We start from the raw sequence: 143565 nt of genomic DNA on the forward strand, positions 1-143565 counted from the left end.
ACGCGCTCTCTCGATCACTCACACACACGCGCTCTCTCGATCACTCGTGCACACACTCTCTCGATCACTCGGGTGTACGCACTCTCTTGATTACTTGCATAGACATTCCCTTGCACATATGCATTCTCTCACTCGCTTGCGCACACTCTCTTGCACACGCATTCTCGCTCGCTTGCGCACACTCTATCGCATGCACGCACTGTCTCGCTCTCTCGTGCACACGCACGCACAAACATGTGGGTTTCGAGGAGCGATCACACAGACTGATGGCCAGTGACCTCTGAGCAAATTGTGTTCACCTGTGGATTTGGAGGGAGTGTCCAATAAGACCCAATAAGCTGTGGCTGGGCAGAGAGAGAGAGAGCGGGAGAGAGGGAAGGAGTGAGAGAGAGAGGGGGAGGGAGCAGGAGCAGGAGAAGGAGAAACGGAAGGTGAGAGAGGGAGAAAAAGAAAGTGAGATAGACGAATACAGCCAGAGTGCAGAGAGGGGTGGAAGTGAAGGAGAGAGGGAGGGAATAGGAGAGAAAGAAAAAATGATAGACCAGGACACACAGAGAGAGAGAGAGAGAGAGAGAGAGAGAGAAGGGCAGAGCAGGAGAGAGAGAGAGTGACACAGAGAGAGAGAGAGAGAGAGAGAAGGGCAGAGCAGGAGAGAGAGAGAGTGACACAGAGAGAGAGAGAGAGAAGGGCAGAGCAGGAGAGAGAGAGAGTGACACAGAGAGAGAGAGAGAGAGAGAGAAGGGCAGAGCAGGAGAGAGAGAGAGTGACACACAGACAGAGAGAAACAAATAGACCAGGGCAGAGAGAGGGAGTGGGAGTGAAGACAGAGAGAGGGAGTGGGAGAGAGAAAGGGGTGAAGGGGGGTCACAGTCAGAGGGAGAAAGAGAAACAGGGAGAGACTGGGCAGAAGATAAGGGGAGAGAGAGAGAGCAGGAGAGACACACACAGATAGAGAGAAAAAAAGTGACACACAGAGGGAGAAAACTGAAGTGAGGAAGGAGAGAGAGACAGAGACAGTGAGACACGAGCGAGAGAGAGAGAGAGAGAGACAGAGAGAGAGAGAGAGAGACAGAGAGAGAGAGAGACAGAGAGAGAGAGAGAGAGAGACAGACAGACAGAGAGAGAGAGAGAGAGAGACAGAGAGAGAGAGAGACAGAGACAGTGAGACACGAGCGAGAGAGCGAGAGAGAGAGACAGAGAGAGAGACAGAGAGAGAGAGAGAGAGAGACAGAGAGAGAGAGACAGAGAGAGAGAGAGACAGAGAGAGAGAGAGAGAGACAGACAGACAGAGAGAGAGAGAGAGAGACAGAGAGAGAGAGACAGAGAGAGAGAGACAGAGAGAGAGAGACAGAGACAGAGACAGACTATGCTAAAAAAAAGCACAAAGAGACAGAGGCAGAGACAGAAAGAGAGAGACAGATGGAGGGAGAGCGAGAGACAGAGAGAGAGAGAGACAGAGAGAGAGAGAGAGAGAGAGAGACAGAGAGAGAGAGAAATACAAACAGCAGGAGAGGGATATTGCAAAGAGAGTGACAAATTGAGAGAAATTGATAGAGATGGGGACACTGAGCAAGACAGAGAAAGAGAGGGAGAGTGAAGGGAAGGACAGGGGGGGAGCCCTCAAGAATCATGGAGCTGTGAGTCTGACAGTCCAAGTGGAGAGATTGAAAGGGTTTTCGCCCGCGGGTGTGTTAATGTGGGGGAAATTGTAGCAGAAATCATCAGCGACTGCCTGCAAAGTTCTGCATCTGGAGGGAAAACACAAAACGATCAGATCCTTCTCCAAAAATATCTCCTTCACAAGAAATCCTTCGACCTGATGAGCAGAGGTTACTCTGATGATCGAATCGATAAAACAGAGCAAGAGCTGTGTGTTCTGAAATCAGACTGTGATGTGACTCTGAGGTAACAGGGTGTGGAGCTGGATGAACACAGCAGGCCAGGCAGCATCAGAGGAGCCGGAAGGCTGACGCTTCGGGCCTAGACCCTTCTTCAGAAAAGGGGGATGGAGAAGGGGGCTCCAAAATAAACAGGGAGATGGGGGAGGCGGATAAAGATGGATTATCTCTGTGAAGTGACTCACTCTGGTCTGGTTCCTTCTCGTGTGGAACAAAGTCCAAGCGACAGGACAGAACGAGCAAAGGCAGCAGGGACAGGGACAGCACAGGGTTAGATACTGAGTGAAGCTCCCTCGACACTGTTCCTCATCAGACACTCCCAGGGATACGGACAGCACGGGGTTAGATAGAGAGTAAAGCTCCCTCTACACTGCCCCCCATCAAATGCTCCCAGGGACAGGGACAGCACAGGGTTAGACACAGAGTAAAGCTCCCTCTACACTGTTCCCCATCAAACACTCCCCAGGACAGGGGCAGCACGGGATTAGATACAGAGTAAAGCTCCCTCTACAGAGGCGATAAGAGAAATTGGGAGGGGCAGAGTGGCTGGAGGGGGTGACAGAGATAGGGAGGGGGTGTAGGGGCTGGAGGGGGTTACAGAGATAGGGAGGGGGTGTAGGGGCTGGAGGGGGTTACAGAGATAGGGAGGGGCTGGAGGGGGTTACAGAGATAGGGAGGGGGTGTAGGGGCTGGAGGGGGTTACAGTGATAGGGAGGGGGTGTAGGGGATGGAGGGGGTTACAGAGATAGGGAGGGGGTGTAGGAGCTGGAGGGGGTTACAGAGATAGGGAGGGGGTGTAGGGACTGGAGGGGGTTACAGAGATTGGGAGGGGGTGTAGGGGATGGAGGGGGTTACAGAGATAGGGAGGGGGTGTAGGGGCTGGAGGAGGTTACAGAGAGAGGGAGGGGGTGTAGGGGATGGAGGGGGTTACAGAGATAGGGAGGGGGTGTAGGGGCTGGAGGGGGTTACAGAGATAGGGAGGGGGTGTAGGGGCTGGATGGGGATACAGAGATAGGGAGGGGGTGTAGGGGATGGAGGGGGTTACAGAGATAGGGAGGGGGTGTAGGGGATGGAGGGGGTTACAGAGAGAGGGAGGGGGTGTAGGGGATGGAGGGGGTTACAGAGAGAGGGAGGGGGTGTAGGGGATGGAGGGGGTTACAGAGAGAGGGAGGGGGTGTAGGGGCTGGAGGGGGTTACAGAGATAGGGAGGGGGTTACGGAGATAGGGAGGGGGTGTAGGGGCTGGAGGGGGTTACGGAGATAGGGAGGGGGTGTAGGGGCTGGAGGGGGTTACAGAGATAGGGAGGGGGTGTAGGGACTGGAGGGGGTTACAGAGATAGGGAGGGGGTGTAGGGACTGGAGGGGGTTACAGAGATAGGGAGGGGGTTACGGAGATAGGGAGGGGGTGTAGGGGCTGGAGGGGGTTACGGAGATAGGGAGGGGGTGTAGGGGCTGGAGGGGGTTACAGAGATAGGGAGGGGGTGTAGGGACTGGAGGGCGTTACAGAGATAGGGAGGGGGTGTAGGGACTGGAGGGCGTTACAGAGATAGGGAGGGGGTGTAGGGGCTGGAGGGGGTTACAGACATAGGGAGGGGGTGTAGGGGCTGGAGGGGGTTACAGAGATAGGGAGGGGGTGTAGGGGCTGGAGGGGGTTACAGAGATAGGGAGGGGGTTACAGAGATAGGGAGGGGGTTACGGAGATAGGGAGGGGGTTACAGAGATAGGGAGGGGGTTACAGAGATAGGGAGGGGGTGTAGGGGCTGGAGGGGGTTACAGAGATAGGGAGGGGGTTACAGAGATAGGGAGGGGGTGTAGGGACTGGAGGGGGTTACAGAGACAGGGAGGGGGTGTAGGGGCTGGAGGGGGTTACAGACATAGGGAGGGGGTGTAGGGGCTGGAGGGGGTTAGAGAGATAGGGAGGGGGTTACAGAGATAGGGAGGGGGTTACAGAGATAGGGAGGGGGTGTAGGGGCTGGAGGGGGTTACGGAGATAGGGAGGGGGTTACAGAGATAGGGAGGGGGTTACAGAGATAGGGAGGGGGTGTAGGGGCTGGAGGGGGTTACAGAGATAGGGAGGGGGTGTAGGGGCTGGAGTGGGTTACAGAGATAGGGAGGGGGTGTAGGGACTGGAGGGGGTTACAGAGACAGGGAGGGGGTGTAGGGGCTGGAGGGGGTTACAGAGATAGGGAGGGGGTGTAGGGGCTGGAGGGGGTTACAGAGAGAGGGAGGGGGTTACGGAGATAGGGAGGGGTTGTAGGGGGATGGAGGGGGTGTAGGGGGATGGAGGGGGTGTAGGGGGATGGAGGGGGTGTAGGGGGATGGAGGGGGTGTAGGGGATGGAGGGGGTGTAGGGGGATGGAGGGGGTGTGGGGGATGGAGGGGGTGTAGGGGGATGGAGGGGGTGTAGGGGGATGGAGGGGGTGTAGGGGGATGGAGGGGGTGTAGGGGGATGGAGGGGGTGTAGGGGGATGGAGGGGGTGTAGGGGGATGGAGGGGGTGTAGGGGGGTGGAGGGGTAATTTGGTTTTGAAGTGACTGTGTTGATGTGGTGAATCGGTCGAGTTTCTGGTCAATGATGAGCCCGAGGGTGTGGATAATGAGCGACAGTCTGTGATGGTGATGGCACTGACCATGAAGGGGCTGTGGGCACAGATGGTCAGAGCCTGGTCATTGTCTGGCCTGTATGTTCCTTCCGAGGGGTCAGCACGGACCTGGGGATTGTCCAGATCCTGCAGCAACGGGACAGGGACAGCTTTGGGATCTGGGGAGCTTGTGATGCTGTTGGACATTGCACAGTCTTCGTCTCGTCTGTGATTGAATAAATTCCTGTTTTCCATCAGTTTCCAGAGAGGGCACAGGGACACGTGGTTTCCAACGGGAATACATGGTTCCTAACGGGAATAGGTGGTTTCTAATGGGAATACGTGGTTTCTAATGGGGATACGTGGTTTCTAACGGGAATACGTGGTTTCTAATGGGAATAGGTGGTTTCTAATGGGGATACGTGGTTTCTAACGGGAATACGTGGTTTCTAATGGGAATACACGGTTTCTAACGGGAATACGCGGTTTCTAATGGGAATACGCAGTTTCTAACGGGAATACATGGTTTCTAATGGGGATACGTGGTTTCTAACGGGAATACACGGTTTCTTATGGGAATATGCGGTTTCAAACTGGAATACACGGTTTCTTATGGGAATACGCGGTTTCTAACGGGAATACATGGTTTCTAACGGGAATACGTGGTTTCTAACGGGGATACGTGGTTTCTAACGGGGGTACGTGGTTTCTAACAGGGATACGCAGTTTCTAATGGGAATACGCGGTTTCTAACGGGGATTCCCGGTTTCTAATGGGGATACGCGGTTTCTAACGGGAATATGCGGTTTCTAACGGGAATACGCGGTTTCTAACGGGGATACGCGGTTTCTAACGGGGATACATGGTTTCTAAAGGGAATACACGGTTTCTAACGGGGATACGTGGTTTCTAACGGGGATACGCGGTTTCTAACAGGAATACATGGTTTCTAACGGGAATACGTGGTTTCTAATGGGGATATGCGGTTTCTAATGCGAATACGTGGTTTCTAAGAGAGAATATGCGGTTTCTAACGGGGTACATGGTTTCTAACAGGAATACGCGGTTTCAAACTGGAATACGCAGTTTCTAACGGGGATACGCTGTTTCTAATGGCAATCCACGGTTTCTAATGGGAATACGTGTTTTCTAATGGGGATATGCGGTTTCTAATGGGGATACGCGGTTTCTAATGGGAATACGTGGTTTCTAATGATTATACGCGGTTTCTAACGGGAATACGCGGTTTCTAACGGGAACACACGGTTTCTAACGGGAATACACGGTTTCTAACAGGAATACGTGGTTTCTAACGGGGAATACGCGGTTTCTAACGGGGATACGTGGTTTCTAACGGGGATACGCGGTTTCTAACGGGGATACGTGTTTTCTAACGGGAATACGCAGTTTCTTACTGGGAATACGTGGTTTCTAATCGGGATACGCAATTTCTAATGGGGATACACGGTTTCTAACGGGGATATGTGGTTTCTAACGGGGATACGTGGTTTCTAACAGGGAAGACGTGGTTTCTAATCGGGATACGCGGTTTCTAACGGGGATACGTGGTTTCTAACGGGGTACGTGTTATCTAACGGGGATACGTGGTTTCTAACTGGGAATACGTGGTTTCTAATTGGGATACGCGATTTCTAACGGGGATACGTGGTTTCTAACAGGAATACGTGGTTTCTAACGGGAATACGTGGTTTCTAATGGGGATATGCGGTTTCTAATGCGAATACGTGGTTTCTAAGAGAGAATATGCGGTTTCTAACGGGGTACATGGTTTCTAACAGGAATACGCGGTTTCAAACTGGAATACGCAGTTTCTAACGGGGATACGCTGTTTCTAATGGCAATCCACGGTTTCTAATGGGAATACGTGGTTTCTAATGGGGATATGCGGTTTCTAATGGGGATACGTGGTTTCTAATGGGAATACGTGGTTTCTAATGATTATACGCGGTTTCTAATGGGAACATGCGGTTTCTAACGGGAATACACGGTTTCTAACAGGAATACGTGGTTTCTAACGGGGAATACGCGGTTTCTAACGGGGATACGTGGTTTCTAACGGGGATACGCGGTTTCTAACGGGGATACGTGTTTTCTAACGGGAATACGCAGTTTCTAACTGGGAATACGTGGTTTCTAATCGGGATACGCAATTTCTAATGGGGATACACGGTTTCTAACGGGGATATGTGGTTTCTAACGGGGATACGTGGTTTCTAACAGGGAAGACGTGGTTTCAAATCGGGATACGCGGTTTCTAACGGGGATACGTGGTTTCTAACGGGGTACGCGTTATCTAACGGGGATACGTGGTTTCTAACTGGGATTACATGGTTTCTAATCGGAATACGTGGTTTCTAACGGGAATACGTGGTTTCTAACGGGAATACGTGGTTTCTAACGGGAATACAAGATTTCTAATGGGGATGCGTGGTTTCTAATGGGAAATCCTGGTTTCTAACGGGGATACCCGTTTTCTAACGGGAATACATGGTTTCTAATGGGAATACGCGATTTCTAACGGGGATGCCCGGTTTCTAACGGGAATATGCATTTTCCAACAGGAATATGCAGTTTCTAACGGGGATATGCGGTTTCTAACGGGAATACGCGGTTTCTAACTGGAATACGCGGTTTCTAATGGGGATACATGGTTTCTAACTGGAATACGCGGTTTCTAACGGGGATAGGTGGTTTCCCACTGGAATACGTGGTTTCTAACTGGAATACGTGGTTTCTAACGGGAATACGTGGTTTCTAACGGGGTTACGCGGTTTCTAACGGGGATACGCGGTTTCTAACGGGAATACGTGGTTTCTAACGGGAATACGCGGTTTCTAACTGGGAATACGTGGTTTCTAATCGGGATACGCAATTTCTAACGAGGATACGCGGTTTCTAACGGGGATACGTGGTTTCTAACGGGGATACGCGGTTTCTAATGAGAATACGCTGTTTCTAACGGGGATACGCGGTTTCTAACGGGGATACGTGGTTTCTAACGGGGAATACGTGATTTCTAATCGGGATACGCGATTTCTAACGGGGATACGCGGTTTTTAATGGGGTACGCGTTATCTAACGGGGATACGTGGTTTCTAACAGGGAATACGTGGTTTCTAATGGGGATATGCGATTTCTAACAGGAATACGTGGTTTCTAACGGGAATACAAGGTTTCTAACGGGAATACAAGGTTTCAAACGGGGATACAACATTTCTAACGGGGATACGTGGTTTCTAACGGGAATACGTGGTTTCTAACAGGGAATACGCGGTTTCTAACATGAATACACGGTTTCTAATGGGGATGCGTGGTTTCTAATGGGAAATCCTGGTTTCTAACGGGGATACCCGTTTTCTAATGGGAATACATGGTTTCTAACGGGAATACGTGGTTTCTAATGGGGATGCCCCGTTTCTAACGGGAATATGCATTTTCTAACAGGAATATGCGGTTTCTAATGGGGATACGCGGTTTCTAACGGGAATACGCGGTTTCTAACTGGAATACGTGGTTTCTAATAGGGATACGTGATTTCTAACTGGAATACGCGGTTTCTAACGGGGATAGGTGGTTTCTAACTGGAACACACGGTTTCTAACGGGAATACGTGGTTTCTAACGGGGATACGCGGTTTCTAACGGGGATACTTGGTTTCTAACGGGGATACACGGTTTCCCAACGGGAATACGCGGTTTCTAATGGGAATACGCGGTTTCTAATGGGAATACGCAGTTTCTAACTTGGATATGCGGTTTCTAACAGGAATACGTGGTTTCTAATGTGGAATACGTGGTTTCTAATGGGGATACGCGGTTTCTAATGGGGATACGTGGTTTCTAACGGTAATACGCGGTTTCTAACGGGTAATACGCGGTTTCTAACGGGTAATACGCAGTTTCTAACGGGGATATGTGGTTTCTAACGGGTAATGCACAGTTTCTAACAGGTAATACGCAGTTTCTAACGGTAATACGCGGTTTCTAACGGGTAATACGCGGTTTCTAACGGGTAATACGCGGTTTCTAACGGGGATATGTGGTTTCTAACGGGTAATACACGGTTTCTAACAGGTAATACGCAGTTTCTAACGGGGATACGTGGTTTCTAACGCGAATATGCGGTTTCCAACCGGGAAAACGCATTTTCAAACAGGAATACGTGGTTTCTTACGGGAATATGCGGTTTCTAATGGGAATATGTGGTTTCTAACGGAATACGCGGTTTCTAGTGGGAATACACGGTTTCTAACGGGAATATGTGGTGTCTAATGGGAATACGCAGTTTCCAACAGGGTACATGGTTTCTGTCGGGAATGTTGGAGCTATTCTCTGGAATAGGGAGTTGGTGGGAGTGTGTGGAGAGTGGGGTGAGGTGGAAAACCCGGCTCTGTATCTCAATGTCGAAGGGAATGGATTCAGTCAATGTTGTGACTGTGTTGAACAGCAAGTCCAGACTTTCTGTCTGAGGGATCAGCTCCTGCTCATACTGGGACAGTTTGTACCTGGATATTCGACTACACAAGTCATCGTCAGGTCGACCGTGGCATTTTGCGAGCTGACAGGGTTCGAGGCGATGCACACCAGAGCTGACAGGTTGGAGCTTCCATTCAGTGAAACCTGGAGATGCTCCTTCGACCCCAACACAGTCTCCCACTGGACCCCTGTCCTCCAGGTATAACTCACTGTGCTTCCCCCTTCAGTCAAACAGCTGAAGGAGGCGACACAGCTCTGGTTGGTGAAGATGGCATTCTCCATTCGGATCACAGTCCGTCTGATTGGCTCTGAGGAGGGAGGGACGGAAAGTAACAGGTCAGTAACCCCTCCCTCAGCACTGACCCTCCGACAGTGCCCGCTCCCTCAGCACTGACCCTCCGACAGTGCTCGCTCCCTCAACACTGACCCTCCAACAGTGCGGCGCTCCCTCAGCACTGACCCTCCGACAGTGCAGCGCTCCCTCAGCACTGACCCTCTGACAGTGCGGCGCTCCCTCAGCACTGACTGTCCGACAGTGCGGCACTCCCTCGGCACTGACCCTCCGACAGTGCCTTTTCCCTCAGCACTGACCCTCCGACAGTGCTCGCTCCCTCAGCACTGACCCTCTGACAGTGCCCACTCCCTCAACACTGACCCTCCGACAGTGCGGCGCTCCCTCAGCACTGACCCTCCGACAGTGCGGCGCTCCCTCAGCACTGACCCTCCGACAGTGCGGCGCTCCCTCAGCACTGACCCTCCGACAGTGCGGCACTCCCTCGGCACTGACCCTCCGACAGTGCCTGCTCCCTCAGCACTGACCCTCCGACAGTGCCTGCTCCCTCAGCTCTGACCCTCCGACAGTGCCTGCTCCCTCAGCACTGACCCTCCGACAGTGCCCGCTCCCTCAGCACTGACCCTCCGACAGTGCCCGCTCCCTCAGCACTGACCCTCCGACAGTGCCTGCTCCCTCAGCACTGACCCTCCGACAGTGCCTGCTCCCTCAGCTCTGACCCTCCGACAGTGCCCGCTCCCTCAGCACTGACTCTCCGACAGTGCAGCGCTCCCTCAGCACTGACCATCGGACAGTGTCCGCTCCCTCAGCACTGACCCTCTGAATGTGCAGCGCCCCCTCAGCACTGACCCTCTGATAGTGTCCGCTCCTTCAGCACTGACCCTCCGTCAGTGCCCACTCCCTCAGCACTGACCCTCCGACAGTGCGGCACTCCCTCAGCACTGACCCTCCGACGGTGCCCACTCCCTCAGCATTGACCCTCCAACAGTGACCGCTCCACCAGCACTGACCCTCCGACAGTGCCCGCTGCCCCAGCACTGACCCTCTGACAGTGCGGCGCTCCCTCAGCACTGACCCTCCAACAGTGACCACTCCCTCAGTACTGACCCTCCGACAGTGCCCACTCCCTCAAAACTGGCCCTCCGACAGTGCCCATTCCCTCAGCACTGACCCTCCGACAGTGCCCACTCCCTCAGCCCTGACCCTCCCTCAGTGACCCCTCCCCCAACACTCACCCTCCAACAGTGTGGCGCTCACTAAGCACTCAACCTCCAACAGTGCCCACTCCCGCAGGACTGACCCTCCGTCAGTGACCTGCTCCCTCAGCGCTGACCCTCTGACAGTGTGGCACTCCCTCAGCACTGAACCTCCAACAGAACCTGCTCCTCAGCACTGACCCTCCAACAATGCCCGCACCTTCAGCACTGACTCTCCGACAGTGCGGCGCTCCCTCAGCACTGACCCTCCAAGAGTGCGGCACTCCCTCAGCACTGACCCTCTGACAGTGCCCGCTCCCTCAGCACTGACCCTCCGACAGTGCCTGGTCCCTCAGCACTGACCCTCCAACAGTGAGGCGTTCCCTCAGCACTGACCCTCTGACAGTGCGGCACTCCCTCAGCACTGACCCTCCGACGGTGCCCACTCCCTCAGCATTGACCCTCCAACAGTGACCGCTCCACCAGCACTGACCGTCCGACAGTGCCCACTCTCTCAGCACTGACCCTCCGACAGTGCGGCACTCCCTCAGCACTGACCCTCCAACAGTGCCCGCTCCCTCAGCACTGACCCTCTGATAGTGCCTAGTCCCTCAGTACTGCCCCTCTGACAGTCCCCGCTCCCTCAGCACTGACCATCCAACAGTGCCCCAGTCCCTCAGTGCTCACTCTGTGACCTCCTGCTCCTGTCCCTATGCTGACCCTGTGACACTGCCTTCAATCCCAAAGTGCTATGCAGTTTTGTGTTGACAGTTGGATCGCATGAATATCCGTAACTCCGCGCGAATGTCTTGGGGCTAACATTCCCTATGCTGGGAGAATGATGAGTGAAACTGCATTGGGATTGTGCTGTGAATCATCAGACCCCACAGCTCATCACCACCGTTTCATTCGCTTGGAAATGCTTCAGCATGTCCTGTTGTGGTAGGGATCTGTATTAATGGAATTTTCTCTGCATGAGGTGCCCCCTCTGTATCTGTGTCCCGTCTCCACCAGGGAGTCTCGGAGTTACTTACATGTTCCTAAATTCCAGGCCCATTCATTCTCCTTTCAATCTTTTCCAAACCCTGGATTCCGTATTTAATCACCTTCCCATTTCACACCAACTTATGGCTTCATTACCATTCATGGGACATGGCCGTTTCTGGCTGAGCCCAGCATTTCTTGCCCCGTCCCTAGTTGCCCACCCTTGATAAGATGGCGGGGGAGCTGCTTCTTGAACCCCTGCAGCCCACCTGCTGTGGGTTGACCCACAATCTCTCCTTAGCGAGGGAACTCCAGGGATTCTGACCCAGCGACACTGAAGGAACGGGGATATATTTCCAAGTCGGGATGGGGAGGGGCTCGGAGGGGAACGTGCAGGGGGTGGGGGTCCCATGTACCTGCTGCCCCTTGTCCTTCTGGATGGAAGTGGGTCGTGGGGTTTGGAAGGTGCTGCCTGAGGATCTTTGGTGAATCTCTGCAGAGCATCTTGTAGATGGTACACACTGCTGCGACTGAGCATTGGCGGGGGGAGGGAGTGGGATGTTTGTGGATGTGGTGCCAATCGAGTGGGGGCTGCTCTGTCCTGGATGGTGTCGAGCTCCTTGAATGTTGTTGGAGCTGCCCCCATCCAGGGGCAAGTGGGGAGTATCCCATCCCACTCCTGCCTTGTGCCTTGTAGATGGTGGGACAGGATTTGGGGGGGAGACAGGACGGGAGTTACTCACTGCAGGATTCCCAGCCTCTGACCTGCTCTTGTAGCCGCTGTGTTTATGTGGTGGGTCCAGTGGAGTTTCTGGTCAATGATAACCCCCAGGATGTTGATAGTGGGGGGATTCAGTGACGGTAACACCACTGAATGTCAAGGGGCAGTGGTTAGATTGTCTCTTATTGGTGATGGGCACAGCCTGGCATTTGTGTGGCACTTGTCAGCCCAAACCTGGATATTGTCCAGATGTTTTGCGTTCGGACACAGACTGTTTCAGTATCTGAGGAGTCACGAATGGGGCTGGACATTATGTAATCATCAGTGAACATCCCCACTTCTGACCTTAACTTAATGAGGGGGGATGGTCCTTAATGAATTAGCTGAAAATGGTTGTGTCTGGGATACTCCCCTGACGAAATCCTGCAGAGATGACCTGGAGTTGGGATGACTAATCTCCCAACATTACAACCATCTTCCTGTGTGCCAACTATGGCTCCAACCAACAGAGATTGACCCCTGATTTGAGTTTTGCCAGGGCTCCTTGATGCCACACTTGGTCGAATGCAGCCTTGATATCAAGGTCTGTAACTCTCACCTCGCCTCTGGATTCCAGGTCTCTTGTCCATGTTTGAACCGAAGCTGTAATGAGGTCAGGAGCTGAGTGGCCCTGGCGGAACCCAAACTGGGCGTCACTGAGCAGGTTATTGCTGAGCAGGTGCTGTGTGATAGCCCTGTTACTGGCACCTTCCATCACTTTACTGATGGTCGAGAGGAGACTGATGGGATGGGAATTGGCCGGGTTGGATTTGTCCTGCTTTTTGTGTACAGGATATACTTGGGCAATTCTCCTCATTGTCGGGTAAATCCCAGTGTTGTAACTATACTGGAACAGCTTGGCTTGGGGAGCGGCAAGTTCTGGAGCACAAGTCTTCAGTACCACTGCCAGAATGTTGCCAGGGCCTGTCGCCTTTGCAGTGCCCAGTGTCTCCAACCATTTCTTTATATCGCGTGGAGTGAGTTGAATTGGCTGAAGTCTGGTATCTGTAATGCTGGGGACCACAGGAGGAGGCCGAGATGGATCATCCACTCGGTGGTTAATAGATGAAAGTAAAAAATCTGGGTGATCCGGCGTGGATTAAAATTTTTAAAAAGTCACCCGCCAGTGACTGGTGGATCATGTGGCACTGTGGTAGCGTCCCTACTTCTGCAACAAGGAGGCCTGGCTTCAAGTCCCCGAGGGGTGTAACAACATTTTAGACAGAACGATGAGAAACGCATTGGGCATTCAGCAATAGAAAATTCTGTCCCTCGAAACGATGACACACAGACCCATGCTGTTGCACAGGAACTGAAATTAATACAAACCCATCCACTTCCACTTACCCATTATAGATTCTGGTCAGAACAAATGTGTTGGGTCACCGCAAACAGGACAAGGATGTGCACCCTATAGCGTGAGCTCGAAGTGTCGTATCATTGCTCAGCTGAGAATATGAACAAAGCTCAACATGTTTTGAACAAAGAAAAATCTCCTAACATACCCAATCTTACAGACAGTGGCCTGGGGAATGTAGGAACAGGAGTAGACCCCCAGCAATGAGCTCATGGCTAATCTGTGGCCTGACTCCACCTACCTACTTTTGGCCCAATTCCCCGAATGCCTCTACTTACCAAAGATGATATCTACCTCAGATTTAACGACTGACCCAGTATCCACTGCTGTGTGTCGAAGAGGGTTCCAAATCTCCCACCCTTTGTGTGTCCTTCTGGCCCTAATTTTCAGACTTAGCTCCCTCTCGTTCTCAAACCTCCAGCCAGTGGAGATTGTTTACCCAGTGTGATCAGAGACTATGGGAACTTTTCTGATGAAGGGTCCAGGCCCGAAACGTCAGCTTTTGTGCTCCTCAGATGCTGCTGGGCCAGTTGTGTACCCTATCGCATGTTTTCCTGTAAATACCTTGCAGTCTTTGATCAGATCACCCCCTAACCACCTAAATTCTAGAGAGTAAAGGCCTAACTTGTCCTCTCCATCCTCATGACATAACCACTCGAGTCCAGGAAACATTCTTGCAGAACTCCATGAAATTCCCTTCAAGGCCCATCTGCCAAGGTGTGTTGCTCACATCTGTTCACGGAATTCCTATAGGACCTCACGAGCGTTTCGTATTTCAGTACAATCTCTCCAATCCTTGAGATAGAAAGACCAGCACTTCATTAGCTTCCTTGGTTAATTTCTCTACCTGTTGGTGACAGTTTTAAAGATCTGTGTCTCTTTGGGCATCAACCATATTTAATTTCTTACCATCTGAAAAGTACTGAGATTCAACTGTTTTCAGTCTGAAATGCATAGCCCCACACTTATTCACATTGAAATCCATCTACCAATTTCACCCATAAACTTAAGAATAAAATTACAAGGGGATATTGATGAGATCATCTGCACTGTCCTTGACACTGCATAACTGTTATCGGCACATTTGAATTTCTTTGCTATTACCAAAGTCTTCACTAAACCTTGTGAATAATTGAGGCCCTAATACATACGCCTGTGGGACATCACTGGCCAACAAGATATTCCTACTTTCTGTCCCCTGCCCCCGAGTTCCACGTGCTTCTACCTTACCTCACCTTCCCGCCAATCGATGCTGGCTCTCCGCAATTAACTGAAAAATTTCAAGGTACTCAGCTACTCTCCACCTTGATCACACACTCCAACAATTTCCCACAGACATTTAGCTAAATGGTCTGTAACTGACCTATTGTGCCCTTCTGAAAGAACAGATTGACATGCAATTTTCGAATCCAGAGGGGCTATTCCTGCATCGAGGCAACTCAAACATTATAAGATGCCTACAACACTGTTCCCCTACTACCTTCTAACACCCTCGGAAGAAAACCATCAAGTCCTGGGCACTTGTCATTCTAATTCCAAAAATTTTGTCATTACTGATGTTTTGTGGACATCAATTTCATTTGGTCCCTGCCCTCAATCCACTATTAATTTCCTCAAGACTTCTGACAAACTAGCTTCCTTTTCTACCGAGCTATAATAATTCTTCGACATGTCCACTATTTCACCACAATCATTGGCAACATCCCCATTTTCAGTCTTGACTTCTGGCCATCTGCTTCCCCCTTCCGGAACTATAAATATTGATTCGTACTGGTGTTGACGCCCCTGGTAAATTTCCCTTCATACTCCCTTTTAGTCGCTCTTAAAAGCTGCTTTGTGGCCCCTTTGCTGGGTCTTTCAGCCGGATCCGTGCTGATTGTTGTATTTTTAAGCCTCTTCTTTTCATTTTATCATGTTACTGACCTCTTTACCTGCCCACATCTGTGTTTTCAGACAGCTCTTTCCCCCCTCAGGGGGGTAAACCAGGTTTGTGTTGTGTTAAACATTTCTTCAGATGTTTTACACGAGTGGATTTACTGCGGACAGTCTCTGTTAAATCTCGTTAAAGTGGCCCTAACCTAAATGTGAAACTCTCATATCTGACGCAAGTGTTTTCAAACACTATGTTGAACTCGTCATGTTATGATTGCTGTTTGAGAAATGTTCACGCGCAGTTATGTTACTGATTAAATCCAGCTCATGACCAAATCCAATACTGCATGTCCACTTACTGCATCCTGGGACACACTCCAGTAGTACACTACCTGTCTGACATACACTCATCTGCTTCTCCTCCTCTTCATTCAAGTTTAAAAACCCCCCATTAATGCTCCTCTGGCTTTGTAACACTCTTGCCTAATTTATACCATTTAGAGTTTCATACCAGCACTCAAGACATATTACAGTTTTAGTCCCTCTACTGTTCCACCAATACAGCCTCCTGTGAACGCTTTCCCCTCAGTACATCCTCCCTCACCGTTAAATTAATTTTGCTTCTCATCAGTAAAGCTACTCCATGTCCTCTGTCCATCCTGCAAACTGTTGTATCTGCTATCTTTAATTCCCATTCCAAACCATTTTGTAGACATCTCTCAGTAACGGCTACATTTCAAATTCAAATCTCTGATCTCAAATTGTGCCTGCAGCTGACTTCTTTAATGCTCACGGAACTCCTAGCCACACAGAGCTCTTCACTGTAACCTGTCCCTCAGCACTGAAGCGTCATTCACCTGCTTCTCAATTCTCTCCATGGTCAACCAAAGCACATCTCAGTTTTACACCCGACATCGGACTCCTGACTCTTTCTTCACTGTCCTTCCTGATTTTGAAATTGCGCTGACTTTTCCCAAGACCTCCCCAACATTTATTAGTTGAAAGTCCTTGTGACAACCCGATGGAGACTCTCGCCAAGTAAAGCTGTCTCAGATCAATTTCAGGTGCAGCTTGTAGAAACTCTCAGTAACATTAAAACCTTGGCTCCATTCACAGGGAGCAGCTGCTGAGAAAATGACCTCGAACTGAAATCTAACCCTTTTTAACCTTTCTCTTCTCGTTACTGAGAGCAATCTACTGTAAGTCACTTCACATTTTAACTCCTGACCAAGACAAACCTAATTTAATACACATAACAGCTGGAACTATAGTTCAGACACAGTGTAGAGGGAGCTTTACTCAGTATCTAACCCCGTGCTGTCCCTGCCCTGGGAGTGTTTGATTGGGGGACAGTGTAGAGGGAGCTTTGTGGGTAAAGTGCAGTCAGTGGTGGTGTTGTTGAGCAGAAAGAAACAAGGTTGGGAAACACTTAAAACATCTGATTATTTCCGTAAGTGTGACAGATGGAGCTTGTGATTGACAGAGAAGAACAGACGCTGACAACTTTGCTGCTTGGGGGTGGGGGTGCTGGTGTTTCCATTCACACTCCTCCCGCACTGTGTACACTTTGTATAATTCAGTCATCGCAGGCTCGCGTAAGACCAAGAAAGTATAACAGCAACTCAAAATCGAATAGAGGTACAAGAGGATGCAAAACAGTGTTCCTGTTTCTTTTCCTTTAAAAAAATTAGTGTCCATCAGCAACACCGGTTTGGGTTGTTGGAGGGTAGTGAGGGGGGTCTTCCGAGTCTCTGCCTATGCTGGGCAGTCACTCACAGAGTGGCAAACCAGTCTAGTGTATGCTGCCAGGCTCCAGTGACCTTTCCAGCCGCATGGGGATCCCAGAGCACCTCGTCTGGGAGATGCAGCCCCCAGGCTCTTTCTACAAACTGTCAAAACTCTGCACCCAGCGTCTGCCTTCCGAGCTGTGTGACCCATAGGACCTGCTCTCGGCCTGCATTACAGGATTATGGGGTGGGGCAGGATGGTTGAGGCAGAGAGAGAGGGGGGCACAGAGAGATTGGTTGGGGGGGGGGGGGCAAAGAGAGGCAGAGACAGAGACAGACAGCAAGAGAGAGAGAGGGAGAGAGAGAGAGAGAGAGAGAGAGGGAGAGAGAGAGAGAGAGAGAGAGAGAGAGAGGGAGAGAGAGAGGGAGAGAGAGAGGGAGAGAGAGAGAGAGGGAGAGAGAGAGAGAGAGGGAGAGAGAGAGAGAGAGGGAGAGAGAGAGAGAGGGAGAGAGAGAGAGACTGACAGTCAGACAGATGGGGCCAGACAGAGATAGCCTGACACAGAATGACGGACGGGGACAGAGGTAGTGAGGAGATGGAGGAGGAAGAAAGAGACAGACAGACAGACTGTCACACAAGGGAAAAGTGCATGGCCCTTGTTGGGAAGTACAGAGAGTCGCACAGGGAGGGGCAGATGGACCTTGGGAAGGGGGGGGGGGTGGGGTGGGGGCCGATGGTCCTCAGGAAGGTGGATGGGGTGGGTGTGGAGACGCACACAGAGTGGCACATGGACCTCAGCAAGGAGGGGGGTGGTGTGGGTGTGGAGACGCACAGGGAGGGGCAGATGGTCCTCAGGAAGGAGGAGGGGTGGGGGTGCACTGGGAGGGGCAGATGGACCTCAGGGAGGGAGGGTGGGGTGGGTGTGGGGACGCACAGCGAGGGGGAGATGGATCTCGGGGAGGGAGCGTGGGGTGTGGAAAGGGTCAGATGATCCTCGGGGAAGCAGGGTGGGCGCAGTGGAGGGTCAGATGGTCCTCAAGGTGGGCACAGAAAGGGGCAGGTGGCCCTCAGGGGGCATGCTGGTGCATCAGGTTGCGCAGTAGCCTCTGGCGACCAGCCGCATAGTCATCCTCATCCACGTTCACCAGGAGCTTGATGGCCTCGTGGCCCACAGCCTGCTTCAGCGAGTCAGTGATGAAGACACCCTTGAGGGCTTCGAGCAGTGAGCCATTAATGTAGTCCCTCCAGAAGGCATCGAGGTAGGTCAGCTCAGAGAACTTGATGTCGCAGATGATGGAGCCCAGGTCCCGCGATTTCAGGATGGTGTTGGCCTGCGAGAAACGTTCAAACTGGCGCTCCAGGGGATCTGGCCTGTTGGAGAAGACATTCCCTTCCAGCGCCGTCTCGTGTTGGCAATACTCGGCACGGACCCTCAGGCGGATATCTACCGGGCGACAGGGGGCAGGCAGAGAGAAAGCAGAGGGTCAGGATCCCGGGCAACACAGGCAGCAAACACAGAGGGTAGGCAGCCACCGGAGTCAGAGTGGGAAGGTGGTGGGGTCAGGAGGACAGGTGGCAGGGGGAAGGCGGGGGGGGGGGGGGGGGTTGGTGGACAAACAGACTGCAGGGTGGGCAGAATGGAGTGTTGCTGTAGCTGTCCCCATCCAGGGCACGTGGGGAGCATTCCATCACACTCCTAACTTGTGCCTTGTGCGGGTAGTTCTGCGATTAACGAGTGCTCCGTTATCTCAAATTGGCCTTAACGTGATGGATGAATAGTGGTTCGGCGTTTGGATGGCACAAGCTGTCTGTGTGGGTATAGCAATTTTCTACAACTCGATCTTCCATGGCAATTTTCTACGGCATAACTTCCTGTAGAGCGAGGTCACTCAATACCCCGTTAAAGGGGAACTACCTGTAGATGGTGGATAAGCCTTGGGAAGTCAGCAGGTGAGTTACTTGCTGCAGGATTCCCAGCCTCTGACCCTCTCTTGTGGCAGCAGTGTTTACATGGCATGCCCAGTTCAGTTTCTGGTCAATGTCAAACCCCAGGACATTGACAGTGGCCAGTGGATCTCTTAGACATGGTCACTGCCTTGCACTCAAGTAGAATGAATGAATGTCACTTAACAGCCCAAGCCTGGATACTATCCAGATACTGCGCACAGGGAGTACTTCAACACCTGAAGAATGAACGATGCTGAATACTATGCAGTCATCAGCAAAGATCCCCATTTCCGAACTGGTGGTGCCGAGGGATTTAGGTCTCCCAGTGCATGAACTGGTGTAGGCACACCAAGCAGTTAGGAAAATAAACAGTGTTATGGATCAGTGCAAGTGGAACTGAACAAAAGTAGTCAGGTTATGCAGGGCACCGAGGAGAGGTCACATCTGGAGCGCTGTGCACAGTACTTGGGCACCTTATATCAGGAAAATGTACATGTGTTGGAAGCGGTTCACACGAGGTTTACATGAAGGCTGAATCCATTGGAGTTCAAGACAGGAAGGGATGACTTTGAAACATACAAGGCCCTGCTGAAAGGATAGCTGCCGTGTGTGAGAATCTCGCACAAAGGGCCACTGTTTAAGGACAAGTGGTGGCCAGTTTAAGGCCAATATGTGGAAATCTCTTCCTCAAACGGCAGTCTATGTATATTTTCAAATCGGGTGGGGTGCCATGGGTCGATAGATCTTTTCAAGCAAGGAGGGGAGGGGTGTTCAGGAAGAATGTGATGGAACTGAACAGCCACATGGTTATTAAACACAGGCTAATGGGCCTGGTCCAGCTCCTAGTTTGTACAATGGAGGGAAGATCACTGATGAAGCAACTGAAGATGGTAGGAGATCACCCTGAGAAGCTCCAGTCATCCTGTCTTGGAACAGGGATGGACGGTGTAGAAAACAGGAGAACAGTGGGGGAGATGGAGAGGCTGGGTGGAGGTTGGAGGCAAAGACAATAGCTTTGCTCTGACAATATTCAGAAGAAGGTGCTGATGAGACCACATCTGGCACGCAGTGAGAGTTTTAAGCAAAGATATTATTTCATTTGGAGGCAGCTCAGAGAAGGTTCACCAGGATGATCCCTGGTAAGGGGGGGACTGTCTTACGAGCAAAGGTTAAACAGGTTGGGACATTACTCACTGGAGTTTAGAAAAATGAGAGGTGATCTCATCAAAATTTACAGGATTCTTAAGGGACTTGACAGGGTCAATACTGAGGGCTGACGTTTCAGGCTTCGACCCTTGAAGGGTCTAGGCCCAAAACGTCAACGTTCCTGCTCGGCCTGCTGCGTTCATCCAGCTCCACACATTGTTATCTCCAGTATCTGCAGTTGCCACTACCTCACCTCAATACTGAGAGGATGTTTCCCCTCATGGGAGAGTCTAGGAGTCTCAGAATAAAGGGGTGCCAATTTAAGACTGAGCAGAGGATGTATTTCTTCTCTCAGAGGACTGACAGTGTTTGGAACCCCCTCGCCACAGACAGCTATGACGACAGAGTCCGTGTGCGTATTTGATGCTGATTTAGAGAGATTCCTGATCAGTCAGGTTACATGGAAAGGGCAGGAGTGGATGTGAGGAATGTTGGATCAGCCATTACTCTCCTGAATGTCAAAGCAGGTCAAGGGGCCGAATGGCCTACTCCTGTCCCTATCTCTGATGGTCTAAGCTGGCTGACACCAGTGTGGTTTGAGAATTGAGCATCAGAGGAATGAAGAGAGACGTTGGTGAGGGACAGCTTGGCGCTATCAGCATGTTCAGGTACATAAATTGTTGAAGTTTGTGTCACATACAGACAGGGGGGTTAAGCAGGCGTTTAGCACACTAGCCTTCATTGCTCGGGCCTTTGAGTGTAGGAGTTGGGGACGTCATGTTGAGGTTGTACAGGATATTGGTGAGGCCTCTCCTGGAGCACTGTGTCTGGTTTACGTCGTCCAGTTATAGGAGGGATATTATTAAACTGGAGAGGGTTCAGAAGGGATCCACCAGGATGTTGCCGGGAATGGAGGGTGTACGGAAAGGGGCTGGGACATTTTTCACGGGGGGGGGGGGGGGGGGGGGGGTAGGATTTTAGAGGCAAGCTGATAGACGTTTACAAAATAAAGAGAAGTATAGATAGAGTTAATGGTAGTCGTCTAGGGGACAATTTTTAAAGTGAGTGGAGAGACAAGGAGCAGATGTTTTTTAAACACAGTGGGTGGTTTGCATTTGCGATGACCTCCCTGAGGAAGTGGTGGACGTGAGCACAACTGCAAAGTTGAAAAGACATTTGGCTAAGTCCTTGAATTTTATTTGCAGGGATATGGGCCAAGGACTGGGCAGGTGGGACTAGCTTAGTCGGGATTTATGGTCAGCATGGACTGGTTGGGCTGTATGACTCAACGGGTGCAAACTGACCATATGCCCCTGGAAGATGTGGTCAGGGAGAAGCCTGGAAGTGAGAAATAGGAGGGGGCCTTGGGTAATTCTAGAAGGGAGGGTGCACGCGCAGAGGGACAGGCCAGTGTTGGACAGATCCAGCGACACTGACACAGATAGTAAGTGCTGAAAGCCACAGCGGGGGTCGCTCGCGCAGCATGCCACCGTAACATGCTTACCGCACGTCTGCTTCTCGTTTGGCTCCACCATAGCAGATTTCTTTCTCTTGCCGCGACTGTGTGCTGGCGCTCGCCCTCGGTAGACTCTCTGGCGAAGGGGATGCCCTGCTCCCGGTGCACAACACACCAAGCGGTGAGGGGAATCTGCAGGGAAATCAATGGCCAGATAGAGCATTCCTCTGAATCGAGCAGAACCCAAATTACAAACAGAAAAGGCAGAGCGTCAGCACATCTGCAGGGTATAGAAACAAAGTGAAGGCTTCAAACTAATAGGCCGTTCCCAGATGCAGCCAGGATTTCACCAGCACCTCACATTTATTTTCAGATCAGAAACATTCGCACTGTCCCTGTCCTGGGAGTGTTTGATGGGGGGAACAGTGTAGAGGGACCTTTACTCTGTGTCTAACCCCGTGCTGTCCCTGTCCTGAGAGTGTTTGCTGGGGGACAGTGTAGAGGGAGCTTGGACCGGGGGGGGGGGGGGGGGGTGGAAGTGTGTAAAGTGCCTCTGAGTAAGTACCTGATTTGCCACATTCTGCAGCTCCAGTTGACGCCAACGCGCGTGGCATCACGTAGGTAACTGACGTGTCCTCGAGGTATTTGTCCACTGGATCTGGAGAAACTGAGGAGAGAAGGGGGAGGGGATGAGTCAGTGATCATTCCGACTGCCCACAACGATGAATGAGACACACAGCAACCTTGTAATGGCTCCAAAGCACACATCTCTATTGAAAAACTAGTACCAGGACCTATCACAGGGGCATTCAGTAATAAGGTGTGCCTCTCCAAGGCACTTAGTGCTGGCCTTTTCCAATGAACACACACGCCGTTTGGGCGCGGGGACGATAACTGTCAGAACGCCACCAGCACGAACGCAGCGACAGTGCACAGCTCCCACACGGATGATGACTCCGACAGCACTGACATTCCCTCTGGGCTGACTCTCCGACAGCGTGGCACTCCCTCCGCACTGGCCCCTCACTCCCTCAGCATTGGCTTCCGAGGGAAGTGATGACCTAGTGGTATTATTGCTGCGTTAGGGTTAGGGCCACAGCAGATGGTGGAATTTGAATTCAGTTTAAAAAAGATCAAGAGCATAACAATGACTACGAAGCCATGGTCAATTGTCAGAAAAACGCACCTGGTTCACTAATGCCCTTTAGGGAAAGATACTACAACCCTTACCTCGTCTGATCCAGACCCACAGCAAATGTAGTTGACTCTCAACTGCCCTCTGGACGATTAGGGATGGGCAGCAAATGCTGCTTAGCATGGATGGAGTAACACGCCCTAAGTCCAAACCATGCAGCTCAGCAGCACCCCACCACTCAGTCCCGACCATCCGACCCTGCGGTGCTCCCCATCCCTCTGACCATGCAGCACTGCTTCAACGTTGACCCACAAACCCTGCAGCACTCGCTCAGTACTAACACAGCAACAAGGTAACACCGTGTTAGTATTAAGCCTCCAAAAGGGTGGCGCTGGCGCTCCCTCTGTGCTGGCCCTGGGCTCCCTCCGCGCTGGCCCTGCGACAGCGCAGGATTCTTTGCATCTTCAATGAGCATTGAATTGCCTTCACAACACTTTGTGACACTGTGCAAAGGAGTGAAAGGAAGAATGCTTTCCAGACTTTAGCAAGGAAGCCCCCAATCCACGTGGCTGACTCGCGCAACAGATAGCGCCTCACATCCGAGGCACAGCGTTGACATTTGTACACACGACTGGGAGCGGTGGCCCTCTCTGAACCAAACGCTATCTTTCTGTGCACCCCCCTCCCCAAGACGGTCAGCATCCCCCCATCACTTACCCGTCTTCCTGCGCTTCAGCGTGACGTAGGGCAGCAGGTCATGCCGCGTGATGATGCGTAGCAGCTGCAGCACCTGCCGGAAGTTTGTCTCGTCACAGCGCCCTTGGCGCTCCAGTGCCAGGAAGAAGTCACGCCCGCTCCGGATCATGCCACGCTCGTAGTCCTCGATGACGTCGACGAAAAGGAAGGACAGCACCCGCACGTCACGATGGGTGAGCTGCGCACCCACAATTTGGAACATCCGATGCAAGGAGTACAGCCCATGCTCGCGGTTCACCTGCTCCTCTGGCCATTGCTGGCCGCTACGCTTGGTGTCTGACATCCCACCTGGGGGGGCTGTAGAGCAACCAAACACAGGAGATCTGGGATTCCCAGCTCACGATACGGATTATAACCTTTCCCCACTCTGGAATGCAGCAAGTAGGGGAGTTGGCAAGCGGTGATAGAAAAAGAGAGAGGAAGGGGAGTAGTCGGTGCTGCTACTCTTGCACCCTCCTGCTCGATGCCCAGCAAACTCGCCACAGTTGAACGCTTAAACAAAAAACACTTCACTGGGTTCAGTTCAGCTCAGTTTGTCTGACAAGCTAAAACACGGCAGAGGGCTTGCACAGGAAGACTCCAGGCGAACAACTGAGGCAGTCTTTTGGTGACAGGATTACCTTGAACAGGGGTGAGCTGAGGCAGGCAATTTATTGAATGTGAAAATCCAGGGGAAGACCGGATCGCAGGTCAGCCTACAAACCAGCCATCACTTGGCTGTTCAAACAAGACACTGGTCAACAGGCAAGACAGCACCAAACAGGCACTCACTTATTGCTGGGAGCTGGCCGCTGATTTTCTCATCGGTGCTCATGCAAGCGACTAGATTGACACCTTTGGAGACTAAATGAGGAGAAATGCACAGTCACAAAACCCCAACGAGTGGCTGCTTTCCTTGCCAAAACAAACACTTAAGTTTTTTTTTAGTGGGGGTAGGGTGATGTTGTGGTGGTCACCTGACGGGGAGCGGAAACTTGGCTCGTCTATCCCGACAACCCCAATTCCCGCCCCTGACCTGAGCAGTCGATCAGACTGAAGTGGTGAGGTGGATGGGGTGGGAGATACAACGTGGGGTGGGGGGGGAATCCCTTATTGTCTTGTCAATGGGATGAGATGCAGGGAAGGGTCTTCAAAGAGTCCTGAAAGCTGGGTCCTGAAGATTAGCAGGGTTTGTTCAGTCAACCAGGCCAAAATGGGGTCTTGGGGAAGAGTAATGAGGCATAAACCCTCTTGCTTTAGAATGGAGGAGCAGGTCAATAGAGAAGGGGAGGGGCGGCCATCTTGAATAGTGACCCACTACCCCTCCCTGCCAAAGGGGTTTGGAGGAAGAGGGTGTGCTCTTGTCTCTTCCTCTGGCGTCCTTCTCCGTCTCCCTCCAGCCTCTCTTCTTCCACTCTCCTGCCGCTCCCCTCACAACAGCAGCCAGCACCGCCACCTCCTCAGCTCCGCCATCTTCCTCTCTCACGGCCGTTGGATGAAGGAAAGGTTTCTGGAGGTGGGCGCGGCCTCGGGGGGGGTGGGCGGGGCCACCAGGAACGCCGCCGCGACGCCCGACGGGAGTTGTAGTCTTCCCGCCTGGCGCGACTGCCAGGTTTAGACGGGGCCCGGGACTACAAACCCCGTCGCGCCTTTGGTCATCTGCGCCGCCCGAAGAAACTGGGATCAGTACCAGTGACGACATCGCGCTTAGGGACGTAGGGGCGCGGGCCGTGGTGCCCGCTGGGACATGTAGTCTTCCTACTCCGGCCTGCCTACAGTTGCAGAAGTAGTGTTTGCGTCAAATGAACTACAAATCCCAGCAGGGCATGAGGTCGACCTTGCCCCCCGCCTTCTTGCGGGGGAGGGAGGTGAAAGGTGTTTCTATTTAGTGTGGGGCTTGGCCGTGGGAGCTTCTGGGAGATGTAGTATAATTGGCTAGGGGACTATATTTCCCAGCGTGCAGGGCGGCACGGCCCTACGATTGGCTAGTCAATGTTTTTGAGGTATTGATTAATTGCATTGGTGTGTTCAAATATATGTTTATCGAATCGAACTCGGGTTAGTTAACGTTCCTACACTTAAATCATGATTATTGTTGCAAAGGCCCTAGTCGCTTTTTTTTGCTTACAAAGGGGGATTCTTGCGCTCTTGAGATGCTGCTTGGCCTGCTGTGTTCATCCAGCTCCACACTTTGTCATCTCGGATTCTTGGCTCTTATCGTTTATACGCTCCCACCCCACCCCCCAGCTATCCCCAGAGTACCATTAAGGACCTGGGGGTGACATGGGAGCTCGCAGTGAAGGGGTAGCAGGAACTGCAGCTGCTGGAGAGTCTGAGATAACAAGCTGGATGAACGCAGCAGGCTAAGCAGCATCGGAGGGGCAGGAATGCTGACGTTTCGGGCCTAGACCCTTCATCAGAAAATCACAGTGGTGAAGGGTCGGCGTACCAATGGGAAAATAAGGGGATTTCTTCGCCATCTTTGTGAGGGGCGCAGGGGACTGTCTCTTCAGTTGCCGTTGCCGGCCATTTTTTTAAGGGGCACGAAACCGAACTGACTCTCTTCATATATATGTGTGTGTCATTAGTTTGCCTAAAGCTGTATATTTCACCCCGCTAAAAGGTTGTATTTTGTTTGAAGACCGGCTCTTGCCCCTCAGTAATTTGGAGGCCAGTGGCAAAGTCGGCTCTTGACCCTCACAAAGATGGTAGTCAGCCTCATTTCCCCTTCCTCCTCCTTCCGCCGCCCCCCAAACATGAGAAGCCCGAACGTCAGTTGGGAGGAAAGCAGTCGCGTGTCGCCCCTTACTAATATGGCGGAAAACAAGCCACTTATTTAGGCCAAGCGCCCCGCAATAAGATGGCGAACACACCCGCTCCGCGCCTCTCGTCAACCCTTTCGCCAACTTTCCGTCAGTGAGTGCGCTTGCAATCCCCCGCCGTGTCGACGTTACGCTTCGCGGAGATAGCGGTCTGCGCGCCCTTCGAGCGCTGATTGGTTGGCCCTCCCCTCAGGATGATGGCGGTCGGGGCGGATGTGACGGCAGTGAAGTAGCCGGTGGTTTCCGGCAGCCCCGGTCGGTGAAGGTCGGACTGATGGCGACGGTGGCAGCGGCGGGCGTCCTGCTGAGGGCGGGTGTTCGTCCGAGCCGCGCTCTGCAGCTGCTCCGGCGGAACCTGGGCCCCGCTCTCATTGCCGGCTCCATACCTCACAGGTACTTGGGGAGGAAATAGGGATTCTGTCTTGTAGAGGTGGTGGTGGGGGCCAAATGGGGTGGTGGGGGCCAAATGGGGTGGTGGGGGCCAAATGGGGTGGTGGGGGCCAAATGGGGTGGTGGGGGGCAAATGGGGTGGTGGGGGGCAAATGGGGGCAGGGGGCCAATGGGGGCAGGGGGCAAATGGGGTGGTGGGGGCCAAATGGGGTGGTGGGGGCCAAATGGGGGCAGGGGGCAAATGGGGTGGTGGGGGCCAAATGGGGGCAGGGGGCAAATGGGGGTGGTGGGGGCCAAATGGGGGCAGGGGGCAAATGGGGTGGTGGGGGCCAAATGGGGGCAGGGGGCAAATGGGGGTGGTGGGGGCCAATGGGGTGGTGGGGGCCAATGGGGGCAGGGGGCAAATGGGGTGGTGGGGGCCAATGGGGGCAGGGGGCAAATGGGGTGGTGGGGGCCAATGGGGGCAGGGGGCAAATGGGGTGGTGGGGGCCAATGGGGTGGTGGGGCCACTGGGGTGATGGGCAACAGAAGTGGGGTGAGGGAATAAATGGGGTGTGATGGTAATGGATGGTGAGGGGGTCAGGAATGAGGGTCTGGGGTCCGGACTTTACCAGGGTAGGGGTTTAGAAATTGAGGGAGAGGTGCTCGGCTGTGAAGAGACCGTAGGTGTATGAGTCGGGAGTGACGGGGTGTGAGTAGCAATTAGCGGAATGGCACAAAGCCCACCATTCTCTCGCTCCCTTCAGTTCTGAGGGACGATAGTGTTATTCCAGCTGTCTTTTTCCACTGATGCTGCCAGACCTGAGTTTCTCCAACAGTTAATGTTTAGTTGCAGATAATATGCCATTTTTAAAAGAAACTGCCGAAATGGACCATTTTGCTTTCTCCACATTACATTCCGTTTGTCAAATTTTAACCACTCTCTTCACATCTCTGGAAAGCTTCCTTGCATCACCCTTATGATTCCACCACCCCCCCCCACTTTATGTTTGGCCTACATGCTTTGTCCCTCTATCAGATTGTTGATATAAATTGTAAACAATGAGTTTCTATTACTGATTTCTGTGCCTCACCTATGTTGTTACATCTTGTTACCTTGAAAAAGACCCATTTATACCTTCTCTCTGCTTCCTGTTGGCCAGCCAATCCTTTAACTGGGCTGCCGCTTACAGAATGGTCTTTAATTTCTGGCAGTAACTTTTGTAGCATCCTCTCGGATGCTTGCTGGTAATCCACGTACCGTATATCAACTGGTTTCCCCTTATCCACAGTGCATTACTTCCTCAAAGACCTCCAAAAGGTTGAAGGAGTGTCTGAGAGAGAACGTGCAGGAAGTGAAGTGAGAGTGAATAGATTAAAGGTGCCAGAGAGAAAAGGAGTGGGGGAGGAAGAGAGAGGTGTGTGTCCGCGTGGGTTCTGCAAGCGAGGAGGAGGGAGTGGAAACTGCAGGATGCTGAGAGGTTGAATGGTTGCCCCCTCTCTCTGATGGTGGCTGTGTCATTGTCTTTCCCGCAGGGGTGCGAGACAGTGGCAGCCTGACCCAGAATGGCTGCGGCAGTACGAGGGTGCGGTTATGTACCCAACCGAAATTACTGCCAAATGGAAACCACCCCCCTGGAACGGTAAGTAAGGAGACAAGAGGGATGTCCCGTTGGCCTCCTGTGACCCCAGGACTGATTCTCAGAGTCACAGATGTACAGCATGAAAAGAGACCAACCCATCCGTGCAGACCATTAATTTAGGATAAATTAATCTCGTCCTATTTGGCCCATATCCCTGTACACCCCTCCTATTCATATACCCTTTTAATTTAAAAGATGCCTTTTAAATGCTGTAACTGTACCAGCCCCCACCACTTCCTCTGGCAGCTCATTCCATAGACGCACCACTCTGTGGAAAAAGTTACCCCTCTGGTCCCTTCCCCCTCTCACCTTAAACCTATACCCCTCTAGTTTTGGACTCCCCTACCCTGGGGAAAAGACCTTGTCTATTCACACTATCTGCGCCCCTCATGATTTTTATAAACCTCTGTAAGGTCACCCCTCAGTCTCCAATACTCCAGAGGAAAATAGCCCCGCGTATTCAGCCTTTCCCGATTTAATTTAAAGCCAACAACTTCCTTGTAAATCTTTTCTGAACCTGTTCAGGTTTCACAGCATCTTTGCTATAGCAGGGAGATGAGAATTGAATGCAGCATTTCAAAAGTGGCTGAACCCGTGTTCTGTACAGTTGCAACATGATCTACCGACTCCTATACTCAATGCACTGACCCATAAAGGCAAACATACCAAACACCACTACACTATCCTGTCTACCTGTGACTCCATTTTCAAGGAGCCAAGAACCTGCACTCCAAGGTCTCTCTGTTCAGCCGCACTCCCCAGGACCCACCGTTGAATGTATAAGTCCTACCCTGATTTACCTTTCCAAAATGCAACACCTTGCATTTATCTAAATTAAACTCCCGTCTGTCGCTCCTCAGCCCATCTGATGTCATATCCCCTATATTCACATCCAAACCACTTTTATATAAGTAACAAAAAGCAGAGGACCCAACACTCACCATGGTTCTTGTACTGATGCACGCAGTTCTTCAGGGGGAAGGTGAGCAGCCAGAGGCCATTGTGCATATTGGTACTAACAACATAAGTAGAAAGAGGGATGAGCTCCTGCGGAGTGAGTACAGGGAGTTAGGAAAGAGGTTGAAATGCTGGATCTTGAGCGTGGGGAGGTACGGAATAGAAAGACAGGAGAGGTGAATGCATGGCTGAGGAGCTGGTGAAGGGGGTAGGGTTTCAGGCTCTTGGATCATTGGGATCTCTTCCAGGGCAGAGGTGGCCTGTACAAGAGGGATGGGTTACACCTAAACTGGAGGGGAACTATCCTTGCAGGGAGGTTCGCTAGCGTTACTCGGGTGGGTTTAAACTAGAATGGCAGCGGTCTGGGAACCAGGTCAGCAAGTGGAGGGATTGAGGGGGAAGTGCATGTTAGGGCCACTAAGTCAGAAAGCAAGGCCAGGCACAGACAAGTAAGTGAACATGATGGTGCTAATGGACTTAAATGTGTTTATTTCAATGCAAGGAGCACTATAGGTAAGACAGAGAAGTTTAGAGCCTGAATCCATACACAGGACAATGATGGCAGGGCCAGTGCAGAGACTTTGTTGAGAGAGGGACAGGACTGGCTGCTCAACATCCCAGGGTTTCATTGTTTTAGCTGAAGTGCAGCGAGGAAGGTAAGAGAGGTGGAGGAGCTACGTTGTTAGTCAGAGAGAGTGTTACATCTGCACTTAGAGGACACGTTGGAGGGTTCATCCACTGAGACGATACGGGCGGAACTCAGAAATAAGGTGGGTGCAGTCACTCTGGATAATACTGTAGCCACCGAGACAATGAGGAACAAAAATGTAGGCAGATTACAGAAGATGCATAAATACAGTGTTGTCGTAATGGATGTCTTTAACTTCCCCAATATTACTGGAACTCCCTTGGAACATGTAGCATAGATGGGGCAGAATTTGTAAAGTGCAAGAGGAATTCTTGAAACACTATATGGATAGCCCAACTAGAGGAGGGGACATATTGGACTTTGTATTGGCTAATGACCCTGGCCAGGCGATTGACCTTTTCAGTGGGAAAGCATTCTAAGTGATCACAACTCCTTATGTTTTAGAGCAGCCATGACCAAGGATAAATCAGGACCTTTTGCCAAGTTACTTAACTGGGGGAGGGCACTGTACAAGAGGGATGGGTTTCACCTAAACTGGAGGGGAGCCAATATCCTTGCAGGGAGGCTCGCTAGTGTTACTCAGGTGGGTTTAAACTAGTACTGTGTCAGTACTAGGTAGGAGCTAGGGAGTATTAATTGGAGGAACTTTTTTTAAATCTTCATTTATGGGATGAGGGCATTGCTGGCTAGGCAGCATTTATTGCCCAGAGGGCGGTTGAGAGTTAACCACATCCCTGTGTGTGTGTGTGTGTGTGTGTGTGTGTGTGTGTGTGTGTGTGTGTGTGTGTGGGGGGGGTGGGGGGGGGAGTTCTGGAGTCACATGTAGGCCCCGACTAGGTAAGGATGGTAGTTTCCTTTCCTAAAGGATGTTAGTGAACCAGATGGGTTTTTCCGACAATAGATTCACGCTCATCATTAGATTCTTAATTCTAGATACTTTATTGAACTTAAGTTCCAACATCTGCTATAGCGGGATTCAAACATGGGTCCCCAGAACGTTACCTAGGTCTCTGGATTGACAGTTCAGCAATAAAACCATAAGGACATTGCCTCCCCTCCAGGCAAGTCCATATTTGACATGTGGAACCTGCTTAAAGACCTACTAATGAGAGTTCAGCGTTGGCTTGTTCTAGTGAGGAGGAAGAGCAAGGATGGCAAGGTATGGGACCCTTGGATAACAACGGAGATTGTGAATTTAGTCAAAAGGATAAAAGAAGTATAATAATGTTTCAGAAGCTAAAATTGGACAGGGCCCATGAAGAATATAAAGAAGGCAGGAAAGAACTCGAGCAGGGAATTAGGAGATCAAGAAGGAGTTGCGAATTGACCTTAACATGTAGGGTTAAAGACAATTCCAAGGCATTCTGTAGATACATTATAAACAAGAGGATAACTAGCGAGAAGGTAGGGCCACTCGAGAATAAAGAAGGGAACTTGTGCTTGGATGCAGAGGATGTGGATGAGATCCTCAATAAGTGCTTTGTATCACTCTTCACCTGGGAGAAGGATATGGAGGTTAGTGCAATTTGTGTGGGAGCTTGCAAATATGCCAGGGCATTTTGAGATCCAGAAAGAAATGGTGTTGAGTCTCTTGAAGAGCATTAAGGTGGCTAAGTCCCCAGGGCCCGATGGGATCTAGCCCCAGGTTAGTGTGAGAGGCAAGAGAAGGGATTGACCACAATGTTTATATCCTCACGAGCCACAGAAAGTCCTGGAAGACTGGCGACTGGCTAATGCTGTTCCGCTATTCAAGAGGGGAAATAGGGATAAGCCAGGAAACTCTAGACTGGTGAGTCTCACCTTGGTGGCTGGGAAGCTCCCGGATAGAATTCTTGGGGATCAGATTGACACACATTTGGAAAAATATGGCTTTATGCAGGGCAGATGTCTTACTGACTTGATTTTTTTTTCAGGAGGTGATAAATGAGAGCGACAGTGGATGTTGTTGACATGGATTTCAGGAAGGCTTTTGCAAGGTCCCTCATGTTAGTCCCATCCAGGAGATTAAAATGCAGGGGATCCACAGTGACTTGGCTGCTTGGATTCAGATCTGGCTCGTCTATAGAAGGCAGAGGGTAGTGGTGGAAGAGTGTTTTTCAGGCTGGAGGGTTGTGATAAGTGATGTCCCACAGGGATCCGTACTGGGACGGCGGCTGTTTGTGAGGTGTATAAATGACTTGGATGAAAATGTGGATGGGTAGGTTAGGAAGTTTGCAGGCGATGCCAAGATCGGTGAAGCTGTGGAAAGTGCAGGTTGTCAAAGGATAAGAGCGGGATGTGGATCGGAGCAGGAATGGGCAGGATGGAGTTTAATCTGGGTAAGTGTGAGGTGCTGCACTTCGGGAGACCAAATATTCAGGAAAGGCATAGAGTTAATGGCAGGACCCTGAACAGCATTGATGTCCAGAGGGAACTTGGGGTTCAAGTCCATAGCTCCCCAAAAGTGGCCACACAAGTCCATGGGGTGGTCAAGAAGGCATATGGCTTGCTTTTATTGGTCAGGGAATTGAGTACAAGAGTCAGGATGTCATGTTGCAGCTTTTGAGACTTTACTTAGGCCACATTTAAAGGCGTTGCATTCAGTTCTGGTCTCCACATTACAGGAAGGGTGTGGAGGCTTCGAAGCAGGTGCAGAAGAGGTTTGCCAGAATGCTGCCTTGATTTAACAGTAGGAGCTATAAGGAGAAGCTGAAAAATCTCATTTTCTCTGGAGCAGCGGAGGTTGAGGGGAGACTTGATAGGAGTCTATAAAATTGAGGTGCACAGATAGGGCTGACAGTCAGAATCTTTTCCCCCCGGAGTTGAAGTAAGTAATGCTTGGGGGAATGCATTTAAGGTGAGAGGGGAAAAGTTCAAAGGAGATGTGAGGGGCAAGTTTATAAAACTAGTAGGAGTCTGGAACGTGCTGCCAGGTGTGTTGGTTGGGGCAGATACTATAGGGACATTTCAGGGGTTTTTTTTGGTCAACACATGGATATGCAAGGAATGGAGGAGTATAGACCAAGGGCATTTAGAAGGGATTAGTTTAATTTGGCTTCAGGCTCGGCACAACATTGTGGGCCGAAGGGTCTGTTCCAGTGCTGCACGGTTCTATATTCATAATTGCTGATGTGTGCATGCTGTCTTTCTCCTGCTTCCCTCCCCAGACAAGGACCCCCCCAGAGACAGGAAGGTGAGCAACTTTGTCATCAACTTTGGTCCCCAGCACCCGGCGGCCCATGGGGTCCTGCGTCTCGTCATGGAGCTGAGCGGGGAGTCAGTGAAGAAATGCGACCCGCATATCGGCCTCCTGCACCGGGGAACTGAGAAGCTCATTGAGTACAAAACCTACCTGCAGGTAAGGCCTTCAGCTTGCTGGATTGCGGCCCTCAGCCCGAGGCAGATCTGGCACTTGCGATGTGGTTCCCCCTGCACTAGGGCGACAAAAGTATGGACTGGGGCTGACTGCTTTGCAGACTGACTTGCTTTGTATAACCCACATCCTATTTTTTTTTAAATGGCCCCGAGTTTCCAGTTGCCTGCTGCTTCACACCATTGTGCCCCCCCCCCCCCCCCCCCTCTCCATGCATTCACCCCATCTCTAGCCTCGGGATGGCAGCCAGCATCGTCTCTCTCTCTCATCACACTTATAATCATGTCTAACCTCTTCTGTCAGACAGAGCATACAAAAGCTTAAACTCTCCTACCAACAGATTCAAGAACAGCTTCTTCACCCTTGGGGATCCTGCAGCTTTCAAGCCTCAGTATCGAAGTTTGATCATTTTAAGACCATTAATAGCTCTAGTTGTCTATTACCATACCTCAGGCCCTGTCTTAGCGTGGACGACTCATTTTCACCCACTCATAGTCCCCATCGTCACTTTTAAAAATTATCTTATGGGGCGTAGGCGTCACTGACTGGCCAGAATTTATTGCTGGTCCTAGCTTTCCATTTGAGAACGTGGTGGTGAGCTGCATTTTTGTACCACTGCTCTCCATTTGGGTGGCTCGGTGGCTCGGTGGCACGGTGGCTCAGTGGCACCAGGGACTCCAGTTCGATTCCACCCTTGGGCAACTGCCTGTGAGGAGTTAGTACATTCTGCCTGTATCTGCATGGGTTTCCTCCCAAAGATGTGCAGGTTAGGGTGGATTGGCTGTACTATATTGTCCCATAGTGCCCAGGGATGTGCGGGTTAGGGTGGATTGGCTGTGCTACATTGCCCTATCGTGTCTAGGAATGTGCAGGTTAGGGTGGATTGGCCATGCTAAATTGCCCTATCGTGTCTAGGGATGTGCAGGTTAGGGTGGGTTGGCCGTGCTAAATTGTCCCATAGTGCCAGGGGATGTGCGGGTTAGGGTGGATTGGCCGTGATAAATTGTCCCATAGTGCCCAGGGATGTGCAGGTTAGGGTGGGTTGGCCATGCTAAATTGTCCCATAGTGCCCAGGGATGTGTGGGTTAGGGTGGCTTGGCCGTGCTAAATTGTCCCATAGTGCCCAGGGATGTGCGGGTTAGGGTGGGTTGGCCATGCTAAATTGTCCCATAGTGCCCAGGGATGTGTGGGTTAGGGTGGATTGGCCATGCTAAATTGTCCCATAGTGCCCAGGGATGTGCGGGTTAGGGTGGGATTGGCCGTGCTAAATTGTCCCATAGTGCTCGGGCGGGATAGATGGGTTGGTCATGGTAAAAGTGAAGTTGTAGGGATCGTGGGGAGTGAATGCTCTTTGGAGGGATGATGTAAACTTGATGGGCCAAATGGCCCCTCTCTGCACTGTAAGGATTCTATGCTGTGCTGAGGTTGGACCCACAATGCCCTTAGCGAGAGAGTTTCAGGATTTTGACCCAGCGATATATTTCCAAGCTAGGACGGTGAGTGGCTCAGAGGAGCATTTACAGTGGGGCGTTCACATGTCTACTGCCCTTGTCCTTCCAGGTGGGTTTGGAAAGTGTTTTCAAAGGCGTGTTGTTGAATTTCCGCAGTGCATCTTGTAGGTGGTGCACAGTGGTCTCTATGAAATGTGAAGAGAGCAAATGGGGAAAGACTTTGTCTGGAGCTTCTGCAATGTTATAGAGCCATAGAGTCACACAGCACCAAAGCAGACCCTTCAGTCCAACCAGCCCATTGTCAATCATAATCCCAAACAAAACTAGTCCTACCTGTCTGTGCTTGGCCCATATCCCTCCAAACTTTTCCTGTTCATGTACTTATCCCACTGTGTTGTAAACATCGTAACTGGGCCCACGACCATTGTCAGTTCATTGCACATACGAACCACATTGTGCGTAAAAAAAATACCTCATATCTTTTTAAGTCTTTCTCTTCTCACCTTAAAAATATGACCCCCTAATTTTGAAATACCCCACCCTAGGGAAAAGACACCTGCTGTTCACCTTATCTACACTCCTCAAGATGTTATAAACCTAGATGACACCCTCAATCTCCTACCCTTCAGTGGAAGACGTCCCGGCCTCTCCTTACAACTCAAACCCTCCATTCCCAACAACATCCTGGTAAATCTCTTCCGAACCCCCTCCAGCTTAATAATATCCTTCCTATAACCGCGGGACCAGAACTGGGCACAGAGCTCCAGCAGAGGCCTCGCCAATGTCCAACACAACCTCAACATGACGTCCCCAATTCCTACACTCTGAGCAATGATGGCAAGCGTGCTAAATACCTTCTTGACCATCCTGTCCGTATGTGTCACCAACTTCAAGGAATTATATACTCATGCCTCTAGGTGTCTCAGTTCTACAGCACGACCCAAGGCCCTACTTTTAATTGTACAGGCCGTGCCCTAGTTTGTTTCTAAATTTAAATTTTTTTTGCAGTTGGCGCTGCGCTCATCCAGGTAAGTGGGGAATATTCCATCACATTCCTGACTCGTGGATCGATGCACTTTGGAGAGTCAGGAGGTGAGTTACTTCCTGTTGGATTCCTAGCCTCTGAGCTGTTCTTGTAGCCATGGTATTTCTTGTTCATTTCACTTCCTGGTCAGTAATAACCACCGGGATGTTATTAGCGAGGAAATGTAGCTGTTGAACCTGATTTAGATTCACTCTTAATGGAGATGGTCGTTGGCCAAGCATCTGCATGGTGTGTATGTGTTGCTTCTTTATCAATGATCTTGACCTTCTCTGTCTTCCTCCCGCCCTCTTTCGCCTCCAACCAGGCTCTCCCCTATTTTGATCGTCTCGATTACGTCTCCATGATGTGTAATGAGCAGTGCTATTCCCTAGCTGTGGAAAAGCTGCTGAACATCCGTCCCCCGGTTCGCGCCCAGTGGATCCGAGGTAAGGCACTTCTCCGCTGTGTAAACGCAATGGCCAATCAGCGTCAACGTGCTCGGCTTGGATTTAATTGGTGAACTGAAGTCGACCCTGAATGGCTCCTTCCTCTGCCATTGTGGGGGCCCAGTGGTAACATCACTAGCTTAGTAATCGAGTATTCCCATCTAATCCTCGGGGGTCACAGGTTCAAATGCCACCGTGGCAGGTGGTAGAATTTAAAATATATTCGAATCATAAAATCTGGAACTGAAACCTGGGCTCAGGAAAATGGTGGAGTCTTATTATGAAGGATATGATAATAGGGATGCAGGAAAATACCAATTGCGGTGTTAGTGCTGATTTCTTGGAGCAATAATTACTGTTTTATAAGATGTTGCATTGTTTGGGATTTATTGGGGGATAAAAAATCTAAACAATGGTGCTTTAAAGTGTTGGAGGCTGGTACAGATGCAGCATTTAAAAAGGCATTTGGATGGGTACACGAATCAGTTTATTGAACATAGAACAGTACAGCACAGAGCAGGCCCTTCAGCCCACGATGTTGTGCCGACCATTGATCCTCATGTATGCACCCTCAAATTTCTGTGACCATATACATGTCCAGCAGTCTCTTAAATGACCCCAATGACCTTGCTTCCACAACTGCTGCTGGCAACGCATTCCATGCTCTCTCAACTCTCTGTGTAAAGAACCCGCCTCTGCCATCCCCTCTATACTTTCCTCCAACCAGCTTAAAACTATGACCCCTCGTGCTAGCCATTTCTGCCCTGGGAAATAGTCTCTGGCTATCAACTCTATCTATGCCTCTCATTATCTTGTATACCTCAATTAGGTCCCCTCTCCTCCTCCTTTTCTCCAATGAAAAGAGACCGAGCTCAGTCAACCGCTCTTCATAAGATAAGCCCTCCAGTCCAGGCAGCATCCTGGTAAACCTCCTCTGAACCCTCTCCAAAGCATCCCCATCTTTCCTATAATAGGGCGACCAGAACTGGACGCAGAGGTTTAGAGGGATATGGGCCAAATGCTGGCAAGTGGGACTAGGTTAATTTAGGATATTGGGTCGGCATGGACAGGTTGGACCGAAGGGTCTGTTTCCATGCTGTACATCTCTATGACTCTGACTACACAGAGGAAACGTTGGTTTATGACATGGAAATGGTGTTGGCAAAAGTGTTGGAGATTCTTTGCTATAGAATTGACGAGGGAGAATCCATAGATGTAGTGGATTTGGATTTTAAAAACGTTTATAAGAGATTATCGTACAAAATCAAAGGTGTGGGATTGGTGGTTGTATCTTGGCATAGACTGAGAACGAATTAGCAGATGGGAAATGGTGGAAATAGGTGTGCGACTCACCAGATGGAAGATGTTGACAATATGGAAGCTATAAGGACCGTTGCTTGTGTTTCAGTTTCTCCACAGCATTATAGAATCCATACAGTGAAGAAACAGGCCATTCGGCCCAACAAGTCCACACCGACTCATCCCCCTACCCTGTAACTCCGCATTTCCCATGGCTAAACCACCTAATCTACACGTCCCTGGACGCTGTGGGACAATTTTTAGTGTAGCCAATCCACCCTAACTTGCACATCTTTGGACTGTAGGAGGAAAATGGAGCATCCGGTAGAAATCCACGCAGACACGGCAATTTGCAAACTTGACAGACAGTTGCCCGAGGGCGGAATTGAACCCGGGTCCCTGGCATTGTGAGGCAGCAGTGCTAACCACTGAGCCAGTGATCTGTAGAAGAAATCAAATGTAACATTTCCAACTTTACCGACCACACAACTGAGAGAGTGTGAGCATGGCGAGGATGACGTATAATGATCCACCACCGATGCTCAGTAGCAGCAGTGTGCACCATTTACAAGATGCACAGCAGAAATTCTGCAAACAGCACCTTCCAAACCCATGACCACATCTCGAGAGATGAGGGGTAGCAGTCACATGGGAATGCCACCACCAGAAAGCTCCTTCCCAACTTCTCAAGGGGCAACTAGGGACAAGCAATAAACGCTGGGCCCAACCAGCGCTGTCCAGGTCTCATGAGGATGATATAGGCAAGTTGGCAAATAAACAGTAGATGCAGCGTAACAGATATCCGTGAAATTGTGTACTTTGGTAGGAAGAAACATAACGATATCATACAATTCAAAAGTTGGTGGTTTGGGAAGATTGATGTTCAATGACTGTTGTAGAAGTTTTTATTTCTGCTTAACTAATACTGAGACTTGACTCTCGCTCCCGTTCGAAGCAGTTTATTTTGTTCCTTGGTACCAAGGACAGTGAGTGTCGATTGCCAGTGACACCCCACTCTGCGAACACAGAGTATAACAACCTCATTTATACCATTAACCTCAGAGCAAGTTGTTCCCGTGACATCCCGTGTTTGTTGATTCACTGGCTGTAAGTTTTTAAAAAAAATAGACACTGCTCAAGGTAACGGAAATGCTGTCTTACAGATACCTCAATAATTACTTCTTCAAATGACCTTCATGCATGGGGAGTTATTTCAGTTTGATTGAACTCCAGCTTATCAGTAACTAGGCTCCATGAGGATACAAGGGACATCTCTAAAACACTGGTATAGTGACCATACATCAAAAGATCCTTCTCTAACTCTAGCTAAGATAACATGCACAAAGTGATAACACAGTCTGAGTAACTACCTCTTGCCTTCCGCTAATCTCATTAAAACCCCACACGCTAAACTAATTAAAATCCTTGATAACAAAGTGTGAAGCTGGATGAACACAGCAGGCCAAGCAGCATCTCTGGAGCGCCTGCTGTGTTCATCCAGCTTCACACTTTGTTATCAAGGATTCTCCAGCATCTGCAGTTCCCATTATCTCTAATTAAAATCCTTTCTCTATGCCATCAGTTTCTCCCATGTCTTCCTTTTCTGCTTTGGCCTAAATTCCCATCTACCTTTGTGATGTAAAATTTTCTTCCACATAGACCCACTGGTGCAGCAGACAGTTCAGGAGTCAGAGGAAGGAAGCCTTCATTGCAGGTGGATCCCAAGTGCAGGAACGAAGAAGCTGTGTAAGGCCACAGTCAGACCACACCTGGAGTATTATGTGGAGTTTTGGTCTCCTTATCGAAGAAAATTTGTACTTCCCACTGAGGGGGTGCAGTGAAGTTCACCAGACTAAATTCTGGAGTAGCAGCTTTGTTGTTTGAGGAGGAAGAGATGCCCAGTTGATCCAGCGTTAGGAGAATGAGAGGAGGTTGTTGACAGATTCTGACAGGGCCAGACAAAATGCAAGGAAGATGCTACCCCCCCCCCCCCCCCCCCCCCGGCCTGGCTGGGGAGTCTAAAACAAGGAGCCATGGTCTCAGGATATGGAGTGGGCTATTTAGGAGTGAAATGAGGAGAAATGTCCCCCTTGAGAGGCTGGTGAACCTGTGGATCTCCATTGCACAGAAAAAAGACAGTTAATGGTTTTGTGGAGCACAGGGGTGGGGTGTGGCGCGGGATAAAGCATTAGCTGCTATCATGTTGAATGATAGGCCGGGCCTGATGGGCTGAATGGTCTGACCCTGACGATGTGTCCTACATTTAACAACACTTGAGACCCATGGTGCTCTACTGTGGTGTGGCTGGGGGTGGGGAGGTGTGGTCAGGCATTGACTGAGTGGGAGGAGAGATGTTTAATGTTGACCACACGCTATGCCTCAGTGCTGCCAGTGTTCGACGTTCTCTCTTCCATCTCTGTGACCTCCTGTCGTTTGTTCTCTCTCCTGCCTCCAGTCCTTTTCGGTGAACTGACCCGGATTTTAAACCACATCATGGCCGTCACCACCCATGCCCTGGATATTGGTGCCATGACCCCCTTCTTCTGGATGTTCGAGGAGCGGGAGAAGGTGAGAGTCACGGGTCTTCCCCTGGGACAATCTAGCAGACAGGCTGTTGCAGATTTAATATAACAAACGTTGAGGACTTAAGTTGTGAAGGATTATGAGAAGAGGGATTCATTTCGAATTTTATCGAACTGCCTGGAGCATGTCACAAATTAATTGGAAAGAGTGGGCGGTAGTGGAGTCTGGCTATTCCACGTGACTTCACAAATACCAATTTCTCATCCCTTATTGTGTCACGGAAGATGCAGAGTGATTGATGTGCTGATGAGGGGAAACGAAAGGCCCACCTTGCAGGGGAAATAAACTGGATTCCCCAGACTTCAGATGTTTTACGAGAGAGAGAGAGAGAGATACCGTGTGCCCATTGCAGCTTACCCAAGGCTTCTGCCAGTTATCATTTACGCCCACAAGCTGTTCAGCTCCCCAAGCAGCCGGTCAGGCTGATGACCTTTGTCGTCCAGCCCAGGCCACAGCTCCACAAACCAATCAGCGACCTGTTGCCGGCCAAATCTCACAGTGCTCAGCACTTGATGCTAGAGCATATTTAAGCGACTCGAGCAAAATGTGTGAAATCTGATTTTTTTTTTGCAATGAAGACAGTGTGTGTGTGTACTTCTGTGCGCATTCTGGAGATGTTTCGAATGTTGAGCATTTGTATTTCTCAATCGTTGAAATGCTGCACCTGCTTGATCAGCTTATACTTGACGACCAACCGATAGTTTAAAAAAAAAATCTGAATCTTGTTGTTTAAAACCTGACATGGATGGGTCATTTGGTTGATCATATCGGTGGCTGGAATTAAAGCATTCTGACTGCACGTCAAGTAGTCTCGGTCGCAACCAATTAACCATTTTGCATAACTAAAGAGCGCTTAAAGATTTAACAAACAAATTGCATTACTAAGGCTTGAACTGAGCTAGCTAGCCGATGGCCCTGCGGCTTATTTAATGGTCTTGACCTTCCAAGCTGTGAGCCATTAAGCTAACCAGTGAGTGAGTTGATGAGTTAACTGGCAATGAGCTTCTCTGCCTTTTTTTATCTCCCCAACAGATGTTTGAGTTTTACGAGCGAGTTTCCGGAGCTCGGATGCACGCTGCCTATGTCAGACCCGGTGGGGTTCACCAGGTAAATTAGCCCCCCACCTCGCGGTTCGGGCCCTGGTGTCTCTCGGTACGTGTTGGCAGGAAGTAGGTGGCTGCAAATCTGTTGTTGGCCACCCCCAATTGCCCTTAGACTGAGTGTCTCGCTTGGCTGTTTTAGAGGGTAAATACAGTCGACTGCATTTCTGGAGTTTGGCACTCTGTGTTCTGACGCTGAAGGGCATTACTGAGCTAGATGGTTAAGATGGCATTTTGCATATTTGCGTTCATTGCTCAGTCCTTTAAGTACAAGAGTTGGGACAGCATATTGAGGTTTTACAGGACGTTGGTGAGGCCTCTCCTGGAGCAGTGTCCAGTTCTGGTCACCCCGTTATAGGAAGGATGTTATTAAGCTGGAGACGGTTCAGGAGGGATTTTCCAGGATGTTGTTAGGAATGGACGGTTTGAGTTATAAGGAGAGGCAGGATGGACTGGGATTACTTTCAGTAGAGCTTGGGAGGCTGAGGGCTGACCTTAAAGGTTTATAAAATCATGAGGGGCATAGATAAGGGCAATGGCAGGTCTGTTCACTGGAGTGGGGGATTTCAAGACTCGGTACCATGTTTTAAAGGAGAGAGGAGAAAGGTTTTTAAAAAAAACGACATGAGGGCCAGTGACTTGTACGCAAAGCTGCTGCGATGACAGTACCTTCTAGAATGAATATCCAGTGGGAGTGGTGGCTGTGGGTACGGCTACAAGGTTTAAACAAAATTTGAGTACATGAATAGGAAGGGCTTGGAGGGAAACGGGCCAGGAGCAGGCAGGTGGGCCTAGTTTGGTGTGGGGATTATGGTTAACATGGACGAGTTGGACCGAAGGGTCTGTTTCCATGCTGTGTGACGCCATGACCAATTGAAGATTGGGAGCCGGTCATGCACTCAAACATTCACTCGCAGGTCTTCTGAATTGATTGAATTAAACTTTCTCCAGCTGTTCTTCTGTGGTTTCAACAATAATCATCAGCCCGGGCCCCTGGGCTAATGGCTATAGTGAGATGACAACGAGTTAGATGTCCCACAGGGAGGTGACTGTCCGTCGTGTCTCATTCTGCCCTTAGCTACTGACCATCCCCTGTGCCCACAGCTTTTATACATTGTCTCAGACGATGGAGGCCCCTCTGTTTAACTGTCCCTCCTGTTTCCAGGACCTACCCCTGGGTTTAATGGACGACATCTACGAGTTCATCAAGAATTTCTCCATCCGTATCGATGAGGTTGAGGAGGTGAGCGACTGTGTGAGCGAGCGCACTGCGGGAGTGGCTCAGCTTCAGGCATAGACGCCACAGATGGGGCTGGATTTAACAGAGTGTGTGCCAGCGAAGGCTGTGACAGTGGGGAGCAGGGAGATCGCAAAGCGGGGATGGAATTGGATTGTGAATCGGCGGGGGGAGGTGATGGAGTTTACATCTGTCTGTCCTTTTTGCACTTCCAGTGGGTTTCTGAAACTTAGTTCTTCTCCTCTTCCCATCTCTTGCACTCACTCTCTGCGTTGGCACCGGTCACTGGGGGCTTCGTGCTGGTGGTCATGGGTCTTCTCATTAACATGTCACATGGGGTCGGGCCTGTCATTCTATTAAACTTTGTTTCTTAAGTGGTATAGGGTGTCTCTCGGTTCCTCTCTTCCCCCCTCCCCCCCCAACCTTTCTCTCATCCCTCTCGCTGTTGTTCCAGATGTTCACCAACAACAGGATCTGGAAGAAGCGCACAGTGGATATTGGCATCATCAGTGCCGAGGAAGCTTTAAACTATGGATTCAGGTCAGATTCCGATTTTGCTCTGCTCCCTGTACACTGCAAACAGCAGCACATTTTGTCTTTCAGCCTAACGATATGGATTTCCCACCCCACCCCGGCCCCTTCCCCCAACTCTCTCTCTCGCAGTGGTGTCATGCTCCGCGGATCCGGAATCAAGTGGGATCTCAGGAAGTCTCAGCCTTATGATGTTTATGACCAGGTGGAATTTGACGTCCCAATTGGCAGCAAAGGAGACTGCTATGACAGGTGAGAGACCAGGGCAAAATACATCAGCAAAGACAGTGTAGAGGGAGCTTTACTCTGTATCTAACCCTGTGTGCTGTCCCTATGCTGGGAGTGTTTGATGGGAGGGAGAGTGTAGAGGGAGCTTTACTCTGTATCTAATCCTGTGCTGTCCCTATGCTGGGGGGGACAGTGTAGAGGGAGCTTTACTCTGTATCTAATCCTGTGCAGTCCCTGCCCCGGGGGTGTTTGATGGGGGACAGTATAGAGGGAGCTTTACTCTGTATCTAACGCTGTGCTGTCCCTGTCCTGGGAGAGTTTGATGGGGGGCAGTATAGAGGGAGCTTTACTCTGTATCTAACGCTGTGCTGTCCCTGTCCTGGGAGTGTTTGGGGGGGCAGGCCGAGGGGAGATTTAGTTCCGGTTTAAATTGTATCGTGTGTTCTGTGTCACTGTCAGGTACCTGTGCCGAGTGGAGGAGATGAGGCAGAGTCTGCGGATCATCCTGCAGTGTTTGAACAAGATGCCCGAGGGTGAGATCAAGGTTGATGACGCAAAAGTTTCCCCACCGAAACGGAGTGAAATGAAGGTATTGTCCTCCTTACCACACCGTCTCCCCCCCCCAATCCTCCTGCCCGCCATCCCTTCTTCCCTTCCCTTGCACGTTGATAAGTTCCCACCCTGAAGCCCTGCTGTCCTTTTTGGTCACAGTCGCCCATTTTGCTCTTTTTTACTGTAATAAACAAGGGTCTAGGCCCAAAACGTCAGCTTTTGTGTTCCTCAGATGCTGCTTGGCCTGCTGTGTTCATCCAGCTCTACACCTTGTTATCTCGGGTTCTCCAGCATCTGCAGTTCCCATTATATCTCGCTTTTTTTTTACTCACTGTCACAGTTGGTGTTATTGAGCGCCAGACTAGAACCGTTCACGCGGAACCCTCCACATTGCTGTCAGCCTAGAGTCACGTAGGTGCCAGTCCTGTAAGATTGGCAGATGCCCTCCCCTCAAGCATCATTGAACCAGATCAGTTTTGCGTCGTTCGGAAGTATTTTCGCAGCCAGCTTTACGTTGCAGAATTATTATTTGACTGTTTCCTCTGCTGGTTGTCTTCGTGTGATTTCAACCTCTAAACATCAGTCTGCCGTTGTGGGACAGAGAGATTACAGCTATGGCACGGGCTCTCTGAGCCACCATGGTGAGCTTTCAAGCCGCATCTCTGGAACATCAGGCCAAACCTATGGATTCTGAGCCAAATTATGTAACCCCTGCAGTGCCATAGCGATGATGTTGCAGTCATTCCTGCGTCTGCTCAGGGAGCCCAGTCAATCTATAGCAGTCATGATCTCTGGAGATCTTGGACTGTGGTAGCACACCACACGACATTGTGTTTTATCACTGATGTCCGATCTTTTTGAGGGTATGAGGAGTGGGTTCGTATTGTCCAATGACTCACTATATTTCAGGGTTGTGTGTGGTTGAGGGCCCTCTGTCTTTAGGGTTTGCGGCTCAGGCCCATTCTCTCCGGTGGGCCCGGGAGCGCATCTCTCGAGCCCGCTCACAGAAGTGTACGCTGCAGCTCAGCGACGGAGATGGGGGCAGTCTTGGGTTGGGTGATGCAGCGAGTCTGTGTGTGAGGCGTTCCACTGCACTCCAGTTTAGTGGCTACGGGGCAGAGAGGTGTGTTGAGGAAGGCGGAGAAGAAAGCCATGACACTGCATTGTTGGGTCTGTGGCCGGAGCCGTTGGTGAGGATTGTAGCTTGTATGTGGCCCTTGTACCATCAGTTGACGGGTGTCGCGGAGACTAAATTAAATCATACACCAGAGGCCCAGACTTCGACGTAGAGACATTTTACTCATGATGTCATGGAGGGTCGAAGCTGACAAAAGGTCAGGCCCGAGGACTCCAACAAGCTCAAAAAAGAAGCAGAATTTATACAGTGGTACAAACAAATTAAAACAAACTGCGATTGTACATTGCTTTAGCCTTAAAAGAGAGCACTGTTGGTGCAGAAAATCTCAAACTCATCCTTTGGGAAGGGTCACTGGACCTGAAATGTTACCTCTGCTTTCTTCGCCAGACTGCCTGGGTTTCTTTTTTTGTCGTTGGGAGCAAGACTTTTTGTGCGGAGAGTTTATCAACAATACCTATCCAACTCTTCTCTTTCCATCCTCGGTCCCTTTTGGTCCTCCCTAAAAAGAAATAATGTAGTCAGCCTGTTTAGGATATGTTATGACTGCATCCTGGAACAGGTGGGTCTTGAATCTGGGCCTCCTGGTCTAGAGTTAAGGACATGACTGAAATAACTTCCCAGAGGCTGGTATCCCGTCACCCTTTATTTACACGTAGAGTCCTTGCCACTAATCCAGCTCCTGGAGTGAACAGTGGCCTTGACTATCCTGTTTATATCTGTCAGCTGGGCCTCCCTGATTGGGACTGTTAATCTGGTCCAATTAGGGAACTCATAGTATTCCCCTTTGTTTAAAGGCAATGAAATGTTCAAATGCAAAATCCACCTGAAGGATTTACACGTGCTTAGGCTATAAGATAGCTCCCTGTGGAGCTATCTCATCATGTCTTCACATTTTTTCTCTTTACATAACAGTTGTAGAGTCACACAGACCGTTCGGTCCAACCAGTCCGTGCTGACCATAATCCCAAACTAAACTAGTCCCCTCTGCCTGCTCCTGGCCCCCATCCTTCCAAACCTTTCCCTGTTCATGGACAGGAAGTTCTTCTACAACGCGATAGGTACATTCCTGCACAACATTGAGCTATCGAAATAACGGGCCCTATAGCAAAAGCAGGGTTAGGGGCAGAACACCAAAACAAAACACTCAAAAGCCTGACACAGGATCGCACTGTTTTGAAGAAATGTTTAATTCGTATCTCGGAATGAAGTAAAAGTAAATTTAACACCTTATCTTGGGGGGAAAAAGAAATGTCAAGATGACTTGATGGAGGGGGTGGGGGTGCAGGTTTTGAGATTGCTCTGTTGTTAATACAGGGGCTGAGGGTCGTCATCCTCATCATCACCTTCAGTGCAGTTGTGGTTGCAGGGTTAGGGTGAAAATAGTAATCCAGAAGTGGATGGCTGTGGCTCATTGTCTTTTGACTGTTTCTTGGGGGTTGACTTAAAATAGACATCCTGCTTTTGCTGCTTTGGGGATTTTCTTCTTTCAGCTTTAATGTGCCTTATTCCACAAACTGCTACCCTGTTGCGTTCTGCATTGAAGTCTGGCCATATCCCGTCTGCACTTAACAGCTCACTTTTCTTTTAAATGTTATCTATTATATTTGGTCGAATTTCTAAATCGTTCCCTACACCCAATTGTTGAGCCTCTCGCTCCGAAAGTACTGAAATGCTGGAACCACAGCACTTCTAAATATATATTAATGGCTTGGAGGAAGGACGTGAATGCACTACAGCCAAGTTTTGCAGGCAACGCAGTGGGTGGGAAGAGACAGTAGGAACTGCAGAAGGGTCTAGGCCCGAAACGTCAGCCTTCCTGCTGCTCTGATGCTCCTTGGCCTGCTGTGTTCGTCCAGCTCCGCATATTGTTATCCCAGTGGATGGGAAGGCCGGTTGTGAGAGCAATGGAAACAGCTTGCCCAGAGAGACTTTGAAAAGCTAAGTGAATGCACAAAAGTGGGTTCACTTTGGCGGGGGGGGGGGGGGGGGGGGGGGGGGGGGGATTGAAAGAATACAATTTAAATAGAGCAGAAAAACTTCAGAAAGCTGCAGCACAAAGGAGCTTTTGGTGGGGGGGGGCAGGAGCTTGTGTATGAAACACAGCAAGTTAGCACACACAGCAGCAGGGAATCAGGAAAGCTCATGGAATGCTGGCCCCTTTGTTGCAAGGGGGTTTGGGGTGTAAGAGTTGGGAAGTCCTTACTGTAGCTGTACAAGGTACTGGTGAGACCACATCTGGAGCGCTGTGAGCAGTTTGTTCGCTCTATTAAAGTAAAGGTTATCATTTCATTGGAGGTAGTTCAGTGAAGGTTCGCTAGGATGATCCCTGGTATGGGAGGGATTGCCTTGGGAACAAAAGTCAAAGTTTAGGCCTCTACCCATTAGAGTTTAGAAGAATGAGAGATGATCTCGTTGAAACGTACAAGGGTTTGTTGGGCTCGATGCTGAAAGGATTGCTCCCCTCAGGAGAGTGTCTTGGCCCAGATGGCACTGGCTCAGAATAAAAGGGGCATCAATTTGAGACTGAGAAGAGGGGGAATCCCTTCCCGTCATTGGGTTGAGAGTCTTCAGACCTCCTTGCCACAGAGAGCTGCCTATGTTTAAGGCTGAGGTTCTTATCAGTATAGAAATGAAGGGGCTATGGGGAAAGGGCAGGAAAGTGGATGTGAGGAATGTCGAATCAGCCATGATCCTGTTGAATAGCACAGCAGGCTCGAAGGGCTGACTGGCCCACTCCTGTTCTAGTGTCAAAGACATGACTTGATTTTCACTTGCTGAAGACTGGACCTGTATTCAGAGAATGGTTTTCCATTGACTTTGTGCTTGTGCTTCAGTCACTGTGCTCCAAAACTAACTTTTTTTTTTGCAACCGTCCCTCTAGGTGAAATCCGACTTTCCAAGATTCACCTTTAGACAGCCTTCCTTTGTTGCCACAGCTAATAGATTCCAGTCAAGCTGGTCAGACTGAACCTGAGGGATGTGAAATTCCTTCGAGCAGCGTATTTATTGGCAAAAGCAAAACTGCAGTTCTCTGCTCCTCGACATCTGGGTGTCATTTCACAGCCATCGGCTGTTTCCCTTCTCACTGTAAATACTAGAAAATGTGCACTAATGCTTGGGTATGTGCCTTCCATTTCCGCCCACCACCACCCCGAACACTTCTCTCCCTGGCTGTGTCGCTCTATAAGAAGATAAGGTACAGGACCAAATTTAGGTCCGGTCTGCTCTACCATGGCTGATATGTTTCTCATTCCCATTCTCCTGCCTTTTCCCTGTAACCCTTGGTTTCCCCTATACTAATCAAGAAGGTACTGCCTCTGTCTTAAATAAACTCAGTGATTTGGCCTCCACGGCTCTCTCTGGCAGTGAGTTCCACAGATTCACTATCTTCTGGCTGGATAAATTCTTCCTCATCTCACCGTTATCCCTTCACTCACAGGCTGTGCCCTCAGGTCCCAGTCTCTCCCACTAGTAGAGCACCTTTTCCACGTCCACTCCATCCAGACCCCTCTATTCTGAGAGTTTCAATCAGATCCACCCCCTTGATCCTTCTAAACTCCATCGAGTGCAGACCCAGAGTCCTCAACCGTACCTCATACGACAAGCCCTTCGTCCCTTCGTGGTTGTAACCCCCTCCAACACCAGTGCATCCTTCCTTAGATACAGGGCCCACAACTGCCCTCAGTATTCTAAATGCAGCCTGACCAGACCTTTATAAACCTTCAGTTGTTCATCTCTTGCTCTTGTATTCTAGCCTGTGTGAAATTAATGCTAACGTTGCATTTGCCTTCCTGACTGCGAAGTGAACCTGCATGCTCACCTTGAGAGAATCCTGAACTCGGGCTCCCAGGTCCTTTTTGTGCTTCGGATTTCCAAAGCCTTTCCCCCGTTTATAAACTGCTTCTCTTTCTCTTCCCCCCCCAGACCTCAATGGAGTCCCTAATTCACCACTTCAAGTTGTACACTGAAGGATTCCAGGTCCTCCAGGTGCTACGTACACCCGCCATTGAGGCTCCTAAGGTAACAGTAACGCTCTGTGTGTGTGTTGGAGAGAATCGAACACTGGGGACTAGCCTCTGCTGAAGGAATGCTTGGAGAGGGTGGGAGAATTTGAGGAAGAGAAGGAAAACTGCACGAGACAGGACGAGGTCCTGATGAGGTAGGGAGAAGGTGAAAGGAAGACTTGGGGAGGTGTACAGGAATTGGGGAGAGACAGAAGGACGAGTCCAGGCAAGGAAAGTCAAGATGACAGAACAAGTCGGGGAGGTGGGGAGTTTGTTGAACTAAGGAGAGGGAGTGTAAAAGAAGTGAAATGTCGGGGAGGGAGTAGGATGGTCCAATTGTCAAGCTTTGTCTCAGGCTGAGAGAGCAGAGCTCGAGACCTTTCCCGTGGAGCTTGTTTTCTTGTCCCTTCTCCACCCCCCCCCCCCAACCCAGCGCCCACCATTCCCAGCAAGCTCAGCCAGGAGTCTGTTTAGGAGGAGAATGCCCCACAAGGGGAAGCTGTTCAGGAATCCTTCACATTCTCCTGGAAGCCTGCATGTTGTCAGCTCAGGCCCGTACTGTGCTCACTATCAAGTCACTCCCTTTGTCTCTGCAGGGCGAGTTTGGAGTTTACTTGGTTTCGGATGGAAGTAGTCGTCCATATCGATGCAAGATTAAAGCACCAGGGTTGCCCACTTGGTAAGTTAGGAAGTGTACGTGTGTATCCCAGGCCTACAGACCGTGTGTCTGTCTGACTGTGTGTTCTAGTGCTGTGTCCAGTCTACCAGTGCCTCCCATCTTACACATTTACATGTAACATTGCGAGTAGGCCATTCAGCCCTCAGGCCAGCTCCACTGTCGATTAAAGCCACGGCTGACCTTTTGTGTGTTTCTCAATTCCATGCTCCCCGCTCCCTCATGATCTTTGATTTCCCTCACAAGCGAGAGCATCCTTCTTCCCTACCTTGAAATGTTCAATGGAGCCCACTGCTGCCTTCTGAAGTGGAATCACAGAATACAGGCCAGTCAGCCCATTGAGCCCATACTGACCGTCTGAAGTGCATTCAAACCACCACCAACACCCCCTACCCATTCCCTGTAACCCTACATTTCCCAAAGCTAATCCACTGAGACACCACCGGGACAATTTAGCACGGCCAATCCCACCCTAACCTGCACATCCCTGGGCACTATGGGACAATTTAGCACGGCCAATCCACCCCAACCCGCACATCCCTGGGCACTATGGGACAATTTAGCACGGCCAACCCACCCCAACCCGCACATCCCTGGGCACTATGGGACAATTTAGCACGGCCAACCCACCCTAACCTGTACATCCCTGGGCACTACGGGACAATTTAGCACGGCCAACCCACCCTAACCTGCACATCCCTGGGCACTACGGGACAATTTAGCACGGCCAACCCACCCTAACCCGCACACCCCTGGGCACTATGGGACAACTTAGCACCGGCCAATCCACCCTAACCCGCACATCCCTGGGCACTATGGGACAACTTAGCACGGCCAACCCCACCCTAACCCGCACATCCCTGGGCACTATGGGATAATTTAGCACGGCCAACCCACCCCAACCCGCACATCCCTGGTCACTATGGGACAATTTAGCACGGCCAATCCACCCTAACCCGCACATCCCTGGGCACTATGGGACAATTTAGCACGGCTAACCCACCCTAACCTGCACATCCCTGGGCACTATGGGACAATTTAGCACAGCTAAATCCACCCTAACCCGCACATCCCTGGGCACTATGGGACAACTTAGCACGGCCAACCCACCCTAACCCGCACATCCCTGGGCACTATGGGACAATTTAGCACGGCCAACCCATCCTGACCTGTATATCCTTGGGCACTACGGGGACAATTTAGCACGGCCAATCCACCCTAACCTGCACATCCCTGGGCACTATCGGACAATTTAGCACGGCCAACCCACCCTAACCCGCACATCCCTGGGCACTACGGGACAATTTAGCACGGCCAACCCACCCTAACCTGCACATCCCTGGGCACTATCGGACAATTTAGCACGGCCAACCCACCCTAACCCCGCACATCCCTGGGCACTATGGGATAATTTAGCACGGCCAACCCACCCTAACCCGCACATCCCTGGGCACTATGGGACAATTTAGCACGGCCAACCCACCCTAACCTGCACATCCCTGGTCACTATGGGACAATTTAGCACGGCCAACCCACCCTAACCCGCACACCCCTGGGCACTATGGGACAATTTAGCACGGCCAACCCACCCTAACCCGCACACCCCTGGGCACTATGGGACAATTTAGCACGGCCAATCCACCCTAACCTGTACATCCCTGGGCACTATGGGACAATTTAGCACGGCCAACCCACCCTAACCCGCACATCCCTGGGCACTACCGGACAATTTAGCACGGCCAATCCACCTAACCTGCACATCCCTGGGCACTATGGGACAATTTAGCACGGCCAACCCACCCTAACCCGCACATCCCTGGGCACTACGGACAATTTAGCACGGCCAACCCACCCTAACCTGCACATCCCTGGGCACTATGGGGACAATTTAGCACGGCCAGTCCACCCCAACCCGCACATCCCTGGGCACTATGGGACAATTTAGCACGGCCAACCCACCCTAACCCACACATCCCTGGACACTATGGGACAATTTAGCACGGCCAACCCACCCTAACCCGCACATCCCTGGACACTATGGGACAATTTAGCACGGCCAACCCACCCTAACCTGCACATCCCTGGGCACTATGGGACAATTTAGCACGGCTAATCCACCCTAACCCGCACATCCCTGGGCACTATGGGACAATTTAGCACGGCCAACCCACCCTAACCTGCACATCCCTGGGCACTATGGACAATTTAGCACGGCCAGTCCACCCCAACCCGCACATCCCTGAGCACTACGGGACAATTTAGCACGGCCAATCCACCCTAACCTGCACATCCCTGGGCACTATGGACAATTTAGCACGGCCAATCCACCCTAACCTGCACATCCCTGGGCACTATGGGACAATTTAGCACGGCCAATCCATCCTAACCCGCACATCCCTGGGCACTATGGGACAATTTAGCACGGCCAATCCACCCTAACCTGCACATCCCTGGGCACTATGGGACAATTTATACGGCCAATCCACCCTAACCTGCACATCCCTGGGCACTATGGGACAATTTAGCACGGCCAACCCACCCTAACCCCGCACATCCCTGGGCACTACGGGACAATTTAGCACGGCCAACCCACCCTAACCCACACATCCCTGGGCACTATGGGACAATTTAGCACGGCCAACCCACCCTAACCCACACATCCCTGGGCACTACGGGACAATTTAGCACGGCCAACCCACCCTAACCCACACATCCTGGGCACTATGTGACAATTTAGCACGGCCACCCCACCCTAACCTGCACATCCCTGGGCACTACGGGACAATTTAGCACGGCCAATCCACCCTAACCCACACATCCCTGGGCACTACGGGACAATTTAGCACGGCCAACCCACCCTAACCCACACATCCCTGGGCACTATGGGACAATTTAGCACGGCCAACCCACCCTAACCCACACATCCCTGGGCACTACGGGACAATTTAGCACGGCCAACCCACACTAACCTGCACATCCCTGGGCACTATGGGACAATTTACCACGGCCAATCCCACCCTAACCCGCACATCCCTGGACACTACGGGACAATTTAGCACGGCCAACCCACCCTAACCCGCACATCCCTGGGCACTATGGGACAATTTAGCACGGCCAACCCACCCTAACCCACACATCCCTGGACACTACGGGACAATTTAGCACGGCCAACCCACACTAACCTGCACATCCCTGGGCACTATGGGACAATTTAGCACGGCCAATCCCACCCTAACCCGCACATCCCTGGACACTACGGGACAATTTAGCACGGCCAACCCACCCTAACGTGCACATCCCTGGACACTACGGGACAATTTAGCACGGCCAACCCACACTAACCTGCACATCCCTGGACACTACGGACAATTTAGCACGGCCAACCCACCCTAACCCGCACATCCCTGGACACTACGGGACAATTTAGCACGGCCAACCCACCCTAACGTGCACATCCCTGGACACTACGGGACAATTTAGCACGGCCAACCCTCACTAACCTGCACATCCCTGGACACTACGGGACAATTTAGCACGGCCCAACCCACCCTAACCTGCACATCCCTGGGCACTATGGGGCAATTTAGCACGGCCAACCCACCCTAACCCGCACATCCCTGGGAACTATGGGACAATTTAGCACGGCCAATCCACCCTAACCCGCACATCCCTGGGAACTATGGGACAATTTAGCACGGCCAACCCACCCTAACCCGCACATCCCTGGGAACTATGGGACAATTTAGCACGGCCAACCCACCCTAACCCGCACATCCCTGGGAACTATGGGACAATTTAGCACGGCCAACCCACCCTAACCCGCACATCCCTGGGCACTACGGGACAATTTAGCACGGCCAACCCACCCTAACCTGCACATCCCTGGGCACTATGTGACAATTTAGCACGGCCAATCCACCCTAACCTGCATATCCCTGGGCACTATGGGACAATTTAGCACGGCCAACCCACCCCAACCTGCACATCCCTGGCACTATGGGACAATTTAGCATGGCCAACCCACCCTAACCCGCACATCTTTGGATTGTGGGAGGAAACCGGAGCACCTGGTGAAACCTGGGGAGACACGGGGAGAATGTGCAAACTCCACACAGACAGTTGCCCGAGGGTGCGATCAAACCTCGGTCCCTGGTGCCGTGAGGCTGCAGCGCAATCCCTATGCACGCCAAATACACACCTATGAAGGGAGACAGTTCTGAAGCCATGAGGCCCTCTGAGAAAAAGGTTTCTGTAGTTGCTGTCCTAAAAATGGTGATCCCTAATTTTTAAAAATATCCCATAGAGATAATACCGGGGAGCAAAAAAGGTCCTGACCGAAACCGTTGGCTTTTCTGCTCCTCTGCTGCTGCCTGGCCTGCTGTGTTCCTCCAGCTCCATATTTTGTTATCTCAGACTCTAGCATCTACAGTTCGTACTATCTGATAGATGTGTGGGATTTGCTCACAGGAGGAAACATCCTTAAGACCATCCAGAAACTTCAAACACGTTACCCTGGGCTGTGATGATTCCAGAAGCCTATCCAACCTATCCCCATAAAACAAGCATCAGTCAAGTTAACATCATCTAATCACCCTCCAATGCATTTCCGTCCTTCGTTAAATTAGGAGATCAAAACTAGATGCTGCATTACTGTATATGGCCTCTCCAGTTCCCTGTGTACCTGAGCATTGCACCTTACTTTTGTTTTTAAATGATAGCAGTAAGGTGGTGAAAAAAATCAGCAGGTCTGATGGTGGTGCCTGTGGGGAGAGAAAACAGTTGAGTCCAATATGACTTCGTCAGAGCACCAGATACCGTCTGACCCGCTGAGCTTTCTCCAGAATATCCAGCTTTAAAGTTTCTTTCTCAGTACAGGATAGCATTCCATTAGTGACCTTAATCATTTGCTGTATCTGCACGCCGTCCTCGTGCACAAGAGCTGTCTGCCTCAGAATTCTGCACAAGATCTCCATTTCAGTATTACCGCACCAAAATTAAACTATCTACATCAGTTTAGGTTCCATCAGGGCCATTCGGCTCCTGGCCTCATTACAGCCTTGGTTCAAACACGGTCAAAATAGCTGAATTCCAGAGGTACGGGAGATTGACAGCCCTTGATGTCAAGGCTGCGTTTGACAGTCTGTGGCATCAGGGAGCCCTGACAAAACTGGAATCAATGGGTATCGGGGCAAACTCTCTGGTGGTTGGAGTCATACCTGACCCATAGAAAGATGGTCATAGTTATTGGAGGTCAGACATCTCCACTTCAGGATATCTCTGCAGGAGTCCCTCAGGGTAGTATCCTAGGCCCAACCATCTTCAGCTGCTTCATCAATGACCTTCCCTCCTTCATAAGGTCAGACGTGGGAAGAAAAACAGAAGTTGCTGGAAAAGCTCAGCAGGTCCAGCAGCACCTATGTACAAAACAACCAGTTAACATTTCTGGTCTGGTGACCCTTCTTCAGAAGTGGGGATATTTGCTGATGATGGCACAATGTTTCAGCACCATCCATGACTCCTCGGATACTAAAGCAGTCCATGTCCAAATGCAACAAGATCTGGGAAAATCCAGGCTTGGGCTGACAACTGACACATCGTGCCACACAAATGCCAGGCTATGCCCATCACCAATAAGAGACAATCTAACCACTGCCCATTGACATTCAATGGTGTTCCCATCACTGAATCCCCCCAGTATCAACATCCTGGGGGTTACCATTGACCAGAAACTCAACTGAACCCACCACATAAACACAGCGGCTACAAGAGCAGGTCAGAAGCTGGGAATCCTGCAGTGAGTAACTCCTCTCCTGACTCCCCAAAGCCTGCCCAACATCTATAAGGCACCACATCCAGAAACATCCCACTCCCTGCCCCCACCGACGCTCAGTCACAGCTGTGTGTACCATCTACAAGACGCTCTGCAGAGATTCACCAAAGATCCTCAGGGAGCACCTTCCAAACCCACGACCCACTTCCATCCAGAAGGACAAGGGGCAGCAGGTACATGGGACCCCCACTCCCTGCAAGTTCCACGCCCCATCCTGACCTGGAAATATATCCTTCTTCCTTCAGTGTTGCTGGGTCAGAATTGTGGGTCAGTCGACAGCACATGGACGGCAGTGGGTCAAGAAGACAACTCCTCTCCCCCCCCCCCCCCCCCCCCCCCACACACACACACACACACACACACACACACACACACACACACACACACACACACACAGACCCTTCTCAAGGGCATCTAGGGACAAGAGCAATAAACACTGGCCAGCCAGCAATGCCCACGTCCCACAAATGAACTTTTTTTTAAAAAAGCCTGCATCCTGCTTCATAACATAACTTCAACCTATCTTTCTGTCATTTGCAAATTTAATTATGATGCCTTTGATTCCCCTCATCATGTGTCACACCCTGTCAACCTGAAAAAGACTCATCTAATGCATTCTCTCTTTTCTCTCAACAAGCCAATCTTCTATCCACAGTTCTGCATCCCTACAGTGAGTTCACACTTGGCACAAAAGCCTTTTATGTTGAACCTTATCGAGTACCTTCTAGAAATCCAATTGCAATGTATCAATGCCCCCCCCCCCCACCTTATCCAAGCGCATTTAACTCCTTCAAAGTTCCAATAAATTGCTTAAGCCCCACGATCTCCCTTTCACTAAATTACTTTGGGGTTTCACAAGTCACAGAGTTGGACAGCAACAGACCCTTTGGTCCACGCCGACCCAATATCCTAAATTAATCTGGTCCCATGTGCCAGCATTTGGCCCATGTCCCTCTAAACCCTTCCTATCCATGTCCCCATCCTGATCCCTTTAAATGCTGTAACTGTACCAGCCCCCACCACTTCCTCTGGCAGCTCATTCCATACACGCACCACCCTCTGTGTGGGAAGAAGTTGCCCCTCAGGTCCATTTATATCTTTTCCCCTCTCCCCTTAAACCAATATGCTCTAGTTTTGGACACCTGTACCCTGGGTAAAATTGGCTGTTCACCCTATCCATGCCCCTCATGATTTTATAACCCTCTATAAGGTCACCCCTCAGCCTCCCAGGGGAAATAGCCCCAGTGTATCAGCCTCTCTCTGTATCTCAGACCCTCCAACCCTGGCAACAACATTGTAAATCTTTCAAGTGTAACAACATCTTTCCTGTAGCCGGGAGACCAGAATTGAATGCCCGGTTATTACCCGTTCACTAGTTGACTCTAATCACTTCTTCATGACAATTGCCAAGATAATGGGGCTGTAATCCCTGCTTCCCTTGAGTGAGTGTTTATTTGCAATTTTTTTCGAGTCTGAGAGATTCTGGAAGGTTCTGACAAATTGTGTTAAATTAGCACCAGTGAACTGACTACCTCATTACCCCCTCTTTTCAGCCTAGGATGAAGTCTAAAAAGACTTTACAATTTACCAGGCCGCAGTTTGCTTGCATTAGTTCCCTGAATGATTGTAATTAGAGATTGTTATTTCACTACGTCCCTGATTTCCTTCAACCTCCTGACGTACAGCTATTACTCAGCTAGAACAAAGAGCGCAGGAACAGGCCCTTTGGCCCATCTAGATTGTGCCGGCACATGATGCCTTTCTAATCAGAAAACCTTTTGCCTCTATGTAGCCTGTATCCCCCTCCATACCCTCCCTATTGACGTTTATGTCTTTAAACATTGCCGGTTTACGTCCCTCTGGCAGTGGATGTCTGGCACTTAGCACCTGCTGTGCCAAAATAAACTGCCTCTGCATCTTCTTTTAACTTGGAGGTGGCTCAGTGGTTACCTCACAGCGGCCAGGGACCCGGGTTCGATTCCAGCCTCAGGCGACCGTCGGTGTGGAGTTTGCACGTTCTCCCTGTGTCTGCGTGGGTTTCCTTCCACGTGTTTCAAAGATGTGCAGGTTAGGGTGGATTGTCCGTGGAAGATGCAGGGTTGCGGGGACAGGGAAGGCGGCTGGGTCTGGATGGCTGATCTTTTGGAAAGTAAGGATGGACTTGATGGGTTGAATGGCCTGCTTCCACACTGTGGGGCTTCTGTGGTAACCCCTTTACCTTTAAACCTATGCCCCCTAACAATCAACACTTCTACCCTGGAAAAAGGACTATGATTATATATGACCCTCATAACTTTATACTTTTCTCTATAGAGGGTGTAAAAACCCGAAGTAAAATATTTATCCATTAGAGTTGTCATTTCTCGCCGTCTAGAGGCCAAACACACTCTTCACTCTTTTACTCGAATGTATGTTGTCGGAGTGCTCTGCAATATCCCTCTAAATGTTTCGCGTTACATTTGTAATCTGTCCCTGGTCTAATATCCCAATCCACATCAGCAAACTCTACCTATGTACTCACATGGTTGTCTTTATTTAACAAGTCTTAGGCCCACTCCTCTGTCTCTCAAACAATGTAAAATACAAACAAATTGTAATCGCTGCTATCTAGAGCTTAGTTTACGTGATTATGAATGTCTTGATTGTTCAAACAATATCCAGGCTCAGGCTGACAAGTGGTAACTAACATTGGCATCGCAAAAATGCCAGGCAATGACCATCTACAATAAGAGACAATCTAACCACTGCCTCTTGACATTCAATGCTGTTCCCATCACTGACTTCCCCCGCTGTCAACATCCTGGAGGTTACCATTGACCAGAAACTCGATTAGACTTACCACATAAACAGTAGCTACAGGAGCAGGTCAGAAGCTAGGAATCCTGCAGTGAGTAACTCCCGTCCTGACTCTTTCCCCCCGCCCCCAAAAAAATCCTGTCCCACCATCTACAAGGCACAAGTCAGGAGTGGGATGGGATACTCCCCACTTGCCCCTGGATGGGGGCAGCTCCAACAACACTCAAGGAGCTCGACACCATCCAGGACAGAGCAGCCCCTGCTCGATCAACACCACATCCACAAACATCCCACTCCCCCCCCCCGCCCCCCCCCCCCGACGCAGCAGTGTGTCCCATCTACAAGACGTTCTGCAGAGATTCACCAAAGACCCTCAGGCAGCACCTTCCAAACCCCACGACCCACTTCCATCCAGAAGGACAAGGGGCAGCAGGTACATGGGACCCCCACCCCCTGCAAGTTCCCCTCCGAGCCACTCCTCATCCACACTAGAGAATATATCCCTGTTCCTTCAGTGTAACTGGGCCAGAATTCCTGGAATTCCCTCCCTAAGGGACACTGTGGGTCAACCCACAGCACATGAACTGCAGGGGTTCAAGAAGGCAGCTGCCCCCCCACCTTCTCTGCATGGCAACTAGGGACAGGGGGCAATAAACGCTGGGCCCAGACAGCGACACCCACGTCCCAGAAATGAATAAAACTTTTTCTTACTTTTAAAAAACAGTCATTTCTGGACCTCTCTGACCTTCATTACTATTTTTGTCTCTTGCCTCAGCTCCATTTGTTACGGTGACTCAAGATTGAAGCCCACTTTGTCCAGATTAATTCCACTTCCCTGGTTAAATATCTCCTGACAATGCCCCAGCACAGTCCAGGTGTAGACCATCCCACAGTACAGTTTCTAATCCCCCCCACCCCCACCTTAACCCAGGGGTTCCAGTGCCTCATGGACAGGGATTCAGAATCTCCCACGCCCAGCCACGCTTTCACTTCTTCGTCCTGTTTACTTGAAGTGCAGCTCAGGCTGTCACCCACAGTTCCTCATCCTTTTGAGCTTCTCCATTTTAGATTAGCCTCGATCTGTCTCTGCAAAAATCACTTTCCCAGTTCGACCTGTCATTGCTACTGACAACTGGATCCTCCTGTTCCAACTGCAGGTTCCTCCCCAGCTCAGCGGCTATCGCAGTTCACTGACACTGGGCAGACTGCACAGCTACCTGGGTTCGAACCCTCTGCAGCAGGGAACAGTATCAATCCCCGGCCCTCCCACGTTCGACTAACCCCCAGTGCTGCACTTTTTCGCCCTCGAATGGCTTCCTGCACCAGGGAGCTGTGGTCTGTTGGCTCTTCCACCCCCTCCCAGCCTCCCTCTTTACAAAAGTCTCTGGCTTCCCCCTCTGTCTCTCCCCACATCCTAATCCCCACTGAACACAACAACCAGGAGCCAGAGGAGGCCATCTGGCCCATCGAGCCTGCTCCACTCTTCAGTAAGATCGTGGCTGAGCTTTTCATGGACTCAGGTCCACTTACCGTCCTGCTCACCGTAACCCTAAATTCCTTTACTGTTCAAAAATTCATCTTTGCCTTTAAAAACATGCAGTGTCACTGGGCAGGGAATTCCACAGATTCACAACCCATTGGCTGAAGAATTTCTTCCTCAACTCAGTCCTAAATCTGCTCTCCCCTGCCTTATTTTGAGGCTATGCCGTATGTTGTTGTTCTAGTTTCTGTATGTTGTTCTAGTTTCACCTGCCAGTGGGAACAGCACCCCCTGCCCCTGACTTCTGCATTGTCTGTTCCCTTTCTAATTATATATGTTTGTCTATGATTCCAATGAGTGTAGTCCTAACTCTCTTCAGTCTCTCCTTGTAAGCCAAGTCGGGAGCTGGAGATTTTGAGTGGCTAGATTGCTATGTGGAGGACCAGCACGGCCTCAGCGGGCAGAGTGGTACTCTGCGAAAGTCACTCTATGCCCACTTCCTGTGTGCTGGGTGTGAAGTTTGCAGAATCATTTCCTCTGTGCTTGAGTAATACATTGGAGAGTTTCTGCTTACCCAGAGTGGGGCACATGAGACTCGGCTGTCCTAGATGAGACATGGAGGAGGGGGGGGCAACCCCAGAGTTGGGAGGTGGGAGAGGCTGGGAAAACTTTGATGGGATTAGGCCAACCTTTCAAAAGCTAATTGGGAGAGTCACAGGGAGAGGGATGGTTGGAAACTGGGAGGCCTGCAGAGCTCATGTGTGCCCAAAGGCAGCATGCGCCTCTAAAGTACAGGCTGGTAAGTTCAGGGAATACTGGAGTGGCTGGAGAAACTGTGAATAAGGAGGAGGCACGTTTTAGGTATAGGCAGCTGGGATCTAGTGAATCCCTCGGAGTGTAAGGTCAGCTGGAAGACACTTGAGGGGAATCGGGAAGGTTAGAACTTTGTGGGAAGCCAGGGAAGTGATCACTGGGCCACTCGCTGAGGTGTTTGTATCATCGATAGCCACAGGTGAGCTGCTAGAAGACTAGGGGTCAGCTAATGTGCTGTTATTTAAGAAAGGCGATAAAGAAAAGCCAGTGAACTATAGATCGATGAGCCTGATATCAGCGGTGGGCAAGCAGTCGGGGGGAATCCTGAGGGAAGGGATTGACATGTATTTGGAGACAGATTAGGGATGGCCAGCATGGATTTGTGCGTGGGAAATTCTGTCTCACTAAATTGATGGAGTTATTTGAAGAGGTGACGAAGAAGTTCGAAGGCAGATGGACATGGTCTTATATAGACTTTAGCAAGGTTAGATCACACAATCCCGGAAGAGCTAGCCATTTGGATGCAAAAGTGGCACAAAGGTAGGAGTCAGAGGGTGGCGGTGAAGACCTGTGACCAGCGGTGTGCCACAAAGACTTGTACGCTTAATGAGAAAGTCCTGGGGAGTGTGGCTGAACAAAGACACCTGGGGGGACAGGTTCATAGCTCCCTGAGAGTGGAGTCACAGGTAGACAGGGCGGTGAGGGAGGTGTTTGGGACACGGTCCTTTATTGGTCAGTGCATTGAGTACAGGGAGCTGGGAGGGTCATGTTGCGGCTGTACAGGACATTGGTTAGGGCCACTTCTGGAATACTGTGTGTAATCCCGGTCTCCCTGCTACAGGAAGGATGTTGTGAAACTTGAAAGGGTCAGAACAGATTTACAAGGATGTTGCCAGGGTCGGAGGGTGTGAGCTACAGGGAGAGGCTGGGGCTACTTTCCCCGGAGCGTCAGAGGCTGAGGGGGGAACCTTATAGAGGTTTATAAAAGCAGGAGGGGCATGGATAGGGGGAAGAGACAAGGTCTTTTCCCCCAGGGGTGGGGGGAGTCTGAAACTAGAGGGGCATAGGTTTAAGGTGAGAGGGGAAAGGGAGCTGAGGGGTAACTATTTCACACAGAGGGTGGTGTGTGTATGGAATGAGCTGCCAGAGGAAGTGGTGGGGGCTGGTACAGTTACAGCATTTAAAAGGCATCTGGATGGGGACATGGATAGGAAGGGATTAGAGGGATATGGGCCAAATGCTGGCAAATGGGACTAGATTAATGTAGGATAGTGGGTCAGCAGGGACGGGTTGGACCGAAGGGTCTGTTTCTGTACTGTGTAACTACACTTGACCAAGCAGGGTGGCGTTGTCAGCGCAGTGCTCCCTGACTCTTCATGTCCTGCCTTAAGCCCTCACTGATCTGTGTAACACCACGTTGGGTTGAACTAACCGCTCTCTCATTCTCTCTCTGTCTGTTTGGTAATAAGGCTGGGCTTGATCGTATGGCAGATGGACACATGCTGGCTGACGTCGTAGCAATAATCGGTGGGTAATGGGCTGTGGGCTGCTGTTGTTATGGGGGGGGGGAGGTGTGATGTGAAATGGATGGGAGGGCTTGGAGCAGAATCATATCAGACTCGCCTGGAACTGGGAACCGCCCAGTCCGGATACTGCATGAGAGCTGGGTCTGGAATTGGATTTCAGTGCCTCGTCATTCCCTGCTGAGCCAGCACAGCGAGGTGGGGAGTGCGAGGGTCGGTGCACCCACTGCCTTATCCAGCTCATGGTCAGGAGGAATAAGATCAATTCAACTCTGCAGCATATTACAGCGCCCTGTTTCCCCCCCCCCCCCCCCCCCCCCAGCCTCAAACCGGGTTAGACGCCGTTCCATTGTGGACGGGGATGACTGTGAAAACCCCTATCTCTGGGGGTGTTTGGGGGCACAGTGTAGAGGGAGCTTTACTCTGTATCTGACCCCGTGCTATCCCTGCCCTGGGAAGTGTTTGATGTGGGGGACAGTGTAGAGGAAGGTTTACTCTGTATCTCACCCTGTGCTGTCCCTGTCCTGGGAGTGTTTGTTGAGGGACAATGTAGAGGGAGCTTTATTCTGTATCTAACCCCATGCTGTCTGTGTCCTTGGGAGTGTTTGATCAGGGGCGGGGGGGGGTGCACAGTGTAGAGGAAGCTTTACTCTGTATCTAGCCCCTTGAGTTCGACCCTGGAATGGAATCTTTTGGTTAATATTTACTCCATGAAACCTCTTGTTATTTTCAGAAAGAGGAACTAGCTGTGACCATGTACTGTCCTGGTGTCGTTGACTCAATTTCCTTTTGTTCATTTGATGTGACTGACCTGATCTCTCCGCAGGAGTTGCTCAGAAACCCAGGGTCACGCGGAGTCTGAGGTTTTGCTGAGTGAGAATGTTTGAGTTCACTTCTTAGCCGCTTGTTTATTTCAGTCTCTCTCTCTTCCCCCCCAACCCCCACTCTGACACCCTCCTGCCCCCATTCACCGCAGGTACCCAGGACATTGTGTTTGGCGAAGTGGACCGATAGCCCATCGTTGGATCGCCCTCACTCACTGTCCCTGTGATCTGGCTCTCGCTCCACCGTGCAGCCAGCCTCCTCCATCTCTGCACTTGCCTGGGTCCCGTTTCTGTGTGTGTGTGTGTGTGTGTTGTGTGTGTGTGTGTCTTTCTCGCCAGTTCAGCTATTTGCCCTAGTTGGTAATAAATGGCAAGAACCTTATGACATGTTTCCCTCGTTTGTGCCAGAAGCTGTCATGTTGTTTTGCCTGCCGGCAGTTTGGGGAAGCTTCCTTACCCTGTTTGCTGAGGAATGATGTCTTGGGAAGGGGGAAGCTGTCTGTGTGTGCACACATGTGCCCTCTCTGTGTCTCTGTGCTGTGAATGGCGAATAGGTCTGGGGTTGGAGTACAGTGGGTTCAGTGCTGGGTTGACTGTCAACACTGAGGGAGCTGTGAGGTTTGTTGGCACCATATGGACCAGGATCTTGCTGTGCCTCTACGTTTCTTTGTCCTTACCAACGACCCCCCCCCACGTTTCTTTGTCCTTACCAACGCCCCCCCCCCCCCCCCCCCCCCCGCTGGTCTGTCTCTCTCTCCCTGTGTGCACTCCCCAGCCTGCTCCCTTCTCTTCCCCATCACCACCCAAGCCTGCTCCCTCACCCCGCTCTCTTCTCTCCCCACCCCCCCCCCCCCCCCCCAAGCACCCACTCCTGCCTCTCTGTACTCCCCCACCCACTTCCTGTTTACTGTCTGGCCACATGCCGACTGGTCAGTTCCACTGCCTGTTGAAGGACTTCCTTCTGTGTTCACACAAGGCAGCCTGCAGCCCACTGTACACAGACCGGAGCAGATTGTCCGCTCTCTGTGAAACCGTGCATTAGGATTCTGCGAAACCCGTCTGCCATGCAGCTCCTCCTGGCCTTCGTGCTTCTGTTGCAGCTTGTTCCTGCAGGTCAGTGATCCAGTTCCATGTTTCCCCAACCCCATCGTTCTGTCTCTCCCCCTGTCTCTCTCTCTCTCTCTCCCCCTGTCTCTGTCTCTCTCTCTCTCCTCCCCCTGTCTCTCTCTCTCTCTCCCCCTGTCTCTCTCTCTCTCTCCCCCTGTCTCTCTCTCTCTCTCCCCCTGTCTCTCTCTCTCTCTCTCCCCCTGTCTCTCTCTCTCTCTCTCCCCCTGTCTCTCTCTCTCTCTCCCCCTGTCTCTCTCTCTCTCCCCCTGTCTCTCTCTCTCTCCCTCTCCACCCCCCCCCCCCCCCCCCCACCTGCCCTTTCCTCATTTGTTCCTGTCTCCCTCTGCTCAGTTGATTTAAAGTGTTATCATTGTGCGTGGGGTTGATCTGATAAGCCTTAAGACAGACAGACAGTGGCTTTAACAGGAATGGTGCTGGGCACAGGAAATGTGGGTGAGATAACCCACCTTAGTTGGCGGAAACTTCACTGCCCACACCGCCTCTGACCGATATCAGCTCCCCATTCACAGCGCCTCAACTTTAAAATGTTTTTCCTTATTTTGAGGCCTGTACAGACTTCCCTATCACTGCAATCTCTTCCAGCAGCTACACCCCCTCCCTATCTCTGTTCCTTTCTTTGTCTGGCTCTGATGTAACTCTGTAAAAGCTGTTCCAGCCGTGGTCTTATGAAGTGATTTGAAAGCCACCTACACAAATCCGAGATGATGTGGGGAAAATTGAGAGGACAGGGCTTCAGTGGCCTCCGAGCAGACAAGGCTATAGGGGGCATTGGATTGATTCAATCAAAACAAGGGAGGGATTTTGAAAGAGTCATTGAGGGGGAACGGAGCGGTAGGAGGATTGGGAGCTGGAGCAGGGTCCAAAGGCCGGTGGGAGAGATGGGGATGGGGGTGGAATGTTTTGATGCAGTGTGATCCCAAACATGCTGCTGGTGGTGGGACGGCAGCGCAAGCAGGCATCTTCCAAAAATCAAGGGAATTGTCTGAGAAGGGATTAGCCAAATGGCGGGAGTGCAGTGTGGGTGGTGTTCTGGCAATGGGCTCGCGCTGGCCGAATGGTCTCTTTCCCCCTGTCGGCTTTCCAAAATTCAAGGTCTTCACTTGTGCAGACTGGGGTTGAAAGGAGCCAGAATTGAAAGTTTCACACTGGACCCAGCTCAAGCCCGCTCAGCACGCGCACGCTCGTTATGTTATAAGAACTGATGCTTTGAGTTTGGAACAGAAATGCCTATGACTCTTTTTTTTTCTTGTGCTGGGCGCTGGTCACTTGCAACATGCAGAAGCTAGGCCTGAAAACTGGGCCGAAGAGCCGCAGTGGAGCGGCATGTGGGGAGAATTTTGTCTAATAAACGCTCCTCGCACTTTCCTGTCAGTTTTGTGTCCAATTTCAGCAGAGTCCGTACCTCCCTGCCTGGTGACCAGGCCAGGGGTCGGCCTGCGACCCTCTGGGACGTTTTAAGTCTCACCTGCCCATACAAGTATGCTTGAAATCAAACCCCATGCTAAAGATTCTCGAATAAGTATGTGCTCTCCAATTCACCTTTTTTTAGGCCCGGTTTCGCAGAAACAATGAGCCAGATCACGACGTCTGTTTATCTTCCGATCAATCTATTCGAGAGATGTTATCACGCTACAAACAGGAACGGGCCCTCAGCCGACAATGTTGTGCTGACCATGATGCCAGATTAACCAATCCCTTCTGCCTGTCTTTTGGTCCATAGCCCTCCATCCCTCGTGTATTCATGTGCTTAGTTTTAAAAAAAACCCTAAACACCCCTATTGTATCTGCCCCCACCACCACCCCTTGGCACCGTGTTCCAGACTCCTACCACTGTCTGTAAAATAACTCTTTTTTCCCCCCCCCCCCCACCCCATCTCCTTTGAACTTTCCCCCTCTCACCTTCAATACATACCCACCCCAGTATTAGTCACTTCAACTTTCAGGGGGCTGGGAGGGGAAAAAGGGTTCTGACTCTCAACCCGATCTTATGCATCTCATACTTTTATACACTTCTTTAGGGTCCCCCCTCAACAGCCACCTAGATTCCCCTTACAGCTCCGACCTGTAATCCGGCAGCGTCCTGGTAACCTCTTCTGCACCCTGTCCAAAGCCTCCACATCCTTCCTGTAATGGGGCGACCAGAATTGAACACAATACTCTAAGTGCGGCCTGAGCAAAATCTTAGAAAACTGAAAAATGACATCCTGTCTCTTGTACTCAATTCCCTGACCAATAAAAGCAAACCCAATACCTTCTTGACCACCCCATGGACTTGTGTGGCCACTTTTGGGGAGCTATGGACTTGAACCCCAAGTTCCCTCTGGACATCAATGCTGTTCAGGGTCCTGCCATTAACTCTATGCCTTTCCTGAATATTTGGTCTCCCGAAGTGCATCACCTCACACTTACCCAGATTAAACTCCATCCTGCCCATTCCTGCTCCGATCCACATCCCGCTCTTATCCTTTGACAACCTGCACTTTCCACAGCTTCACCGATCTTGGCATCGCCTGCAAACTTCCTAACCTACCCATCCACATTTTCATCCAAGTCATTTATACACCTCACAAACAGCCGCCGTCCCAGTACGGATCCCTGTGGGACATCACTTATCACAACCCTCCAGCCTGAAAAACACTCTTCCACCACTACCCTCTGCCTTCTATAGACGAGCCAGATCTGAATCCAAGCAGCCAAGTCACTGTGGATCCCCTGCATTTTAATCTCCTGGATGGGACTAACATGAGGGACCTTGCGAAAGCCTTCCTGAAATCCATGTCAACAACATCCATTGTCACTCTCATTTATCACCTCCTGAAAAAAAAATCAAGTCAGTAAGACATCTGCCCTGCATAAAGCCATATTTTTCCAAATGTGTGTCAATCCGATCCCCAAGAATTCTATCTGGGAGCTTCCCAGCCACCAAGGTGAGACTCACCAGTCTAGAGTTTCCTGGCTTATCCCTATTTCCCCTCTTGAATAGCGGAAACAGCAATGGCCAGTCGCCAGTCTTCCAGGACTTTGTGTGGCTCGTGAGGATATAAACATTGTGGTCAATCCCTTCTTTTGCCTCTCACACTAACCTGGGGCTAGATCCCATCGGGCCCTGGGGACTTAGCCACCTTAATGCTCTTCAAGAGACTCAACACCATTTCTTTCTGGATCTCAAAATGCCCTGGCATATTCGCAAGCTCCCACACAAATTGCACTAACCTCCATATCCTTCTCCCAGGTGAAGAGTGATACAAAGCACTTATTGAGGATCTCATCCACATCCTCTGCATCCAAGCACAAGTCCCCTTCTTTATTCTCGTGTGTTCCTACCTTCTCGCTAGTTATCCTCTTGTTTATAATGTATCTACAGAATGCCTTGGAATTGTCTTTAACCCAATTTGTCAAGGTCATTTCATTGCCTTTTCTTGCTCTCCTAATTCCCTGCTTGAATTCTTTCCTACTCCTTTGTATTCTTCACTGTCTAACTTTAGTTCCCTAAATCTTACATATGCCTTCCTCTTCCACCTCCCTCTTTTTTTGACTAAATTCACAACTTCCCTCATTATCCAGGGGTCCCATACCTTGCCATCCTTATCCCTCTTCCTTACTGGAACATGTCAATCCTGAACTTTCATCAGCACACCTTTGAACAGTTCCCACATGTTAAATATGGACAAATTAAAACTCTAACCTCTGTATCCATTTGGCTTAGAGACTCAGGGGGAATATATAGCTTAAGCCAAAGGAAGATTGGTTGGGCTATTCTTTGGTTCCCAATCTCACATTGTTGAGATGATCCTCGTGTTGTTCTGAATTTTGCACCTCAGTTGTTCTTCTCCAGATGCTTCCACTGGCTTGCAAGAGGTGCAGGGTGGCTGGTTTTCTTGTGACAGCTCACTTTCTTGTCAGTGAAAAGTCAGAGTTTGCAGCACCTGCTGGAGGGAAAAAAGTGTACTGTTTTAAATCAGATTTGAAATGGACAGGAGTGACTGGAGAGGTTCAGCAGATCTGGAAGCTGCTGTGGTGAGAGAAACAGATATTTTGAGTCCAGCATGGCTTCTTCCAGACTTCTGTCCTGAACTATTTCACCAAGAGCATGCAGATTGTGCTTCAGTCCTGTGGACTTGCTTCATGTGAACAAATAAAACACAATTAATTCCACCCGTGATTGACGGCAAAATGTTTTATTTAAGTCTTACCCACCTGCAGTCAAATCAGCGCCGCGCTGTCGGAGGGTCAGCGCCGAAGGAGTGCCACGTGGTCAGAAGGATAATGTTGAGGAGGGGTTTGAGCTATTTTTTGTGGATCCCCAGCCTCTCCCTACACTTCAAACTCTCCAACCTGAGGAGGAAAGTGGAGGCTTTGAATATATTTTAAGGCAGCGAGCGAGAGAATGTTTTTAAAGAAGGTGGCGAGAGGTGGGACTGTGGCGTTGTCAGAGATTCCTCACCTCATCAAATGGAGAATCAGGCTCAAGGAATGGAGGGAAAATACTCATTCTTTTGGTATTCGTGAATCCACAAGTGAGGTGATGGTTTGGAGGTCAGCGATTTCAGAGGCAGGGTGAAGAGCTGTGTTGAGAATCGGGATGGTTGTGGGGTTTGGAGTGAGCGGAGTTTGAGGAAGTGAGATAATAGAGGTACTGAGGAGGAGAAATTGGGATATGGGGAAAAGGATGAGCCAGAGGAAGGTGACCGTTTCAAAATGCCTCTCAATGGTATCAGTTTCAGAACTTTGTAGGCTCTGACCAGACCCTCTTATCTGCTACAAAATGGCAGATGCTGGAAAAAGCAAAAATGGGTCACACTGGGTTCACAGCCTCCTGTCTGTCTCTGCAGTATATTACAGCTCCGTCCTCCGCCAATGTGAGTTTTTGGCGCAATGCTCCGTCTAGCTAATAACTGTGAGACCACAGTATGCTGTCGACCCAGTGTTCTCAGCAATGGAGCAGGTTCGGATACACTGTAAAGCTCTCTCTACACCGTCCCCCATCAAACACTCCCAGGGATAGGGACAGCACGGGGTTAGATGCAGAGTAAAGCTTCCATTTTTAAACTGAAAATAAAGGGAACGTAATGGCAGGATAGGTAGTGCGGCACTAGAGCAAATTTGAATTCATGGACAGCGAGATCGGGGAGGATGTTTAGCCTGTGTGAGTAATATTTGCCTGAATAAGTCCGAGGCTGAGTGAGTATGCCTAGCACCTGAACAGAAGTTACTGGAAAAGCTCAGCAGGGCCTGGCAGCGTCTGTGAAGGAGAAAAACCAAAGATAACATTTCGGGTGCGGGGACCCTTCCTCACAGCCGTTCACAGTATCTGCAGTCCTTTCGGTTTTTATTGAGTATATCTGGCGATTTCAAAGTAAGAGGAACGTTTGTCAAGGTCTTTTTCGAGTTCCATTGTAGTTTGAAGCTAAGAGTCTGACCACAAACTAACAGCCTTTTTGCACATTAAAATAGCCCTCCTTAAACTTGCAGCTGGTCCATCGTGACCTTACCTATAAATAACATGAAACCCTCGCGTGAAATTGCTTCCAGCACAAAGCCAAACTGAAAAGTGGCTCCTCCTCGCAGCTTGGCGAATAAAGGGGTTTTTAACTTCTGGTGTAGGGGAGTCTTTTCCTGGATGAGAGACCTGGGAATTTAGTTCAACGTGGAAATTTAAGGGTGACCTGAGCAAGGGTTACTGCAATGGTGTATCTCAAGGGTATTAACCCAGAAATATTCCGAGGGACCTAGTTTTGAACCCCACAGTGGCAGATGGTGGAATTTGAACTGGACCAAAAATTTGGAAGCATCGTGATTGCTGGGAGAGCTTACCTGGTTCGCTGATGTGATTTAGGGAAGGAATTCTGTTTGCCCTGTCCTGGTCTGGCCTTACGTTTGACCCCAGGGACTATGCAATTACTTTGACTGCCCTCTGAGCAATTAGGGAGGGGCAGTAACTGCTGAGCCTAGCCACATCCCCTGAGTGAATTTAAAAGCAGGCAGCGCAGTGCAGTGTTTGAAGTGTACATGTGGGAGTGACACTTTTTTACAATAATTTCATTGCTGGGCGATGGATGTTCACGATTGTCTTAAAAGTTGGTGCAAATCAGAAAAGTCTCTTGTTTGGAAAGATGTCGCTATTCTTGGATTTAACTGAGAAACACCGAGAATGAGGAAAAGTCAATCCCAGCGGGTAATGAAACTCGTCTGAGGCAGACTCCTTTGGAAGGGGACGGAAAAGCAAGTGATGGTAGCACAGCTCAGCGAAGTGGTGCCGGTGGCCCGTCATATGAGGGGAAATTGAGGACCTGACTGAGGGAAGGAAGAGAGAAAAGAGCAATAATCATCGGGGGCTGGGGGGAAACAGACTATCCTGTGGCCCATTCGCATGACCAAGAAGGGCATGCTCTCCCCCTGGGAGCGCGATGTCATAGGGAGACTAAGGGAGGGTGATCAGCCAGTTATGGAGTACCAATGACTTGGAATGTGATCCATAAGGGAAAGGAACTCATGAGTAGGCCATTCAGCCCCTCAAGCCTGCTCCACCATTCAATAGGATCATGGCCAATTTGGCACTTAGAAACATAGAATTTTACAGTACAGCCATTCGACAAAACATGTCCATACAAGCTCGCAAAAGATCTACCCAGCCAGCCCTGTCTCCGTAGCCCTCTCAATCCATCACTTCCAAATATACTTGCAGCTCTCTTCTGAAACCTCGAATGGAATCTGCCTCCACGACTCTCCCAGGCAGTGCATCCCAAATACAAACACCACGTTGTTGAGGCCGCTTCTGGAATACTGCGTGTAATCCCGGTCTCCCTGCTACAGGAAGGATGTTGTGAAACGTGAAAGGGTTCAGAAAAGATTTACGAGGATGTTAGAGGGCTTGAGCTACAGGGAGAGGCTGAGGCTATTTTCCCTGGAACGCCGGGGGCTGAGGAGGCATGTAATAGGGTGGAAAAGGCGTGCAAGCATATGGGGCAAAGGGAAAAGACTGAACATAGATATGATGCTCAGTTCGAAAGCTGTTGCACACGCAGTGGGTTCAATAAGCTCGATGAGCATTGAAACGATTCTGTAAAATTAAAATCACAAAGTTTAGACCGTCAGTACTTACTGACCCTCTGACAGTGCGGGGCTCCCTCAGTACTGACCCTCCAACAGTGCCCACTCCCTCAGCACTGACCCTCCGACAGTGCCCACTCCCTCAGCGCTGACCCTCCGACAGTGCCCATTCCCTCAGCACTGACCCTCCGACAGTGCCCGCTCCCTCAGTTCTGATTCACGTTTAATTTTCATTGAATTTTGCTGTTTGCATTTTCCAGTGAATGTGACGATATCTGTCCCAAACATGTTGCAGAGAAGTCCATGTTTATCACAACATTTGTTTCACCATAGTTCCTCTTGAGAAATTCCCTGCTGGTGTTTTGTCATATCGTGCAGAGCCTCTCAAACTATGGCTGAGCTTTAAATCCCAATAGAACCGGTCTCAGCTGTCAGGAAAGTGAGCTGGTTTTCATCTGTTAAAAATAGTCCCTGTGGTGTTGATGAACAGATGGAATTTACCATGTCATAAATCCAATACTGGACTCAGCGTCTCTTTCTCCACCATACTTACGCTGCCCCCAGATGTGTTTTGCGTGATAAATAATCTGTCCAATCTCCATCCGTTCGCCCTGTTACAAAAGCCCGGCAACACCATTTATTGCAGCATCTGTGAAGGGAAAAGCAGAATTAACATTTCGGGTGTTGTGACCCGTCCTCATGACTGTTCTGAGGAAGAGTCACCCCGGACCCAAAACGCTAACTCTGTTTTCTCTTCCACAGATGCTGCCAGACCTGCTGAGCTTTTCCAGCAACTTCTGTTTTTGTTCTTGATTTCCAGCATCCGCAGTTCTTTTAGTTTTTATCACCATTTATTGCAGCTCACCACATTACCAGAAGGATGTGGATGCTTTGTTTGGTTATTTATTTATTTATTATTCATTTGTTGCATGTACGATGCAGAGGAATACATAAAAACGGAGAAACTGGGCAGCGTTTTCACTCACTGGCACCCACTTGGTTACAAAAGCCATCATTAGATGGTTGTGGCAGAGCCAAAAGGTGAGCAAGAAAAAGAGGGAACTCCAGTTCTCAGGGCCCCAAGTCCCATCTCCGCAGCAGTGCAAGCACCGCTCCATTCACTGGGACACCCGTGGGGGCTCTCACCATCACCGTCTTCCCTCTCACCATCACCACCCTAACCATCACCCTCCTCACAGTCACCCCCTCACCTCACCCCCCCTCACAGTCACCCCCCTCACCGTCACCCCCCTCACCGTCACCCCCCCCTCGCCGTCACCCCCCCTCACCGTCACCCCCCTCACCGTCACCCCCCTCACCGTCACCCCCCTCACCGTCACCGCCCTCACAGTCACCCCCCTCACCGTCACCCCCCCCTCGCCGTCACCCCCCCCTCGCCGTCACCCCCTCACAATCACCCACCCTCACTCTCACCCCTCACCCCACCCCCTCACCTCACCCCCCCTCACAGTCACCCCCCCCTCACTGTCACCCCCCCACCCCCTCACCATCACCGTCTGCACCGTCACCCCCGCTCACTGTCACCCTCTTTCACCGTCACCCTCACCATCACCCCCCTCACCGTCACCGCCCGCACCGGTGAGCCCCCCCCCCCCCCCCCCCCACTGTTGATCCCCTGCTGACCCTTCAGCCCACGTTTGATCTGCTGTCACTACAGGGCACAGTGCTTGCATTCAGCTCTCTCCCACATGGCTCCCAGTCACGGGCCAACTCCTGAGGCCGGTGTATATAAAGGCAGGATATGTGGGGGCGGGGGGGTGTGGAATAGACCTACTGCAGAGAGGAATGAGATGAAGAAGAGAAAAAGAGAGGAAAGGGGAAAGGGAACTGGGGTGCAGAGAGGAGCTCCAAATGGACCGACCCATCCTGCTGCCATCTTGCTTTGGACAGGGTACAGAAAAGGTTCACCAGGATGATGCCTGGTGTGGGGGGGATTTTCGCGATGATAGGCTGGGTTTATTTTTCCTGGAACGCAGGAGGTTGAGGGGCGGCCTGATGGGGGTTTATAAGATCGTGAATCGCATGGACAGAGTCGAAAGCATAAGGCTTTTTCCCAGGGTGGAAGGGTCAGTTACGAGGGGACACAGGCTTGAGGTTAGTGGGGGGTGGGGGGGGTGGCTGGGGGATGTTTTTCACACAAAGTGGGGTGAGTGCCTGGAACGCACTGCCAAAGGAGGTGTTGGAAGCAGGATTCAAGAAACACTTGGACAAATGCTCAAATAGGAAGCGAACACAGGGATATGGATCCTGTAAGTGAAGACAGTTTTCGTATGGAAGGGCAAAATGTGTCGGCACAGGCTTAGAGGGGCTGAAAGGCCTGTCGCTGTGCTGTATTGATCTTTGTTCTATCTAAAGCCAGTTTAAATGTTTGTCATAGCTTTCTGCTGGCAGGTAATAGTCAGAGAAGTAAGATGACATCGCCATGTTTCTGCTCTCTCATTAGAGAGACTGAGACATTATTGGAGAGGAAGGGAACTGTGGTGGTTTAAACTGACGGTCACCACGCCTTAGGTGAGACAAAGATGGAGAAGCCAGAACTTAGAGGTAACTTCTGCCAGCGTCATTACTACCCTGTAATTGTGGAATCTGATAAAGCTCTGTCATTGTCACCACGCTGACCTTGCGATAAATCCATTGGCAGTCAGTGTTTTAGACACAATCACAATAGGGTGAGCGCTAATTATTTCAATAATACAATTGTCAATTGGGAGCCTAAATTCTTCCTTCAGTTCCACTAATTTCCTTGGGTTGAGTCTGTAATGATGTTGATTTATGGGTAAAGCATCTCCTATATTAACATCTTACGCAGTCCACATTGTATTTACCTTGAAGCATGAGGATTTCTCCTGTCTTATTTATGATTCTATAACAGCTTTTATAAGTCTGTGCTGGGAGATAGCATAATATTTCAAGCTCCTCTATGTTGTACAATTTGATCATGGGAGGGTTGACTTTTAAATTTTCAATTTCTGATTTTGTTTCTCATCATACTGATGTTTTCATTTTACATCCATTTACGTCAGCACTAAAACAGACTATTTCACTGTCCCCCCCCCCCCCCCCCCACCCCCTTAGTATTTCTCCCATCCATTAACATTGCACACCTACTGAATTATCCTTCCGTCTGGAGAACTCACCACGTACTTCACATTGTGGAGTTTCTTTTTGATTTTCTAAATTGCAGCGAACATTGTTTTTAATGGATCCTCAAGAGACAGGAAACAACACACAAGCCTTTGCAACAAAAACATAATTTTGCACATTGGCCTTTTTATCAGCTCTAGCTTTCATCGTTTGATGAACATTTTTCAAATTCATTTTGACCAGCTCCTACTTTGGTTGGCTTTTACTTCTGAAACTGACACATAGTTTGAAAGTATAGTCTCTGAGCTTTGATTTGTAACTTTTTCTTCAATCAATTTAAGGTTTCCTTGCAACTCATGTCCATATTATTAGTTGAAATGGACTGATCTGTGGACTCATTAGGTGCATCCCTAATGGCAAACAGTAACAAGGGTATTCCTTAAGTCCAATCGTCAAGATGTGGCTGGCGATAACTTCCAGTCACGTTCTTTTAAGGTTTCAAGGATGCTTTCCTGACTGGAGGCCTGTGATCAGCGGTGTTCCTCAAGGATCAGTGGAACTCCCGTTGTTTGTAATAAACATGAATGATTCGGCTGAAAATGTAGGCAGTCAATTAGTAATTTTGCAGACAGCATAAACAGTGGTGGGTTTTGTGGATTGTAAAGAAGGACATCAAAGGATACAGCAGGATATAAATCAGTTGGGAAGTTGGGTGGAAAAATGGCAGATGGAGTTTAATCCAGACAAGTGTGCGGTGATAAGGTGTGGAGCTGGAGGAACACAGCAGGCCAGGCAGCATCAGAGGAGCAGGAAAGCTGACGTTTTGGTCTGGACCCTTCTTCAGAAATGGGGGAGGGGAAGGAATACATTCTTGGAGGTCAAACGCAGGAGGGAAGTATACAGTAAATAGCAGGGACCCTGAGGAGCATTGATATACAGAGGGGTCTTGGGGTGCAAGCGATTAGCTCCCTGCACGTGGATCGGGTGGTAAAAAAGGCTTATGGCGTGCATGCTTTCATCGGTTGGGGCACTGAGTATAAATGTTAGCAAGTCATATTGCAGATGTATAAAACTTTTATTAAGGCTGTATTTGGAGTATTGTGCGCAGTCCTCGTCACCACGCTATTGGAAGGATGTGGAGGCTCTGGAGAGGGTGCAGAAGAGGTTTACGAGGATGTTGCCTGGATGGGGATGTATTAGCTACAAGGAGAGAGGGTGGACAATCTTGGACTGTTTTCGCTGGAGACTGAGGGGCGACCTGGTAGAAGTGTATAAAATTATAAGAGGTATGAATGGATGCAACTTTTCCCGGGGTGGGCATGTCAAATACTTGGGGGCAAAAGTTTAAGGTGAGAGCAGGAAAGTTTAAGGGAGGTGTGTGAGGCTAGTGTTTTTACACAGTGGGTGGTAGGCGTCTGGAGTGCACTGTGGGAGAAGGTGGTAGAAGCAGATGCAATAGCAATGTTTAAGAGGCATTTACTCAGACACACATGAAGAGGCAGGGAATAGGGGGACATGGATCATGTGAAGGCAGATGGGATTAGTTTAGAATGGCATCATGGTCAGCACAGACATGGTGGGCCGAAGGACCTGTTCCTCTGCTCCCGTCCTCTGTTTTCAAATTCCTTGAGATTGCAGACAGGAGGCCAAAGAGGTACATTGTCACATTTTCTAATAACTTATCTTTTTTACAAATACTTCTGACATAAGATTTGAACCTTGATCTGATTGTATTTCTCTGGGTAATTCATATCTTGATTCAACATTTTGTGAGTCTCTTATAAAATTACATCGCATCACTTAGAGGAACTACCAATTGATTAGGTTGCGTTGCATAAAATTCTCGATCCGGGATCCATCAGTTGCCTTTCTATTTCGGAAGATGAGCTGAATACTTTCTTATTGTTCATTTATGGGATGAGCGTGTTGCTGGCCAGGGTAGCATTTATTACCCGTTCCCTAATTGCCCAGGGGGCAGATGAGAGTCAACCACATTGCTGTGGGTCTGGAGTCACATGTAGGCCAGACCAGGTAAGGATGGCAGTTTCCTTCCCTAAAGGGCATCAGTGAACCAGGTGGGTTTTTCCCAACAATCGACAATAGATTCACGGTCACCATTAGATTAATTCCAGATATTTTATTGAATTCAGATTCCACCATCTGCCGCGGCAGGATTCGAAAGGCCTGTAGAATGTTATCTGGGTCTCTGGGTTGGCAGTCCAGTGATAATGCCACAGGCTATTGCTTTGTGTACTATGTATCATTTTTGCCTTTGGTGGCTCGGTGGTTAGCACCGCAGCCTTGTGGCTCCAGGGGCCCAGGTTCAATTCCAGCCTCAGGTAACTGCCTGTATGGAGTTTGTGCATTCTCCCTGTGCCTGTGTGAGCTTCACTCGGGTGTTCCTCCCACAGTCCGAGGATGCGCAAAACTGGCCACGCTACATTACTCGGGATGTGTAGGAATTGGTGCGTTAGCCGTGGAAATTGCAGGGTGGAGTGTGGATGGAATACTAACGTATAGTGACGAAGGATGCTATAGGTTGCAGAGAGACATAGATAAGCTGCAGAGATGGGCCGAGAGGTGGCAAATGGAGTTTAATGCGGACGAGTGTGAGGTGATGCACTTTGGTAGGAGTAACCGGAAGGCAAAGTACAGGGCTAATGGTAAGATTCTTGGTAGTGTAGATGAGCAGAGAGATCTCGGTGTCCATGTACACAGATCCTTGAAAGTTGCCACCCAGGTTGACAGGGGTGTTAAGAAGGAATACAGTGTTTTAGCTTTTATTAATAGAGGGATCGAGTTCCGGAACCAAGAGGTTATGGTGAAGCTATACAAAACTCTGGTGCGGCCGCACTTGGAGTATTGCGTACAGTTCTGGTCACCGCATTATAAGAAGGATGTGGAAGCTTTGGAAAGGGTGCAGAGGAGATTTACTAGGATGTTGCCTAGTATGGAGGGAAGGTCTTACGAGGAAAGGCTGAGGGACTTGAGGCTGTTTTCGTTAGAGAGAAGAAGGTTGAGAGGTGACTTAATTGAAACATATAAAATAATCAGAGGGTTAGATAGGGTGGATAGGGAGACCGTTTTTCCTAGGATGGTGATGGCAAGCACGAGGAGGCATAGCTTTAAATTGAGGGGTGAAAGATATAGGACAGATGTCAGAGGTGGTTTCTTTACTCAGAGAGTAGTAAGGGAATGGAACGCTTTGCCTGCAACGGTAGTAGATTCGCCAACTTTAAGTACATTTAAGTCGTCATTGGACAAGCATATGGACGTACATGGAATAGTGTAGGTTAGATGGGCTTGAGATCGGTATGACAGGTCGGCACAACATCGAGGGCCGAAGGGCCTGTACTGTGCTGTAATGTTCTATTCTATAACTCTATAATACTGTTTGGACGATCAGTGTGGCCGAGCGTTCGTCCACACTGTAGGGCTTCTATACCAAAAACATCAGTGACTGACTTCATTGCATTCCCTCCCAGAAGAGTAAGGAAATAAAATGTTTCGAATTCTCTTTGTTAATACACATAGCTGACTTTTCTTGATTGTCCTAAACTATCTCATCCTTCATCATTGAGAAAATACAAGCCATCTATATCACTGCCAACAGTTTTCATATCCTTCCAGTTTTCTGATGCCTCTTTTGCTGAGGAATTGTTACAATTGCTTCAGGGATAGCAGCAGCTACAGATACTGGAGAATCTGAGACAACAAGGTGTAGAGCTGGATGAACACAGCAGGTCAAGCAGCATCACAGGAGCAGGGTCGAGGCCCGAAACATCAGCTCCTCTGATGCCGCTTGGCCTGCTGCGTTCATCCATCTTTACACCTTGTTATCTCTATTACTGTTGCTGTCGGTTTTCCATTTATCTTCCAACAACCAGCTACAGTATACCCAATTCTATTGCAATGTTATTTTTTTTCTACAACGTTTTGGATTCTAGCCTTTCTCCTTTGTTAGTTTGCAATCCTTCTAACTACTCCCTAAAAATGATACCTTCTACGGTCCGGATCTTGCTGGATTTCCATGTGACTATTTTTCCCCATCTCCGTAACAATGTGGAGTTTCATGGGTGTCTCACAGAACATGGTCCTGTGCTCCCCTCACTTTTTAATTTCTTCTGCCCCCGTTTACATTGCTCCTTTCGTTTCTGACTCAAGAGATTTTGTTTTCAGAGCACGCACTTTCTCTTTTGAGACTTGATGTCGATCTAAGTAAATCTTGTAGTTAGCTGGAATTCTATTTCTGACTTATTTCACAATCCCAGTTTCCCTGACGTCTGCAAAATTTGCTTCTGTCGTCAGTGGTCAGAAACACTGATCCCATAGCACTTCTCTTTCTCCTTTGCACACACTGCAAAATCCCTGCTAAAATTTCTTTCTTAAAGTCCTACATTGTAATCGATAATCTTCAAGGCCGAGCTCAAGCATTGACTATCATCATTAACTGTTTCAAAGAATAAAGAACAAAGAGCAGTACAGCTCAGGAACAGGCCCTTCAGCCCCTCCAAGCCTGCGCTGACACATCTCGTCCTTCCATAGTAAAACTGTCTTCACTTACAGGATCCCTCTGTTCCCTTCTCAGTCACGTATTTGTCCGAGTGTTTCCTGAGTGCTGCTATTGCGCCTGATTCCGTCACCTCCTTTGGCACCGCATTCCAGGTGTTCACCACCCCTTTGTGTGAAAAACATGTCTCACATGTCTCTTTTAAACACCACCCCCCCCACCTCCTCCCACCTCAAACCTGTGTCCCCTTGTAACTTTTCCCCCTGGGAAGAAGCCTCATACTTTCCACTCTATCCATGCCATTCACAATCCTATAAACTTCGATCAGGTCGCCCCTCAACCTCCTACATTGCAGTGAAAACAAACCCATTCCATCCAATCTTTCTTCATAGATAAAATCCCCCAGACCAGGCAACATCCTGGTAAACCCTCTCTGTACCCTCTCTGAAGTATCCACATCCTCCTGGTAGTGTGGTGACCAGAACTGCACACAATATTCCAAATGTGGCCAAACTAAAGTTCTGCAAAGCTGCAGCGTTACTCGTCTCTCCTTATATTCAATGCCCCTTCCGTTGAAGGCAAGCCTGCCAGGGGCATGTTTCACTGCCTCATCTACCTGCACAGCCACCTTCAGGAATGTGTGGACCTGCACACCCAGATCCCTCTGCGTATCAAAACTCCGAAGGGTTCTACTATATAATTTCCATCTGTACTTGACCTTCCAAAATGCACCATCAGACATCGGCACAGTGGCTCAGTGGTTAGCACTGCAGCCTCACAGCGCCAGGGACCAGGGTTCGATTCCAGCCTCGGGTAACTGTCTGTGCAGAGCTTGCGTATTCTCTTTGCGTGGGTTTCCTCCGGGCGCTCCAGTTTCATCCCACAGTCCAAAGATGTGCAGGCTAGGGTGGATTGGCCAGGTTAAATTGTCCCATATTCCTCAGGAATGTGTGGGTTAGGGTGGGTTGGCCGTGCTAAATTGTCCCATAGTGCCCAGGGATGTGCGGGTTAGGGTGGGTTGGCCGTGCTAAATTGTCCCATAGTGCCCAGGGATGTGCGGGTTAGGGTGGGTTGGCCGTGCTAAATTGTCCCATAGTGCCCAGGGATGTGCAGGTTAGGGTGGATTGGCCGTGCTAAATTGTCCCATAGTGTCCAGGGATGTGCGGGTTAGGGTGGGTTGGCCGTGCTAAATTGTCCCATAGTGCCCAGGGATGTGCAGGTTAGGGTGGGTTGGCCGTGCTAAATTGTCCCATAGTGCCCAGGGATGTGCGGGTTAGGGTGGGTTGGCCGTGCTAAATGATCCCATATTGCCCAGGGATGTGCAGGTTAGGGTGGATTGGCCGTGCTAAATGATCCCATAGTGCCCAGGGATGTGCAGGTTAGGGTGGGTTGGCCGTGCTAAATTGTCCCATAGTGCCCAGGGATGTGCAGGTTAGGGTGGATTGGCCATGCTAAATTGTCCCATAGTGCCCGGGGATGTGCGGGTTGGTTGCATTAGCTATGGGAAATCCAGAGATTGGGTTACGGGATGGGTTTGGGTGGGATGGTCTTTAGAAGGTCAGTGTGGACTTTTTTGGGGCCGAATGGCCTGTTTCCACACTGTGGGGATTCAACTAAATGTCTCTGGCATGTTACCATCCTTCCTTAAATAAGGTGTCCAGAACCGAACACAATGCTTCAAATGTAGTCTGACCAGGATTTGTAGAGGTAGAGCATCACTTTCTTGCTTTTATTCTCTATAATTCGGTTTATAAATCCAAGGGTCCTGTAAACTTTCTCAACAACTGTTTCAATTTGCCACCCTCAGAGAATCATGCACATGCACCACAAGGTCCCTCTGCTCCTGTACACCCATCAAAGTTGCTTTATTGAGCCTACATTGTCTCTCTCGCCAAAATGCATTATCTCACATTTCTCTGCATTGAAATTCAAAATGAGGCAAAATATCTTTCACCTATATTCTCTGTAGTTTTTAGGCACAGAAGGTAGATTTCTAATTAAAGCAAATAGATGGAGATGAATTTAGATAAATGTGAATTGGAAAGGCACATCAGGGCAGGACTTATACACTTAATGGGAAGGTCCTGGGGAGTGTTACTGAACAAAGAGACCTGGTGGGAGGCAGGTTCATAGCTCCCTGAGAGTGGAGTCGCAGGTAGACAGGGCGGTGAGGGAGGTGTTTGGGACACTGGCCTTTATTGGTCAGTGCATTGAGTACAGGGAGCTGGGAGGGTCATGTTGCGGCTGTACAGGACATTGGTTAGGGCCACTTCTGGAATACTGCGTGTAATCCCGGTCTCCCCGCTACAGGAAGGATGTTGTGAAACTTGAACGGGTTCAGAACAGATTTACGAAGATGTTGCCAGGGTCGGAGGGTGTGAGCTACAGGGAGAGGCTGGGGCTACTTTCCCCGGAGCGTCGGAGGCTGAGGGGGTGACCTTATAGAGGTTTATAAAAGCAGGAGGGGCATGGATAGGGTGAATAGACAAGGTGTTTCCCCAGGGTAGGGGGAGTCCAAAACTAGAGGGGCATAGGTTAAAGGTGAGAGGGGAAAGGGAGCTGAGGGGTAACTATTTCACACAGAGGGTGGTGCGTGTATGGAATGAGCTGCCAGGGGAAGTGGTGGGGGCTGGTACAGTTACAGCATTTAAAAGGCAGCTGGATGGGGACATGGATAGGAAGGGGTTAGAGGGACATGGGCCAAATGCTGGCGAATGGGACCAGATTAATGTAGGATATCGGGTCAGTATTGGCAAGTTGAGCCGAAGAGTCTGTTTCTGTGCTGTACATCTCTATGACTCTGGCTCTAAATTCCACATGGGAATAAAAATCATCGTCAATTTATTTGTTCTCCTGTTAGGCCTCCTCACTGGTCAAGTCAAGTGGTCCAACTTTGTTTTCTTTTCCTAATTCAGGACGTTTACATCCTATTTCCTTGTCTCTCTCCAGTTTTGCAATCTCTTGCATCTGTTTCAAGTTTTCCTCCTTTCAGCACTAAATATTGGATAATGATTTCATCCTTATGAGAAGCTGCTTTTATTTTCACCTTCACAGCATCTCGCAAATTTTGAAATGTGCTTGCCATTGAATAAATTCAGTGAGTGACCACACAAGAGGCTGCCAGCGTACTCTCAACCACAGAACATAAGTTTATTGCACAAACGAAACAAAACCAACAAAAGCTGTGTGACAGCATGGGACTATCTTGTCATAAACCGCAAAATGACAGTTTCAACGCACAGTTTCCCCTTCAACATCCTTAACGCATACTCAACCCCAGTGGATATCACTCCTTGCTTCACTCGTTAATTTCTTAGCTGATGAGCGCACAAACGTTTCCTTACAGAGCATGGACCAAATGTGATTCTCCTCACCCCCCTCCCAGAGACGCAGGGGGCTGAATCGTTATGAAATTCAGCTGGGAGTGTTATTTTTGGAGCGTTTTGTGAAAGATTTCCCACTTCGGTTTTAGTGAATTTTCCCATGCACTGTTATACAGTTTCATAATTCTGACAAACACATACATAGCTGCATGCATCAGGGCACGCTAACATTTCAATCACACTTGGTTACAGAAGTACCCTCCTCTGCCAGGACTTGATTGTGCCAATGTCTCGGGTGATATATTGAGCCCCCAGCATGTCAAATCATGCCAGCCTGGTGTGACATAGCCACGCAGGCTGTCCCCACAAGTATCACAAGAAGGCTAATGCCATTCTGTGCTCCACAAGTTAAATGCCAGCCCTTTCTCTCTGCCAGCTCACACACACTCCATCTGTGCCGTTGTGCCCACTTCCAACCAAAAGTTGAAACCCCACTACTGCTTGCTGTACCCACCCTCACTGGCTCTCACTCACACCACCCCCTCCCGAACCTTCCTCCCTCCTGCACTCCCTCCTCACTCACTCACTCATTCCTGACCAGACCTCCACCTGACTGCCCACAGTCTCCACGGGCTGCCCCCTTCGGACCTTCAGATACAGCCATTGGGCTGAAGCGCGGGCCGTGTGTTTGCCCGTGGGCCATTGCTGTTGGATATAAGTTTGACATCGAAGGAGCTAATTTCACAATAAAGCCCATTGCACTACCCACAAACCCTTCCCACACAACCACCTCTGGTTGTCCCTCCTCCACCCACTCTCCACCACTAACTGTACATTGCCAGTCACCAACTGTTATTTGGTCTTTAATCTGCTTGGAATTATACAACCATCAGCGAAATCCCCTTCTGGATGTAGGAAGATTTCCTAAACAGGGAAATCTGAAGCACAAAGGGATCTGGGGAGTCCTAGCTCAGGATTCTTTCGCAGTTAATGTACAGGTTCAGTTGCATGTTAGGAAGGCAAATACAATGTTAGCATTCATTTCAAAGGGAGTGCGAGAGCAGAGATTTCCTGCTTAGGCTCTGTTCAGGCAGCATTGGGAATATTGCGAGCAGTTTTAGGCTCTGTATCGAAGGAAGGACATGCTGGCCTTGGAGGGAAGTTTATGGGAATAATCCCAGGGATGAAGGGCTCGGCATACAAGCAAAGGTTGAGGGCCCTGGGTCTGTACTTGATGGAGTTTAGACGGATGTGTGGGTGGATTTGTTCGAAACTTATAGAGTACTGAGAGTCCTGGGTAGAGTGGATGCTTCCACCAGGAGCAGAGACTAGGATCTGAGGGCACAGCCTGAGAGTGAAGGGATAACGGTGAGATGAGGGGGGTGGGGAATCTGTGGAAGTCTATCACAGAGGGCTGTGAACACCAAGCCATTGTGCGTATTTAAGATCGAGGTAGATAGGTTCTTGATTAGAAAGGGGACCAAGGGTTACGAGGACAAGGCAAGAGAATTAGGTTGAGAAACATGATGGAGCAGACCCGATGGGCTGAATGGCCACTCCCTTGAAGATGCCCAGCTTCCTCGAAGAAAAGCTCCAGAACCAGAACAATCCATATTCCGTCCCCAGTTGGAGTGAAGTGGATTTGCAAACATCGCTTTTGGGTGAATCTTTGATTTTGCAATGGGCCGCGAGCAAAGAATAGATTAGTCACGCTCCCAGCCAGCTTCTTGCAGTTTCCCACTCCTGCAGCTTTCATGATATTTTTATACAGCGGGTTCCTCTCTGAGTCGGAAACGGTGGCGCGTTCCAAATGCAACCCCCAACTTGAGAGTGAGAGACACGACACTCAGGGAGAGACAGAGAGGGAGGGAGAGAATGGCAGACGGAGAGATAGAGGGAGAGAGAAATTGGAAGGGATAAGAGGCCGAGAGAAGGAACGAGGCAGGCAGAGCAGGGGTGAACAAAACTGGGATGAAGACAAAGAGAGATGTACATCAAGATGAACAAAGATGTGCAGAAGTGGAGAGCGAGGGGAGGGGGTGGGGAGAGAGATGACTGAGAGAGGGATAAAGATAAGGAAGAAGAGGGAATGGGGTTAAACACTTGAGATAAGGAGGGAGAAAGGACGCTGGGAGATACAGGGGAAAAGGGGCATGGGGAGATCACGAGTGGGAGAGGATGGGAGAAACTGTGAGATAGATAAAGTTGGAGAGGATGGGGGAACACTTTGAGATAAGGGGAAAGAGAGAGAGAGAGAGAGAGGACAGTAGAGTTAAGGAGAGCGAGTGTTGGACAACTGGGGAGACTGTGAGCTAATGAGAGAGAAAGAAGGCTGGGGGTTGCGAGACTGTGAGATAAGGATAGAGGACAGGCGAAAGCCAAAGATAAGGAAAGAGAGAAATAGAGATAGAGAGGACAGAGGGACACTCTGATAAGAAGATCAAAACTGCACACAATACTCCAGATAATAAAATGTGAGGCTGGACGAACACAGCAGGCCAAGCAGCATCTCAGGAGCACAAAAGCTGACGTTTCGGGCCTAGACCCTTCATCAGAGAGGGGGATGGGGGGAGGGAACTGGAATAAATAGGGAGAGAGGGGGAGGCGGACCGAAGATGGAGAGTAAAGAAGATAGGTGGAGAGAGTGTAGGTGGGGAGGTAGGGAGGGGATAGGTCAGTCCAGGGAAGACGGACAGGTCAAGGAGGTGGGATGAGGTTAGTAGGTAGCGGGGGGTGCGGCTTGGGGTGGGAGGAAGGGATGGGTGAGAGGAAGAACCGGTTAGGGAGGCAGAGACAGGTTTCTGCCTCCCTAACCGGTTCTTCCTCTCACCCATCCCTTCCTCCCACCCCAAGCCGCACCCCCCGCTACCTACTAACCTCATCCCACCTCCTTGACCTGTCCGTCTTCCCTGGACTGACCTATCCCCTCCCTACCTCCCCACCTACACTCTCTCCACCTATCTTCTTTACTCTCCATCTTCGGTCCGCCTCCCCCTCTCTCCCTATTTATTCCAGTTCCCTCCCCCCATCCCCCTCTCTGATGAAGGGTCTAGGCCCGAAACGTCAGCTTTTGTGCTCCTGAGATGCTGCTTGGCCTGCTGTGTTCGTCCAGCCTCACATTTTATTATCTTGGAATCTCCAGCATCTGCAGTTCCCATTATCTCTGACACAATACTCCAGATATGGTCTCACCTGGGTCCCTGGACAATTGCATCAAGATTTAGCAGATAGACTCAGAGATAGTAGGAACTGCAGATGCTAGAGTCTGAGATAATACTTTGTAGAGCTGGATGAACACAGCAGGCCAAGCAGCATCAGAGAAGCAGGAAGGCTGACGTTTCGGGTCAGGACCTTTCTCCAGAAATGAAAATAGACTGTTGCCTTTTATGCCTCTCCAGGGCACGACGATCGTAGCTCTATGGCTTTTGTGATCAGACCTGACACAAAGACCTTTCCCTGTTCCAACGTTTGCAAAACACACCTCAAAAAGTGTGAAATTCCAGCAGGATGGGGTCTTTCCCTCCGTCAACGTCCTTCTCAACATCTCCCCGAGAGGCATGGTGACCCTCAGGTTAAACTCACCACATTATCTCTCTCTAATGAGAGAGCAGCTCTATGGTCTTGTGGGAGCATGACAATGTAACCTCTATTAGTGACATTACACACCATGAGTCCATATTCCAAAGAAAAGTTCAATTCGTTAATAAGGTTCGGAATGAAAAGCCACTCCCAGGGGTGATAACTGGTTACTGTTTATGAATATAACATCTGTCTGGGTTCACTGAAGCCTCTAAGGGAGGTACATCTGTGGATCTCGCCCAATCGAACCTCCAGACACACAGTGATAAATTGGATTATCATTTATTCACTAGTGGATGTGGGCGTCTCTGGCTGGCCCCAACATTTATTGCCTCCTGTCCCTACTTGCGCCCCCTTAAGAAGCAGTGGGGAGCTGCCTTCTTGAACCCCTGCAGTCCATCTGCCGTAGGTTGCCCCACAGTGTCCCCTTAGGAACGGAATTCCGGGGATCCTGATCCAGCGGCACTGTAGGAACGGGGATATATTTCCGAGTCAGAATGGGGACGGGCTCGGAGGGGAACATGCAGGGGGTGGGGGTCCCATGTACCTGCTGCCCCTTGTCCTTCTGGATGGAAGTGGGTCGTGGGGTTTGGAAGGTGCTCCCTGAGGGTCTTTGGTGAGTCTCTGCAGAGCGTCTTGTAGATGGTACACAGTGCTGCGACTGAGCGTCGGTGGGGTGGGGGGGGGGGGGGGGGGTGGAGGAAGTGGGATATTTGTGGATGTGGTGCCAATCGAGCGGGGGCTGCTTTGTCCTGGATGGTGTCGAGCTTCTTGAGTGTTGTTGGAGCTGCCCCCATCCAGGGGCAAGTGGGGGGGGGCGGTATTCCATCCCACTCCTGCCTTGTGCCGTGTAGATGGTGGGGCAGGATTCTGGACGGGAGTCACTCGCTGCAGGGTTCCCAGCCTCTGACCTGCTCCTATAGCTGCTGTGTTTATGTGGTGGGTCCATTTAAAAGAGCAGATCAGAGGCTTGGAATCCCGCAGTGAGTAACTCACCTTCCTCACAGTTTGGTGTCATGAGAAATTGACGAGTCAGTCAATTACTGGCAGAGGAGGTGGAGTCTCCCTCAGGGAAGGGAGAGGAATCAGCGTTACCCACACTGTAAATGTAGCTGCTCTTGCAAAAGAGGCTGACTTCATCTCCCTCCCTTTCTCTTCATTTAGAAGCGCTGCAGCCTCCAGAAATCTGTTATGTGTTGGACGCTGTTCTCTTTGTCTATGGAATTGTGCTAACAGCTCTCTACTGCCGTCTTAAGGTGAGGTCCAGAGGAGGGTGGTCAGTGTGAGGGAGCTGGGTTAACATCAGCACAGATACAGTCAGTAACACAGGGCGCTGGGGGGGAGAGGGGTTACTGAGTGACAGTGTGAGGGAGAGGGATTAACATCAGTAGGGATACAGTCAGTAACACAGGGCGCTGGGGGGGAGAGGGGCTACTGAGTGACAGTGTGAGGGAGAGGGATTAACATCAGTAGGGATACAGTCAGTAACACAGGGCGCTGGGTTGGGGGTGAGGGGTTACTGAGTGACAGTGTGAGGGAGCTGGGAATGAGTCTGAGGCGTCCGCATGAAGTAAGTTTATTAAATCTCTGACTCTTTTACTGGATGCAGCTACAGATGCGCAAAAAGGAAACAGCCACAGGATCGGAATATGAGGTAAGGAACGTGTGAGGTATGGATCATAGAATCCCTACAGTGTGGAAGCAGGCCCTTCAGCCCTACAAGTCCACATCAGCCCTCACAGAATCCCACCCAGACCCATCCCCCATAACCCACCTAATCTACACATCCCTGAACACTATGGACAATTTAGCCTGGCCAATCCACCCAGCCTGCACATCTTTGGACTGTGGGAGGAAACCCACGCAGACATGGAGAACATGCAAACTCCACACACAGTCACCCAAGGGTGGAATTGAACACAGGTCCCAAGTAACCACTGAGCCACGATGCTGGCCCTCTACCCAACAGTTATGCTATTGCCATTTTAAAGCATTCCACTCCCCCTCTAACTGTCTCTGTTCTCTCCATTTCCAAGTACTTAGTTTAACACACAAGAACCTGTTCCTTTGGACCATCTCTCACCATCCCTGCCCTGCCAACACACAAGACTCAATGACCTTTCCTACCCTAGATTCCCTCCATAATCTAGCCATCCTGCCAGGGACTCCCTGCACCCTTGATCAGCTTTCATACCCTAGACTACATGCTACCCTATCTAGTTTCTCACCCTCAGATTCCCAGTCTTCTTCAGTAAGCCTTCCTCCCTCGACTTGCTGCCTTCCTCAATAAGCCTCCTCCCCTTGACTTCACTGCCTCCTTTGGCTAGACTACCTGCCCTCCCTTGGCCAGCCTCCTAGTCCCAGTCTCACTGACTTGGATTCCCTCCATTTCTCAGTCAACTGCTCTGTCTCCCCTCTCTTGCATCATTAAGTAATGTTTCCCCAGGAAGAAGAAAGAATAGTAGCTATTCAATTGAACAAGTATGTTGGATCTGTTCCTGGACTGGGTCAGGGTGACCAGGAAAAGACATACAGGCAGGATGACAGGATAGAAACAGGCGAACACACACAACATGGGAAATGTGTCCGCCTCCACAAGGCAATCAACAAACAGATTCCGACATTAGCCCACCATGTTCACACGAAAATAGGCTGTACAGTCAGTCAGCACAAACACTCTCCTACCCACCCCCCCGCCAAACAGATAGCATGTGAGGGGGTAAATCCGGTGTGTGTAAATGGGGAGGGGGTGTGTGAGGGGGTTAATCCCCCTCCGATAGGGGAACAGACTGCCCAGTGTGTGTAAATGGGGAGGGGGTGTGTGAGGGGGTTAATCCCCCTCCGATAGGGGAACAGGCTGCCCGTTGTGTGTAAATGGGGAGGGGGTGTGTGAGGGGGTTAATCCCCCTCCGATAGGGGAACAGACTGCCCGGTGTGTGTAAATGGGGAGGGGGTGTGTGAGGGGGTTAATCCCGCTCCGATAGGGGAACAGGCTGTCTGGTGTGTGTAAATGGGGAGGGGGTTAATGTGTAAATTTGTTTCGATGTGACAGGAAATCCGTGGCCCTCGGAAGGACATTTATCATGAAATAAAGCCGGGGAAAATGGAATCTCAGAAGGAAATGCCAGTGAGTCGAAATTTCAGTTTCAATGTGTACTTTCTCTGTCCCTGCCCTGGGAGTGTTTGATGGGACGGTGTAGAGGGAGCTTTACTCTGTACCTAACCCCGTGCTGCCCCTGTCGCTGGGAGGGTTTGATTGGGTGACAGTGTAGAGGGAGCTTTACTCTGTATCTAACCCTGTGCTGCCCCTGTCGCTGGGAGCGTTTGATGGGGGACAGTGTAGCGGAAGCTTTACTCTGTACCTAACCCCGTGCTGTCCCTGCATGTATTTGATGGTGGACAGTGTAGAAGGAGCTTTACTCTGTATCTAACCCCATGCTGTCCCTGCCCTGGGAGTGTTTGATGGGGGGACAGTGTAGAGGGAGCTTTACTCTGTATCTAACCCCGTGCTGCCCCTGTCGCTGGGAGTGTTTGATGGGGGGCAGTGTAGAGGGAGCTTTACTCTGTATCTAACCCTGTGCTGTCCCTGTCCCTGGGAGTGTTTGATGGGGGGGACAGTGTAGAAGGAGCTTTACTCTGTATCTAACCCCGTGCTGCCCCTGTCGCTGGGAGGGTTTGATGGGGGACAGTGTAGAGAGAGCTTTACAGTGTACCTAACCCTGTGCTGTCCCTGTCGGGGCTGCAGTAAGCCTGTGATGTTGATACCACTCTGTAATGTGGACCTCCCTCATTCTCTCCCCACGCAGAAAGAAGAAGGAATCTACACAGTAAGAGTTCTCACTTTGTCTCTGTATCTGTCTGCGTCACTCTCCCTCTCTCCCTCTCTCTCTCTCTCCCTCTCTCCCTCTCTCTCTCTCTCTCCCTCTCTCTCTCTCCCTCTCTCCCTCTCTCTCTCCCTCTCTCTCTCTCTCCCTCTCTCTGTGTGACATTATCTCCATTTCCCCTCTCTATATCGCTGTCTGTGTGTGCCGGACTGTATCTGTCTGCCTCCGTCAGTCTGTATTTCTCATGTCTGTCTGTCTGTCAACCTGTCACTTTGTGTCAGTCTTTCTCTCTGTGCGCCTGTCACTCTCCGTCTCTCTCTCTCTCTCTCTAACACTCACTCTAACCTCTCTCTCTCCCTCTCTCTCTGTAACACTCACTCTAACCTCCCTCCCTCTCTCTCTAACACTTACTCTAACCTCGCTCTCTCTCTCTCTAACACTCACTCTAACCTCTCTCTCTCCCTCCCTCTGTAACACTCACTCTCACCTCTCTACCCTCTCTCTCTCTCACACACACTCACTCTAACCTCTCTGCCTCTCTCTCTCCCTCCCTCTCTCTCTCTCCCTCCCTCTCTCTCTCTAACACTCACTCTAACCTTTCTCTCTCTCCCTCTCTCTCTCTCTCTAACACTCACTCTAACCTTTCTCTCTCTCCCTCCCTCTCTCTCTCTAACACTCACTCTAACCTTTCTCTCTCTCCCTCCCTCTCTGTCTAACACTCACTCTAACCTTTCTCTCTCTCCCTCCCTCTCTCTAACACTCACTCTAACCTTTCTCTCTCTCCCTCCCTCTCTCTCTCTAACACTCACTCTAACCTTTCTCTCTCTCCCTCCCTCTCTCTCTCTAACACTCACTCTAACCTTTCTCTCTGTCCCTCCCTCTCTCTCTAACACTCACTCTAACCTTTCTCTCTCTCTTCCCCCTCCCCTACACAGGGTCTGCACGGCCAGCAGATGGAAACCTATGAGTCCCTGCAGCCTCAGAAGTTTCAGAAGTCGTAGGGAGTCCCCTGGCCCCCCACCCTCCCGGGGCGATCGCGGAGCGGACTCTCAGGGGGCTCCCGCCGAATTGGCCAAACGTATTAATGCCAAGGCTACAGTTTCCTACACATTCCCTCAACCCAGCTTTTCAGTTTATGACGTTTCCACAGCTGCTGCAACATTTCCTTCAGCGATTGAGGCCTCGGCCTCCACAGGAACAGGCCATTCAGCCCCTCCTTCTCCAGCCTGGCCCACAGGGACAGAATCTCCTCAATGTCTGCCTTGAATAATTTGTACTGAAATGCCTTTCAACACGCTTTTGTGTGCCTTGTGTATGGGGTCGGTGGAGTTGGGGGTGCGGGGAGGTAAGGGGGAAGAGGTGTGTGGAAGCGCGGATGGTGAGGCTCACCCAGTCAAACAGCTCGGTGCTCCACAGGCTCTCTGTCTCCCTCGTTTCCTTCCCAAACGGACCCTGGGCTCTTCCTTTCGCAATAAACTCGACTCGAGGTGCACCAGCGTCGGCGAGTGTTCTGTCGGGATGGGCTCCTGTGCGCGGCTACAGCCCCCTCACCTCCCGGGCCTTCATGTTGCACACGAGTCCCAGGGTTTGAGGCCAAGCCCAGAAGGAGAAGCCAGGGCACAGCCATCCATCACACAGGCGGGTGAACTGGGAACAGGAGTAGGCCAGTCGGCCCCTCAAGCCTGCCCTTACCCCATGACTCCCATCACAGGCCAAAGCTCCGCAGCGGTCTCTGCCCTTTCGAGCCCCCACAGGACCGTAGACATGTGTTAACCGGGGGCTCTTTCGTTCTTTTCAGACACTGCACAGTTACCGGCCACGCTGTGTGGGAGCTGAAAGGGTTAATTCCGCTGCAATGATTCGGGGGGGGGAGTGGGTGTGGGGGGCAGCGAGTGTAGGGCACAGGTATCGCCCTCAGACACTGGTCACTGGTCACTTTCAAAAATAGCTTCAGCGACAAACACAAGATCAACAGGACCCTTCCAGACACCCACACACACCCGCTCACAGACCACCCCCTACCCCCCTCCCCCACACACACCCGCTCACAGACCACCCCCTACCCCCCTCCCCCACACACACCCGCTCACAGACCACCCCCCACCCCCCTCCCCCACACACACCCGCTCACAGACCACCCCCTACCCCCCTCCCCCACACACACCCGCTCACAGACCACCCCCTACCCCCCTCCCCCACACACACCCGCTCACAGACCACCCCCTACCCCCCTCCCCCACACACACCCGCTCACAGACCACCCCCCACCCCCCTCCCCCACACACACCCGCTCACAGACCACCCCCTACCCTCCTCCCCCACACACACCCGCTCACAGACCACCCCCTACCCCCCTCCCCAACACACACCCGCTCACAGACCCCCCCCTACCCCCCTCTCCCACACACACCCGCTCACAGACCACCCCCTACCCCCCTCCCCCACACACACACCCGCTCACAGACCACCCCCTACCCCCCTCCCCCACACACACCCGCTCACAGACCACCCCCTACCCCCCTCCCCCACACACACCCGCTCACAGACCACCCCCTACCCCCCTCTCCCACACACACCCGCTCACAGACCACCCCCTACCCCCCTCCCCCACACACACACCCGCTCACAGACCACCCCCTACCCCCCTCCCCCACACACACCCGCTCACAGACCACCCCCTACCCCCCTCCCCCACACACACCCGCTCACAGACCACCCCCTACCCCCCTCTCCCACACACACCCGCTCACAGACCACCCCCTACCCCCCTCCCCCACACACACCCGCTCACAGACCACCCCCTACCCCCCTCCCCCACACACACCCGCTCACAGACCACCCCCTACCCCCCTCCCCCACACACACCCGCTCACAGACCACCCCCTACCCCCCTCTCCCACACACACCCGCTCACAGACCACCCCCTACCCCCCCTCCCCCACACACACCCGCTCACAGACCACCCCCTACCCCCCCTCTCCCACACACACCCGCTCACAGACTACCCCCCTCCCCCACACACACCCGCTCACAGACCACCCCCTACCCCCCTCCCCCACACACACCCGCTCACAGACCTCCCCCTACCCCCCTCCCCAACACACACCCGCTCACAGACCTCCCCCTACCCCCCTCTCCCACACACACACCCACTCACAGACCTCCCCCTACCCCCCTCTCCCACACACACCCGCTCACAGACCTCCCCCTACCCCCTCTCACACACACCCCCTCTCACACACACCCACTCACAGACCTCCCCCTACCCCCATCTCTCATACTCACACGCTCACAGACCTCCCCCTACCCCCCTCCCACACACACCCACTCACAGACCTCCCCCTACCCCCCTCCCACACACACCCACTCACAGACCTCCCCCCACCCCCCTCCCACACACACCCACTCACAGACCTCCCCCCACCCCCTCTCCCACACACACCCACGCACAGGCCTCCCCCTACCCCTCACTCCCACACACCCACACCCACTCACAGACCTCCCCCACCACTCTCTCTCACACACACACACACACACACACACGCACACACCTCCCCCTACCCCTCTATCCCACACACACACTCACACATACACAGACCTCCCTCACCCCTCTATCCCACACGCAACACTCACACATACACAGACCTCCCCCACCCCTCTATCCCACACACACACTCACACATACACAGACCTCCCCCACCCCTCTCTCCCACACACACACTCACACATACACAGACCTCCCCCACCCCTCTCTCCCACACGCACACACACACACGCACACACACACACACGCACACGCACACGCACACACAGACACACAGACACACACACACACAGATTAAATCACTCCTTAACCTTCTTAATTCTAGAGAATAAAGGCCCAGTTATCTAATTTAACCGCTGAAGTTCAGGTAATATCCTTGTAAACCTGTGTTGAACACCTTCCACGCCCATTGTATCCTTCCCAAGGTGTGGTGCCCAGTTCCGCTCACAGTACTTAGTGAGATCCAGCTAGAGTTTTGTATAATTGCAAAATAACTTCTGCATCCCTATACCCCAGCCCTTTAGACGTGAAGGCCGGCATTCCATTAGCCTCCTTTACAACATTCTGTGCCTATTTGTGGTACTTTAAAGAGCAGTGCATCTGAACGCTCACAAATCCAGTTGGATATCCACAATATTTAACTTTGTGCCTTCTAAGAAATACCCTGATCTATCCTTTTCTCAGAGTTGCTTATATTAAAATCCATCTGCCGCAGCTTTACCCATTCACCTCATCTATCAATTTCCTGTTGTAATGTTTTGCTGTTGCCAGCGCAGTCTATTTCGTGTTGTCGGCAAGTTTGGATATTTGCCTTTTTATGTCTTTATCCAAGTCGTTAATGGGTACTGTGAATTAATTGAGGCCCCAATACAGATTCTTGTGGACATCACTAGCCAGTTTGAGGACCTACCCATTAATCCAACTCTGTTTCCTGCCACTGAACCGATTTCCTATCCAAGTCAGTGATTCACCTTCAGTTTCGTGGGTTTCCACCTGAGCTAGCACCCTCTTGTGTGAGGCTTTATCGAAAGCCCTGACGCATACCATGAAGAGGAGGAGCTGGGAGGGTTCTCGGCCATTGGCCCTGAAGTTACGGGATGGGGTTGGAACTGATGGCCAGGCTTTACGAGCAAGTCCCTGGTCCCAGTTATCAGCACCTCACTCCCGGAGCTACAGATCTGCTGCCTGACGACCAGCTGCAAAAGAGTCGGGCCTACAGCCAATGCTGTGCCTTTCGAGCCTCACAGTGTGAGCCTGAATCCCAAATTACAGCCAGGGCTTCCTTTTATGGCCTAATCCTGAAGGAGAGCAGCTCGTGACTGCCTGTTCAATCTGGAGTCAGAGGGTGTGCCCGGGAAATGGAGGCCCAGGACCTGCAACTCCAGGGGCCTAAACTGCAATTAGCAAAACACAAACAATTACGGTCCCCCAGGCTTTGCGGCCTACCAGAGGAGGCAGCCTGCCAGGTTTGAGGCCTAAAGGTGGAGGCGACGCTCCAGAACGTGCAACTTCATCTGGGCCTAGATCCTCAGGGCCAGCAGCTCAACTCTGCAGGCCCAGGGCGCGTTCGCGACCTGACGGCAGCAGGCCAGCCTGGTGTGGAGGCCTCAGGAACATCTCAAATGTAGGCATGAAGCAAGGCAGCAATAGAAGAAGTTGATGTACATGATGTTCAGCAAAGAAAGAATATTTTATGGAAAAAAGAATCTGCAGGCGACAGGGAAGTAAAAATAAACCCACATTCTCTACAAAGTACTTCATCTCTTATCACTGGCCTTTGAGGCTGAGCCAACAGGGAGATGATCTCAGGTTAACACACACAGAGTGCACGAACCTGCTTACAGTCAACTGATAGAGAGGGAACCTCCTTTCCAAGCATCAAACACCCCCAGGACAGGGACAGCATGGGGTTAGATACAGAGTAAAGCTCCCGCTACACTGTCCCCCATCAAACACCCCCAGGACAGGGACAGCACGGGGTTAGATACAGAGTAAAGCTCCCTCTACACTCTCCCCCATCAAACGCTCCCAGCGACAGGGACAGCACGGGGCTAAATACAGAGTAAAGCTTCCTCTACACTGTCCCCCTCCCCTCCGTCAAACACCTCCAGGGACAGGGACAGCACGGGGTTAAATACAGAGTAAAGCTCCTTCTACACTGTCCCCACCCATCAAACACCCCCAGGACAAGGACAGCACAGGGTCAAATACAGAGTAAAGGTCCCTCTACACTGTCCCATCAAACACTCCCAGGGACAGGGACAGCACCGGGTTAGATACAGGGTAAAGCTCCCTCTACACTGTCCCCCCCCGCCCCGGATCAAACACACCCAGGGACAGGGACAGCACGGGGTTAGATACAGGGTAAAGCTCCCCCTGATAGATGTTCTGTTGCTGATTGCAGTTCCCATGAAGCCAGTTGCAGTAACCGATAGCCTCCCCTTTTAAAGGGGAATCGTTTCGCTGTCGCCACAGTGTGCCTCCTCTTGTTTAATGCTTATCCGTTCCCAGCATTCCTTTCGCCTGCCCCATCGCTTGCCCAGCTGTCACGTGAAGTGGGATGTTTGTGGATGAGGTGCCCATTGAGCGGGGGGCTGCTTTGTCCTGGATGGTGTCGACCTCCTTGAGTGTTTTTGGAGCTGCCTCCATCCAGGGGCAAGTGGGGTGTATCCCATCCCACTCCTGCCTTGTGCCGTGTAGATGGTGGGACAGGATTTGGGGGGAGACAGGGCGGGAGTTACTCGCTGCAGGATTCCCAGCCTCTGACCTGCCCTTGTAGCCGCTGTGTTCATGTGGTGGGTCCAGTGGAGTTTCTGGTCAATGGTAACCTCCAGGATGTTGACGGTGGGGGGATTTGGTGATGGTAACGCCATTGAATGTCAAGGGGCAGTGGTTAGATTGTCTCTTATTGGTGATGGGCACAGCCTGGCATTTGAGTGGCACTTGTCAGCCCAAACCTGGATATTACCCAGACCTTGTTGCATTTGTACACAGTGCTCCAGATGGAGTCTCCCCAGTGTCCTCTATAACTGAAGTATGACCTCTCTATTCTTGTATTTAATCCCCCTCGTGATAAACAACAGTATTCCGTTAGCTTTACTGATCACTTGCTGTAACTGCATACTAACTTTTTGCAATCTATATTTGGGTCCATCACCCCCACCTCCTGACCCAGACCTCTCTGTATCTCTGAGCTCTGGAGCCTCTCACTAGTTAGATAATATGCTTGTTTTGTTTTAATCCTCTCTGCTAATTTCCCACTTTCCCATATTGTACTGCATTTGTCAGATCATTGCCCACTCACCGAACCCATCTCTGTCCATTTCAAGATTCCCTACGACCCCTTCACAGCTCACTTTCCCACCACGCTTTGTGTCGTCGGCAAATTTCACTTTCGTCATACCGTACGTCCAAATAATGATGTAAATTGTACAGAGTTGATGTTCCCAGCTTTGGACCCTGCCTACCTGAAAAAGCCCCACTCATCCCTACTCTCTGTTTTCTGTTGGCCAACCAATCCTCCATCAATGCCAGTCTGCTACCTGCACGATGAGCTTTTATTCTCTGCAATAATACTTGATGTGACACCTTATCAAATGCCTTCTGGAAATCTAAATACAGTATGTACCCTGGTCCCTTTTTATCTATAGTAGTATTTAATTCTTCAAATAATTCCAACAAATTAGTTGAACATTATTTCCCTTTCGCAAATCTATTGCCTGCTCACTAAGTATTTTGTTCTAATGTTTTTAAAAATAGATGTTACACTAATTGGCCTGTCCTTTCCTGCTCCCTGCCTCCCTCCTTTATAGAATAAAGGGATTGTGTTATTTTCCAATCTACAGGAACCTTCTCCGAATCTGATGTGGAAAATTAAAACCAACACATCAACTATTTCATGAGCTCCTTAATTTAGAACCCAAAGTAGACTTTCATCAGGACCTGGGGGTCATGTTAACACACAATCCCAGTCATTTACTTGATACGCATTCTGGTACTCCTGATAATTGTAATTTTCTTGACTTCTTGTCTCCCTTTCAATTCCAGATTACAGCTAGTTTTGGGATGTTACTGATATCATAGTCATAGAGTCACAGAGATATACAACACAGAATCAGAACCTTTGGTAAAATTCACCCACGCTGACCAGAAATCCTAAATTAATTTACTCCCATTTGCCAGTAATTAGCACCTACCCTTCCAGTTCATGGACCCATCCAGAATTTGGATACAAAATTGGTTCGAAAGTAAAGGACAGAGGGTGGTGGGGGAGGGTTGCTTTTCAGACTAGAGGCCTGTGACCAGCTGGGTCCACTGCTTTCTGTCATTTATGTAAATGATCTGGATGGGAAGATAGGAGGGATGGTTAGTAATTTGCAGATGGCAGTGAGATTGGTGTTATAGTGGGCAGCGAAGAAGGTTACCCTCAGAGTACAACAGGACCTCGATCAGATGGGCCAATGGGCCGAGGGGTGGCAGATGGAGATTAATTTAGATAAATGTAAGGGACTTTAGGGAAGGACTTATACACTTAATGGGAAGGTCCTGGGGAGTGTTACTGAACAAAGAGACCTTGTGGGGGCAGGTACATAGCTCCCTGAGAGTGGAGTCGCAGGTAGACAGGGCGGTGAGGGAGGTGTTTGGGTCACTGGCCTTTATTGGTCAGTGCATTGAGTAAATATCTGAAGAAATTTTCCCATCTGATTTCATATTCTTTTGGCTAACACACGCGCTATTGTTTTCTTTCTAATTAATCTTTAGGAATTTCTTTGCAGTTTTGTTTCAATTCTGTCCAATATTCTGAACTATCACTGAAATTTGCAGAATGATACGCCTTTCCTTTGAGGTTGAGACTATCTTTGACGTTTTTGTTAAGCGCAGGTGAAGGATCCATCATTTGTTTTTCACATTTGTAAGAGTGCATCTGCCCAGTCGTTCCAGGAATATACATCTCGAAATGCACTCAAATAAGAGCTGTGGATGCTGGAGGTCTCAAACAGAAGCAAGAATTGCTGGAGAGACTCAACAGGTCGGGCAGCATCTGTGGAGAGAAAGCAGAGTTAAGGTCTCCAAACTGGCGACACTCATCAGAGCTGTTAGACACTCAGATGAATTTATGCTGAAGTTGGAGGATGGTGAGGAGTGTGGTTGGGAAGGGGTTAGCAGATTAGTGAAGATGGACCCAAGACAGAGAAAGAGAGAGAGACAAAAGGGATAGATAAAGAACGAGATAATACATACAGGGAGGTGACAGAATTAAAGTTTACTAAGTGATAATAAGGGTAAATAGTGCGAAAATGGAGTAGCTGTGCTGAATGAAATCCATCAGGACTTGGAGTATGTGCCAATGAAATGAAGAGCAGAAGAAATAGGAGCGGGAGGAGGGTGCCTGGCTTCTCGAGACTGCCCTACCATTTGCAGTTTTCGACTCTGCATTCTGTCTTCCCAAACGTCCAGGAGACCACTTTGCGAGCAGAAAATAGAGTAGACCGGGTCGGCGCTGAGGGAGCACCGCACTGTCGGCTGATTCCATGTCTATACTTTAATGATGCACGATTCTTAAAGCTCCACTTTTTCAGTGTCTGAGCCCTCATTGGACTGTTTTCAAGATGTAAAAAGCAACCAAAGGTTGGGTTATGACCTTGTGGCGCACATTTTGAAATTGTTGGGTGGAATGTGATAACTTAAACAAACAATGATTTGTTTGTCATCACATGGAATTTTTCCTCTGCAAACAGGTCAGACCCGTTATGCTGGGAATAACATACAGAACCACAGAGATGGGCCATCAGCCAAAGCTCATGATTAACTTCTCTCATCAGACATTGGGTTTCACACGGGGTGAGATACAGTCAGTCTCCGCAGTGCTGTCCCTCCGACAGTGCCCACTCCATCAGCATTGTCCCTCCGACAGTGCCCACTCCATCAGCACTGTCCCTCCGACAATGCCCGCTCCCTCAGCATTGTCCCTCCGACAGTGCCCACTCCATCAGCACTGACCCTCCGACAGTGCCTGCTCCCTCAGCACTGACCCTCCGACAGTGCCCACTCCCTCAGCACTGACGCTCCGACAGTGCCCACTCCATCAGCACTGACCCTCAGACAGTGCCCGCTCCCTCAGCACTGACCCTCTGACAGTGCCCGCTCCCTCAGTACTGACCCTCCGACAGTGCCCGCTCCCTCAGAACTGACCCTCCGACAGTGCCCGCTCTCTCAGCACTGACCCTCCGACAATGCCCGCTCCCTCAGCACTGACCCTCCGACAGTGTCCACTCCCTCAGCACAGACCCTCTGACAGTGCCCATTCCCTCAGCACTGACGCTCGACAGTGCCCACTCCATCAGCACTGACCCTCCAACAGTGCGGCACTCCCTCAGCACTGACACTCCGACAGTGCCCACTCCCTCAGCACTGACACTCCAACAGTGCCCACTCCCTCAGCACAGATCCTCCGACAGTGCCCATTCCCTCAGCACTGACACTCCGACAGTGCCCACTCCCTTAGCACTGACGCTCCGACAGTGCCCACTCCATCAGCACTGACACTCGGACAGTGCCCGCTCTCTCAGCACTGACCCTCCAACAGTGCCCGCTCCCTCAGCACTGACCCTCCGACAGTGCCCGCTCCCTCAGCACTGACCCTCCGACAGTGCCCACTCCATAAGCATTGTCCCTCCGACAGTGCCCACTCCCTCAGTACTGACCCTCCGACAATGCCCACTCCATCAGTACTGACCCTCCGACAATGCCCACTCCATCAGCACTGACCCTGCAACAGTGCCCACTCCCTCAGCATTGACCCTCCAACAGTGCCCACTCCCTCAGCACAGACCCTCCGACAGTGCCCACTCCCTCAGCATTGACGCTCCAACAGTGCCGACTCCATCAACACTGACCCTCCAACAGTGCGGCATTCCCTCAGCACTGACACACCGACAGTGACCACTCCCTCAGCACAGACCCTCCAACAGTGCCCACTCCCTCAGCACTGACACTCCGACAGTGCCCACTCCATCAGCACTGACCCGCCGACAGTGCCTGCTCCCTCAGCACTGACCCACCGACAGTGCCCGCTCCCTCAGTACTGACCCTCCGACAGTGCCCGCTCCCTCAGCACTGACCCTCCGACAATGCCCGCTCCCTCAGCACTGACCCTCCGACAATGCCCACTCCCTCAGCACTGACCCTCCGACAGTGCCCGCTCCCTCAGCACTGACCCTCCGACAGTGCCCGCTCCGTCAGCACTGACCCTCCGACAGTGCTCACTCCCTCAGCACTGACCCTCTGACAGTGCCACGCTGCCTCAGCACAGACCCTCTGACAGTGCCCATTCCCTCAGCACTGACACTCCGACAGTGCCCACTCCCTCAGCACAGACCCTCTGACAGTGCCCACTGCCTCAGCACTGACGCTCCGACAGTGCCCACTCCATCAGCACTGACCCTCCAACAGTGCGGCACTCCCTCAGCACTGACACTCCGACAGTGCCCACTCCCTCAGCACTGATCCTCCAACAGTGCCCACTCCCTCAGCACAGACCCTCCAACAGTGCCCACTCCCTCAGCACTGACACTCCGACAGTGCCCACTCCCTCAGCACTGACCCTCCGACAGTGCCCACTCCCTCAGCACTGACGCTCCGACAGTGCCCACTCCCTCAGCACAGACCCTCTGACAGTGCCCATTCCCTCAGCACTGACACTCCGACAGTGCCCACTCCCTCAGCACAGACCCTCTGACAGTGCCCATTCCCTCAGCACCGACACTCCGACAGTGCCCGCTCCCTCAGCACTGACCCTCCGACAATGCCCGCTCCCTCAGCACTGACCCTCCGACAATGCCCGCTCCCTCAGCACTGACCCTCCGACAGTGCCCACTCCCTCAGCACTGACCCTCCGACAGTGCCCGCTCCGTCAGCACTGACCCTCCGACAGTGCTCACTCCCTCAGCACTGACCCTCTGACAGTGCCACGCTGCCTCAGCACAGACCCTCTGACAGTGCCCATTCCCTCAGCACTGACACTCCGACAGTGCCCACTCCCTCAGCACAGACCCTCTGACAGTGCCCACTGCCTCAGCACTGACGCTCCGACAGTGCCCACTCCATCAGCACTGACCCTCCAACAGTGCGGCACTCCCTCAGCACTGACCCTCCGACAGTGCCCACTCCCTCAGCACTGACCCTCCGACAGTGCCCGCTCCGTCAGCACTGACCCTCCGACAGTGCCCACTCCCTCAGCACAGACCCTCCAACAGTGCCCACTCCCTCAGCACTGACACTCCGACAGTGCCCACTCCCTCAGCACTGACCCTCCGACAGTGCCCACTCCCTCAGCACTGACGCTCCGACAGTGCCCACTCCCTCAGCACAGACCCTCTGACAGTGCCCATTCCCTCAGCACTGACACTCCGACAGTGCCCACTCCCTCAGCACAGACCCTCTGACAGTGCCCATTCCCTCAGCACTGACACTCCGACAGTGCCCACTCCCTCAGCACTGACGCTCCGACAGTGCCCACTCCATCAGCACTGACCCTCCAACAGTGCCCACTCCCTCAGCACTGACGCTCCACGCTCCAACAGTGCCCGCTCACTTAGCACTGACACTCCGACAGTGCCCACTCCCTCAGCACTGACGCTCCGACAGCGCGGCGATCCCTCAGCACTGACCGTCCGACAGTGCCCAGTCCCTCAGCACTGACCCTCCGACAGTGCCCGCTCCCTCAGCACTGACCCTCCGACAGTGCCTGCTCCCTCAGTACTGACCCTCCGACAGTGCCCGCTCCTTCAGCACTGACCCTCCAACAGTGCGACGCTCCCTCAGCACTGAACCTCCGACAGTGCCCACTCTCTCAGCACTGACCCTCCAACAGTGCCCGCTCCCTCAGCAATGACCCTCGGACAGTGCCCGCTCCCTCAAGACTGACCCTCCGACCGTGCCCACTCCCTCAGCACTGACCCTTCGACAGTGCCCACTCCCTCAGGACTGACCCTCTGACACTGCCCACTCCCTCAGCACTGACCCTCCGACAGTGACACATCCCTCAGCACTGACCCTCTGACAGTGCCCACTCCCTCACTACTGACCCTCTGACAGTGCCCACTCCCTCAGCACTGACACTCCGATAGTGCGGACTGTGCACGGAGCTCCGAGTGTGGGTATAACTGAGGGATACAGAGACTGGAACTGTGCAGGGTTCTCCGAGTGTGGGTCTGACTGAGGGATACGGGGACTGGAACTGTGTATGGTGCTCCGAGTGTGGGTCTAACTGAGGGATACAGGGACCGGAACTGTGCACGGTGCTCCGAGTGTGGGTCTGACTGATGGATACGGGGACTGGAACTGTGCACGGTGCTCCGGGTGTGGGTCTAACTGAGGGATACGGGGACCGGAACTGTGCGCGGTGCTCCGAGTGTGGGTCTAACTGACGGGTACGGGGACCAGAACTGTGCACGGTGCCCCGAGAGTGGGTCTGACTGAGGGATACGGGGACCGGAACTGTGCATGATGCTCCGGGTTTGGGTCTAACTGAGGGATACAGGGACCAGAACTGTGCACGGAGCACCGAGTGTGGGTCTGACTGAGGGATACGGGGACCGGAACTGTGCACGGTGCTCCAAGTGTGGGTCTAACTGAGGGATATGGGGATCGGAACTGTGCACGGTGCTCCGAGTGTGGGCCTGACTGAGGGATACGGGGACCGGCATTGTGCATGATGCTCCGGGTGTGGGTCTAACTGAGGGATACAGGGACCAGAACTGTGCACGGTGCTCCGAGTGTGGGTCTAACTGAGGGATACGGGGACCGGAACTGTGCACGGTGCTCCGAGTGTGGGTCTAACTGAGGGATATGGGGATCGGAACCGTGCACGGTGCTCTGAGTGTGGGCCTGACTGAGGGATACAGGGAACGGAACTGTGCACGGTGCTCGGAGTGTGGGTCCAACTGAGGGATACGGGGACCAGAACTGTGCACGGTGCTCTGAGTGTGGGTCTCACTCAGGGATCCGGGGAACGGAACTGTGCATGATGCTCCGGGTGTGGGTCTAACTGAGGGATACGGGGACCAGAACTGTGCACGGTGCTCCGAGTGTGGGTCTAACTGAGGGATACAGGGACCAGAACTGTGCATGGTGCTGCGAGTGTGGGTCTAACTGAGGGAAACAGGGACCAGACCTGTGCACGGTGCTCCGAGTGTGGGTCTGACTGAGGGAAACGGGGAGCAGAACTGTGCACGATGCTCCGGGTGTGGGTCTAACTGAGGGATACGGGGTCCGGAACTGTGCACGGTGCTCCGAGAGTGGGTCTGACTGAGGGACACGGGGACCGAAACTGTGCATGATGCTCCGGGTATGGGTGTAATTGAGGGATACGGGGACCAGAACTGTGCACGGTGCTCCGAGTGTGGGTCTCACTGAGGGAAACGGGGGGCAGAACTCTGCACGGTGCTCCAAGTGTGGGTCTAACTGAGGGATACGGGGACGAGCACTGTGCACGGTGCTGCGAGTGTGGGTCTAACTGGGGGATACAGGGACCTGAACTGTGCACGGTGCTCCGAGTGTGGGTCTAACTGAGGGATACGGGGACCGGGACTGTGCACGGTGCTCCGGCTGTGGGTCTAACTGAAGGATACAGGGACCAGAACTGTGCACGGTGCTCCGAGTGTGGGTCTAACTGAGGGATACAGGGACCGGGACTGTGCAGGATGCTCCGAGTGTGGGTCTGACTGAGGGATACGGGGACCAGAACTGTGCACGGAGCTCCGAGTGTGGATCTAACTGAGGGATACAGGGACCGGGACTGTGCACGGTGCTCCGAGTGTGGGTCTGACTGAGGGATACGAGGACCGGAACTGTGCAGGATGCTCCGAGTGCCGGTCTGACTGAGGGATACGGGGACCAGAAATGTGCACGGTGCTCCGAGTGTGGGTCTGACTGAGGGATACGGGGACCAGAACTGTGCACGGTGCTGCGAGTGTGGGTCTAACTGAGGGATACAGGGACCAGAACCATGCACGGTGCTCTGAGTGTGGGTCTGACTGAGGGAAACGGGGAGCAGAACTGTGCACGATGCTCCGGGTGTGGGTCTAACTGAGGGATACGGGGACCACAACTGTGCATTGTGCTCCGAGTGTGTGTCTAACTGAGGGGTACAGGGACCAGAACTGTGCACGGTGCTCCGAAGGTGGGTCTGACTGAGGGATACGTGGACCACAACTGTGCATTGTGCTCCGAGTGTGTGTCTAGCTGAGGGGTACAGGGACCAGAACTGTGCACGATGCTCCGAGTGTGGGTCTGATTGAGGGATATTGGGACCGGAACTGTGCACGGTGCTCCGAGTGTGGGTCTGACTGTGGGATATGGGGACCGCAACTGTGCACGGTGCTCCGAGTGTCGGTCTCACTGAGGGATACTGGGACCGTAACTGTGCACGGTGCTCCGAGTGTGAGTCTCACTGAGGGATACAGGGACCGGAAGTGTGCACGGTGCTGCAAGTTTGGATTTAACTGAGGGATACAGGGACCAGAACTGTGCACGGTGCTCCGAGTGTGGGTCTGACTGATGGATACGGGTACCGGAACTGTGCGCGGTGCTCCGAGTGTCGGTCTCACTGAGGGATACGGGGACCAGAACCGTGCACGGTGCTCCGAGTGTGGGTCTAACTGAGGGATACGGGGACCAGAACTGTGCACGGTGCTCCGAGTGTGGGTCTGACTGAGGGATACGGGGAACACAAATGTGCACGGTGCTCCGAGTGTGGGTCTGACTGAGAGATACGGGGAGCAGAACTGTGCACGATGCTCCGAGTGTGGGTCTAACTGAGGGACACAGGGACCGGAACTGTGCACGGTGCTCTGAGTGTGGGTCTAACTGTGGGATACAGGGACCAGAACTGTGCATGGTGCTCCGAGTGTGGGTTGAACTGATGGATACGGGGACCAGAACTGTGCACAGTGCTCTAAGTGTGGGTCTGACTGAGGGATACAGGGACCGGAACTGTGCACGGTGCTGCGAGTGTGGGTCTCACTGAGGGATACAGGGACCGGAAGTGTGCATGGTGCTGCAAGTTTGGATTTAACTGAGGGATACAGTGACCAGAACTGTGCACGGTGCTCCGAGTGTGGATCTGACTGATGGATACGGGGACTGGAACTGTGCACGGTGCTCCGAGTGTGGGTCTGACTGAGGGATACGGGGACCAGAACTGTGCACGGTGCTCCGAGTGTGGATCTGACTGATGGATACGGGGACTGGAACTGTGCACGGTGCTCCGAGTGTGGGTCTGACTGAGGGATACGGGGACCAGAACTGTGCACGGTGCTCCGAGTGTGTCTGACTGAGGGATACGGGGACCGGAACTGTGCACGGTGCTCCGAGTGTGGGTCTAACTGAGGGATACAGGGACCAGAACTGTGCACGGTGCTCCGAGTGTGGGTCTGACTGAGGGATACAGGGACCGGAACTGTGCACGGTGCTGCGAGTGTGGGTCTCACTGAGGGATACAGGGACCGGAAGTGTGCATGGTGCTGCAAGTTTGGATTTAACTGAGGGATACAGTGACCAGAACTGTGCACGGTGCTCCGAGTGTGGATCTGACTGATGGATACGGGGACTGGAACTGTGCACGGTGCTCCGAGTGTGGGTCTGACTGAGGGATACGGGGACCAGAACTGTGCACGGTGCTCCGAGTGTGGATCTGACTGATGGATACGGGGACTGGAACTGTGCACGGTGCTCCGAGTGTGGGTCTGACTGAGGGATACGGGGACCAGAACTGTGCACGGTGCTCCGAGTGTGGGTCTAACTGAGGGATACAGGGACCAGAACTGTGCACGGTGCTCCGAGTGTGGTTCTGACTGAGGGATACGGGGACCGGAACTGTGCACGGTGCTCCCAGTGTGGGTCTAACTGAGGGATACAGGGACCAGAACTGTGCACGGTGCTCCGAGTGTGGGTCTGACTGAGGGATACGGGGAGCAGAACTGTGCACGGTGCTCCGAGTGTGGGTGTAACATCAGAACTTCAGGGTAACAGAACAGTGTGCAGGATGTCGTGTTAAAGCAGACAAAGATCAACTCTGACAGTCATAAGCCTGGAAACAGCATGGATGAAGCTGTTGTTGAATCTGTTGTTGCATGTTTTCAATCTTTGATACCTCGTGTCTGAATTGAAGAGTGTGTGAGACAGTAGAGCTGGGATGGGAGGACTCTTTGATGGTGTCAGTTGCTGTTCTGAGGTAGCGGGATGTATCGACTGAGTGACTGGATGGAAGTCTGTGATGGACTGGCATGTGTTCACATCTTTCTGCAGTTCCTTGCGGACTTAGGCTGCGCAGTTGCCTCACCGGGCTGTTACGTCCCCAGATTGGATGCTCTCTATCTTTCTCGAACTGGTCAGGCTCTTGATGAAAATGCTGGGTTTCCTTAGCCTCCTGAGGAAGGAGAGATGTTGCTGGCACTTTCTTGTCTGTCACATTGACGTGCATTGGCGAGGGCAGACTGTTAATGGTCATCTCTCCCAGGAAGTTGACCCACCTCCCCCTCAGCTTATTGAGGCCATTCCCTCCACTCTGCTTCTTGAAGCCGGCGACCAGCTCCTTCGTTTCGCTGATGTTGTGCGAGAGATTGGTGCCCTTATACTGCCCAATGTCCGCGACCCGCTAGCTGGTGTAGACTACCAGAGGAACGTGTTGATTTGGTCCCAGGAGGGGGTGGTCGGGTGGGAGCGTGAGCACCCATGGCATTCTGAATCGCTTCACTTCCCGCCACCGCACCCCCCCCCACCCCCCGCTCCTTCACGGTGTCAGGTCAGCATAAGCCAGTGCCCACCTTACCCCTGTGTGTAGAGCCTTCCCTGAGACTATATCGGAGTTGGGTGGGGGGGCATGCTCTTTCCAGAGCCATGGTCCATTTGGGCAATGCCCAGTGTGCTTCCCGTCATGGCGTCTTTGAGCTGTGCCAATTCAGATCCAAAACCCCCAGACCAAAGGATGCTCCCCTTCGCTCCTGCAGGGCCTCCCACTCTTTGCCAACTCCTCAAAAGACACATGACTTGCCATTGGCTGCCAAACGCATGTCTGCTTTGGGAACATTTTGGCGTGTCAGGATTCACAGAGACAGATCTCTTCCCTCGCTCCATCCGTGTCATTTGCTCACCATCTGTAGGCTCGGAGCTTTGTTCCTGATTAAAGCCACGTTTCTCTCCATGGCCCCTCCCTGTGACCACAAACTCCCAGTCTCTGGGGAGAGCAGAGTCTCTGGAATTCACTCTCGTTTGATGCTTGCGGTCACCATCTCATTCTCACAGCTTTTCCTGCTCTCTTCACCAGCATTTTCCTTGGCTCCAGTCCCATTCTCTTCCCACAGTTATCCCGACTTACAGAACCTCAGAGTACAATGGGTACTTGATCAGATCAGGGTTATATCTAGATTTATTGACAGTTATATTCATTCTGACACTTATGCTGGCCTATGGCTATCCACACCAAAGGAAGTCTCAACAAATATCACCTCTTGGTATTCATTGATGTTACCATCACTCAACAAAGAGACCTTGGGGGAGGCGGACAGGTTCATAGCTCCCTGAGAGTGGAGTCGCAGGTAGACAGGGCGGTGAGGGAGGTGTTTGGGACACTGGCCTTTATGGGTCAGTGCATTGAGTACAGGGAGCTGGGAGGGTCATGTTGCGGCTGTACAGGACATTGGTTAGGGCCACTTCTGGAATACTGTGTGTAATCCCAGTCTCCCTGCTACAGGAAGGATGTTGTGAAACTTGAAAGGGGTCAGAACAGATTTACAAGGATGTTGCCAGGGTCGGAGGGTGTGAGCTACAGGGAGAGGCTGGGGCTATTTTCCCTGGAGCGTCGGAGGCTGAGGGGATGACCTTATAGAGGCTTATAAAACCATGAGGGGCATGGATAGGGTGAATAGACAAGGTGTTTCCCCCAGGGGCAGGGGAGTCCAAAACTAGAGGGGCATAGGTTAAAGGTGAGAGGGGGAAGGGAACTGAGGGGTAACTTTTTCACACAGAGGGTGGTGCGTGTATGGAATGAGCTGCCAGAGGAAGTGGTGGGGGCTGGTACAGTTACAGCATTTAAAAGGCATCTGGATGGGGACATGGATAGGAAGGGTTTAGAGGGACATGGGCCAAATGCTGGCGAATGGGACCAGATTAATTTAAGACATCGGGTTGGCGGGGATGATTTGGACTGAAGGGTGTTTCTATGCTGTACATCTCTATGACTCTATGAATCTATGCCCTGAACAGCTGAAATGTTGTGAGCAACGTCGTCACAGACTTGAGCAGGTATCAAGAGGCTGGTGGGGTGGGCAGAGAAGTAGCAGTTCTAGCTCAGGTTGGAAAAAACACAACATGTTGCGATCAAAGCAAGGAGAGATTACTTAACCTGAAAGGTACAATTCTGAAGCGGGCTGTGAGGTGTGCAAGGAGCAGAGGGACCTGTGTGTCTCACTGTGGGTGGCAGGACCAGTTGATAGATCAGATTATTGAAGATTGAGAATGCAGGTAATGAAAGAATATGACATCTGAGCTTTCTGTACTGAGGTGCAAGGTACCTGAAGGGTACCTCACTGGCTGGGCCAAGCTGGAGTATTGTGTCCAGTTATATTGCCACACTCATGCCAGACTATGACCATCATTACCAAGGGAGGTCACATCAAAATCACCTCTTGACATTCAACGTTGTTTCCATCACCAAATCCCCCCACTATCAACATCCTGGGGGTTACCATTGACCAGAAACTCAGCTGGACCCACCACATAAACACAGCAGCTACAAGAGCAGGTCAGAGATTAGAAATACTGTGGTGAGTAACTCCTCTCCTGACTACCCCCCAAATCCTGCCCCACCATCTACAAGGCACAAGTCAGGAGCAGGATGGGATGCTCCCCACTTGCCCCTGGATGGGGACAGCCCTGACGACAACCAAGAAGCTCGACACCATCCAGGAAAAAGCAGCCCCCACATCCACAAACATCCCACTCCCTCCCCCTACCGATGCTCAGTCACAGCAGTGTGTACCATCCTCAAGATGCTCTGCAAAGATCCTCAGGCAGCACCTTCCAAATCCCACGGCCCACTTCCATCCAGAAGGACAGGGGGCAGCAGGTACATGGGACCCCCACCCCCTGCAAGTTCCCCTCTGAGCCCCTCCCCATCCTGTAAAGGTGGCATGTTTTTGCTTTTTTTCTGCATTTTCAATGGCAGACTGAAATGAGAAAGGGACAATTTTAAAAGCCAGGGATTGCTAAATGTTTTAAAAGTGAGTAACTTGGCAAGCACTGTTTACACAGCTGCTGCTTCAAGCCTTGGTGTAAGTGTAGTTTGCAGATGAGCTGGAGCCAAAGGATTGCGCACAAAATGGAGATTCAGCCAGCAACAATTAGCTGATTGGTCTGTGCACTAGGCTTCAGTTATCGATGGCAAAGGCATCCTGCTTGGCAGCAGCTATGTGGTTGACTGTGACTTTCAAATAATAAGTTGGAGACCTTTTTTTTCGCTGCAAGGTGGGAAAAAGCATCCAGCGAAGGATGACTGCAAAGCAGCGGATGGCCGGAACAAAACTTATCTTAGCAGATGCTGCGAACACGAAGCTGCTTTAGATCATAACCCCTGTGTTGCCTCGTTGGTGTCTGCGTGTGGAAGGGCCAGTTTTTAAGGGGATGAGAGATTTAATTTGTGGCATTAAGCGCCAATACGTTATAATTGTTTATCTGCAGCTAGAGTCTGATTACTCGTGAAAAATGGTGACTTTTTTAAAAAAAATTCAAATATTGAGACCTGGTCTATGCTTTCTGTCAACCTGGGTCTGAAAATCAGGTCAATGTTTACACATTTCTATAGAATCTTTCATTTCAGTGATGAATCCAGAATTGAATGTGAAGTGCACTCACTGTTCCTTCAGTGTCGCTGGGTCCATAAGGCATAGGGACAGAATGGATCAATTCAGGACATCAAGTCAGCTGAATAGTGGCTGATCTGCTTCTCGGCACCATTCTCCTGCCTTTTCCTCATAACTCTTGAACCTCTTATCAGTCAAGAAGTTATCTATCGCTGTCTTAAACAGACTCAAAACTTGCCCTCCACAGCCCTCTGTGGCAATGGGTCCCATAGATTCTCCACCCTCTGGCTGAAGAAATTCCTCCTCATCTCAGTTCCAAAGGGTGGTTCCATCACTCTGAGGCTGTGTCCTCGCGTTCCAGTCTCCCCTCCTGGTGGAAACATCTTCCCTCACCTCCACTCTATCCAGGCCTTGATGGGTCTAGGCCCGAAACGTCAGCTTCCCTGCTCCTAAGATGCTGTTTGGCCGGCTGTGTTCATCCAGCTCCACACCTTGTTATCTCAGATTCTCCAGCATCTGTAAGTTTCTACTCTCTTTTAGTATCCTGTAAGTTTCAATCAGATCCATCCCCTCATCCCTCTGAACTCCATCGAGTACAGACCCAAAGTCCTCAACCGTCCCTCATATGACAAGCCCTTCATCCCCGGGATCATTGTTGCAAACCTCCTCTGGACCCCCTCCAACACCAGCACATCCTGCCTTAGATACTGGGCCCTAGAAATGCTCACAATATTCCAAATGAGATCTGACCAGAGTCTTATACAGTCTCAGCACTTCATCACCAAAAGGCGTAGAGACCTACCCTGAGTGATTTTTTTCCTGTCAGCGCTGTGGCGATGTCCGACTGTCTGGTCGTAGGGCTGATTCAGACTCAGTCTTTCATGGAACCACAAGGTCCATGCAGCTTCCTCCTACCTGGCTACTGTCAGGACAAATAGCAAAGTGGAGTCAAGTCTGGAGACCCTTAGTGCAAGCAATCTTTATTCAGAGCTCTGTTAGCGCATATGTGGGAGGGAGCAGAGACCACTCTGAATGGGCCGCTGTTGTCCTCTTAATACAGCTCAGATTGGAGTCAATGACGCTCTGAGTTCCCAAGCGAAATACAACATTTTCAAACCCTTCGTGTTATAATTATTCCATGCAATGTTGATGTCAGTGTTAGCCATACTCCCCACGATCTTATACTTTCAATCCTCTAAAGATCAATGATGGGCAACTCTCTAATCAGCTCTAGGCCATCCCATAATTACATGATGTCTACGAGATACCTCTGTCAACCATCTTTGGGACCTTACAATGTTTCTGACAGTTTTAGTCCTTCTGAGACATGTGCCAGCTGGACTGCATTATTTTCCAACAACCTAAAAACTTGCTTTTCACTGAGAACATTTCCAAATTCTGTCCTGACTTTAGTGTAGCAGATTAGGAAGGATATTAATTCCTGCTGATTGTTGTAAGGGCTTTAAAAACAACTCTCGCATAAAATTCCTGTGAGACAGCTGACAAATTGAGAACAGCCCCTCTCTCATTCTAGCCCAAGAGACCAAACAAACAGCATTCTGACTTGGCAAGATCTGCAGATGCTGGATTGGATTAGATTAGATTACCTACAGTGTGGAAACAGGCCCTTCGGCCCAACAAGTCCACACTGCCCATTGAAGCATCCCACCCAGACCCATCCCCCTATAACCCACACACCCCTGAACACTATGGGCAATTTAGCATGGCCGATCCACCTAGCCTGCACATCTTTGGACTGTGGGAGGAAACCGGAGCACCCGGAGGAAACCCACGCAGACATGGGGAGAATGTGCAAACTCCAAACACATAGTTACCTGAGCCTGGAATTGAACCCAAGTCCCTGGTGCTGTGAGGCTGCAGTGCTAACCACTGAGCCACCGTGCCGCCCAAAAAGTCAGAAACAATACAGTGTGGAGCTGGAGCAACGCAAGCAGGAAGGGCCCAGACCCGAAGCCTCAACTTTTGTGCTCCCCTGAAGCTGCCTGGCCTGCTGTGTTCCTCCAGCTCCACACTGTGTTATCTTGTCTCCTGGCCTGCAGCTATAGTTCACAACTCCTGTGATTTACATGCTGTAAGTCAACTGTAAACTAAAGTTTTGTTTTGAAGTAAATCTTTACTGGTTCCACTCTAAACTGTTTCCATTGCTGATTAGCTTTTCTTAGTAAAAGCATTTATTAGAATTCCACTCATGAAATTCAACTACTTTACAACTTTACCAAGCCATGAAACAAATCCACAAACAACTCGGGCATCACAACCAAACAAAAACAAAAAGAACTGTGGATCGTGTAAATCAGAAACAAAAGCAGAAGCTGCCAGAAAAGCTCAGCAGGTCTGGCAGCATATGTAAGGAGAAATCAAAATTAACGTTTTGGGCCTGCGTTCTGAGGAAGGGTTGTTTGATCCGAAATGTGAACTCCATAGTCCACGGGTACTGCCAGGCCTGCTGAGCTTTTCCAGCAATTTCTATTTTCGTTAACTTCTCTAATGTTTCTTTCCACAGAGAATCTCATCATATCCAATTTAGATCTACATGGAGGCTATAAATCCAGCCGTGGACATTTGCTGTACGTAACTGTCGGCCATCTTGTCATCTTGTCATGGGCTGCTACAATACTTGCCGTTCTCTTTTAGGATTCTAAGCAAGCTGTTTCTATTTTATTTTCATCATTCTGTTTGCCACAGTATTCACAGCTCGCTCATCCCTATCACCCTGCCTCGTTGTGCTGTTTTTCTTTCTTTATCTCTCTTTCTTCCTGCCTTTGTCTCTCTTTCCCACCCACTCTGTCGCTCCCTTTTTTCTCTTTTTCACTCTCTGTCTCCTGCCATCTCCCATCATTGCCATCATCTCCCTGTCTCTTACCTTCTCTTTCTTTCTCTCTGTCCCTCCCTCCCTCTCTCTTTCCCCCACTTTCTCTCTTTTTGCTTCTCTTCCTTCTTCTCACCCTATTTCTCTCATTTTCTCTCTTTCTTACCCTCAGTCCATCTATCCTTCTGTCTCTTTGTCTCTCTCTCTCTATCGTTATACTGTCTTTTCACCGTGTCTTTATCTCCCTTTCTCTGTCCCTCTCTCCTTCTATCGCTATCTCTGTCTCTTTCCCTGTGCTCTCTTTCTGCTTCTCCATCTGTTGCTATCTCTGTCTCTCTCCACCTCTCCTTCGTTTACTATCTGTCTCTTACTGTCACTGTCTTTCCCTCTGTTGATAGCTCCCTCCCTCTTTCTCTCTCTCTCTCTCTTTTCCGTTCTTGCTATCTCTCCGTGTCTGACTGTCTCTCTCACACATTCTCTTTCTCCACCGCCCTCCCTCTGCTGGTTTCTCTGTCTCTCTTTCTCCCATTCTCACTCTCTCACCGTCTCTGTCTCCCTCTCTCCTATCTTTTATGGTCTCTGTTGGCGTCTCTCTCTCTCTCTCTCCGAGCCCCTTTCTCTCTCTGTCCCGCTCCCTATCGTTCTGGGCCAAATTTTACTGTTTGTTTGCTAAGTACAAGTTGTGTCAGGATTATTTTCAGTGGAATTCTCTCTGTGTGGGGCCCAGCAAGATTTCTTGCCAAACCTGAGCAAAGCTACCTCATTGACCACTTCCCCTGTCCTTGTGGCATTCCTTGATTCCAATTTATTCTGATCCTACTATTCCCGAATAATTCCCCACTCTGCTGCTGCTGAAAGACCGCCGTCCCCTGCGCCCGCACCACATTCGTGCCCCCCCCCACCAACCCACCACCACCACCCTGGGGCTGCCCTGCATGTGGCAGATAAGGGCTTCATTGATGTCCAGCTGTGTTGATAAGGGTCTCCTGATTCTGGGGGTTTTGTGGAGGGGAGGGGTAATTGATGCAGACAGGAACTGCTCTCTTACCCCAAGACCGGCTGGAGGAATGCCTGGCATCGTGATCAGAAGGATAGTGACTGTCCCTGTTCTGCCAAGGTCAGTGCCCACCCTCGCTCTAGCCCTGCTGCTGCGCCCACCTCCCACCAAGGCTCACGCTCTATGGTGCCATCACTAGCGCCCACATTGCACTCACCCTCACCTAACCACCTCAGCACTGCCTGCTCACCATCCCCCTCAGGCACATTCCCACCTGCGCTAACAGTAGTAGATGTGCCACCCAGCTTCCAAGTCCCTTATACCTCCCCGTTCGGGAGCGGAAAGTGCCCACAATTGGGTAGAAAGAGGACAGAGTGCCACACTGCCTGGCATTCTGCTCCTAACGTTCCTGAGCCACTCCCCTTCGGTGGCAAAAGCAGGAAGGTAGATTCTAGTCTGAAACGTGGCGGGTTAGGAAAAGGTAAGGCGTAAGGAGACCTGGTTGTCACAGTTTGGAGAGAAAGCAGGAGTGGGATACATGATCAGCCATGATAGTAGTGAATGGTGGCGCCGGCTCAAAGGGCCGAATGGCCTACTCCTGCACACATTTTCGATGTTACAATATCCTGAGGGTGGGACTCTGGCCTGGTGCTGGGGGCTGCTGTTGAGTGACCGTGAGGGGACGCCCCATCCTTGACAGCAGGCTTTAGCCTGCCTGAGGCCTTCGACCAATGGGCTTCGTGGCTTTGCATCTGTGTGAAACGGCACGGCGAGGGTGGGGGGCCGTGGCGGGGGTGGGGGGGTGCAAAAGAGGCCAGGTGAAACTGTGAGTATCCACGGGAGGTTCTGAGTGAGAGAGAGGAGCCCAGAGATCCAGCCAGGCCCAATCCCGCGAGCTGGGTGTGTGTCTCTGAGCGACCGTGCTGCGGTGTTGCAAAGAGAATTACTGGGCCTGCCCCCGAGGCGTTGTAATGAAGGGAACAGTGTGTTGTGGATGTGCCATAACAGGGGCTCTCTGAGGTTGGCGTATGCTTGAACGCCAAAATCCGTGGATACCGCCACAGAGCCGTCCAGCGCAGGGATGTTCCCTTTGGCCCAACTCGTCCAGATTTCCCAAACTGAACTATACTTGTCTGCGTTTAGCCCATATCCCTTCAAACCTTTCTTATTCATGTAGAGGGGTCCCGACCCGAAATGTCAGCTTTCCTGCTCCCCTGATGCTGCTTGGCACGCTGTGTCCATCCAGCTTCACACCACTTCACACCAGATTTATATGCAGCTTGTTTTTAAAAGTGGCCTCACCAACATCTTCTACATTACCCTCCCAACTCCTATACTTGACCAACGAAGGCAAGTGTGCCAGACACCTCCCTCACCGCCCTGTCTACCTGCAACTCAACTTTCATGGAACAATGAACCTGCCCCCACCCAGGTCTCTTTGTTCAGCCAGGGCCTTCCCATGAAGTGTACAAATCCTGTGCTGTGGGGGGAGTGTCAGCTCGACGTCCACAGACAGTGCCCTGAGATACTGATTCCTAGTGTCCAATGTGGAGGTGGTTTGAAACAAGAGTGCTACCACGAACGAGCCATGGATGTTTTCAGAGGTTGGCACATATTGGGCGCCAACATTCGGGAATGTTGTCGGAGAGTTCCCTGAGATGTTTGATATCCAATGTCCCAACTGAGCAGGCAGCCTGCTGGATCTGCCAAGTTCCCACTCCAACCTCCGCAGCCCGTGCCCCAGGGTGGGCCAGATCAATTGGGCACATCACTCAGATACACACTCAGGTGTGCATGCTGGAATGGATAGAGATAGAGGAAGCTGATGTGCTGAAAATTTTGTCAAACATTAAGATTGACAAGTCGCCAGGCCCGGACCAGATTTGTCCTCGGCTGCTTTGGGAAGCGAGAAATGCAATTGCTTCGCCACTTGCGAAGATCTTTGCATCCTCGCTCTCCACTGGAGTCGTACCAGAGGACTGGAGAGAGGCAAATGTAATTCCTCTCTTCAAGAAAGGAAATAGGGAAATCCCCGGCAATTATAGACCGGTAAGTCTCACGTCTGTCGTCTGCAAGGTGTTAGAAAGGATTCTGAGGGATAAGATTTATGACCATCTGGAAGAGCATGGCTTGATCAAATACAGTCAACACGGCTTTGTGAGGGGTAGGTCATGCCTTACAAACCTTATCGAGTTTTTTGAGGATGTGACTAGAAAAGTTGATGAGGGTCGAGCTGTGGATGTGGTGTATATGGACTTCAGTAAGGCATTTGATAAGGTTCCCCATGGTAGGCTCATTCAGAAGGTCAGGAGGAATGGGATACAGGGGAACTTAGCTGCTTGGATACAGAATTGGCTGGCCAACAGAAGACAGCGAGTGGTAGTAGAAGGAAAATATTCTGCCTGGAAGTCAGTGGTGAGTGGAGTTCCACAGGGCTCTGTCCTTGGGCCTCTACTGTTTGTAATTTTTATTAATGACTTGGACGAGGGGATTGAAGGATGGGTCAGCAAGTTTGCAGACAACACAAAGGTCGGAGGTGTCGTTGACAGTGTAGAGGGCTGTTGTAGGCTGCAGCGGGACATTGACAGGATGCAGAGATGGGCTGAGAGGTGGCAGATGGAGTTCAACCTGGATAAATGCGAGGTGATGCATTTTGGAAGGTCGAATTTGAAAGCTGAGTACAGGATTAAGGATAGGATTCTTGGCAGCGTGGAGGAACAGAGGGATCTTGGTGTGCAGATACATAGATCCCTTAAAATGGCCACCCAAGTGGACAGGGTTGTTAAGAAAGCATATGGTGTTTTGGCTTTCATTAACAGGGGGATTGAGTTTAAGAGTCGTGAGATCTTGTTGCAGCTCTATAAAACTTTGGTTAGACCGCACTTGGAATACTGCGTCCAGTTCTGGGCGCCCTATTATAGGAAAGATGTGGATGCTTTGGAGAGGGTTCAGAGGAGGTTTACCAGGATGCTGCCTGGACTAGAGGGCTTATCTTATGAAGAGAGGTTGACTGAGCTCGGTCTCTTTTCATTGGAGGAAAGGAGGAGGAGAGGGGACCTAATTGAGGTATACAAGATAATGAGAGGCAGAGATAGAGTTGATAGCCAGAGACTATTTCCCAGGGCAGAAATGGCTAGCACGAGGGGTCATAGTTTTAAGCTGGTTGGTGGGAAGTATAGAGGGGATGTCAGAGGCAGGTTCTTTACGCAGAGAGTTGTGAGAGCATGGAATGCGTTGCCAGCAGCAGTTGTGGAAGCAAGGTCATTGGGGTCATTTAAGAGACTGCTGGACATGTATATGGTCACAGAAATTTGAGGGTGCATACATGAGGATCAATGGTCGGCACAACATCGTGGGCTGAAGGTCCTGTTCTGTGCTGTACTGTTCTATGTTCTATGTTCTATGTTCTATATGAGGCTCAGTATCAATGAGGTATCAAACATTCTCAGGCAGCACCTTCCAAACCCACGATCCACTTCCATCCAGACGGACAAGGGACAGCAGGTACATGGGACCCCCACCCCCTGCACGCTCCCCTCCGAGCCCCTCCCCATCCTGACATGGAAATATATCCCCGTTCCTTCAGTGTCGCTGGGTCAGAATCCCTGTAATTCCTTCCTGAAGGGGAGACTATGGGTCAACCCACTGCACATGGACTGCAGGGGTTCAAAAAGGAAGCCCACCCCCACCTTCTCAAAGCGGGGCAACTAGGGATTGGGAGGGTGGAATAATTGCTGGGTCCAGTCCATGGCGCCCAAATCCCACGAGCAAATTAAAAATAAAGCATGGCCACTTCACAAAATGTTTCACAGGCAGTATCTGCCCTTAACTGGTAACTCAACACTGCCCAGTGAGAATCTCAGCCCACGTGTGAGAACCGTACAAACTATGGAATGGGAGACTGGCCTTGGAGAGTTACCTGAGGAGATTTACAAAGATGATCCTGGTGCTTAAGGCCTGGTAATATGAGGAGTGGTTGAGGGCTCTGGGTCTGTGCTCGGTGCAGTTTGGAAGGATGAGGAGGGATCTGATTGAAATTTACAGGACACCGAGAGGCCTGAGTAGAGCGGGCGTGGAGAAGATGTTTCCACCAGGAGGACAGACAAGCCTGAGAGTGAAGGGACAGCCCTTTCGAACTGAACTGAGGAGGAATTTCTACAGCTAGAGGCTGGTGGATCTGTGGAACTCATCGCCGCAGAGGTCTGTGGAAACAAATCATGTCTTTAAGACAGACATCGATAGGTTCTTGATTAGTAGGGGAGAAGTTAGGAGAATGGGGCCAGGGTGGAGTAGACTCGATGGGCTGAATGGCCATTTCTGCTTCCAAACCTTGCAGTATGATGGAGGCTTGACCGAAAAGCTGAGTTGGATTGAATATTCGCAAATCTCACCATGAGCCACACTGCTCAGAGCCTGAGAAAGTGGCACCTACTGTCTCTATCTGTCCCTTTGTCTTATAAAATCTCTTGGGTCTCCTCTCTGCCTGCTGCAAAGAGAGAGGTGACGACAGCGTATCAAACACAGTGAATGCACACGAACCCAACGGACAGGGTAGGTCTCACATCGGCACAGAGGGAAAAAGGCTGGATTTTCCCACATCCAACCCTGGATTTTGTTTGCACTGACAGAGTCAGACTGAATTAATTACAAGTAATTGCGAGTAAATGGAGCAATCTTGTATACAAGGTTGCAGATGTTATGAGTGAGTCAGGAGGCAATTTGCTTCCAGCCAGATCTCAATTAACACATTCGTTCACACTCCCCATTTACACACACCGGGCAGCCTGTTCCCCTATCGGAGGGGGATTAACCCCCTCACACACCCCCTCCCCATTTACACACACCGGGCAGTCTGTTCCCCCATCGGAGGGGGATTAACCCCCTCACACACCCCCTCCCCATTTACACACACCGGGCAGCCTGTTCCCCTATCGGAGGGGGATTAACCCCCTCACACACCCCCTCCCCATTTACACACACCGGGCAGTCTGTTCCCCCATCGGAGGGGGATTAACCCCCTCACACACCCCCTCCCCATTTACACACACCGGGCAGCCTGTTCCCCTATCGGAGGGGGATTAACCCCCTCACACACCCCCTCCCCATTTACACACACCGGGCAGTCTGTTCCCCTATCGGAGGGGGATTAACCCCCTCACACACCCCCTCCCCATTTATACACACCGGGCAGTCTGTTCCCCTATCGGAGGGGGATTAACCCCCTCACACACCCCCTCCCCATTTACACACACCGGGCAGTCTGTTCCCCTATCGGAGGGGGATTAACCCCCTCACACACCCCCCTCCCCATTTACACACACCGGGCAGACTGTTCCCCTATCGGAGGGGGATTAACCCCCTCACACACCCCCTCCCCATTTACACACACCGGGCAGTCTGTTCCCCTATCGGAGGGGGATTAACCCCCTCACACACCCCCTCCCCATTTACACACACCGGGCAGCCTGTTCCCCTATCGGAGGGGGATTAAGCCCCTCACACACCCCCTCCCCATTTATACACACCGGGCAGTCTGTTCCCCTATCGGAGGGGGATTAACCCCCTCACACACCCCCTCCCCATTTACACACACCGGGCAGTCTGTTCCCCTATCGGAGGGGGATTAACCCCCTCACAGACACCCTCCCCATTTACACACACTGGGCAGTCTGTTCCCCTATCGGAGGGGGATTAACCCCCTCACACACCCCCCTCCCCATTTACACACACCGGGCAGTCTGTTCCCCTATCGGAGGGAGATTAACCCTCTCACACAACCTCTCTTTATTTGCACACTTTAACCCTCTCATCCATGCATTTGTGATTTCACTGTGTGCGTGCGTGCGTGAGTGTGTGTGTGTGAAGTTGTTGGTGTGCGCGTATGAGTGTGTGCGTGTTCATGCGTCTGAGTGCATGAGTATGCGTGTGTGTGCGTGCCAGAGTGTGTGTGTGTGTTTGTGCTTGTGTGTGTGTGTGTGCGTGCACCTGGGAGTGTGTGCGTGCATGAGAGTGTGTGTGTGAGCGTGTGCATGAGTGTGTGTGTGTGCGTGTGGGTGTTTGTGTGTGAGTGTGTGTGTGTGAATGTGTGTGTGTGAGTGTGAGCGTGAGTGTGTGCATGAGTGTGTGCGTGTGGGTGTTTGTGTGTGAGTGTGAGCGTGAGTGTGTGCATGAGTGTGTGCGTGTGGGTGTTTGTGTGTGAGTGTGTGTGTGTGAATGTGTGTGTGTGAGTGTGAGCGTGAGTGTGTGCATGAATGTGTGTGTGTGTGTGTGTGCGTGTGAGAACCTGGCTTTGAAGGAACACAAACACAGAAGTTGCTGGGGAAACTCAGCAGGTCTGGCAGCAACTGCAGAGAGTCCAGTTCAGAACTGGCAGCAGCTAAGAGAAGGTGGTAGATAAGCTGATGACTGGGGAGGGTGAAGAAGAGAGTGATAGATGGAGACACAGCCCAGAGGGAGTGCGATAGGAAGGATGTTGTGAAACTTGAAAGGGTTCACAAAAGATTTACGAGGATGTTGCCAGGGTTGGAGGGAGAGGCTGGGGCTATTTTCCCCGGAGCGTCGGAGGCTGAGGGGGGACCTTATAGAGGTTTATAAAACCATGGATAGGGTGAATGGACAAGGTCTTTGTACAGGGGTAGGGCAGTGCAAAACTAAAGGGGCATAGGTTTGAAGTGAGAGGGAAAAAGAGTTAAAGGGACCAGAGGGGCAACTTTTTCACACAGAGTATAGTGTGTGCATGGCATGAGCTGCCAGAGGACGTGGTACAGGTAGCTATAATTATAATATTATAGCCGCATGATTAGGAAATGTTTAGAGGAATATGGACCAAACATGTGCAAATGGGGCCAGATTACATTTGGGATGTCTGGTTGGCATGGAGAAGTGAGGCCGAGAGCCTGTTTCCCTGCTGTACCACTCAATGACTGTGTAAGTGCAGGACTGGGGGACAATGAGTTGCAAAGCTGTCACAGGGAGGTGCCCACGTGAGATGAGGTAGGTGACAGTCTTTGACACAAAGGCATGATGTTTGACGGTGGGCTCATGGTCCGGGGGAAGATAGGAAGAGATGTCTGAGAACTTGGCTTTCATTGACAGGGCGACTGAGTGTAAGAGCCTCAAGGTTATGCTGCAGCTCTATAAAACTCTGGTTAGACCACACTTGGGATATTGTGTTCAGTTCTGGTCACCCCATTACAGGAAAGATGTGGAAGCTTTAGAGAGGGTGCAGAGGAGATTTACCAGGATGCTGCCTGAACTGGAGGGCAGGTCTTAGGAGGAAAGGTTGAGGGAGCTAGGGCTATATTCATTGGAGCGAAGAAGGGTGAGAGGTGTCTTGATAGAGGTGTACAAGGTGATGAGAGGTGTAGATAGAGTTGATACCCAGAGACTTTTTCCCAGGGCAGAAATGACTATCACGAGGGGGCATGATTTTAAGGTGATTGGAGGAAGGTATAGGGAGATGTCAGGGGTAGGTTCTTCACACAGAGAGTGGTGAACATGTGAAACACGCTGCCCACAGTGGTAGCGGAGTCATATTCTAGAGACTTTTAAGTGACGCTTGGATAGGCACATGGAGGATAGTAAAATGCAGGGGAGATTGATCTCAGTAGCATAATAGGTCGGCACAACATTGTGGGCTGAAGGGCCTGCACTGTGCGTTACAGTTTTATGTTCTAACTGACACTCAGCCTCCACGATGCAGAGGTCAAGAGGCCAGTCAACAGCACTTCACTTTTCAGTGGGCTTGAAGGGACACACTTCTAATCATGATTGCTTTTTTTTCACTTTTATTCACTCATGGGACATGGCTGTCTCTGGCTGGGCCCAGCATTTATTGCCCCTCGTCCCTAGTTGCCCCCTTGAGAAGGTGGTGGGGAGCTTCCTTCTTGAACTGCTGCAGTCCATGTGCTGTGGGTTGATCCACAGTGTACCCTTCGGGAGGGAATTCCAGGGATTCTGACCTAGTGACACTGAAGGAACAGGGATATATTTCCAAGTCGGAATGGGGAGTGGCTCGGAGGGGAACGTGCAGGGGGTGGGTGTCCCATGTATCTGCTGCCCCTTGTCCTTCTGGATGGAAGTGGGTCGTGGGATTTGGAAGGTGCTGCCTGAGGATCTTTGGTGAATCTCTGTAGAGCATCTTGTAGATGGTACACACTGCTGCGACTGAGCGTCAGTGGGGGGAGGGAGTGGGATGTTTGTGGATGTGGTACCAATCGAGTGGGGGCTGCTTTGTCCTGGATGGTGTCGAGCTGCTCGAGTGTTGTTGGAGCTGCCCCCATCCAGGGGCAAGTGGGGAGTATCCCATCCCACTCCTGCCTTGTGCCTTGTAGATGGTGGGACAGGATTTGGGGGGAGCACCCTGGTATCCCTAGTCTCTGACCTGTTCTTGTAGCTGCTGGGTTTATATGACGAGCCCAGTTGAGTTTTTGGGTGTTGATAGTGGGGGGATTCAGTGATGGTAACACCATTGAATATTAAGGGACAGTGATTAGATTGTCTCTTATTGGTGGCATTTGTGTGGCGTGAATGTCACTTGCCACTTGTCAGCCCAAGCCTCGATATTGTCCAGATCTTGTTGCATTTGGACATGGACTGCTTCAGTATCTGAGGAGTCACAAAAGGTGCTGAACATTGTTCATTGTTCATTGTACTACCATTGCAGGCAAAGCGTTCCATTCCCTTATTACTCTCTGAGTAAAGAAACTACCTCTGACATTTGTCCTATATCTTTCACCCCTCAATTTAAAGCTATGCCCCCTCGTGCTTGCCATCACCATCCTGGGAAAAAGGCTCTCCCTATCCACCCTATCTAACCCTCTGATTATTTTATATGTTTCAATTAAGTCACCTCTCAACCTTCTTCTCTCTAACGAAAACAGCCTCAAGTCCCTCAGCCTTTTCTCGTAAGACCTTCCCTCCATACCAGGCAACGTCCTAGTAAATCTCCACCCTTTCCAAAGCTTCCACATCCTTCTTATAATGCGGTGACCAGAACTGTACACAATACTCCAAGTGCGGCCGCACCAGAGTTTTGTACAGCTTCACCATAACCTCTTGGTTCCGGAACTCGATCCCTCTATTAATAAAAGCTAAAACACTGTATGCCTTCTTAACAACCCTGTCAACCTGGGTGGCAACTTTCAAGAATCTGTGTACATGGACACCGAGATCTCTCTGCTCATCTACACTACCAAGAATCTTACCGTTAGCCCAGTACTTTGCATTCCGGTTACTCCTACTGAAGTGCATCACCTCACACTCGTCTGCATTAAACTCCATTTGCCACCTCTCAGCCCAGCTCTGCAGCTTATCTATGTCTCTCTGTAACCTACAGCATCCTTCGTCACTATCCACAACTCCACCGACCTTAGTGTCGTCTGCAAATTTACTAACCCATCCTTCTACGCCCTCATCTGATCCAAACTGCTATATCTCCCACAATCCCATTCCTCTGCATTTTGGACAATAGCCTACTGTGGGGAACCTTATCGAACGCCTTGCTGAAATCCACATACACTACATCAACCGGTTTACTCTCATCTACCTGTTTGGTCACCTTCTCAAAGAACTCAATAAGGTTTGTGAGGCACGACCTACCTTTCAGAAAACCATGCTGACTATCCCTAATCAAATTATTCTTTTTTAGATGATTATAAATCCTATCTCTTATAACCTTTTCCAATACTTTACCAACAACTGAAATAAGGCTCACTGGTCTATAATTACCAGGGTTGTCTCTACTCCCCTTCTTGAACAGAGGAACCACATTTGCTATCATCTTCTCTGTTCTTACTGAAACATCTAAATCCCGGAGCCTGCAACAACCATTCCTGTCCCTACTCTATCCATGTCTCCGAAATGGCCACAACATCGAAGTCCAGGTACTAACCCATGCTGCAAGTTCAGCCACCTTATTCCGGATGCTCCTGGCGTTGAAGTAGACACATTTCAAAGGTGAGCACTTTGGTGATAGTGATCACAATTCTGTTATGTTTACTTCAAACCAACTTCTTGCTTGCCGGTGCCATCTTGCGTCCCTGAAACTTTATTTCGGACCTCCCTACTCTCAACCTTTTCTATACTCAAACTACAATTTTGGTTCCCATCCCCCTGCTGAATTAGTTTAAACCCACCCGAATAGCCTCAGCGAATCTCCCCCCCAAGGATATCGGTACCTCTCTGGTTCAGGTGAAGACCATCCTGCTTGTAGAGATCCCACCTCCCCAGAACGAGCCCCAATTATCCAAGAATCCAAAACCCTCCCTCCTGCACCATCCCTTTAGCCACATGTTCAACTCCTCTCTCTCCCCATTCCTCACCTCACTAGCACGTGGCACGGGCAACAAACCAGAGACAACAACTCTGTTCGTCCTAGCTCTCAGCTTCCATCCTAGCTCCCTGAATTTCTGCCTTAAATCCCCATCTCTCTTCCTACCTATGTCACTGGTGCCAATGTGGACCATGACTTGGGGCTGCTCCCCCTCCCCCTTAAGGATCCCAAAAACACGATCAGAGACATCATGCACCTTGGCACCTGGGAGGCAACACACCAACTGTGAGTCTCTCTCATCCCCACAGAACCTCCTATCTGTCCCCCTAACTATGGAGTCCCCAATGACTACTGCTCTGCTCCTCTTCCCCCTTCCCTTCTGAGCAGCAGGGATAGACTCTGTGCCAGAGACCTGTGCCCCACTGCTTTCCCCTGGTAAGTCGTCTCCCCCAACAGTATCCAAAACGGTATACTTATTGTTGAGGGGAATAGCCACAGGGGATCCCTGCACTGCCTGCCGGTTCCCTTTCCATCCCCTAACCATAACCCATCTGGTTTTTTCTTGTACCTGAGGAGTGACTACCTCCCTGTAACTCCTCTCAATAACCCCTTCTGCCTCCCGAATGATCCGAAGTTCATCCAGCTCCAGCTCCAGTTCCCTAACGCGGTTTTCAAGGAGCTGGAGTTGGGTGCACTTCCCGCAGATGTAGTCAGCAGGGACACTAGTGGTGACCCTTACGTCCCACATTCTGCAGGAGGAACATTCAACTGCCCTGACCTCCGTTCCCATTATTCTAAATTCCCAAAGAGACTGTTGAAAAATAAACAATAAAAAATAAACTTGTTACCTTACCAATCTGGCACACAGACAATGATGTCAGTGAGTGTATGTGAGCTGGGTGTGATGGGGCACACCTTTAAAACTGATGTCAGTGAGTGTGTGTGAGCTGGGTGTGAAGTGTCACCCATTTAATAGTGATGTTAGTGAGTGTGTGTGAGCTGAGTGTGATAGTGATGTCAGTGACTGAGTCTGAGCTCAGTGTGAAGAGACACCCCTTTAATAGTGATCACAGCGTGTGTGTGCCTGTGAGCTGGGTGTGAAGGGAAACTGCCTTAATAGAGATGGTAATGAGTGAGTGTGAGCTGGGTCTGAAGGGAGACCTCTTTAATGGTGATGTCAGTGAATGTGTGTGGGCTGGGTGTGAAAGGACACCCCTTTAATAGTGATCACAGTGAGTGTGTGAGCTGGGTGTGAAAGGACACCCCTTTAATAGTGATGCCAGTGAGTGTGTGTGAGCTGGGTCTGAAGGGGCACCTCTTTAATAGAGATGTCAGTGAGTGAGTGTGAGCTGAGTGTTGAAGGACACCCCTTTAATAATGATCAAAGTGAGTGTGTGTGTGCTGGGTCTGAAGGGAGACCTCTGTAATGGTGATGTCAGTGAGTGTGTGTGAGCTGGGTGTGAAGCAACACCCCTTTAATAGTGATCACAGTGAGTGTGTGTGAGTTGGGTACGAAGGGGCACCCCTTTAATAACAGTGTTAGAGGGAGTGTGTGAGCTGGGTGTGAAGGGACACCTCTTTAGTAGCGATGTTCGTGAGAGTGTGTGAGCTGGGTGTGGAGGGATACCACTTTAATAGTGATGTTCGTGAGTGTGTGTGAGCTGGGTGTGGAGGGATACCACTTTAATAGTGATGTTCGTGAGTGTGTGTGAGCTGGGTGTGGAGGGATACCACTTTAATAGTGATGTTAGTGAGAGTGTGTGAGCTGGGTGTGGAGGGATACCACTTTAATAGTGATGTTAGTGAGTGTGTGTGAGCTGGGTGTGGAGGGATACCACTTTAATAGTGATGTTAGTGAGTGTGTGTGAGCTGGGTGTGGAGGGATACCGCTTTGACAGCGATGTTAGTGAGTGTGTGAGAGCTAGGTCTAAAGGGGCGCCCCCTTAACAATGATGTTAGTGAATGTGTGTGAGCTGGGTGTGGAGGGATACCACTTTAATAGTGATGTTAGTGAGTGTGTGTGAGCTGGGTGTGGAGGGATACCGCTTTGACAGCGATGTTAGTGAGTGTGTGAGAGCTAGGTCTAAAGGGGCGCCCCCTTAACAATGATGTTAGTGAATGTGTGTGAGCTGGGTGTGGAGGGATACCACTTTAATAGTGATGTTAGTGAGTATGTGTGAGCTGGGTGTGGAGGGATACCGCTTTGACAGCGATGTTAGTGAGAGCTAGGTCTAAAGGGGCGCCCCCTTAACAATGATGTCAGTGAATGTGTGTGAGCTGGGTCTGAAGCGACACCCCTTTAAAAGTGATGTCAGTGAGTGTGTGTGAGCTGGCTGTGAAGGGACACCCCTTTAAAAATGATGTCAGTGAGTGAGTGTGAGCTGAGTGTTGAAGGACACCCCTTTAATAATGATCAAAGTGAGTGTGTCAGAGCTGTGTCTGAAGGGAGACCTCTGTAATGGTGATGTCAGTGAGTGTGTGTGAGCTGGGTGTGAAGTGAAACCCCTTTAATAGTGATCACAGTGAGTGTGTGTGTGAGTTGGGTGTGAAGGGGGGCCCCCCTTGAGTAGTGATGTCAGTGAGTGTGGGAGCTGTGTGTGAAAGGACACTCCTTTAATAATGATAAAAGTTAGTGTGTGTGAGCTGAGTGTTGAAGGACACCCCTTTAATAATGATCAAAGTGAGTGTGTGTGAGCTGGGTGTGAAGGGAGACCTCTGTAATGGTGATGTCAGTGAGAGTGTGTGAGCTGGGTGTAGGGATCCCTTTAATAGTGAAGTTAGTGAGTGTGGTGTGAGCTGGGTTTGAAGGGGCACCTCTTTAATAGAGATGTCAGCGAGTGAGTGAGAGCTGGGTGTGAAGGGGCAGTAGTTAATAGTGATATCAATGAGTGTGTGTGAGCTGGGTTGAAGGGACACCCCTTTAATAGTGATGTCAATGAATCTGTGTGAGCTGGGTGTGAAGGGGCACCCCACGAATAGTGATCACAATGAGTGTGTGTGATCTGAGTGAGAAAGGACACCCCTGTCATAATGATCTCAGTGAGCGTGTGTGAGCTGGATGTGAAGGGATGCCCCTTTAATAGTGATGTTCGTGAGCGTGTGTGTGCTGGGTGTGAGGGGACACCCCTTTTATAGGGATTTTAGGAGTGTGTGAGAGCTGGGTGTGAGGCAGAAAACCTTTAATAATGATGTTAATGAATGTGTGTGAGCTATGAGTGAAGGGGCGCCTCTTTAATAGTGATGTCAGCGAGTGTGCGTGAGCTTGGTGTGAAGAGGCAGTACATTAATAGTGATGTCACTGACTGTGTGTGAGCTGGGTGTGAAGGGACACCCCTTTAGTAGTGATGTCAGTGTCTGTGTGTGCTGGGTGTGAGTGAAGGGACACCCCGTTAATAATGATGTTAGAGGGAGTGTGTGAGCTGGGTGTGAAGGAGCACATGTGTAATAGTGATGTCGGTGCCTGTGTAAGCTGGGTGTGAAGGAACACCTCTTTAATAGTGATGTTAGTGAATGTGTGTGTTCTGAGTGTCAACAGGCATCCCTTTAATACAGATGTTAGTGAGCTGGGTGTGAAGCGGCAGTCCTTCAATAGTGATTGCAGTGAGTATGTGTGAGCTGGGTGTGAAGGGGTAACTCTTTCATCGTGAATACAGTGTGTGTGCCTGTGATCTGAGTGCAAAGGGACACCCCTTTGATAATGATCTCAGTGTGTGTGAGCTGGGTGTGAAGGGACACCCCTTTAATGGTGATGTTAGTGAGTGTGTGTGAGCCGGCTCCGAAGGGACACCCCTTTAACAATGATGTCAGTGAATGTGTGTGAGCTGGGTGTGAAGGGACACCTCTTTAATGGTGATGTCAGTGAGTGTGTGTGTGCTGGGTAAGAAGGGACACCTCTTTAATAGTGATGTCAGTGAGTGTGTGTGAACTGAGTGTGAAGGGACACCCCTTTAATAGTGATGTCAATGAGCCTGTGTGAGCTGGGTGTGAAGGGGCACCTCTTTAATAGGGATTTCAGTAGTGAGGCTGAGCTGGGTGTGATGGGGCACCCGCTTAATGGTGATGTCAGTGAGTGTGTGAGAGCTCGGTGTCAAGGGGCACCCCTTTAGTGGTGATGTTAGTGAGTGTGTGTGAGCTCGGTGTCAAGGGGCACCCCTTTAGTAGTGATGTTAGTGATTGTGTGTGAGCTCGGTGTGAAGTGGCACCCCTGAAATAGTGATGTCAGTGTCTGTGAGCTGGGTCTGAAGGGACACCCCTTTAATAGTGATGTTCATGAGTGTGTGTGAGCTGGGTGTTAAGTGGGATCCCTTTAATAGTGAAATTAATGAGTGTGTGTGAGCTGTGTTTGAAGGGACACCTCTTTATTAGTGATGTTACTGAGTGTGTGTGAGCTGGGTGTGAAGGGGCACCCATTTAATCGTGATGTTAGTGAGTGTGTGTGAGCTTGGTGTTATGGGGCACCCCTTTAATAGTGATGTCAGTGCGTATGTGTGAACTGGGTGTGAAGGGACAAATCTTTATTACTGATCACAGTGTGTGTGCCTGTGAGCTGGGTGTGAAGGGACACCCCTTTATTAGTGATCACAGTGTGTGTGTGCCTGTGAGCTGGGTGTGAAGGGACACCCCTTTATTAGTGATCACATTGTGTGTGTGCCTGTGAGCTGGGTGTGAAGGGACACCCCTTTATTAGTGATCACAGTGTGTGTGCCTGTGAGCTGGGTGTGAAGGGATACCCCTTTATTAGTGATCACATTGTGTGTGCCTGTGAGCTGGGTGTGAAGGGACACCCCTTTATTAGTGATCGCAGTGTGTGTGCCTGTGAGCTGGGTGTGAAGGGACACCCCTTTATTAGTGATCGCAGTGTGTGTGCCTGTGAGCTGGGTGTGAAGGGACACCCCTTTATTAGTGATCACAGTGTGTGTGTGCCTTTGAGCTGGGTGTGAAGGGACACCCCTTTATTAGTGATCACAGTGTGTGTGTGCCTTTGAGCTGGGTGTGAAGGGACACCCCTTTATTAGTGATCACAGTGTGTGTGTGCCTTTGAGCTGGGTGTGAAGCGACACTCCATTAGTGTTGATTTCAGTGCCTGTACACAAGGGTATGTAAGACCACTCTTTCGACTGATTTCAGGGTATGGGTGGCACCGATGAGAATGAATGTTACTTTACGTGTGAGTCTGTGTTGATTATTTTTTCATCATATTTATTTAACAGACGTGTGCCGAGTTATGTATGACTGATTCCAAGTCTGGTCCCACTGCAGCTGACGCGCATGGATTTTTTACTAACCTCTCTGTAGATGTGGCAGGACTGGTGTAACCATTAGCTCTGACATATATTGCTGAGGAATTCCACAACACTGGGCGATATCAGATTGTGATCCTTCATTGAAATTGAACGCATAATAATATGCCGACATTTGGCAAGCACACTAAGGGCGAAGGGTCACAGATTGAACCAATTGTGGAGAGCTCTGCAGCTGACTATGAGACATTCATTGCCATCTGGCAGGTAAAAGTGCACGTGTATCTCAGTGTCAGTTCCTGCACATGTCCAGTAATACACAGCAGGTAAAAGACTCCTGTCTGGTGCTTACAGTCTGTGTCTCTCTCACTGTAAGCTCCTGTACAGATACAGTAAGACACAGTGTGTAAGTGACTGACTCCTGTCTGTTACTGTTCAGTCTGTGTGTATCTTAATGTCATCTCCTGTGGGTATTATTGCCGGCCTGTTAATCTAGAGACCCAGACATTGTACTGGGGACTCGGGTTTGAAACCTGCCACGGCAGATGGTGGAATTTGAATTCTATAAAATATCTGGAATTAATCTAATGGTGACCATGAATCTATTGTTGACTGTTGGGAAAAACCCATAAGACCATAAGACCATAAGACATAGGAGTGGAAGTAAGGCCATTCGGCCCACCAAGTCCACTCCGCCATTTAAATCATGGCTGATGGGCATTTCAACACCACGTCCCTGCACTCTCCCCGTAGCCCTTGATTCCTTGTGAGATCAAGAATTTGTCGATCTCTGCCTTGAAGGCATCCAACGTCCCCGCCTCCACTGCACTCTGCAGCAATGAACCCACCTGGTTCACGAATGCCCTTTAGGAAGGGAAACTGCCATCCTTTCCTCGTCTGGCCTACATGTGACTTCAGACCCACTGCAATGTAGTTGACTCTGAACTACCCTCTGGACAATTAGGGGTGGGCAATAAATGCTGCCCCAGCCAGCCCTCATCCCATTAATTAATTTTTTAAAAAGTGCAAGTGATTGATTCCTGTCTGTTACTGTACGGTCTGTGTATGTCTCAGTGTCACCTCCTGTACAGATGCAGTCACCCACTGTGTAAATGCAAGTTACTGACTCCTGTCTGGTACTGTACAGTCAGTGTGTGTCTTAGTACAGGTACAGGATAAAGGAGAATGATTCAGTCCTTCCTGATACTGAGTGAAGAATCTCCTTATCTCAGTCTTAATAGGCAGCTCTTTAATCCGAGTTTATGACCCTGGCCGAGACTAACCTGCCAAAGGAAAGATGCTCTCAATATGCACCCTGTCTATTTTGTAAGTTTAAGTGGTATCACCTCTTATTCTGCAAAACTTGCAAAATCTCTTCTCCCAGAACAATCTCACCATCACAGAGATCAATCTGATGCCCTAGAGATAGTAGGAACTGTCGATGCTGGAGAATCTGAGATAACACAGTGTGCAGCTGGATGAACACAGCAGGCCAAGCAGCATTAGAGGAGCTGGAAAGCTGACGTTTTGGGTCAGGACCCATCTTCAGAAATGGGGGAGGGAAGAAGGCTCAAATAAATAGAGAGAGCAGGGTGCGGTGATAGCAGGTAGATAGTGGAGCAGATGGGTGGGAGAGAAGATGGACAGGTCAAGGAGGCGGGGATGAGAGGGGGAGCTGGTCTTGGGATGAGGCCAGGGGTGGGGAGAGTTTGAAGGTAGTAAAGTCCATTGAGAGTTGACACCATTGGGTTGTAGGGTCCCAAGGCGGGATATGAGGTGCTGCTCCTCCAGCCTCCGGGCGGCATTGTTACCCAGGATGGACATGTCGTCCAAGGAGTGGGAGGGAGAGCTGAAGTGGCTCACGATTGGGAGGTGTTGTCACAAACTGAGCGTCGGGCAGAGCGGTGGGCTACAACTGCCAACATCGAGGACGCTCCGCCCACTGCTGACGCCCCTCCGCTCACCGCCCCTACAGCCAGCAGCCCTGCTGGGTCTTCACCATCCCCCCAGACCCCACGCCTCCCCCTCAGTGAGGACAAACGGTCAGTCCTCAGTAAAGGACTCAACTTTATCCCCCTCCACCCGAACATCAACAAATACTGCTCCCGCCTGGACATTGAACAGTTTTTCCATCGGCTACTTCTTACTTCAACCGTGAGCCCAACCCTCCCTCTACGGACCCCTTCATCCACCTCCAACACAAGTCCTTCTCCTGGACAGCACCCCAAGGCCTCCTACCCTCCCTCGACCTCTTCATCTCCAACTGTCATCGAGACATCAATCGACTCAACCTCTCCACCCCTCTCACCCACTCCAACCTCTCCCCCACGGAATGTGCAGCCCTCCACTACAATCCCAACCTCAGAATAAAACCCGCAGACAAGGGCGGTGCAGTTGTAGTATGGCGCACTGACCTCTACATTGCCAAGGCCAGGTGCCAACTCTCTGGCATCACCTCCAACCGCCCCCTTGATCATGACCCCACCCCCGACCATCAAAACATCATCTCCCAAACCATCCACAGCCTCATCACTTTAGGTGACCTCCCACCCACAGCCTCCAACCTCATCGTTCCCCAGCCCCGCACTGCCCACGTCTATCTCCTTCCCAAAATCCACAAATCCGACCGCCCTGGCCGACCCATTGTTTACATTTGCTCCTGCCCCATCAAACTTATCTCCGGTTATTCTGGACTCTACTTTCTCCCCCCGGACCAAGAACTCCCCACCATTGTCCAGGACACCACCCATGCACTCCACCTCCTCCTAAACTTCCAATTCCTTGGTCCCCAACACCTCACCGTGATCATGTATATCCAGTCCCTATACACTTGCATTCCCCATGCAGATGGCCTAAAGGCCCACCACTTCTTCCTTGCCCGCAGGCCCAACCACTCCCCCTCCACTGATACCCTTATCCGCCAAACCAAACTTGTCCTCACTCTTAACAACTTCACCTTCAATTCCTCCCACTACAGACTAAAGGAGGTGGCCATGGGTACCCGCATGGGCTCAAGCTATGCCTGCTTCTTTGTAGGTTACGTGGAACAATCCCTCTTCTGCAGCTACACTGGCCCCAACTCTCAACCTCTTTCTCCTTTCCATCGATGACTGTATCGGCGCTGCCTCATGCTCTCACGATGATCTCGATCAGTTCACTAACACCTTCCACCCAACCTTAAGTTTACCTGAACCATCTCTGATACGTCTCTCTCCTCTCTGGACCTCTCTGTCTCCATCTCTGGTGATCACCTCAAAACTGATATTTATTTCAAGCCCACCAACTCCCACAGCCACCTCTCACCCACCTTCCTGCCAGAATGCGATCCCCTATTCCCCATTCCTTCACCTCCGCCGCATCTGTTCCCAAGATGAGGCGTTCCACTCCTGGACATCCCAGATGTCCTTGTTTTTCAACAACCACAATTTCCCCTCCTCAGTGATTGAAAACGCCCCCATCCACACCTCTTAAATTTCCCACACCTCAGCCCTCACACCCCCTCCCCACAATAACAACAAAAACAGAATCCCCCCTATCCTCACGTATCACCCAAGTAACCTCTGGATTCGACGCATCATTCTCTGCCACGTGCAACCTGGCCCCATTACCAAGGATATATTTTCCTCCCCATCCTTATCTGCCTTCTGGAAGGACTGCTCTCTCTGTGACTCCCTCGACCGCTTCACACTCCCCACCAGCCCCACAACCCCGGCACCTTTCCCTCCAACTGCAGGAGGTACTACACCTGCCCCTACATCTACGCACCCACTTCCCAGCCCCATCCCAGGCCCCAAAAAAACCATCCATATTGCACAGATATTCACCTGCACATCTGCTAATGTGGTCTATTGTATCCGCTGTTCCCGATGTGGCCTCCTCTATATCGGGGAGACCAAGCAGAGGCTTGGAGACTGCTTTGTGGAACACCTACGCTCAGTTTGCGACAAAGGACTGCACCTCCCAGTTGCGAATCACTTCGCCTCCCCCTTCTACTCGCTGGGTGACATGTCCATCCTGGGCCTCCTACAGTGCCACAACGATACCACCCAGAAACTGGAGGAGCAGCAACTCATATTCCGCCTTTTGGTTGTAGGCTCCCATAGTCTCAACATGCTTCGACGTGCTATGAGCTTCAAAATCTCCCCACACCCAACCTCATCCCAAGACCAGACACCTCTCCTCATCCCCACCTCCTTGACCTGTCTGTCTTCTCTCCCACCTTTCACTCCTCCCATCTCACTGACCAAACCCACTCCCACTTCCTACCTACACTCACCTTTACTAGCTTCATCCCTGCCTCCTTGACCTGTCTGTCTTCTCTCCCACCTTTCACTCCTCCCATCTCACTGACCAAACCCACTCCCACTTCCTACCTACACTCACCTTTACTAGCTTCATCCCTGCCTCCTTGACCTGTCTGTCTTCTCTCCCACCCTATCCCTCTACTATCTACTTGCTATCACCGCACCCCGCTCTCTCTATTTATTTCAGAGCCCCTTTCCCCTCCCCCATTTCTGAAGAAGGGTCCCAGCCTGAAACATCAGCTTTCCCGCTCCTCCGATGCTGCCTGGCCTGCAGTGTTCCTCCAGCTCCACACCTTTTAATCCGATCCCCTAGTTCTGTTTCACCCAGTTTGTTGGAAAAGTACTTTTCTTTAGATAGGGAAACCAACCCTGTATGTCATACACCTTGTGCAGTCTCACTAGGGCTCTGTACAGCTGCAAGACTTAATGTAGATGCTTGTGGATAGCTGAAGGTTAATGAGACTGGTGAGCAACAGAAACAGATTACCGTAGTGAAATTACTCCCTCAAAGTTGCCACCCAGGTGGATAAGGTTGTTAAGAAAGCATATGGTGTTTTTGCTTTCATTAACAAGGGGATCGAGTTTAAGAGCCGCGAGGTTATGCTGCAGCTCTACAAAACCCTGGTGAGACCACACTTGGAATATTGTGTCCAGTTCTGGTTGCCCTATTATAGGAAAGATGTGGAGGCTTTGGAGAGGGTGCAAAGGAGGTTTACCAGGATGCTGCCTGGACTGGAGGGCTTGGCTTATGAGGAGAGGTTGCCTGAGCTCGGACTTTTCTCTCTGGAGAGAAGGAGGAAGAGAGGTGACCTGATCGAAGTCTACAAGGTAATGAGAGGCATGGATGGAGTCGATAGCCAGAGACTTTTCCCCAGGGCAGGATTGACTGCCACGAGGGGTCATAGTTTTAAGGTGTTAGGAGGAAGGTATAGACATCAGAGGGAGGTTCTTCACCCAGAGAGTTGTGAGCGCATGGAATAGTTTGCCAGTGGTAGTCGTGGAAGCGGAGTCATTAGTGATATTTAAAGCGACTGCTGGACATGCACATGGACAGCCGTGAATTGAAGGGAATGCAGGTTAGGTTATTTTAATTTTGGATTAGGATTATTCCACGGCACAACACTGTGGGCCGAAGGGCCTGTACTGTGCTATACTTTTCTATGTTCTATGTTCTATGAAAATAGGGCAATAACTGAGAGTTGTGTGTTAAATATTCCTGCACACAAGGTGTTCAGGAAATGTACTAAAGGAATAAAAGGAAGAGGGGTGGAACTTTCAACATCCTGGAGTTATCTTTGACCAAAACTCAATTGGACTCACCAAATAAACACAGTGGCTAGGAATACTGCAGCGAATAACACACTTTCTGACTCTTCAAAGTCTGTCCCGCCATCTACAAGGCACAAGTCAGGAGTGGGATGGGATACTCCCCACTTGCCTGGATAGGGGCAGCTCCAACAACACTCAAGGAGCTCGACACCATCCAGGACAAAGCAGCCCCCGCTCGATTGGCACCACATCCACAAACATCCCACTACCCACTCCCCCCCCCCCCCCACCCCGCCCCCACCGATGCTCAGTCGCAGCAGTGTGTACCACCTACAAGACGCTCTGCAGAGATTCACCAAAGATCCTCAGGTAGCACCTTCCAATCCCATGGCCACTTCCATCCAGAAGGACAAGGGCAGCTGATACATGGGAACACAATCCTCTGCAAGTTCCCCTCCAAGCCACTCACTATCCCAACTTGGAAATATATTGCCGTTCCTTCAGTGTCGCAGGGTCAAAACCTGGAATTCCCTCTTAAGGGCATTGCGGGTCAGGTGGTCTGCAGCGGTTCATAAAAGCAGCTCACAAGCACCTTCTCAAAGAGGCAATTAGGGAAGGGCAATAAACACTGGCCCAGTCAGCAACACCCACATCCCACAAATGAATAAAAAATTGTATTGAATAAGGTGAGCGTTGCCAGGCTAGAGAAAGAGGACATTGCAGGGGGCTCAATAACAGAGTCAACTGAGATCTCAGGAATAAGACAGGTGCAATTTCATTGCTTGGTAGCACTTAGTCCTGGGAAAGACGTTGAGGAACAAACTTGTGAGTAAATTACAGAGTGGGATAGACGTTATAGAGTAGTCATAAGGGAGGGTCTTAATTATCTGGTTATAGACTGGGGTAGTGCAAAAAGCAGAGAGGGGCAAGTGTTTTTAGGCTGTGCACAGGAGAATTTCTGACACGAATATATATCAGTTCCAACAAGCAAGGAGTCAGTGCTAGACCTAGTGCGTAGGAATGAGCTGGGTCAAATAGACCAAGTGTCATTGAGGCAGGAACATTTAGGCAATGGTGATAACAGTATCAAAAGGTTTAGAATGACGGTGAAAAAGGACACAGGACAATCTAGAGTAAGAGAGCTGGCTTCAATTGCTGGCGTAGAGAGCAGATGTTAGTGGATGTGGTGTCCTGGATGGTATCAAGCTCCTTGAGTGTTGTTGGAGTTGGCCCCATCCAGGGCAAGTGGGGAATATTCCATCATACTACTGACTTGTGCCTTGTGGTTGGTGGGACAGACTTTGGGGGGAGTCAGGAGGTGAGTTACTCGCTGCAGGATTGCCTAGTTTCTGACCTGCTCTTGTAGCCGCTGTATTTAAAGTTAGGTCAGTTCAGTCATCATCATCAGATGATGCCAAGATTAGTAGTATAGTGGACAGTGAAGAAGGTGATTCAAGGTTACAAAGGGATCTTGATCAAAATTGTCAATATTACACCTTTGTTCGAAAAAAGGGTGTCAAAATAAGCCCAGTCTGAGAGAGTGATCTCAGTGATGGGAAGCAATGGCGATTTAGAACAAAATTACTGGTTACTTGGGCGAATAAAGGAAGCAGAAGGAAAAGGTAAACAGCTGGTAAGGTAGAATCAAAACAGAAGAGTTTGTTTTGGGAGTTAGTATAATTAGTTAATTAACTAAATTAGTTTATAAATGATTTAGATGAGCATATAGAAGGCACATAAGTTTGAAGATGATGCCAAGATTAGTAGTATAGTGGACAGTGAAGAAGGTGATTTAAGGTTACAAAGGGATCTTGATCAATTGGGTCAATGAGGTGACAAATGGCAGATAGAGTTTAATTTGGATAAATATAAGAATCATAGAATCGCTATTGTGTGGAAACAGGCCCTTCGGCCCAACAAGTCCACAACGAACCTCACAGCATCCCACCCAGACCCATCCCCCTATAATCTACACCTCCCTGAACACTAAGGGCAATTTAGCATGGCCAATCTGCCTAGCCTGCACATCTTTGGACTGTGGGAGGAAACTGGAGCACGCAGAGGAAACCCACGCAGACACAGGGAGAATGTGCAAACTCCACACAGACATTCGCCCAAGGCTGGAGTTGAACCTGGGTCCCTGGCGCTGTGAGGCAGCAGTACTAACCATTGTACAACTGTGCTGCCCAAAGGTATTACATTTTGGTAAAACAAATACTTAACAGTAGGGTCCTGGGTAGTCCTGAGAAACAGAGAGACCTGGAGGGTTCAGGTACATAATTCTTTGAAGTTTGCGTCACATGTCGACAGAGTAGTTAAGAAGCACATTTGCCTTCACTGCTTTGAGCAGAGGAGTTGGGACGTCATGTTGGGGTTGTACAGGGACATTGGTGAGGCCTCTTTGGAGCACTGTGCCCAGTTCTGGTCGCCCTGTTATAGCAAGGATATTATTAATCTGGAGAGGGGTCAGAAGAGATTTACCAGGATGTTGCCAGGAATGGAGGGTTTGGAGGGAATGGAGAGGCTGGATAGGCTGGGACTCTTTTCACTGGAGCATCGGAGGTTGAGGGGTGACCTTACAGAGGTTTATAAAATCATGAGGGTTATAGATAAGGTGAATGGGAGGTGTCCTTTCTCTAGGGTTGGGCATTTCAAGACTAGGGGGCATATTTTTAAGGTGAGAGGAGAAAGATTTAAAAAAGAGACGAGGGGCAACTTTTTTTACACAGAATGTGGTTCATATGTGGAATGAACTCCAAGAAGAAGTGATGGGTGCTGGTAAAATTATAACATTACAACATTTGGATAAACACATGAGTGGGAAAGGCTTGGGGGGATATGGGCCAAGCATAGGCAGGTGGGACTAGCTTAGTTTGGGATTACGGTCGGCATGGGCTGGTTGGACCGAAGGGCCTGTTTCCTTGACTCTCTAATAAAAGCATTCAGTGACATCTGAAAAGATTGCAAAATGCATTTGATCAGGGAAGGCAATACAATCATTGAATCAAGTGGCAGTGATGAAGGTTCTCTGGTTTTCATTTAGTGTGGTTGCTGTAAGCAATTAATTGGAATGGCAATTGCAGGGGGAAAGTGCTGTAATGTTTGCTGTCAATAACAGATTTCAGCAGTTACAACAGGAGAAATCCATGGAATCCATTGAGAGTTCAGCACATTTACAAGTGGAGTGAAGGAAGCCCACAAGCATTACTTGCTTGGTTCAGCTGAGAAATCTCAGAGCTTAAAGAAAGCCCAAGTGTTGTGTCAGCTTAGTTAAATAAAATACAAATACTGTGGATGCTGGAAATCTGAAATAAAAACAAAAACTGCTGGCGAAACACTAAAGAAAGAAGAGTCTTATTGGACTGAAAACATTCATTCTGTTTCTCTCGCCCACAGGTACTGCTTGAGTTTCTCCAGCATTTTCTGTTTTAACTCCACCAAATTGACAATGTCCTTCTGGAGTTCTATACTGTCCTCACAGTTTACAATGCTTCCCCACCATTGAGAACCATCTTCCTATTTCTAGCCTGTCCAGTCCAATATGTTTCAATGAGACTCCCCACTCATTCTTCCAAATCCCAGTGAGTACAAGCCCAGTCGATCCAGTCTTTCCTCACATGTCAGTCCTGCTATCCCGAGAATCAGTCAGGTAAACCTTTGTTGGACTCCCTCAAAAACAAAATGTCCTTCTTCAGGCTAGGAGACCAAAACTACACATAGTACTCAAGCTATCGCCTCACCAAGGCTCTGTATAACTGCAGCAAGACATCCCTACTCCGATACTCAAATCCTCTCCCTATGAAGGTCATAATGAGAGGATGTCTCCATGTTATTACTGTCCCTGTTGTGCTATTAGCTACGACTTTTCTTGACTGTGTGAAACTGCGAAGCTTCTGTTTACAACTAGATTAGCACATGGGCATGATATTTTAAATTCATCAGTACTGTGTCACTTAACCTGAAGACAATAAAACTCATGATCATCCAGACTCATCGACACCAACATTCCTTGAAAGATCTGTTTTGGTCACTATGCCCACTAATCTTTACGAACAGGATGTTCAACACATCATCCCGCACTGTAACACACTTCCCGAGGGGAACGGACTGCTCGGTGTATGTAAATGGAGAGCGGGTGGGTGAGGGGGTTCATCCCCCTCCGATAGAGGAACAGACTGCCCGTTGTGTGTAAATGGGGAGGGGGGTGTGTGAGAGGGTTCCCCTCCAATAGGGGAACAGACTGCCCGGTATGTGTAAATGGGGAGAGGGTGTGTGAGGGGGTTAATCCCCCTCCGATGGGGGAACAGACTGCCCGTTGTGTGTAAATGGGGAGGGGGGTGTGTGAGAGGGTTCCCCGCGGATAGGGGAACAGACTGCCCGGTGTGTGTAAATGGGGAGGGGGTGTGTGAGGGGGTTAATCCCCCTCCGATAGGGGAACAGACTGCCCGGTGTGTGTAACTGGGGAGGGGGTGTGTGAGGGGGTTAACCCCCCTCCGATGGGGGAACAGACTGCCTGGTGTGTGTAAATGGGGAGGGGGTGGGTGAGAGGGTTAGTCCCCCTCCGATCGGGGAACAGACTGCCCGGTGTGTGTAAATGGGGAGGGGGGTTGTGTGAGAGGGTTATTCCCCCTCTGATAGGGGAACAGGCTGCCTGGTGTGTGTAAATGGGGAGGGGGTGTGTGAGAGGGTTAATCCCCCTCCGATAGGGGAACAGGCTGCCTGGTGTGTGTAAATGGGGAGGGGGTGGGTGAGGGGGTTAATCCCCCTCCGATAGGGGAACAGACTGCCCGGTGCGTGTAAATGGGGAGGGGGTGGGTGAGAGGGTTAATCCCCCTCCGATAGGGGAACAGACTGCCCGGTGCGTGTAAATGGGGAGGGGGTGGGTGAGAGGGTTAATCCCCCTCCGATAGGGGAACAAACTGCCCGGTGTGTGTAAATGGGGAGGGAGTTGGTGAGAAGGTTAATCCCCCTCTGATAGGGGAACAGACTGCCCAGTGTGTGCAAATGGGGAGGGGGGTATGTGAGAGGGTTAATCCCCCTCCGATAGGGGAACAGACTGTCCGGTGTGTGTAAATGGGGAGAGGGTGGGTGAGGGGGTTAATCCCCCTCCGATAGGCGAACAGACTGCCCGGTGTGTGTAAATGGGGAGGGAGTTGGTGAGAAGGTTAATCCCCCTCTGATAGGGGAACAGGCAGCCCAGTGTGTGCAAATGGGGTGGGGGGTATGTGAGAGGGTTAATACCCCTCTGATAGGGGAACAGGCTGCCCGGTGTGTGTAAATGGGGAGGGGGTGTGTGAGGGAGTTAATCCCCCTCCGATAGGGGAACAGACTGCCCGGTGTGTGCAAATGGGGAGGGGGGTATGTGAGAGGGTTAATAGCCCTCTGATAGGGGAACAGGCTGCCCGGTGTGTGTAAATGGGGAGGGGGTGTGTGAGGGAGTTAATCCCCCTCTGATAGGGGAACAGACTGCCCGGTGTGTGTAAATGGGGAGGGGGTGGGTGAGGGGGTTAATCCCCCTCCGATAGGGGAACAGACTGCCCGGTGTGTGTAAATGGGGAGGGGGTGGGTGAAGAAGGTTAATCCCCCTCCGATAGGGGAACAGTCTGCCCGGTATGTGTAAATGTGGAGGGGGTGGGTGAAGAACGTTAATCCCCCTCCGATAGGGGAACAGACTGCCCGGTGTGTGTAAATGGGGAGGGTGTGTGTGAGAGGGTTAATCCGCCTCTGATCGGGGAACAGACTGCACAGTGTGTGTAAATGGGGAGGGGGTGGGTGAGAGGGTTAATCCCCCTCCGATAGGGGAACAGTCTGCCCGGTCTGTGTAAATGGGGAGGGGGTGTGTGAGAGGGCTAATCCCCCTCCAATAGGGGCACAGACTGCCCGCTGTGTGTAAATGGGGAGGGGGTGGGTGAGAGGGTTAATCCCCCTCCGATAGGGGAACAGACTGCCCGGTGTGTATAAATGGGGAGGGAGTTGGTGAGAAGGTTAATCCCCCTCTGATTGTGTTGTGTGTGTGCCTGTGGGGTGCAGAGGGTGAGAGGGTTAACAATTTGCATTGGGAAACACACTGCTCTCATTTTGCCAAAGCTTTGATGAGTTGGACAATTTTGTCAGGAATGCACAATGTGTGTGGATTGCGGTCGATGTCCCACTGAGATTTCCTGATCTCCCTATCCCGAGACCAGAGGTGCGCGGAAGGACCGTCAGAGTTGGTGCACTGTCTTCCCAGCTCCAAGAGCCTGCGGCGTACACCGCAGATTCTGGGCAACACCTTGGTGTCTGGATTCAGCACTGTGAGACTCTTGCCAAGATCTCCCCTTTGAAACTGCAGTCCTCCCTCTTGTTTTCCTTCAGAAATTAACCTCTGATATCTCTCTCTCTCCATCCTATTTATCTTTCACTGCCTAAAGGTTTGGAGGGCTGTGCAGACTGATGCCCGATGTCCTTCTGATTTTGCGTGGAATTCTCCTGGGTTGCGTCTCTGATGCTGTGCGGGCACCTGCTCCTGCTTCCCTTGGCGCTGGCCACGATGGGGGACTGCGAGGGCTCTCGGGTCTGGGGTGGGCTGGAGGGGGCGTCGCAGTGCATGGCCATCCCAGACCTCTCACGGGAGGTTGCGGCTGTGCCAGGCTGGGTTCCCTCTGTCCCTCCCAGTGGCTCCAGGTCTCGGAAGGTGCGCTCGATCTCCAGGACACGCCATGTAGAGCTCCTGGTGGTGGCAGATTTCAGTCTGTACCAGGCGCTGGGCTCTGATATCCGCGAGTATCTGCTGGTGCTGTTCGCTGCAGCTGACCGTCTTTACCGCCACCCGTCCCTGGCCAGCGACGTGCGGCTGGCTGTGACCAGGATCCTGGTGATGCAGCACAGCAGCGAGGGCCCTGAGGTCCTGCAGGAAGCCCAGCAGACCCTGCACAACTTCTGTGAATGGCAGAGGCAGATGCGTGCAAGGCCAGAGTGGGCAGACGAGAAATATGATGCAGCCGTGCTCCTGACACGAGAGGTAGGGACCGTCGTACTGACCACGCACACTCACTCTCTCTCTCACACACACACACACACACACACACACACACACACACACACACACACACGTACACAATCACTCACACACACGTACACACTCACATACACACACACACGTACATACTCACATACACACACACACACACGTACACAGTCACACACACACGCACGCTCACTCATGCACACACTCACAGCCTCATACGCACACACGCACACTCACTCACACACTCACAGATTCACACATACGCACATGCAAGCACACACCAACGCGCGCACACACACCCACACACAAGACTCGCATACAAACATACGCACACACTCACTCACACACACTCGCATACACACACATACACACACTCATACACACACGCGCACTCACATACACACATGTACACACACATACACACACCCACATGCACACATCCACGCATACACACACAAGCACACTCACTCACAAACCCACATACAAACACACGCTCACACACATATACACACACGCATGCATACACACACAGACCCACACTCACACACATACTCACGTACACACTCACACACATGCCCAACACATATATACACATGCTGACACACACACATATATTCACACACATGTACACCCTGAAATGCACACACAGGCACACACACTACACACACACACGCCTGCACACACACACACGCACGCACACACACCCCAGAAAAGTGCGCACACACAGTAACATATTCATTCCCTCCTGAGACATTGACATACAGACACCGATGCACGGACTCACTCTCACATAGGTACATGTGCAATCACAGACATACCCACACTCTCACATTGATACATCACACACTGATACAGAAACACAGTGCACGCAACATGATATCATCAATTTAATATATTCACTTATACTGTCACACCAACAAACACTCCACACACTCACTGGTGTACAGAGGCACTAGTGCTGGCACATTATCACCTGAATACGATCTCACTGAATCATACATTTGTAATGGTATAGTCAGAGAGCTCTGTAAACTCAGCGCAACTTTCAGCTCTTTTACATGTCACTCCACCTCTCTCGTTTTGACTCTCTGTTTTACAACCTCTTTATTTCCATCAATCCAATGCTTTCACCCTCTGTCCCTCTATCCTCTGTTCCAAATGCCTCTGTACTCCGCCTCCTTCGACTGAAATCTGTACGTGTCTCTCTCACTCTCTCCTTACTGTCCTCCTGGCTTGTGTTTAATCGCTCAATCATTTAGTTCACTCTCACGGTCTCACTGTTACTGACCTGTGAACAAGTTTCGGCCACATTTCAATCGTCAAAGCATGCTCAGACATTAAAGGCTCCACAGGGAATTGAGATCCTTGAAAAAACAGTCACAACGGGCACCAGCTCTTGATTAATTGTGAACCAAAACTCACACTCCTTGAGGCACAATAATAGATCAGGCAAACAACACACCAGTTTAAAAGGACAATGAAATGTGAGGCTGGATGAACACAGCAGGTCCAGCAGCATCTCAGGAGCACAAAAGCTGGCGTTTCGGGCCTAGACCCTTCATCAGAGAGGGGGATGGGGTGAGGGTTCGGGAATAAACAGGGAGAGAGGGGGAGGCGGACCGAAGATGGAGAGAAAAGAAGATAGGTGGAGAGGAGAGTATAGGTGGGGAGGTAGGGAGGGGATAGGTCAGTCCAGAGAAGACGGACAGGTCAAGGAGGTGGGATGAGGTTAGTAGGTAGGAGATGGAGGTGCGGCTTGGGATGGGAGGAAGGGATGGGTGAGAGGAAGAACAGGTTACGGAGGCAGAGACAGTT

General features: G+C 50.8%; 4 protein-coding genes across 4 annotated transcripts in view; 3 read left to right on the forward strand and 1 right to left on the reverse strand.

The window, feature by feature from the left end:
* Positions 1-16859: 16859 nt before the first annotated feature.
* dedd (death effector domain containing) lies at positions 16860-25120 on the reverse strand. Its single transcript, XM_059642730.1, has 4 exons — positions 23565-25120; positions 22278-22379; positions 21761-21904; positions 16860-18607 (listed from the first exon to the last, which is right to left on the reverse strand). The coding sequence occupies exons 1-4, from the start codon at positions 23884-23886 to the stop codon at positions 18231-18233; spliced, it is 945 nt and encodes a 314-aa protein (XP_059498713.1). The 5' UTR covers positions 23887-25120; the 3' UTR covers positions 16860-18230.
* Positions 25121-25492: 372 nt separating this feature from the next.
* Positions 25493-49663, forward strand: ndufs2 (NADH:ubiquinone oxidoreductase core subunit S2). The gene is made up of 13 exons (XM_059642729.1): positions 25493-25585; positions 26598-26797; positions 28310-28416; positions 33169-33359; positions 36175-36295; positions 40050-40162; positions 41210-41284; positions 42443-42520; positions 42969-43054; positions 43178-43297; positions 43733-43862; positions 48888-48983; positions 49564-49663. Exons 2-13 carry the CDS (start codon positions 26679-26681, stop codon positions 49648-49650), a joined length of 1323 nt encoding a protein of 440 aa, XP_059498712.1. The 5' UTR covers positions 25493-25585; positions 26598-26678; the 3' UTR covers positions 49651-49663.
* Positions 49664-63780: 14117 nt separating this feature from the next.
* fcer1g (Fc epsilon receptor IgFc epsilon receptor Ig) lies at positions 63781-90920 on the forward strand. Its single transcript, XM_048525473.2, has 6 exons — positions 63781-64022; positions 86769-86860; positions 87214-87258; positions 88657-88731; positions 89411-89431; positions 90364-90920. The coding sequence occupies exons 1-6, from the start codon at positions 63974-63976 to the stop codon at positions 90427-90429; spliced, it is 348 nt and encodes a 115-aa protein (XP_048381430.1). The 5' UTR covers positions 63781-63973; the 3' UTR covers positions 90430-90920.
* A 50353-nt stretch (positions 90921-141273) lies between these two features.
* LOC132207399 (A disintegrin and metalloproteinase with thrombospondin motifs 5-like) overlaps positions 141274-143565 on the forward strand; it is a 44370-nt gene continuing 42078 nt past the window's right edge. Inside the window, exon 1 of the mRNA XM_059642910.1 lies at positions 141274-141744. Within this exon, the coding sequence (XP_059498893.1) occupies positions 141274-141744 (471 nt within the window). The remainder of the gene's footprint in view (positions 141745-143565) is intronic.

This window comes from Stegostoma tigrinum, chromosome 46 (assembly GCF_030684315.1).
Source record: "Stegostoma tigrinum isolate sSteTig4 chromosome 46, sSteTig4.hap1, whole genome shotgun sequence".
NCBI classification, from domain to species: Eukaryota; Metazoa; Chordata; class Chondrichthyes; order Orectolobiformes; family Stegostomatidae; genus Stegostoma; species Stegostoma tigrinum.

What these genes read in the sequence shown, in the direction of transcription:
- dedd (XM_059642730.1), bottom strand. Translation starts at nt 23,886, where the DNA reads ATGTCAGACACCAAGCGTAGCGGCCAGCAATGGCCAGAGGAGCAGGTG. An exon ending in GCTGAAGCGCAGGAAGACGG is followed by an intron (nt 22,380 to 23,564) that starts GTAAGTGATGGG and finishes TTCTCTCCTCAG; the next exon opens with TTTCTCCAGATCCAGTGGAC. An exon ending in TGCAGAATGTGGCAAATCAG is followed by an intron (nt 21,905 to 22,277) that starts GTACTTACTCAG and finishes ATTTCCCTGCAG; the next exon opens with ATTCCCCTCACCGCTTGGTG.
- ndufs2 (XM_059642729.1), top strand. Translation starts at nt 26,679, where the DNA reads ATGGCGACGGTGGCAGCGGCGGGCGTCCTGCTGAGGGCGGGTGTTCGT. An exon ending in GTATCGATGAGGTTGAGGAG is followed by an intron (nt 42,521 to 42,968) that starts GTGAGCGACTGT and finishes CTGTTGTTCCAG; the next exon opens with ATGTTCACCAACAACAGGAT. An exon ending in CCGCCATTGAGGCTCCTAAG is followed by an intron (nt 48,984 to 49,563) that starts GTAACAGTAACG and finishes TTGTCTCTGCAG; the next exon opens with GGCGAGTTTGGAGTTTACTT.
- fcer1g (XM_048525473.2), top strand. Translation starts at nt 63,974, where the DNA reads ATGCAGCTCCTCCTGGCCTTCGTGCTTCTGTTGCAGCTTGTTCCTGCA. An exon ending in CCACAGGATCGGAATATGAG is followed by an intron (nt 87,259 to 88,656) that starts GTAAGGAACGTG and finishes TCGATGTGACAG; the next exon opens with GAAATCCGTGGCCCTCGGAA. An exon ending in AAGAAGAAGGAATCTACACA is followed by an intron (nt 89,432 to 90,363) that starts GTAAGAGTTCTC and finishes TCCCCTACACAG; the next exon opens with GGTCTGCACGGCCAGCAGAT.